At 39.2% G+C, this 144,179-nt stretch overlaps 3 protein-coding genes across 7 annotated transcripts; 1 reads left to right on the plus strand and 2 right to left on the minus strand.

Annotated features, from left to right (window-relative positions):
- Nucleotides 1-18,100: 18,100 nt before the first annotated feature.
- Nucleotides 18,101-56,823, minus strand: CCDC25 (coiled-coil domain containing 25). 4 transcript variants are annotated; one of them, XM_081075534.1, is made up of 10 exons: nucleotides 56,616-56,823; nucleotides 55,453-56,020; nucleotides 50,827-50,874; nucleotides 46,576-46,615; nucleotides 41,815-41,866; nucleotides 36,540-36,615; nucleotides 31,260-31,363; nucleotides 30,853-31,055; nucleotides 26,559-26,604; nucleotides 18,101-18,265 (listed from the first exon to the last, which is right to left on the minus strand). In XM_081075534.1, exons 2-10 carry the CDS (start codon nucleotides 55,634-55,636, stop codon nucleotides 18,245-18,247), a joined length of 774 nt encoding a protein of 257 aa, XP_080931660.1. In that variant the 5' UTR covers nucleotides 55,637-56,020; nucleotides 56,616-56,823; the 3' UTR covers nucleotides 18,101-18,244. The 4 variants fall into 4 exon arrangements, with proteins under 4 accessions (XP_080931660.1, XP_080931659.1, XP_080931662.1 ...); XM_081075533.1 differs by lacking the exon at nucleotides 18,101-18,265 and adding an exon at nucleotides 20,154-23,364; XM_081075536.1 differs by lacking the exons at nucleotides 18,101-18,265; nucleotides 41,815-41,866 and adding an exon at nucleotides 20,154-23,364 and having other exon boundaries at nucleotides 56,616-56,822.
- Nucleotides 56,824-56,877: 54 nt separating this feature from the next.
- ESCO2 (establishment of sister chromatid cohesion N-acetyltransferase 2) lies at nucleotides 56,878-77,393 on the plus strand. The gene is made up of 11 exons (XM_081076289.1): nucleotides 56,878-57,122; nucleotides 58,240-58,308; nucleotides 59,089-59,920; nucleotides 63,430-63,523; nucleotides 65,136-65,193; nucleotides 66,603-66,729; nucleotides 67,969-68,100; nucleotides 68,997-69,086; nucleotides 69,735-69,878; nucleotides 72,167-72,342; nucleotides 75,946-77,393. The coding sequence occupies exons 2-11, from the start codon at nucleotides 58,256-58,258 to the stop codon at nucleotides 76,076-76,078; spliced, it is 1,839 nt and encodes a 612-aa protein (XP_080932415.1). The 5' UTR covers nucleotides 56,878-57,122; nucleotides 58,240-58,255; the 3' UTR covers nucleotides 76,079-77,393.
- Nucleotides 77,394-81,361: 3,968 nt separating this feature from the next.
- Nucleotides 81,362-105,056, minus strand: PBK (PDZ binding kinase). Of its 2 annotated transcripts, none has more exons than XM_081076744.1 (8): nucleotides 104,863-105,056; nucleotides 101,688-101,768; nucleotides 97,459-97,552; nucleotides 93,213-93,355; nucleotides 91,396-91,565; nucleotides 89,820-89,949; nucleotides 83,429-83,608; nucleotides 81,362-82,879 (listed from the first exon to the last, which is right to left on the minus strand). In XM_081076744.1, the coding sequence occupies exons 2-8, from the start codon at nucleotides 101,743-101,745 to the stop codon at nucleotides 82,680-82,682; spliced, it is 975 nt and encodes a 324-aa protein (XP_080932870.1). In that variant the 5' UTR covers nucleotides 101,746-101,768; nucleotides 104,863-105,056; the 3' UTR covers nucleotides 81,362-82,679. The 2 variants fall into 2 exon arrangements, with proteins under 2 accessions (XP_080932870.1, XP_080932869.1); XM_081076743.1 differs by lacking the exon at nucleotides 104,863-105,056 and adding an exon at nucleotides 104,385-104,638 and having other exon boundaries at nucleotides 81,477-82,879.
- Nucleotides 105,057-144,179: the final 39,123 nt, after the last annotated feature.

Consider the following 144,179-nt stretch of genomic DNA (forward strand, 5'->3'; position numbering starts at 1 on the left):
TTAGTCCTTCAACATTTAACGTAACAATTTATATGGTAGGGTGTAAGTCTACTATCTTGTATTTGTTTTCCATTTGTTCCTTCTGATTTCTGTTTTTCTGTTGTTCCTTTCCTGTCTTCTCATGGTTAATTAAAAATTTTTAAGATTCCATTTTATTTTTTCAAATGGCTATACATATTATATTTTAGTGCTTGCTTTAGGGTTAATAATATGCATTTTAGCTTATAAAATTCTAATTAGAGTCAATATTGTATCTCTTCACACTATAATTCACAATTTTCATTTCACATTTCCTATTAATATTTCTCATTTCATACCTCACATTCCCACTTCACACATCACACTTCACTAATAACCTTACAACAGAACAATTTCATTTACACATTTCCCCTTGTCCAACATGCTAGTTATAATTTCTTCTTAATACATTATAAGTATTAATGTATAGGTACATACATTAATAATGTACCACCACCTTATTGTTTTACTGAAATAGTCAGGTGTCTTTTAAGAAAATTCAGAGAAGACAAAAATCTCATACATTTTAATACTTATCCATTCATTTATCACTTTTGCTGCTCTTTATTCCTTCCTGTCAATCCAAGTACCTGTCTGGTATTTCCTGTTAGCATGAACAATATCCTTTAGCAATTCCTATAATGTAGCTATTCTGGCTCTGAATTTTATGAGCTTTCATTTTTCTGAAAATATCTTTGTTTTTCCCTCATTTTTGAAGGATACTTTAAGTGAATATAAAATTCTACATCAACAGTATTTTCTTTTAGAACTTCAAAGATTTCACTCTATTGTCTCTATTGGTTCTGATAAGGCAGTGATATTTCATATCATTGTTCGCCTGTATGTAATACATCTTTCATTCTCTGGGTGTCTTAAAAATTTTCTCCTTATCTTTGGTTTTCAGCAGTTTGACTAGTAAGTGCATAGGCGTGGTTTCCTTTGTTCTTTTTTTTTCCCCTGAATTTTATTTAATTTCTTTTTTCTTTCTTTTTTTTAAATTAGTTTCAGATGTACAAAACAATGTAATAATTAGACATTTATACTCCTCACAAAGTGATAATCCCCTTCCCCCAATCTACTACCCCCATTTCCTTTATTTTTAATCCTCATTTTTCCTTCTGGTTTTCCAATTTCATGTATGTTGTTGGACTATTTCATATTTTCCCATATGCCTCTGAGGGTCTGTTCATTTTTCTGCTATATTTTTTCTCTTTATTCTTCAGTTTGGATAATTTTTATTGATTTGTCTTCAAGTTTACTGACTTTTTCTTTTCCATTGCCAAGATGATGTTAATTCCACCCAATGAATATATTAGTTTATTGCAATTTTCAGTTTTAAAATTTCCATTTGTTCTTTTTTATAGCTTCCACTTCTCTGTTGAGATTCCTTATTCTGTCACTCATTAGGAGGATATTTTATTTTAGTTCTGTGAACATATTTACCTGATATGGACCACAGATCTAAATGCAAAAAGTAAATCTATAAAACTTCCAGAAAGAAACATAACAGATCATTTTCATAACCTTGTGATAGGCAAACATTTCTTAGTATATGAAATTCACAAGCTATAAAAGAAAAATCTTGATAAATTGGACTTTACCAAAATTAAAACCCTCTGTTCTTCAAAATATACCTTTAAGAAAATAAAAAGGCAAACCACAGACTAAGAGAAAATATTTGCAATGCATATATCAGACAAAGGATGTGTACTCAGGATATATAAAGAACTCATACAATTCAAATTTTAAAATGACATGTAGCCCAATTTTAAAATGGGGGAAAGACTTGAACAGACATTTTTCAAAAGAAGATATGTGAATGACATGTAAGTAAATGAAAAGTGTTCAACTTCATTAATCATCAGGGAAATGCAAATTTAACTGCAATGAGATATCACAAGAATGGCTAAAAATTTTTAAATTGACAATACTAAGTGTTGAAGAGGATGTGGAGCAACGGGAATGTTCATCCATTGATGGTATAGTTGTACCAAAGATGGTACAACCACTTTGGAAAGTTAGGTAATTTCCTATCAATCTGAACATATACTTAACCTATGGTTCAGCAGTTCCACTTCTAGGTATTTACCCAAGAAATGAAAACATATCCACACAAAGACTTGTACATAATATTCCTAACAGCATTTTAATAATAGCAAACAAGAAAACTGGAAACAGCTCAAATTGTTCATCAACAGGTAAATGGATAAAAAAAAACCTGTGGTTATATCTACACTCTGGAGTGAAAAAAAGAGGAACAAAATTACGGACACACACATCTTTGGTTCTCAAAAACATTATGTGAAGCAAAGGAAGTCAGACACTAAAGAGCACAGATTTTATGATTCCATTTCTATGAAGTTCTAGAACAGGTAAGACTAATCTATAGTTATAGAAACCAGTTAGGTGGTTACCTGGGATGAGATTGATTACAAACGAGCATTAGGGAAGCTGTTGTGGTGATATAAATATTCTGATTGGCGTCGTAGTTACATGCATATCGGCGTTTGTCAAAATTCACTGAACTGTACATTGAAGTGTGTACAGTGTATTGTATATAATTTATACCTCAATACAGTTAATTTTTTTCCATCCACCCATAGCTCACGAGTGTCACTCATTGCTCACAAGTGTCAGTATGGTGAAATTTCCCAGCTCCCCTGCCAAGAGCTAGTCTCTGCCTCCACCGAGGCCCAGGCCTTTGTATAATCTCTATCAGATCACTCATCACATGCTATTATCTATCTATCATCGTTTCCAGGTCATGAGCAGCTTGAAGTCTGGGGCTGGTGTGACACACCGTCCAGGGTCTCAGTACTAAAACTGGGAGAATCCCAGGCAAACCGGGGCTATCGATCACCTTATGTGGGACTTTGGGTTTAGTATCAGGCACACAGGATGTATGCTAAGTAACTGTTTGCTGAAAGCCTACAACATATGGCTTAGTAGGGATCTCAAAGTTGTTCTTCCTTGGTGCCTTCATGCAAACTGAGGCCCAGAGAGGTGAAGCCAGAGGCAGTGGCAGATCCAGGCCTAGATGCCAAGCTCAGTTGTGTCCTGCCCATGGCTCCAGCCTCTCTCCCATGCTCTTGGGTGTTCTGGAAGACAGATAAACAAGCCCTAGTTAAGTATCATGCAGCAGCGAACGTCTTCCAGGGCCTCATCTACAGGAAGCTCCCCTCCCTGCCACCTCACTTGCCATTTCCCTGCTCTGGTGAAGTCATCTGACCCCATGTGGCCCACAGTTTCCTTTCTCCCCCACTCCCTCCAAACCCTTTCCCCAGTCTCAGCACTGCCTGGGATTAGCGCTCACCTTTCAGGGAGCAGTGTGCTGGGAAAGTGCCTTTTTGTAAACAAAAACAGCCTTCAGGTTTTCCAGAGACTGGCTTGTTTTCCCTCTCAGGTCCCTGGTAGAAAAATAACCAACGTGTGGGAGGAGAGGGTGACAGAGAGAGTGACCTTGTCTCCCCAGACCTTGGGCCTCTGTCCTCTCCAGCTTGTCCCTCAGGGCCTCCTTTGTCAGAACTGGGTTCTCAGTGGGGAGAGGGTATGCGGAGGAAGGGGGCCGGGATATTCAAACAATGCCACTGTGTCTGGCAGCAGGAGCTGGATGCTTGATCTGATCAGGCTCGGTGAGCCTGGGGAGAGAGAGAGGGAGCACAGGCAGGTTTGAGGAAGTGTTTTCCACCCCACCCAATGGACTTTTCTACCCTGTGTTTCTGCCAAGGCCTCTTCTCGGGTGGAAAAGGCTGTGTCATTGTCTTATTGCCACAGGGTCGTGATGGGCTCCCTCCGCTCAGCCTGAAAAAACACTTTGACCTGCCGTCCCCCATCCTCTTTCCTTCCCTTCCCACCCACCAGCTCTCCCAACAGAGAGTGTTTATCACAGTTGCAGCTCTCCCTCCTCAGGCCCTGCCAGGGCCGAAGCTGGGCCCGGGAGGCCAGCTGGCACCCACATGAAAGCCCTTCCTGCTGAGAACCCACATGGAACCAAAAGTTGCCCACACCCACAGACCTGGCCCAGGGTCCCTGAACACAGGGCCACGGAAACTTGGCCCTGCTGCTCCAGGGGAAAGAAAACAGCCCCGAACCACACAGGAGCGGAGCCTCCAGTGGGCGCACCACTACGCGGGGTCTAGCGGTGCAGACAGGAGCTGTGCCCAGGAATACGTAGCACCCTATAGTGCATCATAGTGCAGCACCTGTGCCTGACACAGGATGTGTAGAATGGGGGGAAAGTGCTTGGGGCAGCACTTTGTGTTTGTTAGTACAGGTGGAGGGAAAACAGGAGCCATTTTCAATGTGTTGGCAGAAAAGTGAAAGCTGAGAAGTCAGGGGTGAGGCGGGAGGGGATGTGAGGGAGGGCGAGACTGGGCTGAGAATCCAGGTCTGATGCTTGCAATGGTGGCACAAGGCCACAGGCTGCGACTTCCTTGAGGAAAGAAAAAAGTCTCTATACCTGGGTGTAGGCTATTCCTGCAATGCAGGTGCAGCCTGGGGAAACTGAGATCCAGACTGCACTAGGGGGCACGGCCTAATATTTCTTTTGCCGTCCCTAACACCTCATTCTTCCAGCACAGAGTCCCGGCATCTGTGAGGAGAGCAGTAACTCTTCATGTGCAGACTACTGCACCTTTTCCTTTCCCTCTTTCACTCCCTTCTCTTTGCTTCTACTCCTTCATTTGGAACGGTCCTCTCTTCTTTTTCCTTTCCTTCTGTTTCCTCTTCTTATCTCCTTCTCACCTTAAGCTGATAATATCTAACATTTATGTATCTATTATTATATGCCAGCCCTTCATTTTGCTAAATACGTTAGGTGTAGTGTGTCATCTAATAAAAATTCTTTTTTCCCCCCTTAAATATTTTACACAAGTAATCCTTGTCCATTTTTAAAAAACAAACAAACAAATAAAAACAACAACAAAGTTCAGGTGAGCAACAAGCAAACAAAACACAACAACAAAAATCAAAGTCACTCTTTAATCACATTGCTGACGTTTTGGTGTATATTCTCCCAGATTTCTCTATAAAAATAAATTCTTCAAAATCTACTAGGGGATTCTTTAGAAGTCAGAAGTCCTGGGTTTGTAGCTGAAATTCCACTTTGAGCAAATCACAACCCCTCCCACTCCCACCTCCCCTTGCTTTCCCTAGGGTCAACATCACAGACCCAGGCCTGAGCCGGGAAAACAGGGAAAGAAGCTTCCTGAACTAGCTGTGGTTCCAGCTGTGGGGACAGTTAATAAAAGCATTTATAGAACACTTGCATGGGGTTTGCTTCATATTTCTGTTTGGGGGTGTCTCTCTCTCTCTCCCTCTCTCTCTCTCTCTCTCTCTCTCTCACACACACACACACACACACACACACACACACACACACACACACACACACAGCCAGAAGACGCAGGGCCCACCTCCTTCAGAAACATCATTCTGGCTTTGAAATGAGCGCTATTCTTGTCTCTCTCCTGAGGGAGGATGAGCTGTAGAGGGGAGAGGGGTAGCTTTGCTGCCAGCACCCCATAGAGTAATCAAGCCATCCTTGGTGACATCATATTTTCTGAGTGGATGTTTGCTTCAAAAACTGCAAAATAATCTGAACTTTCAGCCCCAACTTCTCCCCAGAGGGCAGCGTCCTCTGAATTTGACCAAAACGGAACTTACACCTTGGCTCATTAAGGGAGCCATCCGTGAGAGCACCAACAAACTGTCTCCCACACACTTCACACCCTGCATCCCCCACACAAATCCTCACAGCCTGGGGATCTCTGGGTGCCAGAGGTAGAGAAAATGAGTGTTCAGGGGGGTTGGCCTCAGGAGGGGCAGGTCTAAGCAGTCTGGTACTGATTGGGGGACTGACCCCCAAATGCTTCCCTCTGGGGCTGTGTGGTGTCTTCTATTATGGGGACTTGCCTGACAGGACCCCACCGCAGGGCCTTGGCAGACCCAGACAGAAGCAGCTGGAGATCAGTGCTGACGGGAAAGCTGCCCCAGAAGGCTCTGGAAATTTAATCCCCAGGGAGCCCAAAAACAACATCTCTGAGCCAGAGGCCAGGGTGCAGGGAAAGCAAGCGCAGTTCGAGAGACGAGGTACCCATCACCCAACAGGGACTCCTCGGCTTCGAAGCCAGAGGGACCTCGGTGCAGATCCTGGCGAGGTGACCTTGAATCATTTACTTGGCTTCTTCTAACCTCTGTTGCTGCATCTGAACATGAGAATCCAATCACTGATTCATATATTCGTTTGTTCAACAAGGTACTGTGGGCCAGGTACTGTACTCGGCACGGGATATGCACTAATAATCCAACTATTGTCCTTGCTCCAGAGGAACATGCAGCTTAGCGAGAACAAGTAGTACCACGCTACATGGTATACAGAAGCATATACCACTCTTGGGGCCAGGAGAATCTTTCCTGAGGAAAATGACACCTAAGCTGAGGCTGGCAGGGTAAGTAGGAGGTCTTGACAAGAAGAAGGAAAGCAAAAAGTAACATGTGCTGAGCCTTGCTCGTAAGAGAGAGCCTGGCCTAACAGAGGAACAGAAATCGATCCCTAGGGCTGGAGATGGTGCACGTGTAGTGGGCAGATCAGGAGGGGCAGAGGCTGAGGCAGGCAGTGGAGGTCTGACTGTCAATGCTTGGGTTTAGACTTTATCCTAAGTCCACACTTGCAGGGAGCCTGTTAGCAGGGCAATGAGATGATCAGATTTGTGTGGCTATAGGGCGCAGAATGGACTGAAGACAAGAAATTCACAAGTGGGCGAAGAGACTGTTAGAAGGAGGCTGTTAGTGAACCAGGCAAGAGACACCAGAGGTCTGACTGGGGAGGGGAAGTGAAGGCAGAGGAGGGGAAAGCTGGTGAATGCGAGAGGGGATTGAGAGGAAGAACTGATGGAACTCGGAAATGGGGTGGATGTTGCAGGAGAAGAGGATGTTTCAGTAATGGCAGGAGGAGTAACTATTCTAGCTCTGAGCAGGAGAAATGTGCTCATTGAGAATGGTTATCTACAAGAAAAGAGCCAAGTCATGCCATAGGCTCACTGGAGAGGCTCAGAGCAGGAAGGCATCAGGTAGTGAGGAGGGTGGGAGGAGACATGGGAGGAAAATGAGGAACATGGGTTGGAAACCTATCTACCCTCCGAATGCCAGCAGTCAGAGACTTACTCCTTAGGCAGGAGCTAGGATTTATTCTTAGCGAAAGAGAACAGAAGAAATTATGGACTTGGGGGCTCCAGGCATCAAATAGTGAGGAAGGAGTCAGGGCTGAAAAGGAGGTATTGACTGCAAGTCTTACCATGGAGAAGGCAGGCCCCCCTCTGCCCTACCTCCTGATGGGCACCTTTCTCCCAAGTAGGAAAATAGGATTCTTTAGAGAAACTGAATAGTCCCCAAGCAATAAACTTCCAGATACTAATATTTGGGGGTGGAGGGGTCTTCCAAAGAAAGGGCAAAGTCTCATCCTACTCACCCTAAAGTGATAAGCAACACAGAGCTTCCGGTGAACTTTTGTAGTTTCTCATCCTTACAATGAAGAGACAACCAACCTCAAATGTTCACAGAAATATGAGAGTTCATAAAACAAGAACAAGGTACTACGAACAAGGGACAACCATTTAACAAGAAAGAGTTCTTGGAAATGAATAAATATAACATTCAATTGACACTTCCCAGAAAGCAGAATATAGAAATAAGAGAGAACAGATTTTAAAAATTAGGGGATCAATCCAAGAGGTTCTACAACTGACTAACAAAAGTTTCAGAAAGAGAGAGAGAGAAGGTGGAAAAGAAGAAATTATCAAATAAGTAATATGAGACATGTTCCCAGAACTAAAGAATGCATGTCACTGGATTGAAAGAACCTAATAAGGGCCCAGAACAAAGAATTGTAAAAGATTCAAACCTAGGAGCTTGATCCTAAAATTTCAGGACCCTAAGCATAAAGCTAAGAACTTAAAAGCTTCCAGAAACAGGACAAAGAAAAACAAAATTACACACAAAGGAATGAGAATGGCATTAGACTTCTTCAGAGCAAATATATCTTAAAATTACGATAGAAAATTATTTTCCGTTGACATTTCTGTACAGAATTAATTTATCAGCTACGTGTGAGCACAGAAGAGAACTGTTTTCCAAACATAAAAGATTCAGAAAATTTAAGTCCCATTCCACACTGTCTTAGGAAATTATGGGAGTGTAGGGGCCAGCAAAATCAAAAAGTAAACCCAGACAGAGAAAGTAGATTCCAGGAAATGGGGATACAACTCAGGTAAAGAGAAGTCCCAGAGGACACTCTAACACAGACCTAGAGCATAACGTGTCCAAACTGAAGAAGAATGGAGGGTTCTGAAAAGACGCTGTCTAGAAAAAAATGTAGACTTGATAACATAAATGATATGGTATTCTATATGATGGAGTCTCTGGAAAGATGTATGGAAAATTATGCAAGTTAAAAAAGAGCAATTAATAACTCCAGGAAAAACAGAAAATCTATACAGGAAAGAGTATGCAATCATAATGTGCTACTAGACTCTGCCACAAACAATATTTATAATGTCTTAAGGATGTAAACCCTGCTTACTGATATAAAATTAAAAAATAGTGATTTAACTATATTGAGAGGATAGGGAGACAACAGGTGAGGAGGGTAATGTGAGAGCTAATATCTCATACACTATCATAACAGATTTGTCAATAAACATATTATGTCTAAAATTAATATATCCAAAATAGCAGCATAACAATATGACGTTTATATTATAAAGATAACTACCCAAAGAAATGGGTATAAGTGGTTGTCTGGGTGGTGGGTGGGGGCACAGACAGTTTTGGAACGTGGGGAGTGGTGAAACAGATGAGTACTATTTTTCATTACAGACTTTTACAACCATGTATGGATGTTTTCTTATGCAATGTTTTAGTTTAAAAAATTAAATGTCCATAAAATAGTAAAAAAGAAATGTAAGTCCCCACTTTCCGCCTCTTAAAGTGTGAGGAGCTCCCCAGTAGAGCAGCCTTTGTATTTCCAAGTCAGGAAAAGGGAGAAGGGCAAGAGGCCGGAAGTACATCTACCATCTACGACTGTCTTCTGAGCAGGAGACACCGAAATGAAGTTGGTCAAGTATCAAGTACCCAGTACAGAATGGATCTTCAAGAAATGTCAGTTTTCTTTTCTTCCCCCTTGAAGGAGTGCTTCCCGCATATTTATTTAATGGACACAGTTCAGAGAAAGGTGAAGGATCAGGCGGAATCAGATTCCAAAACCCACAATCAGGAGATTTAGTGACCATCTGGTTGAGTGCACGGTTTCTAACCTGTGTGATCATCAGAAACAGCATTAGAGATATTACCAGAAACAATTTCTGGGCCCTACTCAAGACCTGAGGTAACTCAGACCCAAGGAGGAGAAGTGACTGGGCCAGGAAAAGGCAGGACCTGGCCCAGTAGGCTCGGCCTCCTGCCCACAATGCTGTGACCTCCACACACCCACCTAGGTTTCCACGCCATCCTGATTTTCCCTTTCATGCACCCCATTGGGTCCAGGAAGCTCCAACCATGTGCCTCTTTGGATAATGCTGTTGAGTTTCAGTGCTGGGGCAGAGGGAGTGCTTGAGGGGATGCTTCAAGTCCCATGGAAGCCAGCCCAGACTCACCTGCCACCCTCAGAATCCCCCCAACTGCAGGGCCCCTTTGCTGAGTGGGGAGCTGCTTGACTTCCCTAAATGCCCTCTGCACCCAGAGGCCTGGGATGGTGGCCCAGGGTCAGCCAGAAAACCCAGCTGTGTCATTTGCATGGCCAATCTTGTGCTGATGTCTGGTTCCAGCCAACTCAGATTCAAACACTTCATCACTTGGCCAGGATCCCACCCACTGTCCCGCCTTCCTTCACTCCCTCCAGAGCTCCCTCTCCACTGGCCCAGGCAGCTCCTGCCCTAAGATGCAGTCAGCATCCCCAGGGCAGCACATTCAGTGGTATGTGGTTGCAGAAAATCAAAGAGAGACTTCTCTTAGGCTTGAATAATTCCTCTCATACTCCTTTTTTCTATATTCTTACAGCTTGGGGCCAAGACAAATCCTCTTGGGGAGAAGGAATTGAAAATAGAAACTCTCGCCTTACATTTGCATGTCATTTTCTATGTACAGGCTCTTTCGTATATATTATCTCAGATATTTGAGCCTCCCAAGCACTCTTTACGATTGTTATTGGAGGCTCGCAGTCCAAACCCCTACCCTGACTGCCGCTGCTATAGCCTTTTCTCTTGCTGCTCTTCCTGATAGTTGGGTGGAGGGAGAAGAAAGGTTTTCTGTCAAAGCTAAAGCTATTATCACAACATGTCAGAGGATCTCTTGCTCCCTCAGAAGAGTTGAGAGGCAGGCAAAGAGAGGTGCCAGAGCCAAAACAGCCTAGGCAGAAATCAATAGGCACGTTGGGTTTAGTGATATTTAGAAGTATTATAGATAATGTAAAGTGTAACAAAAGTAGGGAGCAATGGACTACTAAATACTGATCACCCAGATGTAAAAAAAAAATTAAAAAAAAATCAACTCATGGCCACATTTCCTTCAACTGTATCATTGCCCACTCCACTCCCCACCTCCACAAATGGCCTGCTGTGACGCAGCTGCATACTCTCACCAAATATTCAGTCAGTGTTCAAATTTCCCCCAAATGCTCATATAGCATTTGGTTGATTTGTCTCTTAAGGCTCTTCAAATCTGTAGGTTCTTGCTCCCTCTTTTTCCCTTTTTTCTTGTAAACTTCATTTGGTGAAGACACCAGGTCAGTTTTTCCTATAGTTTCCCATATTCTGGATTATGCTGGTGACATGTTTAAAACACGTTCCTCTGTCCAAGGTATTTCCTGTAATCTGATAGTGAGATGGATAGAACGTGACGTGTGATTTTGAGGGAGCTAACAGGTGATGATGAATCACGAGGAGGACCTACTGCCTCCGGGTCTTGCTTTGTGTGATGTCAGTGGACATTGGTCATCATTACCACGGTCCATCTGCTCATAAAAGCTTCACAAAAATGGGTGATTCCAGCATTGCATCCTCACCTACCAGCTTGAATTCTTTCAGAGAGAAACTTTCTCCTCATATGATGATTACCTTGAGGTACAGTTCCTATAGGAAAGTCAGATTGAGTTCTTGATTCCCTTCCTTTTTTGTTCCCCCGTTTCCAGAATGAGTTGCTTTCCCTATTATATCATCCCAAGATGGCCCATGAATTCTTTTTATTATTATAAACTCATGGGTGTTAACAATTTTAATAGTTTTCAATCTATGGCACTAATTATTCTTATTTGTGCTCAGAAGAGTCCCATCTCTGGCCTCCTCAGTTTATTTCCTGAATTCTTCTGACCCAATCTCAGCAGTCTTTGATAGCTTCCTTGCTTTCAGGAATAAAATGTTCCTGGCGTATCCTATCTTAGACCTGTAACGCAACGTTCTTTAAAGAAGCTTGATTCTTTTTGGTGGGAAATGGTATTTAGAATTCATCATGTGGGCACAGAAGGCATTCATTGCTATCGGTTAATCACTGTTTCTGAGTCCCTTTAATGGAGAGACCTAGGAAACATACTTTTTTTTTTTTTATTGCTATCGTTTTGCAGTTTTGAAAAAAAATTCACACTTACAAAAAAGTTGCAAGTAAAGTACCAAGAACTTTCCCCCCTAAACCATTTGAGAGTAAATTGCTGGCATGATGTCCCGTAACTCTGAAATACTTTAGTTGTGTTTCCAACAAGCAAAAACATTTTCCTCCATAAGCCCAGTATTACCATCCAAATCAGGAAACGAACGTGAATCCTTTACTATCACGTAATAGTCATACCACATTCGAGTCACGATCTCAATGATGCCTTTGACAACAAAAATCCAATTCATAATCGCACATTGCATTTACCTATCATGTTTCTTTAGTCTCCTTCAATCTAGAACAGTTCCCCGTCTTTCCATGAAATTCATGCCTACTGTGAGCCAGGCACTGTTCTAGGTATTGGGGTACAGAGTGAAAAAATATCCCTTCCCTTAGGGAGCCTATGTGGGGTCAACAGATACAAAACATATGTACTACGCGTGATAGATGGTGATGCATGCTATGGAGAAAAATAGACCAAGAAAAAATGTTTTTGGAAAAGCAAAAAAAAAAAAAAAAAAGAAGAGAATTAAAAAAATAAGGCAAGAATGAGGGCAGGGTATGTTTATTGCCCATAAAGGCCCTGGGGTTTCAGTGTGCTGGCCTTTGATGGTGGGTGATTAACAAAGGACAAGCAGATCAGCCCTGGAGATCTCCGGTGAGATAAAAGGTGGTGAGACTGGAGGCCCTGCCAGGAACACTCAGGACTCTGGAGCTCAGCCTTCATTCGGGGATAATTCAGATGTTCTTTGGCTTTGATTAACTCAATTAGTTTACAGATGTTTATGATTTCCCAGTAATCCGTGTGCACTGCTAACTTACGAGTGTAAAATGGACCAAATGTTTATGGATACTAAATTAAACATAAGGACGGCACACCAGCATGGCATTTGTAGTTAAATCGAATACAGTTAAATATGTATTCGATTGTGCTGCTTTCTATTTGATTTTGAAAGCCAAGGCATGTTTTTGAAGGTTTCCCGTTTTTGTCTGCCCTGGACAAGTCACAGGTATTACGCTTGTGGACAAACTATCTTGTTCATGAACTCCCCGGACTGGGGCAGGTGCTGCTGTGAATGTGAAGATGAGTCAAGATCCAGGCAGACCCTGGGCACTGACTGTTTACATTCCTATCTACTCTGCGTTTCGGCATCTATAAAAGGCAGACCACCTTCCCCCACAGCATGGTTTGAGGCTTCAACATCACTCTTGGCCCTCCCTCATGCAGACCTCCCAACTCTTGGTGCCTTCATTCCTATTACCCACAAGTATGTCCCTGAAAAACCACCCAGCAACTTCCTTATTACACCCAGCACTCCCCAGTAAGCCATTCCTGAAAGTGTGAGTCCCAAAGCTGCTGTCACAAAGCTCAGACGTTCCAGGTTTATCATGGAGAATCTCCATGCACTCTCAACTCCTTTCTCTCCTTTGCCCATCTCCTTAGCCCAAGTGGCCGTCCCCTGTTCTTTGGGGACATGTCCCACTGCCATCACATTCTTTGAGCATGTGGGAAACTCTGCCTTGTTCCCTGCTGCAGCCTCAAGACCATGAAGCTATCGCTGTCCCCCTGGCTCCTCCTTTGAAGTTCACACCGTCTGGTTCTGGTGGTTTCCCCTCCAATGTTAGTGACTCTGGCACCTAACGTTGGTCCTGAGGCCCTGACCACCAGGGGTGCTCACTTGCAGGGGGACCCAGTACCTGAGGCTGTTCATGTACTCCTCACGTCACTCTGCTCTGCCTTCAGCAGCATGCACACCACTTCGCCACTTTTACCCTATGGTGCATCCATTCATCCAGTGTCACACTCCGTGCCTTCCTTTTCCTACCATAACTATAACCCACTCACCTCTCATCAGATCCCCACATAACCTGTCCCACTTTTCCCAGTCCACACCTCCTTTTGTTCCATCTGATTTCCTTCCCCTGGAACCTGGAGCCCTCAGCCCCTTGGATGCTGCCCACCCCAATGGCCTAAAGGCATCTAAATTTACCCCTTAGCTTGGTCCCTGGACTATCCTCTTTTTCCCTCTCCTCTCCTTTCCTGGTAGAGAAAGTTACCATTCCATGCTAAAGGGACCGACTACAAAATCATTCTAACTCGACCACTGCCTTTTGGCAAATTGATTCCCTTCCCGTAATAGCATGCTTCTCATTACTCCAGTGACTATATTAAACTTGCCCCTTGACCTTCAAGTTCTTAATCCCACGCCTACTGCCAATTTCTTAAAATTACTTTATCTATCACTTTCTGGAAGTCAGTTATTAAGAGCTTTGCCCTCTTCCCTTCTCTGCACTAAAAATGCCTTCCTTGTCTCAGTGCATTAGTTGCCTTTCGTCTTCTCTGAGTTATAACTTCCTGGCCCAGTTAATGACGCTCCCAGTATTGAAAACTTGTAGGTTGCTCAAGTGTTATTTGTGAACTTGGAGAAATCATGGAAAGCAATAGATCAGAAACTATAGTTCTGATTTTCCAAAGATCAATTTCGCGCAACTGTAGGCTTGGTGAGCGTGCCACAATTTCAGGCAAAATTGTAGAAACCAAAGGCTGCTTTGTTATCTAGAAAATGGTACATTACGAGGAGCCATCGAGTTCTCTAAGCCTCATTCATTTTGACAAGGTTGCTGGACTGGTAGATCAAGAAAATGCCATAAATATATTTTATCTGGATTTCAAACAAGGTGTTGTGTTGTTTTTTTTTTTGAAAACCATCTGAACAAGTAGGAAAAATATAGTTTGGATTAAAGTAAAATTAGGAAAAGTAGTTACTGGGTGAGTATGCCCAAAAAGAGTGCTGAATAATTGATTCATCTCAGTGAGGATGTTTCTAGAAGTTTGCTGAAAGTTCTATACCATGAGACTTACCCATTCACCGTTTCCCAAATTTTTTAGATGACAATATAGAAGGAATGTTTACAAATATGTAAATAATATTTGTAAAGGGGGAGTATGTTAGAGGAAATAATTAAAGCAGAATTAACTCAATAGACTCTAACAAAATATCTTTAATAGGGAAAATTCACTAAACACATAGTATTGAACGAAAGAAGCAAGTCACAGGAAAAAAAACATTATAATAAAATTCCATTTATATAAAGTACAAAACAGGCAGTACTAAACAGTGTGTTGCTTTGGGAAATGCACGTAGGGAATAAAAGTCATGAAGAAAAGCAAGGGAATAATTATCACAAGAGTCAGGAGAGTCAGGAGGGAGGATGTGATTAGGGACAGGCACAAAGGGTCTTTGGGAAAAGAACACAGATGTTTATATTATTATTATCCTTAAAAATGAATATATTTTTCCATGCACTTTTGGGTCTTTTTTTTTTACTTCACAGTGGAAAAAAAAATTTAAAGAAAAAAATCTGAAGTTCTCTAGCCCAAAAACACACAAAAAACAAACCAAACCAAAACAAAAAACCCAAAAAATCAGGTGATCTAGGCTCTATGTGGAGATTGGTCTCTACGCTGCCTTGTGTGAGCTGCTGAGGTCGTGCACAGCTGGGGAGCTGCTCATTCCTTGGGAGTTAGGCAAATAGGAGAGTTAGGGGGACTGGACCCATGTGTGAGGAGCCATCTTCTGTCCTCAGATGCCTGCTTTTCCTGCTAATGGGGTGTTTGGGAGCAGTCACAGGTGGCAATTGACAGCTGTCTTCCAAACTTTTGAGCCCCATGTCCAGAAGACAAAATAATGGGTAGAAGTCACTGTGAGGCTGACTTTGGCTCAATAAAGTAACTTTCTAATCGCCAAATGTCTTTATAAAGTAATGAGCTTTCCGTCTCTGGGTGCATTCTGTTTCAGGATGGTGTAAAGGGCCCAGAAGAATACCATCAGCTTAGATGATCTCTCAGGAACCTTCCAACCTCCACAGGCTACGATTCTACGAAATTCTCTGTGTCTATGAAACCTGTGCATTATGACTGCAAAGAAAAGCTAGAAGCTGATTCTGAAACAAAAGAGATTGGTTTTTAAATATAAGCATTGTATTTTGACAGCCATTTTCTTTTTAAATCAATATATGGTATTGGTTTAGAAGGTCCAGGTCCCTTCCACCCCACATGTCTAAGATTTCAGTGGCAAATAAGCTTTGAAACACCTCACCCCCTGGGAAGCACAGCTGTTCCATATGTGCTTTAAGATTCTTGGTGCCAAAGGAACGTCTGAGGCCATGTGTTCACCCTCCCTTCCAACGGCAAGAACACAATATGGACTCATAAGAACCTGGAAGCAGAGGCCCATGCTATTCTCTCCTGCCACCTGCTGGCTCTTCTCTTCATCTTGTTTCTGTAGGGCACTGGTGGTGTGCTCTCAGGATAATACATTTCCAGGAGGCCTCCGCCACCCACAATTCCCGGGGGGGAACATTGCTTATAAAGGTAAAGCTTGGATGACTTCCAGTGGTTCCTACTAAATCTAGGAAAATCATACATTCACAGACGAGGACTGGAAGAGACCTTAGAACTCGTTCTAACCCAGAGCCCTCACAGTGATAGCCCATGGGCAATGGATAGTCCATAGATAGGCCTGGTTTGGTCCAGCAGTGTTGAACAATTTTGAGCTAACATATATAAATTTGGAAATTTGACCTAAAAAACCAGATTCGTGATGTGATTTGCTACTGGATATTCCCAAAGCCTTAAAAGCTGAGCGTGGCAAGTAGAGTACATCCACATTCCAGTTTCAAGACGCACCAATAACCAGATCACAATAGTGCCTGTCATGAAAGACCCTTCCCCGTGGCCCCTGCAGAGGGGGATCAAGCAGTAACCCTCCTTAAATCCACCTTCCTAGCCTCCGCCCTACTTCTGGAGGAACTGCTGGCTGGTGATGAGGGGAGCACAGGACGAGTTGGAAGAAGCAGAGTGAACAATCAGGCTTGACGTAGGTGAGTTGATGTTTTGAATTATAATGATTAGTTTTGATTTAAATGAGACTGGGGTTTTTAATACACAAAAGGAAGTTGTAATTTTAAAATGGAACTGTCCTTGTGTTGGGAACGGATCAGAAAATCACAGAATCCGATCTATTCATCCAAGGTGGGGAAGAGAAATCAGAGAGCCCTGTTGAAGACTGGAAGAAAAAAGCCATTTCTTTTGTTCCTGCCCTATCCAGCAGCCCCTTCAATGAATAAGTCATTCACTGGCTTCTCTTATAAACTTCATTTCCCCATGGCAATTCTTAGCCAGAGCTGAGCAGCAGCTGTCCCTTTAGAGAGCCTAGGAGCTCACACATGGCGTGTGCATGAACGCGCTCACCAGCTCTCACTTCTGTGACCTGCCTGACCCCCAGGGCACTGGAATTTATAATTCTGGTTCTAGCCCTAGTCCTCATTTTCCAGTGGGCACCAGGAGGTTCAAAGAGGACAAGTGACTCGTCTGTCACAGAGAAGTAGCTGAGTGACTCGTATAAATTCCACACTCCTAATGGGAAAATCTAGGGGTAGAAATGGTGTGTGGGTCCCTTCCCTTCATTATACTGTGCACATCCTCGCCCCCCACTACATCTTCTCTGATATCCTTCTGACGCGGTAAGAAGAGGCTCGAGACACTGGGTAGCTAAGGTAGCTGGCTGGGGGTGGGCAAGTCAGAGGGAGTGGTTGGGGCGCTGACATCTTAGTTGCCTGAGGCCAGTCCTGTTCCCATTACCCCCTCCCCACCCGTAGCACAAACTGAAATGAAAGCAAGTGGCATTCTGCCTGTCCTTGGTTCATTCTCCACTGAGCTCAAATTTTAACCTGAACACAGGAGCTTAGAGGCAACGGTCCCTGGGAGTCCCGACAGAGGTTGCTTAGTGAGTGGGACAGCAAGGCACCCCTAACCCTCTTACCTTTCTCTAAGTCCCAGCAGGCAGGCGTGATGTCTGGGACGGATGGCCCAGGGCACAACGGTGGAGAGAAGACCCTCTCCCATCATGGCTGCTTCGCTGAGCCACTGGTCCATCCAGGCCATGAGGCAGAATCTCCAAGCTCACTGAGTCCAGATAAAGAACCACCACCTTTAATAATAGTTTTAAAAAATATTGGTGATACTGGTTGCCTCCAAGAAGGGAAACTAGGAACACTTATCGCCCTATACTCATTTCTTCTTTTAAGTTGACTTTATTTTTTAGAGCCATTTGAGGTTCACTGCACAACTGAGCAGAAGGCACAGACTTCCCATGGACCCCGCACATACAGTTACACACAGCCTCCTCCATCATCAGATCGCCCTCCAGTGGTCCTTCTGTTAGAACTGATGCCCCTACCTCACACATCATTAATGGTCCAGAGTCCACGTTTACGTGAGGGTGCACTCCTGGTGCTGGACATCCTATGGCTTCGGACAAATGCCTAATGACATGTGTCCATTATCGTATCAGCCCCAGTAGGGCTACTGCCCTAAAAATCTTGTGTCCGATGCTCCTTTATACCTTTTGATTTCTGAACCATGTATAGCTATTCACGGAAACAAACACATTGCAAACATTCTTCCCAATTCAGAATGCCCAGATCCTGGGGCAGGGCCACTCTCTCGGTGCAGTTCAGAGTGAAATGGAGGGAGGAGTTGGCATGCTGAAGTGAGGAGACGTCTGCGCGTTTCCTTTGTCCTCTTTCATCCCCGACATATGAGCGGCTATGTAGATAGAAGTGAGAGAGAAAAACAGTCCAGGTAATCTATGCACTGTTCTGTTCACCAAGGCTCTTACAAAGCCCCAGGCAATAACTGGTTTTAAACATGGCAGCACAACTTTCCACCACAGCTAAAGGACCGGGAGGGCTTAACTTTAGCAGGCGGGGAGCAGGAACACCGGCCACCTACTTTCATCTTGTTGAAAAAGGAAACGTCTTCTAACTGTAGGCACCAGTAAAGCTTTTTCTGTGACCAAATTTAAGCCTTGTCTATGTCAGACCTTCCATCCCTTTCTAAAGACTCTTAAAGCAAAAGGTTTGAAAAACATTAATGTTAAGCATCATGGATGCTGAATACATTAGCCACCAAACAAAAATTACAGTTTGGAAAGGATGTAATATAATGAAGCTAAGGGCTTCACAACTAAAGATAATTTTGGCAAGGCTGAACTGGATAACCTGAGGGCATGCTGCCTCTAACATTTTTTTTCTTTACCTCTTTCATCAAAGTCTGTAATTTTGACCTGCTGATCCTGAATTGGGCCAAAGAGCTAAAAAGGCTCAAGACCAACAGACCTGCCTTTAACACCTACCTAAAAGGTCCTGTTTTCCTAAGCATGTCCCAGAAATCATAAGCAAATATTAGCCTTCTCTATGCAAGATAAACTGCTGAGGCAGGAACCAAAATACCAGCAATAGGGCAGGCAGCTAAGGCCTCATGTAGGCAGGATGTGAAATGTCAGGCCATGAGTCTTATATTTTTACTGCAGTGGTTACAGGAGGGGGTTGATGTGGGAAGGAAAAACAATACTGACTCTGGAGAATTCCTCCTTTTTTTCAGCCTTAGGTATTGACACCCACTCACCAGGTTTGGAAACTAGCAAAAACGACATGGGACTTGTAGGGTGAGCATTTATTTCCCCTGGCTTCCATTCCTTGGCTGTAGACAAAGGCAGAAAATGCCCAGTCAGCGCCAATCGGTGCATGCCAGCAGCAGAGACCTGTTTCTTGTTTCATTTGGCTACAGTGCAGAACTGCAGTCACAAGCACTAAGGTGGAAAGCTTGGAGTTCCCCCAATAATTGATACAACCGTGAAAGATAAAACGAAGCAATCAAGGTGAGACAGAAAAAGAGGAATGTATATTCTAATGATAAACCATGGTTAATACACAGCATTCTATAGGTATTCGTATTCAGTGTAATCCTGAGTCCACTAAGTATACACGTGGATCTCTACATTTTTCTGTATGAAAATGTTGGTCTCAACCTGTAACAACTTAAACCCCAGAATTCTACTGGCTAAGGTAGTTAAAGCCAAAAGGACACAGGTATTGCCCTGACTAATGAGAAATATACTAACCCAAATGCCCACTAATAAAAATTGAAGAATTCAAACATGCTTTTATAGCGGGGAGAGAAACCTGAATGGCTCCCTCTACCCCAGTGTCCCCACAAACATACTGAGTGACATTAGAACAAGCGCTCCCACAGCAGGGGAGAAACTGAACAGGACTCCAGCCCAGGGCCACCACCTTCATCGATACCATTCCGGCAAGTATTCACACTTCGCCCTGGCCAAGATTCAGGCAGACTCCTAGGAATTTTTTTTTTTTTTGGGGGGGGAGGGCGGGGATCACGTTGTAAACATCAAAAACTAGAGCTCAAACCATCACGGCCCTTGAACTCCAAGCTCTTTAGTTCTCTTCCTGGAATTCTTGAGCAGCCCTTCCTTTCCCCTAATTTGCTCTCCTCCTGCTAAGGAGCAAAGCTCAGTTTGAAGGGCATCATCTTGAGGAGCCAAAGCCTCCTTCTTCCTACGTGCCCACGGAAGTATGCACAGCCCGTCAGTGAGGAGAAAAGTGAAAAGTGAAATCCCACACACACGCTTGGCTCTACTCAAACTATAAGCTTTTATTACATTTTACATACCATCCATCCAGGACACGATGAATACGTGGTTGGCATCATCTCCTTTGTACAATGCTGTGATGCACAATTGCCTGGTGCTGTACCGAGAGCCTAGCGAAGAGCCTGTGGGCCCAGAGCTGTCCCCATTTCTGAGCTGTCACGTACTTGCTGGCGTTAGATGGGTCGAGGCTGACATTTAGCTTGGAGTTTCAATGTCTAATTTTACACTTTTGTTTCCAGTTTGTTTTACAGTTTACTTGAAAATCAAAAGGTCACCCACTCACTCTACTATGATCATTCTGAGTATGGAATTTGTTCTTCACAATGCTGTACTTCAAACAGAAAAAGCAGGCTTCAATATCACAGCTCAGGAAAAACTGGACAAGTGTTCCATTGCTCCCTCCTGCTCAGTTTTTCCCATAATCTGTTCCAGCCTGGAAAACAAGAGCTTCCCCTCTCTGACAGATGCAAAAGTGGGAGGAAGAGCTTTGTTCTTAAACTGGAGGCTAGAGCTGAACTCTCCCTCTCTAATCTTTCTGTGTGGCCCCCTTCCTTCGTGAATGGGGGAAACCCTCAGCACTAAAGAGTTAAAAGGCTCACCAAAGTCCACGCTTCAAGAAAGTTAAAAAATACAACAAACAGAAGATAAGGAAAGGGTTCAACTAAAGCCTGTCACCTTCTGTTAATGTACAAACCTCCCATACCTTGGTAAACTTCCCAACATCTGTTCCAGCACAAGCACTGTTACATGGCCCCCTTGCCCAAAGATCGGGACTCTAGACAAACAAAGGTGGGTAAGAAACAAATTCTAAAACTATAGGAATAGAACAGGGCAGAGTCTGTGAAGTAAATTCAATGATAATGGAACCTCACCTACATGCAGATCAAACAGATTGGGAAACTGGAGGCAGAGTAGAAAAGAATTCTTCAGGATGCATGAATTCAGTGAGCAAGAGCACAGTTCATAAAAATCCCAGTAATTTGGAATTTTTCTATAGGAGGTTTAGGAAGCATGCCAATAGCAGGAAATGAAATGATGTCCGTGCCAACAGTCTGACCTGTTGCCACTGAACCAATGCCCTCAAAAGAAAAGGTCCCTGCTTTCGCTGGGACCGAGAGCTGTGGAAAAAAAACTACCCAACACACAAGCAGTGGTAGGAGGAAATCAGCACGGAGCAGCTGAAAACGTTCAAGAGCTTGGAATTCAACTTAGAGAATTCAGGAGTCCTTGGCATTTTAAACCAGCAGAAGCTGTGAGTTATGAAACATTTAAAATTTGGACCCCAGGATCTCTCACACTACAGTAAAAATAGATGTAGTCTTCAAAAACTATATGTGATGTAATGTGGGATACAGAGGACTCCTTCAGAAACAGTGGAAAGTTGAGGTGCACAGGTGATGCTAGAGGCAAAATCTCCTGTTTAGAGGTTTGCAGCAGAGCAAAGAAGCGCCGACAGTAACCAGGCAGGAGAGCACGGCCCCTAACTTATACTCCCTCAACAGTGTGTCTGGGAAAGGCCGTTCACTTCTTCTCAGGGGGTGTCTGGGGGAGAGACGCATTTATCAGTGAGGGAGGAGTTCATACCCCTGTAGAGCCTGCCAGATCAAGCCTATGACAGACGAAGATTTTTACAGCCACAGCCCCCTCAAAACCAGTTCTTGGAGCAAATTCTAAGAATTTATGCATCAATGTCCTTCCAAACAAAAAATGATTCTTTATTATTACACTTTTAAATCATAGAACTGCAGGCTGAACATTATTAGAAACTCTCCCTCTCTCTCGCTCACTAATTTCTTGAGTTGTCTCCCATATTCCATCTCAAAATTTGGCCAAGTTATGCCTCAGGGAATTTTCCAGTTCAACCCCATACACCAACTTGGGATAAATAGAAACACTGAAGTCTTTTGGTTTTACCCACAGTCCCAAAGTGCTATTACAGATAGAATATTTGTTGGAGATAATTTTTGCTGGGTTAGAAAAAGAATGCTGCATGTACAGTTGTGGGTGTGGTTAAAATGTGAATTTGTACGCCTCCTGACCTGCAGGCTTTGTTCTCCTTCCCTTTCATTGTTTGGTTTTTGTCTCTTTCTACAAGGGGTTGCCTTACATGCTTCAATAAAAATATATTTTCTATTCAGAAACACACTGGAGAGCAGGTAGTTTGAATGAGTAGTACTGTTATTATACATATTAAGTTACTGAGTCTACAATTCAGAAATCTGAACTCTGTGGTTACAACTCAAAATAAATATTCTTTCAAAGTAAATAAACAAATGACTTGGCTGGCTAATGAAATGCTTAATTCTTTCTAAAATCATAATTACAACGTGAACGTTTGCTTTACGCTATATTCCAAGATGAAGATTAGGTAACCTACATCTTCCAAATGATTCACAGAGCAGCCCTTCCTGTTTCTCCCCTCAGTGCTGAGAAATGAGTCCAGGCCCTGGAATTATAACGTACGTGACCTGGGTTATCTGGTGCTCAGGTATAAACTGCCACAAGGCCCAACCTTGGTTAATACCGACTATTGCTTGAAGTATGATGGGAACTAGGTGGAGGGCCTCACTCAGCGAAAGTAAGGACAGAGACTGTAGAAGCCAGGGCAAGCTGAGAGCCGAGGACAACTCTGCTAATCGACTCTGACAACACAGTGTAACATGAATATTGAAGCCAGCCAATTTTCTGAAAATATCACTATCATCTCCAAAACCCATATGCTTTTATGCTAATCAAGAAATCGAGGGTGAGGGAACACTGCTATATATTGCTCACCAATACATTCTTCTTAACGGAAGTGAAGCTGTTTTAAGAATATAAAAAGCTTTTCAAGACATCTGTTTTCAGAGACAGACTACAGTACCAGAAATAGTTTTCAGAGTTGGTTCATTCTAAAGTCCATCCCAAGGGCAGCCAGCTTTCAGGAGGTATGAAGACATGTTCTGGCAAAAATATTTTCACTTTCCTGAAGTTATGTGCTATCTTCAAGTCCAACTATTATTTTATATACATGAGATCCTTTCTGTCAGCATAAAAGGGAATAATATTTTTAAAAACTCTCGAGTAAATATTTGTTTTGTTTTTTATAACTCAGAACATAGATGAAATCAAAACGTCTGCAACTGTCCCTAAATTCACATCTTTAAAAGGTCCTTTTCTCCATTCACATGAATTCATCTGAATCATTGCCATCCTGCAGGAAACAAAAAAAGTGAAACCATAAAAAGCCTTCAAAATAAGTAACTCAATTTTTTGAATTTACAATTTGTCTTAAGTTATAAGCCATATCCTTATGCCTAATAGTAGAGTTCAGAAAGCAGAAAGTAAAATAACTGAATTCACTCATCACTTCTCTGTCTTACATTGTTGTTTAGAATAATAGCTGGATGAGCAGCTACCTTCTCTAAGGCGTTATTCGTTACATGGCCTGGATAACACAACAGGTACCCAGTAATATCCAAATTATGAAGTAAGGTCCAACCGACCGAGTGTAGGATATAATAAGCGTGATGAAAAAACAATGTGACTACTCCTTCAACAAATACACCATAATATGAAACCAAACTGCCTCAATATCCTTATGCCAACAATGCTGCCAATATACAGAAATAGTTTGGGCCTAAATTCCATTATTTTGAGCCTCAACATTCTCATCTATTTGTGACATCACAAGATGCGTTTGATTTCTTTTTAACTAGGAAAAGTCATTAGGAAGCCACAGGCTAGTTACCAAGTCAGCTGGCTTGCCAAGTTTCTGATAAAAAACCTTACATGATGGTATATAGTATAAAGGGACTCATTTTTATTGTGTAACTCACAAACAATTCCTAAAGAACAAGTACAAAAGTAGAGCCCAGACTCCTTTTTTGAGCTACTGCACACCCTAAGAAAACTGCTCTGAAGGCCAACATTCACTAACAGAGTAAATCCCGGTACATTTGCTTAAAAACATAGCATCATGTCACTTGTTTCAGTTTCTGTCTCTTTCCCACTGCTTGATGCCTGAATTCAGTTAAAGAAAGGCAGAGGACTTAGGCTTACAGGTACACATGCTTTTCTCCTTAATAGCTCTTATCAAAGTCGGCAGGCAAGTATGAGATATAAGTAGCAAACGACGGTTTCTGTGAAGTTTTATCTTGTTTCATTCAGTGGATTTCTGTGTGCTTGTCTTCAATTAGCACAACACAGTGAGCCGTAGTAAAAATGCCTTAGATAATAATTGTACAAAGAGTACACTAATGTTTGTCATCTGTGCGAGCACTAGCACTGCGAGTGCCCTAGAGGCCTAAACTGAGTGATAGCATGAGAGCTTCCCGTATCTTTGAAGGTCAGCTTTACATCCCAAACTGAGGATGACAAATTCACTAAGATAATTTAGGTTGGTGAGAATGAAAGTGCATTCTTACTCCCTATAAAGGCTGTGAGTTACATTTGCAAAGAGTTCCCATGTGTCTGAGAAGCTGTATTTTAGGGTTACAGTAACTTTTAAATAATATCTGATATCCAAGACTTTATTTGGACAATTTTTATATTTTTGATTCCCTTTAAGAGTCAAAATGTTTTTCAATATAGCAAATTAGGTTTCCTGTTATTCACTTATAAAGTGATAAGCAAATGAAATGTTAAAAGTAATTGTTTATGGTTCCGGATACCAAATTCACAAAGATTAGGAAGAAATTACAGACTGAAGAGTGTGTGTGGGTAAGTGTGTTTAGTTCATGATTCCAGAACAACCAAACTTTAAAAATCGATAATGGTGGGAATGAAAATGCCAAAAATGATAATAATATAGATGGCAGATTTCAGCTGGAAAGTAGCCGCTAAGTCACAGAAACCTTCAATAAGCAAGTCATCACAACAAAGACAGTAGATTTGGGATACATTAAAGACTTCTGTTAGTTTAAACTGTTTTAAGAGTTTCAAGACATCTAAGAATAGTTCCCAAAAGGGATTAAATACATCTCACCTTTTGATACTGATACTTTGTGGGAAAATAGCAACTAAGGACTATGTGGATAAGAACTAATAATGACCATTTATATTCAGAGAGGGACTAAGTCAAGGAAGAACTTTCACATATATGCCCTTGTTTAAGTTTTGGAACAGCCCCATGAGGTAATATATCTCCTTTTTATTGCTGATGAATATGCCTTCAGAGAGGTTAAATACCTTTATTAGCCTTATCCAATTAGTAAATGACTGACTGAATTTGAGTCTTTAAAATTAAAATTCAAGGCTCTATTTAATTACATAATGCTACTCTGGAATTTTGCAGGAAGAAATTAAAGATACATCTCTGACTCATAAAGCAGCCTCAGAAACTGAGTTCTTCACGGAGACAGGAATAAGGATATTGTTCTTATTAATTTTTAGAAGAATATATAGATATGAACAAGATTTAAAAACTTATTAATTCAATTCCAATTCATGCATTAAATATGGGGACTGACTAGATGACTAATAGGGGACCTTAAATTGTATTAGCTATTTCTAAGCATTAAAGTAGTGTTAATAGTATTTTCTGTGATAGGGAAATGTTCTGTTTCTGTCCTCATAGGGCAGCCCCTAGCCACATGTGGTCTGTATGACTGAGAAACTGAATTTTTAAATCAGATTAAATTTTAATTAAATTTAAATAACCACATGAATTCAGTGCATTGGAGAACACAGATCTAAAAGCACCTATTTGCAAACTATACTTAAAATATTCAATACAGCAAATATATCCACTCAGTTTTAATTTTGTGCAGACTATTTAATAACAGCTAAATTGTGCTATCTCTAGATCCTTCAAAATATATTTTGGGAACGAGAGTACTCAGAGACAATACATCCCTGACACAGTTCCAGTGAAAAAAATCAGGTTAATGCTAAGATCCTTTCAGTACTACAATATACATCACCACTTCTTTTTACCTTCTGTTCCGAGGAACACGAAACAACCAGTACTGTCACTTAGATGGCAGACGTGATGTTAGGGTTAATACTTTTGTTTTATGTTTTAATTGAAGGTGATCATTTTGTTCTCATTCAATTACAATATAGAATCTACCGTCAGATAATAGAAAACATTAATAAAAAAAGGCACTCTTGCATGCCTGCAACTAGCAAGGAGAGGAATGAGGAATGGGGAGTTCTGTAAATACAAATAGACTTGCATTTCACAACAGACAAGGTACGACACGAGGTGACCTACTTACAAACCCATGAGTAGTCCACAGGGAAGGAGGGGCAATGCCAAATAGAACCCACCTGAGTGTACTATCATTGTCAAATCACGTCATGCCATCTGCAACATGTGCGTCAATATTGGCCAGGAACTCGATTATTAAAAACTCTTAGTGAATTATTTCAAGGCACACATTAGACCAAATAACTTGAGCTTACCTGATTTGAAGACATATTCTCAACTTTCATTAGTGATGAATAGCTCCTAGAAGAGAAAAAAAAAACCATTTAAAATAAGGTTATCCAGCTGGCAAGTATTACATGAACATCATATGTACCTAGCACTGGTGAGGGTCTTTTGAAGAAAATATAATCCCCGCCCTCAAGGAGACTGCAGCATAAAAAAGGACAACTATCTATGATAATAAGTAGGATGTGCACAGCCTTTATAGTTTACAAAGTGCTTGCTTAAACTCATTTCATGTCACCTCCACAATAACTTTGAAGTAGGTGGCACTATTCAGATGAGGAAATTCAGCGATAGCCCAGGGCAGACAGCAGATAGGATTCACAGCTGAAGTACACTGCAGAGACTCTAGATGCTACAGGAATTCAAAAGAGGAAACACACACAGATTCCCAGTTGTGGGCACTGGCCATCCAGGTTCAAGAACCACTGAGTCTGAATTCCCACTTACATGAAAGCAACACACAATTTACCCCTCTTTACACTTGATCTTAGCCAAAAGGCCGAGAAGCGATGACAATTTACCCTTCTTTAGTCCATGTGTTTCCTCTGAGCGCCATCCCATCCATCCAACTACTTATATGACATTTCTCAGGTGCCTCAAAGGTATTTTCAGATTCATATGTCCATACCCAACTCATGGTCTTCTCCCCTATCAAAAAGTTGTCTGGTTCTTTTCCAGTATTCCCTAGCTCAAAGAACTGCATTTTATCCATCCATTCCATTTCACAAACCAGAAACCCAGGATTCCTTCTTTTTCCCTGCCCCTTCCCTCAATCCAATCTATCTTTAAACCCTGTCACTTAATCTATGAAATTACTTCTCCATGGTCCACTCCTCTCCAGCTCCATGTTCCCATTCCAGTCCAAGTGACCACTGTCTGTCATGTGGACAACTGCATTAGTTTCTTAACTGGCTTAGCCACATCCACCTGGTTCCCTTTCCAATCAGGTCTGCAAAGTGACCTTTCCAAAACACAAACCTTATCATACTACGCCTTGCTTAAAGCTCTTTGATGACCTAACAAAACTCTTAGGATGAAGGCAAATATGGCCAATGAGGCCCGCAGGGACTAGCACCTTGACCCACGTGCTCCCTCATGCCTGCTGCTCCGGACCTTTGGGCCTTTTATTCCTGTGCTTTGCCTTGCGCCCTCCCACACAGGGTCTTTACGCTCATAGTTCCCCCCGCTTAGAGCACTATGTCCCCCTCATCCCACCCCGCTCTTTCACTAGCAAACAGTTTTGATCTTAGCTCAAGAATCACTGTATCAGGGAAGCTAATTGCAGTTACTCATCCATCTATACTATATTGACTAATCACTGCATATGTAAAGCACTGGGTGATACATAAGGAGACACGACGATACATATTCGGCACATACTGCATTACTTATAGAAGGCAGCAGTGTATGGGAGAACAAAAGGAGGTACCATTAGAGCACTCATTTCCACACCAGACTCTATCATCCTTTTCATCAATGGTTTCACCATTACCTCTCCCTACGTGCTGATACTAAACCCACCCTACCAGTCTACTTCTTCCTAATACCCCAGGAAACCTATAATGGCTCATCACTTTCAACATGAAATTCGGGCCTAAACAAAAACTTTCATTCTTTTTATTCTTGTTTGCCTATGTATGACCTATGACCTTGACCCTGGCCTTGCCGAGGTGTTCATTCCTCGCCTACCAGGCAGCACGGTGTAGCAGAAGTATGGACCTCCGAACTACAGACTTGAGTTTGAAATCCTGCTTTGCCACTTACCAACTATGACCTTCCACATTTCACACACGAAGCCCTTGCTGAAGTAATCTTTGCCCCCAAATCAAGTTCTTTTCGTCAGAGAAGGAAGACGGAGCCTTCTTCGCTGGGTTGCTCTAGTATTCACTTCTGAGCAGAGGGCTGATAGATATGATTCCAACTAGAGCTCAAAGGACTCGGACTATTCAACAGCACGTCTATGCATTTCTTCTCCTGGTAGAAATGAGGACTGACCAGCTTAATGCCATTCTTGTTCCAAAAGCTGATACAAGGGAGTCTAGAGTCTAAATCACGGGTTTAGAATTACAAAGAAGTTGGAATGTAGCTCTTCCAAATATGGGGCTAAGTATTTTTTCACTCAAATCACCTGGATACACTGGGGAGACCATTCAGAATAAGAATATCCTCTTGGTTTATCTGTGGAATGCGCTTCAGATTCAAACGTGAATTTCTTAAGCAATCACAGCAAGTGATTTGGACCATTCTTACCAGATGGTCCAAATAAAAGAATCAACTGTTGGTGAAATTCAATGGTATTTTCACTGTCAGAAAGCTAAGTGAAAGACTTCAGATTAAGATTTTATAGCATAACATTCGATCTCTTGGGTGGAAGAGTCAAAGACAGGAATTAAAGCGATGCTAGCACTACAAATATATAAACACAGATTATAAAGCATCAGAAGTTTAGAGTTTGTTGTTGGATCTTCACAAAAGCTGCAGAATACAGCATGCAAACGGCAGCTTAGCGTATGTCAAGCAAATCCTTGCTATGTCACCACATCGGTTCCTGGCACTACATCCCTGCTTCATTCTTCTACCATCTGCAGCATGTGGAAGTCGTTTTTGCGGCATGTTTCACAGAAACGGACACACCAAATGTTTTTGGTTTTCTGAGGCCCATGATAATTTGTTAAAAATAAAGCAGGAGGAATAAAATTGTGTAGGAAAACACAGACCAGAAAAGTGATTTTTTAATTTATTCCACATAGGTTTTCCTTTTTATATACATGTACCCAAGTGATATAAAATTTACGTCTGATGAAACAAAAGGAAAAACATACAAGTGACTAGTGACAATTTGGAAAAGGGGCATGATTCAACTTTTGAAGCCAAAATCTTATCCAGTAATAATGAGAATTTTCCCTCCTCAGTTTAAATGAATATTTTATAAATTGTTGACACCATGAAGAAAGTCCAGAAAATAGGAAAACGGTGTTTTAGTGGATGGATTAGTTTGTTTAAATGCTTGCAACTTTTTAAACTAGTACAATCAAACATACAAAATCCCCCAAATTTCAGTAGCATACAGCTTAATCTGAAACAAAAATGTATTTTAAGGTAAATTATGGCATCTATGTTATTTGATTTACTTATATGGGATAAATACTACTTTAATATTGCATAGACTGAACAGAGGGCTGAAGAGTGTGGTCACAGAGTGTGTGAACTTGAAAATCAGACTGAGACTGGCTACCTGACTTTGGGCAAGTGACTTAACTGCTTCTCAGTCTCAGTTTCTGCTACAAAGTGCAAAAAATATCTATCTCATATGACTATTGCTAGGATTCAACAAGATAATGCAGTAAAGCACAGTACAGTGTTTGGCAAATGACAAATATCCAAAAATGTTAGCTACTCTTTCTTATTAAATTAGAGAATTAAGTGATATTACATTTCTAACATATAACATTGGTTTCCACACAAAATTGTTAGATTTGTAAAGGGCACAAAAAAGGCATGTTTTGAATTTTTCCCCACTCCACACTAAAAACAAAAAAGAATAAACTACTCTAAATTCTGCATCACTCAAAACTCTCCACAATCGACTACACTGATAGAGTTGATCATTTTTCTTTCACTCCTAACAGAAAGCAGACTCACAATTCTAGGTCAGAGCAAATGTTTACATCTATGCATTAGTCTGTTTCATGTTAGCAGATACAACTCAGGATAACACTTCCGGAGTTTGGTATTTGAATATTATATTTTAAATGAAGCTCCTCATTCTGTTTTAGCAGTATTTTAACGACTATTTATTGTTTAGAAATGCAGTGTTTTGGAGGAAGCCTCACTACATTAATTACTTTAAGCTTTCAAAATGTAGAAAAGAGGTTTCAAAAAATGCTTTTCACAGTTACTAGCACTGGCCATTAGAGCTAAGACTTCATTCAAATACCACAGCTAGTCAATGTTAAACACTTAATATAGCGCCTTTTCTTTTTCTGAAGATGTTTATAAACCAAACTCTGAAGACCAGCTGTCATGCTTTATCCAAAAACAAAATCAGATGTTTTATTTCATATTCTCATATCCTGCCCCTACAAAAGGGCAATTCATGTGACCAACACGTAAGTATAAAAGCATTTTTCTAACTCATTTAAAGCTCTGAACTTGTTATATGTCCCTCCCTCCACCAGTGTATCATTCTTAAGGGTCAATCCCTGATTAAAACGAGCACTAAAGAATCTTGGAAGTCAATACCAATACATAGCTCCAACATACCTAAGTTCATCCATTTCTCTCTTCTTCTTCATCTCTTCCTTTTCTCTCTTTTTCATTTCCTGAATTTGGGCTTTTTTCTCATTCCTCTCCTCACGGTCTCTGCATTCCTTCTCTGCTGCTAGGTCCGGGAACCGCTCCATTTTGGTCTTTTCTAATCGGTTCAAAATCTCATTCACTTTCTTCTCCACTGTGACAATGCTCACCTTTGAGGGAGACAGGGGAAGAAATACAGAATCTGTATGACATGGTTCTCCCTCAGAACAGGTGAAAGGTTTTCTAGGGGCTTAGCTGAATTCCCTTTAGGAAACATACATCATGCAGAGCCCACGACACCAAAGGTGTTAGACAGAAAAGACGGCTATTTCACGGTGGCAGGGCTCCGCCCCCTCGCGGTGCGGCACACTCACGTCCTTCTGCCTGTGAAAGCCGATCTGCCCCACATCCATGTCGGCTGTTTTCTTCAGGTTAGACCACGGTGTATATACCACGTTAACGTTGTTCATCTTGCAGCCTGCCAAGAGAGACCGTCTTCAACATGCAGGCAGGGTACCACTGAGCAAGGCGTCCCTTTCCCCACTGGCAAATGACCATAAGCCAACCAAGGAAAGGCCTTAGAATGAACATGGCTTCAAGGGTTTCAAACTACAAAATCCTTCTTAAAAACAAACAAACGAACAAAAAAACCCACCCACAAAAGGTAAACGGTAAAGGTGACAAACAACAATTCAAGCAAAGTATTATGGAGGAATGTAGGGGTTCACTTCTGAGAGTCCCTAAAATTGAAGGCAGAACTTACAATATATGTTTTTTAAAGAGAAAAGGATCCAACAGGTTTCCACAGATTCTCAAAGGAGTCCTAGATCCAATAAAGGTTAAGAAGCAAGATAAAGCAAAAAGCCATGGCCTGGGATTCAAGAGACCTGCCCTCTATCCTGGCCCTACCACAAACCAGCCATGTCACCTTGGGAAAGTCCTCATGGCTCTCGGAATCTCATCTGAAACATAAGGAAATTGCACTAGCTTAGAACTTTTGTGTTTTGTTTCTTTTAGCAGTGGAACCTCTTTCACCAAAAAAAACATGCAAGTGATCAAAGCAGAGATGCTGTGGGGTGGGAAGGTGCCCTGTTCATTCCTCCTCCTCTCCCCTCACCACTCTACCCCACACTTCCTCTCTGCCCCGACACCCTCCCCGGCAGCTCAAAGGATCAGTTTCATCACTGGTCCAACACTACTTAAGGCCCCTCAAAATCAGATGGCAATATATTTCATCGTCTATGAAATCACCATGTACATTGGAGAAATCTGGTGACCACCACCTTACGTAAGTGATCAAAGTCAATTATCACCAAAAATGGGGCAAAGGGCTGGCACCATGTGCCTCCTGATTGCACTGGGCAAGACTTCACTTCTGAAGTATTCCTGCTGAGAATTCGTAATGTCACACTACTCAAGAGGAACCACCAGACCAATTGAATAGCAGGATATTCTACAACTGGTCTCCACTCTGAAAGTGTCAATGTCTTGAAAGACAAAGAAGAGTCTCCAAAATTGGAGAGAGACGTGACAAGTAAATATAACACATGATCCTGGATCAGAAGAAATGCTATGAAGGGACAGTAGTGGGACAACTGGAAAAACTTAATACAGACAGATAACAGTATTTGATCCATTTGAATTTCCTTAATTGATCACTGTAAGGCAGTTCCCTAAGATAATGTCCTGTTCTTAGGACACACTGACGGCTTGTGATGGCTATAATTTATTTCAAATGGTTCAGCTAACAAAGTTAATAATGAGTATGTTACAGAGAGAAAGCAAATATGGAAAAATTGTTGAATCTAAGTGAAAAGCATATGAAAGCTGTATTTTTCTTGCAACATTTCTGTAGCTTTGAAATTTTTTTCAAAATTAAGTTTCTAAAAAAATCTCCAATGTGCCGGGGGGTACAAACATGGATCAGACAACGGATCCTACACATCAAGATTAAGAGAGGGCAGATAAGCATATAAGTAACTTCAGTTAAAAGTAGAACTGATCAAACATTGGAGAGGTACCGGGAAAGTGCTAAAGCAGCACAGAGAGGGCAGTGGTCACTCAAAGCTGCAGGAAGGTAACTGCTCCACGGGAGAGGTTAACACAGCTTGCTGGGTAAGACAGAAGACTTTAAAAGTCAGGCTGTCTGACTTCAATGCAGCCTCTACCACATGTCAGCGCGCTGAGGCCTTGGGCAAGTTCCTTCATTTTCTTTAAGCTCTGTTTCCTCATCTATAAAATGAAAATAATAATATCTAACTCAGTGGGGTTAATAAATGAAATAACTTGTAAAGTTTTACCACAGCGCCAAGCATATAATTATTAGCTATTATTACAACTACTATGTGGACCTTGGACCTGAGCCTGGCTCTGGACTTGGGGCTGACTGACAAGGAGGACAAAATTTGAGAGCAGAGGGAACAATACAGTCACGTGTCGCATAACGTTTCGGTCAATGACGAACTACATTGATGACAGTGGCCCCATAGATTATAATGGAGCTGAAAAATTTCTACCACCTAGTGATATATGAATGGCATCTGGAAGACGACACTCAAGAGGTTCGTCCTCTTCAAAGGACGACTTCAAAGGATTTGCCAAGGATGAGGAGGCTGCAATAATCAACAAGGCTGTGGCTGAGATGGCAGCCGGCTTGAACCGGGTGTGGGTGAGATGACACTGAGGAGCTCCTAGGGGTGATTCCTGGGGAGCTGACTAATGGGAAGTAGTTAGAACTGGAACAGGACCGCATAGTGAAGAGGCAAAAGGAAATTGCAGAAGAGGAAAAAGAAGAACCCCAAGAAAATTCACAGTGAAGGGTCTAACAGCTTTTACAGACCTCAGCAAGCTCCTTAAAAAGTTAGGGAACATAGACCCCAACACCGAAAGGTTTTCATTAATAGAGAATATTCATGGTGCATTATCTGCTTATAAGCAAATCTATGATGAAAAAAGGAAACAAACCAAGCAAACCACCATGGACATATTTCTGTAGAGTGACACCTTCTCAGAAAGAGCCTCAGGCAGGTCCTTCAGGGGGGTATTCAAGAAAAAGGCAGTGTTATCACAGGAGATGACAGCTCCATGCATGTTATCGGCCCTGAAGACCTTCCAGTGGGACAAGACGTGGAGGTGGGAGACAGTAATACCGACGAGCCTGACCCTGTGGAAGCCTATGTCAGCGTGTGTCTTAGTTTTTAACCACAAAATTTTGTAAAAAGTACAAGAAAAGGAAAAATTAATTAAAAAGAGAAAAAAGCTAATAGAGTTAAGGTTATAAAGAAAGAAAACATTTCTGTACAGCTGTATAATGCGTGTTTTAAGCTGTTATTACAAGACTCGAAAAATTAAAAAATTTGATAAAGTACAAGTTACAGTAAGCTAATGTTATACTGTAGAAATTGTTTATAAATGCAGTGTATCATAAGCATAGTGTTTACAAAGTCCATAGTCATGTACAGCAACGTCCCAGGCCTTTCTTTACATTCACTCACCGCTAACTCAATGACGCACCTAGAGCAAATTCGTCTTGAAGCTCTATTCATGGTAAATGCCTTATACAGCTGTACCTTTATCTTTTATACCATATGTTTACTGTACCTTTTCTACGTTTAGATACAGAAGTACGGCGCACTGTGTCATCACTGCCTACAGTATTCAGCTGGTAGCCTCAGAGCAACAGGCTGCATGTGTAGTGGGCTACAATATCTAGGTTTGTGTAAGTTCACTCTAAGATGTTTGTACAATGACAAAATCGTCTAACGATGCATTTCTCAGATGAATCCACATTGTTAAGCGACACATGACTATATATAAGCAAAGGCACAAGGTAGAAAAACAGAAAATATTTGCTTTGGCTGGAGTGTGAAATATGGGAAGGGAAAAGAATTCCGTCGTCAGATCAAAGATGCTTCGATGCCAGCTTAAGACGTTTGGACTTAATTGTATAGACAAGGTGGGGTGTCATCCAAAGTGTGTAAGCTTTTAGAAAGTTTAATCTGGCAGAAGATTACAAGACGAACATAGGACAGGCCGATCAGATTCTATGAAAACAAGTAAGTTTAACCCCGACTCCCTTGGTTCTGAATGCTGAAGGTGGTCAGCGAGGGAGGAAAATATTTTCGCTACACAGTGATGCCAATGGGCGTGTAACTCAGCAAAGACAATCTTCCCCTCTTCGCATCCTCTGCTACTGACTCATGAGAGTAAGAATCCTAGGCTTAGCTCCATTTTCTAAGTGCGCCGTTGCTACAGGAAGCGGAGGAGGAGCTGAGTGACTTGTGTCAGGAGTCTTCTCTTTTCCTGTAACTAGTAAACTATAAAGAGATTAGGAAGAAAGAGGCTGGGCCAAGAATAAAGAGTCCAAAACTCTTTTAATAAAGTCACATCTGCTAGTCAGGGGCATGGAAAGGAGACAAGAATGCGTGAAAGAGATTGCAACACACAAGGAAAGAGGATAACGATGGTTTTAATTTTTATTATTTTTATGTCAATAACTGAAGATTTTAACTGGAAATCTTAGACACTCTGTTCTACTCATAAAAATGGAATGTCCTAAAACTAACAGCAATTTAATGATTTATAGGGTTGGAAATCAGTGGCTCTACAAGACTTCCCCTTTCTTTGGCTAGGTACCTGACTCAGTAAAACTGCCCGAGTTAGACTTAGGAAATGCAGTCTAAGTGACAGGGAAGGGGTTACACTCCCCAGTTCTTGTCCTGTCACCACTCATCCCTGGTACCTGGTACTGGCTGTGTATCTGCTCCACACTTATCTTCTACCTAAACCATAGTTCTTTCCAACCCTCTGGATCATCCCCCAACATCTTATCAAAACAAACTTACCTTCACCCTATCACCCAATCAATTAACTCAAACATTCTTAGCAGAACACCATTTCCTGGTTCCCCCTTTTAACTCCCACCTCCCCCCAATAACTGTCCTTCTTAACCTGTCAATTGACAGATTAAAGCTTGTACCGTAGAAAGAGAAAAGCACACCAAGCCCAGTGTTACAGGCCCTACCTAAAATACTTACCACCCATTGTTTACAACCCTGTCTGCACAGCAGAATCATCTGGAGAGCACTGCAAAAATACTGACACTCATGGATCACCCCAGACCAATTAAAAAAGATTCTCTGGGACATAAAGATCAACTGACTTCATATTTTCACAATTCATAGGAAGAAAAAAATATGTGAGGGGAGAAGAGGAGAAAGAAAATGTAGGACAGAGTGATTTGGAGACGTGAGGTCTACTATCTAATGATAAATGATGGAAATAAAGACATCAAACAACATTAAAAATAAAGCCATGAGACACATCCCTTGTTTAGCTATTAACATAACCTAATTTCCAAAAGCCTCTCCACAAATAACCTTAAGGGTAGGCACATCTAAACAACCTTCTAGTCAAGATAAGGAAAAGAGAGTAAATTGATAGAGGGACCCAAACATTAGAGAGTTGGGGAGGTTCATTTTTGGTTCTTTGATCGATAGCAGAACTGCCAGCTTAAAGAATAAAACACGGCAAAGGCATATTAAAGGTTATTCCTTTGACTCAATCCAAAGTCAATAACATGTTCTCTAAAATGTAATCCATTTCAGACACAGAGAAATCAGTGCTAATTCTGAAAACACCTTAGGAAAACTGACCTTGAATGCTATTGGCCTTCACAAGATGGGCACAGTCCATCAGGACTTCCTTTGGAATGTCTTCTATCTTCTCCCCCTGAAACACAAAAATAAACCAAATGGTCCATTACCTTGTTACTGATCGACACTGGAGCTCTCATAGGACACAATTTTATGAAAAGCAGTGGCTCTTCAATTGCATTTCAGGACACTGAAAAACGAAGTCTGTCATGGGAATGCTCCTTTAAAATAAGAGAAGACACTAATATGGAAAAAATAAACACAGGATATGAAAGGAAAACAACAAAATACTAATTACAATTATGTCTGAGTCATTTTCCGCCCTTTCTTCTTCTCATTCTTACTTCTAGACACCTCATGGGGAAACGGTGCCTATTTTTGACAATTGGAAGTCTCCTTAGGTGAGGTCCCTACAGCGTCCCACTCAAAGAGACATCTTATAGTTCTCGGTCTCAAACATCTATACATCTATCCTCAAACACGAGGACAGATAGGTCATCTAGCCTCGGCCTTAATCAGGAAGCAAGCTCTTGGTGTGGTAGACAGATCCACCCACCATAAGGGAGAAATAATACTCACTCATTGTCTCTATAGATACTGTATCAAAGTCAAAGCTGAACAAGCAAAGTCATTCCAAATGAACAAAAATATTCCAGAGGCAAGAGTGAGTGGAAATCAACTAAGTACTGGCTCCTACTAGGCATGCGATTACAGACGCACTTCGGTCTGGGAATGAAATGCTCTACCTACATAAATATTTGATGTAAATGAAACCGTTCCGTTATGTTTCCACATTTTTTCTTTATTTTAAATGTTTTAAATGGGAATCTCTCAAATACATAAATTTGGACCAAAAACTAAGTGATTTAAGTTTGTCACTACTTTTTTTTTTTTTTTTAAAAGCTATAATAGATTTTTTTAAGGGTTTATTTTTTTTAATATATTTTTTTACATTTGTTTTTGCCTTTTTTTGTGTGTATGTGTGTGTTGAGAGCCCACTGGCCCATGTGGGAATCGAACCGGCAGCCTTCGGAGTTAGGAGCATGGAGCTCTAACCGCCTGAGCCACCGGGCCGGCCCAGTTTGTCACTACTTTAACGATGGATCTCACCCCGTGCAATTCGCTGTCCGCTTTAACAGAGGATTATGAATTCAAACATCTTGAGAACAGTGTCTTCATTATGAATATCAACCATTATACTAGGCTACAATATGGTGACAGTGACGCCTTCAGGGGCTTCTACAATGCACAGGAGATGACTGACCCGATACTAAATAAATCAAAATGAGTAATTAAGAAACAAAACAAGAGCTCCCGGTTTTGGAGTACTCACCACTAAGTAAACGGCCATATGAAATGGATAGTATTATCCTCACTTTACCAATGAAGAAAATGAAGCTTAGCGAGGGCAAGTAACTGGACCAAGGTCCCACATATCTAGTAAGTGATAGAAATGAGAGATAAACCCAGGATTAGAGCCTTGCTCTAAGAAGTGGCCCCAGAGTTTGATGCTTACAGGGTTCTGATGGAAATGTTAGTTTCCTGACCATCTGATGTCAGGTTTTATTCCAGGATCCCTTCTTACTCCCTGTGGCTGTCACTATTCCTGAAGCAATCTCCTCTCCGTTTTTCAACTTTGAAATGATAGGAGCAGACAAAACTCATTCAGCTTAGCATTAAGCATAAAGTCACAGTAAACAGAGTGGAGCGTCTCAGGTACTCCCAATATGTAATGGTCAGAACTTTGACTGTGGGCTTTGTGCCATCTACGTTAATATAAGAAACCTCTAGATAAGTGAGATTTTTTCTAAGGGTTTTTAAAAATCAAGTCTAGGAAAGAACCTGGCTGAATTATCTATGACCTTCAAGGTTTGGGCTGAATTTAACAAAAAAGAACAAACACACGATGGTTAGCGTGTGCTAGGCATTATTCTAAGTGCTTCAGATAGGCAAGCTCACTGAATCTTCACAATGACCCAGTAAGATAGGTACTGTTAGCTGCCTTTTGCATACGAGGAAATGGGCACAGCTGAATGACTTGCTCAAAGTCACACAGCTACCGTGTTTCCCTGAAAATAAGACCTAACCGGAAAATAAGCCCTAGCATGATTTTTCAGGAGGACATCCCCTGAACATAAGCACTAATGCGTCTTTTGGAGCAAAACTTAATAAAAGATCCAGTCTCATTTTCGGGGAAACATGGTAGCAAACACCAGAGCCAGAATTCAAATCCAGAGTCCGAGTTCTGGACTTAGTCTGACTGCATTTCCGACACTTACCTGGTACCTACTAATAGACACAAAGGGCTGTCCCGTTTACTGCAGAAGATCAACCAGGTAAAAAGTTCCTTAAGGAGAACATGTTTTTTATGCAGCACATTATGTGCTTCCAAAAGAAAACAACGTTAAAATTCTATTCAAACAAGTAACAACTGGTGGTAATGTGAATTTGGGACAACCACCATTATTTCCATTTTCTAACACAGCAGACCCCAAAGGAAAAACTTTAATCTGAATCAAAAGGAAACTTGGTAACAACACACTCTATTTTCTCTAAACTTAAAATAGTTCCAAAATGGCAAGAAGTTGCCTAGGAGAACTCAGAATTTTGTTCCAGCACAGAGTTCACAATCTTCCTCTTTTCTTTACAATAGAGTCTCAGACACATTAATAGTATAAAGATGGGCCGCAATGTTTAACCTTGCTAGTAAAAAAAGAAGTGAATATTATAAGCATAATTAAGTAATAAGCACCTTATATTTACTTGACATGGTCAAAGGCTATTTTTTTTTTTTTAAGTTATAAAATCCCCCGAAGGGTTTGGGAAGGGGTGGGGGGGGGAGTGTGTGTGTGTGTGTGTGTGTGTCTCTGATAGCATTTTAAATTAGCATAATACTTTCAGAGTTCAATCTAATATAAAAGGAATTACCAAACTTTATCGCTTTTGACCCAATAATTCCATTTCTGAGAATTACTCTAAAAAATAATTCAAAAGAAAAACAGATAGTAATTCATAAAATGACATTTCTCATTGGAAAGTCATAATGCTGAAAACAGTAAACAATATAAATTCTACCACAGAAGCTTTCATATTAATCGTGGCATATTACCAACTTAAAGCAGCCAGCCAAAGTAATAAATATGATCGTAACACAGTAGCATGAAAAGTTTATAAACTGTCAGTTTAAAAAGTAATACAATCAACCAGAGGATGCCAGGAGGGAATGTGGAGCGAGACCCAAGAATCTAGCTGTATTATAAGTACATGACACATCACTGTAGAGGGCGGGGAGAAGCTTACAAGGAACTCTGGAAAAGTGTTTTGACTGGAAACTGTAAGGCAAAAAGAAAAAATGACTGCACATAAACACTGTACTTTAGTTGGTAAAGTTGTTTCTTATGGGGATGCAGGTTAACAAATCTGAAACTGCTTCCACATTCATTCAAGTCTAATAAACACGCAAGTGGATAGTAGATGGGGGAGGCACACTTCTCAGTCTCCGAGACGGAAGTTCCAGAGAAGCAAGGAGGAAAGGCTAGGATGGTCCCTGTAGTGATGGATCCATCAAAGACATTAGCATGAGCCTGTCTGTAGCTTACTGTAGATACAGATAGGGAGACACAGACACAATTCATGAGTGTATGCATACACGTACTTCCTAGCTGTCAGGTGAGAGGGCCTAGAAGCAAGAGCGCGCCAAGTCCAGATTTTGGTTTCTAAATAACATTCCCCAATAAAAGGAACCAAAGTTCTTTGGAGAAATGGCTGATTCTGGGGCTTTGGCAGGGATAATACAAGATGACCCTGCAGCATCTTGTCATGCCAGAAAGGAAAGAAGTGCTCAGAAGACAAAAGGATGCGAGCATGTCAAAGGAACACAGCAGCAAAGCTGAACAAGCTCCAGACAAAGCTGGAACAATCGGAGCAACAACGTAGTACTAGATTATAACCCAAAGTACAAAATAAATAAAAGAATCCATACTGAAGCAAATAAATAACTGAATAAATAAATGGGGGGGAGGGGTGAGGAGAGAAAAGACAAATCTTCCTTACAGAAGAATTCCAAACAATGTTATGTAGACACTTGCCACTCCAGCAAGTGGAGCTTAATTCCATCCCCTCTCCTTGAGTATGGGCTGGACTTAGTGACTTCCTTCCAAATAGCAGAGGACAGAATAGAGGAGAAAGCAATTCTACTGGGGAGAAACGTGGCAAACACTTCCCTGGCCAGGCGATCAAGGTTAACACCATCAGTGATAAGCCCTGTTAATGCATGAGAAGGGCACTTCACCTCTGTGATACTCATCCCCCAAAACCCGTAACTCCAGTCTAGTCACGACAAAAACATCAGATAAAGCCAAGCGGAGTGATAGTCTATAAAATACGTTACGAGTACTTCTCAAACTGTCAAGATCATGAAAAATAGGGAAAGACTGAGAAACTGTCACAGACCAGAGACTAGGTAGACATGACAACTAAATGCAATGGTGGGACCCTGGAACAGAAAGAGGATATTAATGGAAAAACTGGTAAAAATAAAAATGGAGTCTGGAGTTTAGTTACCAATGTTGGTTTCTTAGTTCTGACAAATCTACCACGGTAATGTAAGATATTAAAAATGAGGGGAACTAGGTATGAGGTATATGGGAACTCTGTCCTCTACACAACTTTTCTGTAAACCTCAAATCATTCCCAAATAAAACATTTTTAAAAAGCAATACACATATCAAGTATACCTACCCCAAGATTCAACTCTATAAACCATAACATATAGATGTAAAGACAGATTGTAAAACAGTGGTTGTATACTATGAGGGACATGCACTCTTTCCCCTTTACTACTAGAATGCAGGTCTAAAGCTCCTGAAGAAGCCCCTGCTAACTGGGAACAAACACCTGCCCTTGGTGACGCGGGATAATCACAGGAGCCTGAGCAAAGGAAGCACAATGTGATCTCCACTGAAGACACAAAGGCCAGTAGTAGCAACTGAAATGAAAGGGAGAGAAAGCAGAGGTGATGGACAACACGCCTGAACTGGCAGGACGAGAGGGCTTCTAGCTGGGAAATATGCACCATGTCCAAGTCTCGGAAATTACCAGAACTTCCCTTAGGGATTTTCTGGGTCAAGGGGAAGACATCTTTCATTTGCTAATTTTTAGACTTTTGTACATATTTATTACTCTCAGCAATTTAATTGCAGAAAGAGGATAGAGGACAAGATCTGATGCTCATCACTAAAGAAAAAGTCGTGAATCCAGGTTTAAATCCAGTTACCTTATGTAATCGAAGATATACATGAGCCGAAGAGAGTTTGTCCACATGAAACCTACAAAGAACGAAAACCACTTTTAGCAAGAGGTACAAGACAGCATCTCCTCAGGCCACTTGCATTTCAGGCATTCCAAAATCCAGAACGAATTAACTCAGTGCCTGCCACATGCTAAATAGCACGGCGCGTATAAAGCACAGTCACCACCTCCGCAGGGCTCACTATCAACTGGGGGAGGTAAGACAAACATGGAAGGTTCTGCAGCTGTGTGACACGCAGTGCCAGGATGAGTACTAGAGATAGTAACTGTTACATGCCCTGGGAAGGGCAGCATTTCAAGTGAGAAAGAGCTATCAGTAACCACAGGCTTCACTGACAACTGCAATCTGGTAGGTCCCTGACTGAAGCACAGCAGTTAGAGAAAACAGAAAGGAATTTCAGGTGAGAAGAGAAGGGGATGAAAGAAGTCAGTAAGACTTCAATGCTGCAAGTCTGGGAGACTGCAGGACCACTGGCGGTAATACCTTACAGTTGGCGAGGGCACCAGTTTAGAGAAAAAGATGAGGGATTGGTTTGGGACATCCCGAGTTTCAAACGAAGGCAACACAATCCAAAGAGAATGTGAAGCACAGAGCTGGAAGAGTCAGGTAAGGCCTGCAGACAGTAAACAGACCACGTCATAAAGCGGGTGAGCCCAGCAAGTCTCCCAGCCTTACAGCCACCGATGGCACTAATATGTCTCCAGGGAAAGCATGGTGATTGCCCTTTATGACATTTCCCTTAAAACATTCAGAATTCCCTCCCACACCAATGTCCTAAATTTACCTTTCATTAAGGCTCCATCATCCACCAATGTAATTAAATCTTTTAAAACTCACTTCCTTTTTCACCTAGTCCAACATTTTGGGATGTTAAAGTTTTTCATATTTACAATTCACCAAAATGAAGCTGACTTTCTTTCCAACACCCAGAAATGCCCATGGAATCCTAGTACCAAACAATGAAAACACGTGATTCTCACTCTGTGATCCTGTTAACTTCCGTCAGCTCGTCCTTAGTCCTTACCTTTCCAGACTGAAGAATGTTCAGTAAAATTCTAAGGGGGCACCATTACATCCCATTATGTATTTCTCTACACATTTTCTTAACATGCATGTACTTTTTAGAAGCGAAATGGGCACACATTCACAGTGAGTACAAGGTGTAGGCAGTGTGATTCTATATAAAGGTTAAGACTATACTATTTCCGATGCCCTCTTTAAAGGTTAAGCATCTTGCTAGTCACTTTGGATACAGACAACTATGCATTTTTGGCAGTCTATGTTGACTCTAGGCTTTATTCTTAACCATTACTGATAGCCAGGAAATGGGCATGACATCTTAGTTTATTTTTCTCCAGCTGGTTCATTTACTCATTTGCATTCCCGTGTAAGAGATTCTTACTGATTATCATCTTCAGCTTGGCATTTTCCACCCAGAAACTGTGCTTTTTGCAAATCTAGAAATTATATATCTCATTACTCTCTTTCAGGATCTTAGGAAAATACCCCATTAGTAAGCAAACCCAACTGAGAAGTAACTTCTCCCCTTTCAACTTGTTTTAAGCCATTTCTCTATTTACAACTCTCCTATATACCCGTAATAGCTCAATTGTATTCTGATTTTTCTTAAAGGTCTCTGATGTGAAATTTTACCAAAAGAAATACACAAATAATTCAATATACATCTAACTGATTCACACATAATTAGTCAAAGTACTAAGACACATGGGAGTATCACTGCTGATATCCACCAACTTCAGACTCGTAGGTACACCTCTACAAAGGACAGGGGGACGCATGGAATATGGGGCTTTGGTAGAAATGTAAAGTAAACAAACAAAAAAGCCAGCTCTGTAAAACAAACCTTCTTGAGAGTGAGTTTCCTTAAAAACCTTTCCAAAACCACCCAAAATGCTTACTCAAAGTTAAAATTATGCCCACTAGTTCCCTAGTTCCCTCTGTCCTTATCTTCCTCTCCCTGCTTAATCACTGTTAACTCTACTGAATGCAGAGACTATAAACTTCAATAAACGAAAATCAATGACCTAAGTATGAAGAGACGCAGGGCCCCAGAAGCTGGGTCATTTAATTCCTTAAAGGGGGATTGCTGGAAATACTACTACTACTCTAAGGAGTTTGGAGGCGATAAACACACACTATCTCTATTTTCCTTTGTTTCAAGATAAATTTAGTTCCTACCTAGAAAAATCCTTTGCTTAACGGCACCTCAGAAGGTTTCCTGATACAAACTCAGATGTTGACATTCACAGAGGTAAAGTTCCAGAGTCTGTGTCAGAGTAAACCAGTGAACCAAGAAAATCTGCCCCGGAATGCAGATCAACCGAACTATTCTTAGCATGCCCAGGAATGTTTCCAGGGTTGACAGTTTACGCACCAGAACAGGTCTTGGATTTAGGGCTATTCCAGCTCACATCAAATCTTGAATAGCCCCTGAAAAGTAAAATGTAATCACTTTCAACGACAATCTCAAGACTACTGAAGAATGTCAAAATGGGTAACGGATGTCTAAGTATCTGTAGACACTGGTTTGTTTTAGTAGTATTCCAGGAGACAGTCAACCTGAATGAAATGAAATACCCAAGTCATAATACCTGGGGTGTAAATTGGAAATTTCTCTTCCATTTAATTTTTTTTTTTTTAATGTCAGGTAAAAGGCTATGGTAAATTGACCTTCATGGTACATCTGAATATATAACCTTTTATATGTAGGTATTTCTGCCTCACACCTGACATGTTAAACACTTACAGAAGGCAACTCCGTAACAGGTGCAGCTATCCTCATCTCCCTTGATAGAGTCTGGAGATCTTTAGGCTTTAAGGACAACTGAAATAATCCAGCTGGGGATAACAGTACTCATTTCTTATTGTGAAGAACTGTCCAGTGGAGGTAAGTTCTAGACAGGCAGAGTGCTATCAATTAGGAAGCCAACAAACAGTTACTGAACACCTACTATGTGCCAGGTCCTGTGCTAGGTACTGGTGATATAGCAGTAAACAAAACAGATCACTGTCCTCATGAGGCTGATAGTCTAGGTCTTAGGAAGGTAGGCAGCACCCCATCCAGAAGCCCTCAGCAGTGGAAACTGCCAACCTGAGGTCAGGGGGTACCATGCTTTGTCTACCTTACTGACATATTTGCGATCAGAAGACAGGCCACTGTGCTGGGACGGGGGCAGATAAATGACTAAAATTCCTCAGGTTTCCAGTGGCTCTTGGTTTGCGGAGTGTGGACTTTAGAGAGGGTAGACAGGAAAGCATTTCCACTGGAGTCATGAATTAGTCCCTTTATAATGGGGTACGCTGAAGTAGGAGGCACCCTTCAGTGGGTGTGTGCACAGGTCTGGGGATAGAAAAGGTCAGTAAACTAAGTCTAGGAATAACTTAAGTTAGTCTCTGTGTATTATTTTTCCTATTAAGTGCTCAATGCTGTATATCTTATTGGAAATCAGTCAACTCTTCTAAAAATTGGCAGCCTAAACTCTGTCACTATAGGGATTTAAATTAAGGGTCTGGGTCCACACTCGGAGAAAAGAGGTCCAGAGAGGTCTTCAGCCATAGCCAGAGGTAAGAAAGAAGTGAACTGAAGCTACGAGTAGCAGCCTAGAAGAAGAGAAACTGATTTAGAACTAGAACTGGCTGGGGAGCCAGCAACAACCAGAGCACATCTATCATATTTAGTTTCTCTTAGCTTTAGTTTTCTCATCTGAAAAATGGGCATAATATCAGTAATTATTCCACAGGGTTGTTTTAAATTTATTAGTGGAGATAAGCACTTAACAGTATTTGCCATATAGTTAAGTGATCAATAAATGTTCATTGATACTATCATGAAAGCAACAGAATCTGTCGGGGACAGCATTTGGTCTGGGTGTTAGGAGCTGTGGAGAACATATCCTGCTCTACAGGTATATTAGGCTCTAGGAGAGAGACATCACAAGGGTCACAGTGAGTGGTGGAAATTGAAGACAGAAAAAGCAACCTGAGTCTGAGAGTTTTACAAGGGAGAAAAACAAAGTACCAGGAGTCCATGCATTCCTAAAAAATCCTGAGTGGTAGAAAAACCGATATAGTCTGCTAAGGCAGTTAGAAAAAAGAATGCAACTAAAATGAAGGGTTTTTTTCACCATTCATTTGCTTTGTTGTTTTTTTGGACTGGGTTTTGCAAACTGCAAAATAGATTATCTTGGAAGGAGGCTAAGCAAGTATTATTATTTTTTAAATTTCCATAAATTATTTTGGAAAGAGGCGGCAGGGGCTGGATCAAGACTGGGTTAAATACATGAGTGAATTGAGAAGACAAAGGGAACCCAGTCTATGTTTTCTTTAAAGGTGGATCTGATCAAATGCTCTATTTATTCCATCCACACAGAAGCCTGTGTCTCTTTTCTTCAGTACCTCTTGTGAAGTCGTCACGCACTCACTCAAGAAGAGTGGTCTGAATGTGTCAGTGCAGTGGTCTCAGTACGTACTGTAAGGAGACACACTGGAGGCCTTCACAGGCCTGAGATCTAACCCTAAGACATCACTCCCAGTTTATACGGTAATTATAAATGAAGGAGCTGGCAGCCAGCTATTTACCATTGAACATTCATAAATGAAATACAAAGCACAAGTTCTAGTTTTAATCGTAAGAGTTAGGTGGTTGGCCATGTCTAAGAGAGTAAACAATGATCCACAGAAAGTTGAACCAAAATTGTTACTTACCAAATATCTTCAGGCCAGCCATACTTTATTAGATCCTCATCTACAGGGAGATATAAGAGAACAAAGAATAGGTAAAACAACAACAACAACAACAAAAACCTGTCAAATGAAGACATGCCAGAGTTTATAAATAGTCAGGAAGGGGAGAAATATCAATCCTTTCCACAACTTTTTCTCTCCCTTAATGGAGAAAAGAGCAATTCAGAGAGGCGTTGATGCTTGAAAATTCTGTAAAAATAGTTCTTACAATTGGAAAATGATAATCGTTATAATTTTTTATAATTTTTATAATACAATCTAAAGTTCAAAGACATGTCTATTTGAAAGTAAAACTAACATATCAGAGCAGCTGAGAAGTTAGATGTCTTAGAAAAATGATTCACTGTAATAATATTTATATATCAAAATGTTTTGCTCAATCTTTAAAACCAATGAATTGCATTTTACTTCTTAAAAACCAACAACCACCAATTAAAATTGTAGGAAATTAGGGAATAAAACAAACACCAGAAGTATAAAAAAGAAAATAAAAAATCATCTAAAATTCTGTCACATGTGAAAATAAAAAAAAAAAATAGCTAAATGTTAAAAGTAACTGTCTCGGAGGGGGGCATAGTGGGGAGGTGGGGGCGGGATACATGAGTATTAGAAAGGATGGGGTATTATAAGCTTTCTGTTACTATTTGAAATGTTAAACTATGTATGTTAGGTAAAAATAAGATTTAAAAAATTTCTTTGGAAACAATGGCTACTTATACTATCATATGGATAAACTTTTCTATTGTTGACATTTGGGTTGTTTCAAATTATAAATGCTTCAATAAATATTTTTAAAATAAATGTGTCCATGTTCCTCTTTATTTCCTTAAGGTCTATTTCTAAAAGGTTGAGTATTCAAAATTTATGCACATTTTTAAGGCTAATAATATAATTGTGTATCACCACAGAAAGGTTATACCATTTATATTTCTAATAGTCATATGAATAATTAGTAACTAATTGTGCCTATTACAGAATAATTATTTAAAATATTAGACAAAAGTTAAAAATTGTAAGGGAAACAAAATGATTCATATATGACTTAAAATGTGCCCAAGAAAGTATAATCTATCTAACTTGAGTGGGGTATTTACTTTCCCAAAACCAAGAAGTTGATAATCCTTAAATGAGGGTACACTTAGCAACTGTAGACACCATGAGTTTTCTGAAGGGCTTTCTACTAGCTTAAGTAGGCAGCTGAGCTAATAGCCAACAGGTAATCAGAAAAAGTAGAGAGAAATATAAAAACCTCTTTCTCAGTCAGGCAATGTTTGGATCCCTAGTGACATCTGCTGGGTAATAAAAAGAATACACCTGAAAGCTTTTTAGTGAAAGTAAATAATTCAATTTAAATTTCATTTATATTCCACCCAGCCCTTAGTCTGAAGTCCTCAAGGCTATTACAGACAGCCTGTGTTAGGAGCATTAGAGAACCGTCTGCTTTAATAATGTTATACTTTTCTTACAAAGCAGAGTAGGAAAGCTGATGCCTCCAAATGACTCCAAGAGTTTTCCTGGGGAAAAAGTGTTCTATACGTAGATTTTTTTTTTCTACATATATCTTAATGACAGCGCAACACTACTCCTGGGGACTCTAGGCAGAATCTAAATTTACATATGTAGATGTAATCCTAGATTTACCTTTGTAGATATAAATTCCTACAGGGGACACTTAAAGAATTCCACAATCTAGCATATCCAAACCCACTTCTATAGAAAGCCTTCTCGGCTCTCCCTAATCACATTTCTTCTCTCAGCCCCCTCTATTTCTGTAGCTATTAATATTAATATATTTTGCCAATATTTTTGTAACAGACATTTACTCTTTAGAGCATTTTGAGGTGCACAGCAAAATTTATCCACACTTGTTTTTGTGTGTGCCTCCACTGAACACTGTGAAAGCACAGACTCAATCTTCCCCTTTGGACACTCACAGCGGCTAGCACATAGGCCCACACAGACAGACCCAACACACTAAACTAAAATGGAAGGAAAAGAGACATGGCAGGAGAGTCACTGGCACAGCTGCCTTAGGTCAGCACCATTGGGAACCCATCAGCGTGAACCAGTATCAAGGCAGCTCTTCACTGTAAGAAATATATAAAGCCCCTTCCCCAGAGCTGCACAGGGCAAAACCTGCACAACACATTGCAGCTTGCTCTAGGCACTTCTCAGTAACCTTAGTCTTGGGCGTGCACCCTTCATTGGTACAAAGAAAAGGAGATTTGGTCCGGTTTGGATCCATCTAAGGGCTCTTGCAACTGTGCCTTCCTGCTCAGTGTAATACAGGACGGTAGTAGCATCCTTTCCTCAGCTGCATTCATCAGGAGGGGGCGATGAGAAAAACACAAATCACCTATGGCAATTTATAGGTTACTAGGAGAAATAAAATTCAAGTGTTAATGCAAACAGCTTCTCCATTAAGTCACACCCAGAGCCAATGTCATAAATTCATTATAAGGAAAAACTGTTTTAAAATGAGTTCCTTTATTCTGTTGTTTTTGTTTTTTTCTGTTGCCTAGGATGTGATAGTCTTGCTTATACTGATTTTGCTTTATAGCAACCAGTCTTGTAGCAAGGTAATAACTGGTTTATACAGATCTGATTTATATTTATGTAACTATTATACTTCACATTATGATGTCACATGTTACATTTTATATATAAGAACATAATATGCTAACTATATAACTGTTATATATACTAACTATATACTAACTATATTACTATATATACTAACTATATTATACATCACATTATGATGTCACATATATGTTACATTTTATATATAAGAACATAATATACTAACTATATAACTATCCACTGCTCTTGGACATCTTTTAATTTTTGGCCTTATTTATTTCATCAATGTCAAATGTCTCATACCAGAGAATGTTATACTTGCCTTTTAAAGGATCAAGTTTAAACTGTTGTCAGTTTCAAACTGCATCTAGAACACTCATGGTTTTAGAAAAAAAAAAAAGCAATACCGGGAGGTTAAAGAAAAGTGACTAGTGAATTAGCCAGCTCTCAGACTACTGAGGCAGAGTCATCCAGCGCTGGCGTGCTCCCAGAGAAGGGAGGAGGGGTGGCTTTGGGGAACTAAAGAAGCTCCAGTGATGGTAACTACTACTTTACTACTTAATGAGTGCCCACGATGGCCCAGGCACTTTACTCAGGCGCTTTCATTAACCTTCACAACCCTGCAAGGTAGATATCATCCCATGATTCTCTTCTTACAGCTAAGAAATCTGAGGTTCAAAGAGGTTAGGTAACTATAGCTAGTTTGCTAAAGAGCTGGGATTTTTAACCCAGATTGGCCTGATGTAAGAGCTGTCTTTTCCAAAACATTACATTACCCCGTGAGAAGATCAGCTGTGTTTTCCAAGCTTCAAAAAGAGTAACTCTGTCATTTTCTCCAAGTGCCCTTGTTGCAGGTCTTTCCTCCCTCACCTCAGTGTTCCCCAGACTAAGGGTGGGTGCTGTCAACTCACTGCTCTCTTGATTAAGAAAGCTAAAATTCACTGTCATCCCCCTTTCCACTCGTGCAGTCAAAAAAGTTTACCCCCTCAAGCAATGTTTTTCTTTTAAACTTCAGGTCAAATTCATTAGTGGGTCAAAAATTAATTTAGCAGGTTGAGACTAACTTTTTAAAAATGAAATAAAACAGAAAAGAAAATAGAGGGCATAACAAATAATATATAGTTTTTTGGTAAATTTTTGTTTTAGTTATATGAATGTGTACGGTATGAAATAATGTATTTCATTCTGAAAAGAGTGGTCAACAAAATTAGATAAAAACTGTTAACATTTATTTCATGACTTAAAAAGAGCCATCTTTAGCCTCAGAAAAAACAATAGGTATGTTGTTTCCACTAATCTTAAAAGTGGTAAAAATGTACAGAAAATGATCTTTTCAAAGTCCAAGTTGCAGCTTATTTTTGTTTGATCTAGGTTAACCCTCACTCATATCACCCTGAATCAAATGATATCACAAAACTCTTTATAAAGTTACTAATGAGCAACAGGCAATCAAATTAGCTCAAATATTATTTGCTAAACTAAATTCTAGGAAAGTTAATCCTCTGGAGTTCTTTATAATGGGTTACTTAGTAGTTAGTCGAAAACTAACACCCAACAAACCAAGGGGGAAACAGGCAATTAATACTTACCAGCTGGAAATTTCAAAATCAAATGCTTTTGAAAACTTACTTTCATATTTATCTTTTCCCATGTAAATAGTGTAAGCAGCTGAGTTAACTAAGACAAAACAAAAACAAAAAGTAGTTAGATAACTTTATCATCAACGAAACCATTTCATAGGAAAAACAAGTGACAAATGCTTAGATTGGGGCTTGGCAACACATGGCCGTCGGCCAAATCCAGCTGTTTTTGGACAGCCCTAAAACTAAGAATAATTTTTACATTTTTAACAGGTTGGAAAAAGCAAAACAAATAATCTATACTGCATGTGGCTCACAAAGTCTAAAATATTTACTATCTGGCCCAAACAGGAAATGTTTACTGACCCTTTAAAAACTGCTCTTGTCCTACTTTCTCAGGGATATATATAGTTTAACGCAATTCCAGTTCAGTCCTCTAGTTTTTGACTTCTTCAAAAGAAGTTTTTAAAAACCTTCACCATCACCACCTAAAAATAGGTGTCTATATTTAGCCAAGTTTTATATTTCATAATTTTATTTAGTATTAGTTATATTGCAGGTGTGCTGCAAATTATAATTGGGCTGCCTATCCCATTCGGGGAAACATGGCCCTCAAATGTTTTCTAAATCAGTGACTCTGAACCCTGATTACATATTAGAATCACCTAATTATGCGCAGCTCCACCTAAGACAAACCAAACACAAATCTCTGGGAGGTGGGCATTGGTGTGTATTTTTTTTAAAGATCTCCAAGTGATTGTAAGGTGAAGTCAGCGTTAGGAACCATACCCTAAATCAGACTAAATATTCTGGGTATGGCTGACCTAAGGAATGACATTTGCTTACTGAGCTAGTATGTTTCCATGTGGGCATCCTCCACCTGAAGTCAAACAAAAAGTTAAGTTTCCTAATTGAAATTCTAACTGGGTACTGGGTTTCCCAGCTAGTCCACAAAAACTTCTTTGGCCCTCATTTGGATGTAAACTCACGAACAATCACTGAGCCCGCAGTCTACAAAGGCTGACAGATAGGTGTCAGGTTGGGTTGGACAGTCTGTTGGCTGTCGCTCCAGAGTACAGAACTACCACAGGTGACCTCTGAAGGCTAGTGAGAAGCACTCTTTCATCTACATTCTTAAATTCACGACTGACCGTACTTTTAGTAAGGAGAAGCTCCTTATCAATTATGGTTGCTGTAGGGAGGGAAAACTGCGAACTACAGTCCATAATCACTTAAAAGTAGTTGAGAAATGACTTGAAAGGAGAGAACGTTGGACTAGTTGACAGAAATACTTATCTGTAATTGAGCATTGTATTAGCTTGATAAAGGCCTTAGCACAGCACATAACAAATGCCAGAAGTACAGGAATAAAAGTAAAACGTGCTTCAGATTCTCTCTGCACAACCTGTTAATAGTGTGTATGTGTATATAATGTCACCACTAGGAGTATATCTTACCAATTAACCACTCCATCAAGCAATGATGTTCTTTTTACAACCTAAACACTAATTAAGACTGGTTAATCAATCACATTACAGAACATCCACAAAGTACCATGCACCCATTAAAAAGAAAAGGATAGGTAAAGAAATTAAATAGCAGGATAGTATTTTTATGAATCTATATACAGTGAGATTCAATTTGTAAAAAAATAAATGAATATATAATTGTGTATGCATATATACATGTTTACATATACATTTCTAATATATGCTCCCATTTTCTTTACATGTATGGAAGGATATACATACGTTAACAATAGTCACATTAAGTAGCTTGCTTACGAAATAGTTTTTGTAATCAGAAATTTTTTAAATGATTAAAATAAAATTGTCTCTGTGCAGGCCAAGCTATCTAAATTATAGCCAAGAGAATGACAAGCGATTTGAATGGTTGATCTATAAAATGAGGTAAGAACATAACTTCTACAAACCCAAACTGAGGGCATTCTACAAAATAATTCAACTAACAGTGTTATGAAAGACAAAGACTGAGCAATTACTCCAGAGTAGAAGAGGCCAAAGAGTAATGAATGACAAGTGAATGCAATGATTTGTAATTTTCCTTTGTTGTAAATACATTAGAACAGTGGTGAAAACTGAGTAAAAGCTGATTAGATAATTGTATTTTGCAATATTAATTTCCTAGTTTCAAAAATGAAAAATATCTTTTAATAAGAATACCCTTGGTTTCAGGAAAATAATAAATATTTATGTGTAAATTGCAACTTACTAACAGTTCAGGGGAAAATACTGTGCATGACTGTGTGTGTGTGTGTAGAAAGAGACAGAGAGAGATGAAGAAAGAAAAAAAGGGGGGAAAAGAGATAAGGTAAATGTAACATGTTAGAATATGTGGAGTCTGGGAGAAGGATAAAAGGAAATTTTTACTATTATTGTAACTTTTCTGAAAGACCAAAATTATGCCAAAACAGAAAATTAAAAATAAAGAGCATGAATTGCTGAGCAAGAAGTCTGAATTAAGCTCCTGTCCATGTTAAAGGGATAAAGGAAAAAAAATTTTAAATATTCTAGTAGTTTTGTTATTCTCACTCAAATAAGATGGTTGATTAGTATAGGAACTAGTCATCTTGAAGATACCTGATTCAGGTGTCGCAACCAACCGAACTTTAGAGGTGCTGTAATTTCATAATTTACAGAACATCTATCTTAAGATAGATGCTATTAAAAGTACAAGTGGCCTTAATGAGCCTAGTGCAGGTATTTTGTGGGTCCATAAATCACATGGTCTTGAACTTGACACTGGAAATACAATAAGGCTAATGTTTCATTATTTCACTATAAGAAAGCACAAAAGAATAAAATTGAACAGATTTTAGTCAGAGATACTAATCTTAAAACAAAAGGAAAAGTAAAAAATTTCCTATTGAGATGTTCTTCCCATTTTTAAAAAAAAGTTTTTATGCAGTAACGGTTGAAAAGCTTGGCTAGCTATACGAAGTCATTTCCTGAAGATACTGTATGTTCAAGTTGTTCTGTATTGGAATAAGCAGTTCTACTATTTTACTGGAAAAGTTATCATTTTTCCATTAACTTTGCAATTTTTAAAGATTTGCTGCACAAGGGCAGTTTTATTAAACTTAGAAGTTAAATATTTTTCCAAAAGGAAGCAGTTCTGATGTTATAACGGAAGTCAATGAGAAAAACACGATCCATAAATCTGTGGAAGCACTGTATCTATTAAGGACACCTGTGTATGCATGACTAGGTCTCAAAGAATTTAGAATAGATTTCAGGCGAATAAAGCAGCTTGCATAAAATACATTTCGTACTTATCTACCCTGCCTGAAATTTTTATTCCATTTTGGGCATGTATGGGTATCTATGTTGTGGGAGACTTGTATGAAAGAGATGCTCAACTTATGACAGAGAGAGCAGAACAGAGGAAGGATTGAAAACGCTATCAGGGGCTTATAATGCTATTTCAGGCCGGTATGAATTTTTTTCCTAATAATTTAAATAATATGGGTAAGACAAACCAAATCCATTGAGGCAGAGAAATAGCACATGGTACACGTGGAAGTGTAATCTGAGAAAAACGATGCGAGGTGACAGCGTGGAGGAGGACGCGAGGGGGCGTGTGAATCACAACCTCTGTGGGCCTCAATGTTCTCATCTCTGAAGAGAGAGCACTACCTCATTCAATCCCACACAAACAACACGGAGCTCGTTTCACTTAAACCTCGACTCGAACAAGCAAACAGAGATAGTAATTTAACAGTGTGCTATGAGTACGTCAAAACATACCATTCATTCATTCAACAAGCATGCACTGAGTAACAATATGGTGAGCCAGGCACTGCGCTAAGGACACAAGGACATCCCGTCCCTGCCCTCAAAGGGCTTCCACTCTCGCTCAAGCGGACCGCGTTTAAGACCATTCGGTAAGCGCTACGTCACAGGTACAAAGGGTGTTACGAGGGTCCCGGAAGAGGTGACCTAAGCAACCTCTGGGTCAGAGCTGGGTCGGAAAGAGGCATTTGGAAAAGATAAGGCAGAGCTGTCCTTAAGGGTGCAGCAGTTAACGGGGGGTTGATTCTAGCGAAAGGAGCAACGTCAGCAGAGAAACGGGATTTCAGACACAGCATTTCCTGGGAAGTAAAAGCACCTTCTCCTGGACTGCCAGCGACAAATCAGAAACCTTGTATGTCACTTTTCAAGATCTGGGCCATCAATTCTGCCCAGTGAGCGGCTATACCGTCATTCCAGGGCCTCTCAATTGCGTTCTGTTGCGTCCCAGGCCCGAGAACCCTTTCCTGTAAGGACAAGGCGCACTTCCTGTAAGGCAGAACTGCTGGCAAGTGTCTTTTCTTTCTCAAAGTGGACAATTAGTAGGACTGAGCCAGAATAAAGGCCGGAGGTGGCGGGGCTTCAAACGGGAGCGTGAAGAAGCCCACCAACTCCCGATTCCACGTAACGACGGAAGGTCTCTCGGACTAAGGGAAGGGAACAGCTCCCAGATGCAAACAACGCAGGCGGGCGGCCCCTCTACGTCCTTCAGGCCCTGACTAGGGCGCGCTCGGAGTCTACAAGAACGAACACCCACCGCCGAGGAGCTTTAGAACAAGGTCAGGCTCCGCGGCGGCCTGGGGGGGGGCCCGGCTTCGGTGACACCCTAACAAGAAGGGACACCGAGGGTCGTGGCGCCCACTCACCGCTGCTGCTGGTGAAGTAGAACACCATGATCCCGGCGGCAGCGCAGTGACTCCAGCGTGGAGCAGCAGCAACCAACTGTCGAAGTTCGGCTCCTAAAGGCGCAGAGGATGCCGGTTCCCCGGAACTCTCACGCACTTCCGGTGGACGTTGGGTCGCGTCATAACGTGGGCCCGTCGGCGCCATCTTTAATCTTGGCGAGTTGTATGTTGGCGGACGAGGGTGTTTCAAGGCAAAGAGGAAGGTGCCAAGACCGCTGGTGGGAAAACGTAGCGGGGGAACGCCATCTTCTTAGGAGAAAAATGCCATTGGCTGACTGTATTTTCAGAAATCCCACCCATTGGGCGGTCAAGTCTTGCGGCTTCTCTATTGGTTTTCTCTGCTTGCCCTGAGAGCAGAAACAACATGCCTTTTTCACAGCGAGGTGTTCACTGCGTGAATTTCGGTACTTGAAACTTCATAGGAGCTTATTACATTTTGAATGAACCCCAATTCCTCCGCGCTTTTCATTCTAGTTCCACCACGTGGAAGGCACACATTTGGGAACGTTCTGTGCTTCATTCACCTCATCTGCAAAATTAAGACGAATAGAGCCGCTAATTCATAGATTATTCTACTAAGGTTAAGTAAATAGGTATAAAGGATTTAGAACATAGCACTCAAGTGAGCTGTTGGTGGTATTCGCCGAAAGCAATATGCCTCTGGGATTTGGGCTCATACTGTTGTACGTTTAAATCTAAGATCTGCCGTCTGTTACCCGTGAGATCGGGCAGATCCCAACGCTGTGAACCTCAGAGATCCTCCCGCTGTACGGTGGTGATAATCTTAGTCCTGTAAAGCTCGCACTGCACTCAGCTCTGACCTGTTTCCCTTAGGTCATTCTGACCGTGCATCACTTCAATTTATTTAGAACTGAAAATGTGCCAGAGAGGGTACCAAGAGCTGGTGACCCAAAGATAGTAACAGTCGGTAACAACCAGTGAGTGCTTTAGGAACCTCCCCGCTCCGCATGCAAGAACCTAGCTGGGTCCTAGGAACAGTAATTGTTTCCAAGCCCTCAGTTTTATTCTCTGCAAAATGGGAAGGATACTACTTATCGCATAGATTGTGGTGAGAAGTAAATGAACTAAAACACGTAAAGCATGTAAGAAAGCCCAGTACGTACCGGATATTAGCACCACGATTTAATCTTTAAAAATAAAAATAAAAATTAGCTAGAAACCTAACGTATAAAAAAGTTTAACGCTAAAGCTTCAAACGTGAAATATAACTGCCTCGAGAATCTCCAGTAGGCTATTTTACAAAAATATCTTAACGCCAAGTGACCCCGGAACGTTCAAGAAGCTTTATTCTACCCAAAACTACACTTCCCAGAATGCACCTAAACGAGGCCTGGGGCATGGAGCCCGGCGCCGCCGCAAGGGATTGTGGAAGGCATGGTTTCTCCAAAACAGCGTTTCGCCTCCCAATGGCGGGAGAATCTTGGAGACCCCCTCCCGGGTGGGTGGGGCAAAGAACAAAGCGTGACCAATCACAGAGGGAGCTTCTGGAAGCGCTGAAAAGCGGCGAATCAGAAGGCAGGGGCTTCAGCCTTGACTGGCGCGCAATAATTTGAATACAGTGGCGGAGCAACTGGCTAGGCAGAGAAGGGGTTGCTGGCTCTGAGGTGCAGGTAATTGCTGCAGAGGGCTGAGGCGTACGGTGGGAGACGGAGGATAACGGGAGATTCAGTACTAGAACGTAGAGGTGAATGTCAAGGGAAAAGAAGCGTTTGCTCTGGGCTTGGCGCGTTGGCGGCTTGAGCCCAAAGCCACCAACCTGTTCTCCGCACTTCCAGGTCAAAGGGTTTCCATCTTCTTTACCCCAGAATTTTCTTGTGTTTTTTTTTTGTTTTTTTTTTTTTTTGCCCTGAAAGGCATACCTTTCCTTATTCAGCCTTAGAAGGAAGGTTCTTTTTTAAGCCGCAGCTCGACATTAATTCCCAGAGTCCCTGGTCTTTCTGTTTAACTTCAAAATCACGCTTGTGTAATTTTTAAAAATATACCTAATCCAAAGAAAAAGGAAGGGAAAACTTTTAATGAGCAACATATCATCTACCTGAGAGTTAAGGTGCATGATCGTTTATTTTCAGCAGCCTTAGGAGGTCAGGGTATTTTATAAAGGAAACAAGCGGCTTGCTCAGGCTCCTCGGCTAGTAAAATGGGAGAGGAGTATGCTGCTTAACCCGGTTTCTTGCTGGACTCGAATGAAAAAATTAGGATCATTCTCTGCCTTCACTGGACATACATGCTCTTGAGAAACAGTTAAACCAACAAGAAAATGTGTTAATTGGATTATTAGGAAGCGAGGGTGGAATGGAAGCATAGGGTAGCACCTAACAGTAGGAAGGATGGCGTGAGGGCAGTGGTGAGAAAGGAGCTCCAGAACGTAAGTGTTTAAACTTGGTATGAATTAATCAGGCTAATTAGAGGGGGACGTGTGCCCCTGCAGTGGGATAAAAAATACTTCTTGGTAGGATCATTTTCCAGCTTGAAACGTATGTACTGTCCCTGCCTTTATTTCCTGTTCTTAATTGCTACTGTAATGTACTGTTTTTCCCTTTTTTCCCTTTATAGTTTGAATTTTTATTAAAATGGTTTGCTTTTTTAAAAAAACAAACTTTCTTTTGAGTCTTTAATGGACTGTCACCCATCTGAAGACTTTTTAGACTTTGAAAGCGTAATTTTGATATAGTGATTTTTGTAAACATTGGATGAATTTGGTTCTTCTAATTGTCCTGTTGCTTTCAGGAGTTCAGTTAAGAAGATGTCAGCTTTTAAGCCAAGGAAAAGGAAGCAGGATTCTTTGAATTGTGACAGGTGAGTCTCATCCTATGGAGAGAAAACCTTAAAAAAGAAAAATTTACCTTTTTACCTTCTCTCGTCTATCTCCTAAAATTTCCATTCTTTCACTTGCCCACTCCTTGTGGCTATAGTAACATTTTATATTCTAATTATAATCTGGAAATATTGTAAGCTTTCCTAATTAATTAATGCTTTTGAAGAGAATCAGAGAAAGCTGTTTTCTATGGGTTCAAAATGTATCTCAAATCTTTTATTACTTTGCTGCGCCTTTCTGCTCTCTTACATAATATTTGACATAGAGTTTTGCATACAGTAGATGCTCACCTATAAGCAATCCCAGAAAGTCTGTGTACTTAGTGCTTACTACATGTCATGCCAGATATAAATGACTCCCCACAGAACAGGCCCTAATTACATAGAATTAATCATTTTAGGGGACTTGTAGCCACTGGAGCAAAGTACGTGAGCAATAATTTGTATATGCCCAAGACTTAGAAATAGGTTTTAAAATACACACTCACACATATCCATATACATGCATATCAAAGCTCCTTTATAAACAGTGTTTTCACAAACGGTATCTTACTTTTGAAAAATATCTGAATGCTTGTTTAGTAAAAAATAGTATTTGAGAATACTACTGTTAAACTAATAGCTAACGTGTATGGTTGGATGTTTGGTGAAGAGGATGCATTGTTTTTAGTATGATCTAAGTTGTTTTTTATTTGGCAGTAGATTGAAATAAAAATTGAAGTAAAATAGCAATACTTATCAACAAACTTTTTCTTTTCATAGCCTGTTATCAGACATTCCATCAAAGAAATTAATTTTGGACTTTACTGAAAATATACCTTCATCATCTAGTAAAAAGCACATTTGTCGAAGCAGTGATAAAAATGAAGCAAAGGTGCATTGCCCTCAACAAGGCCATCTCATTTCAAGTCCACTCAAAACCACTAAAAAAAATAGATTACCATCTGCAAATCAAGGTTTGCCTTTTAAATCTGCTGTGTCTACTGTATCTTTTTACAACAAAAATAAGTGTTACCTCAATCCATTGGAAAGAAAGATGATAAGAGAAAGTAGATCTGTTTGTCTACAAACTAATAATGAAGATAAGTCTTTTCCTAGTATGACAAAAAAAATTCAGGGAAAACCAATCCACTCCAAGAAGATGAACAAAAAACCACAGAAGAATTTAACTAAGTGTCGATCGAGTTATAAGTGCATCAAGCCTGTATCAAAGAATTCTCAAGATTCCAAGCAAAACCGAGTGGTCTATAAACCAATTGTAGAGAAAGAGAACAATTGTTATTCAGCTGAAAATAATCTGAATGCTCCTCGAGTTCTAAGCAAAAAAGTCAAACCACAAGTAACACTCCAGGGTGGAGCAGCATTTTTTGTTAGTAGGAAAAAATCCTCTCTTAAAAAGTTGTCTCTGGAAAATAAGCCATTGCTGGGACTCACCCAACAGAATACATCAGAAATGATTGAAGATTTTAATGTAGACACTGTCACTGAAATAAAAAATTTTGAGACAAGGCAAGTGTCAAAGTGCATGTTACTAGAAAATCTGAACATTGAGCTGCTGGGTACAAGATATAAAAATGAAGAGAAAGTAATAAAGGTAAAGAAAACTAAATATATTACCTTTAAAACTATAATAAGTTGGCTATATAACAAAACATCAGTATACATTATGTATCTATATCTATATATAACATAGTTGAACAAAATTTTCTTTGCAGCCTGAAGGACTGCTTTTATGAAAGTAAATAGTATAGTTTAATCACTATAAAGAATTTAGAGGCAGGGTGGAAAGATGGGACTTTTCTCCCCTTCTTGGCTTAAGGAAAAATACCAGCATTTTCTTGTCATGGAGATATACATTTTATTAAATTCCCTCATGACTAAAGTCCAGAGAAGCTTAACTCTTATTTGGTAGTCACTGTTTTTAGGAAGTAGAAATAACGAAATTCAGGTAGTAGATTTCCAGAGTATGAGCATATTGTTTTTTTGTTTGTTTCAGCTTATTATTTAAAGTACTAGGTTATTCTAGAAAACTTAGAGAATGCAGAAAGTATAAAAAGTATATCTTCTGTAAACCCACTACTTGGAGAAGATCACTGCTAACATATAGTTGGGTTTTTGTTTATTTTATGTAGTATGTTTTCATGGTTGCTATTCTGTGCTTTTTTGATTTTGTTCATCAATTTAACACAGCTAGCCTAGTCTAGGGCTGTCCGATAGAAATAGAATGCCAACCACATATAATTTAAAATTTTCTAGTGGTTACATTAAAAAAAAATTTATAAAAAGTTTAACTCTCTCTCTCGTTCTCTCTCTCTCTCTCTCTATATATATATATTTTTTTTTTTTCTTTTTTTTTTAAAGACTTTATTGGGGAAGGAGAACAGGACTTTATTGGGGAACAGTGTGTACTTCCAGGACTTTTTTTTCCAAGTCAAGTTGTCCTTTCAATCTTAGTTCACCTTTCAATCTTAGTTCAGCTTCAAGTTGTTGTCCTTTCAGTCTTAGTTGTGGAGGGCGCAGCTCAGCTCCAGGTCCAGTTGCCATTTTCTAGTTGCAGGGGGCACAGCCCACCATCCCTTGCAGGAGTCGAAACTGGCAACCTTGTGGTTGAGAGGACGCACTCCAACCAACTGAGATGGCTCAGCGGCAGCTCAGCTCAAGGTGCCCTGTTCAATCTTTAGTTGCAGGGGGCACAGCCCACCATCCCTTAAGGGACCGTCAACCTTGTGGTTGAGAGCCCGCTGGCCCATGTGGGAATCAAAACGGCAGCCTTGGGAATTAGGAGCACGGAGCTCTAACCACCTGAGCCACTGGGCCGGCCCTAACGCTATATATTTTTAAGTGTTACCATTTAATGTAATCAGGATAAAAAGTTATTAATGAGTTATTTTACATTTTTTTATGCTAAGTTCATGAAATCCATGTTTATTTTCACTTCAGTATGTCTCAGTTGGGACTAGCCAATTCTTATAAATTCTCATTAGCTGCTTGTGACTTGTGGTTATCATAATAAACGATACAGGTCTGCATACACCTTCTGTTGTTGAACTACCTATCAGTAATCTCATCAGAGAAAGGTTTTTTTGTTTTGTTTTAAGGTAGCTAGGAACAGAAAGCAATTGAGGCAGTAGGCTTTAAGAAAGGCTGTCTTCTGGTTTGGGGCTTCTATGTCTGTGGTGTCTTATTTATACTCCCCACAATCTTTGCAGCTGGAGAAATGATAGGTTTTCACACAGTGCCCAGTACAATGAAACACATATTGTGCAATTCCAATTCTTTATAGTCTTTTCTCTCCTCACCCACCTCCTCTCATTGTTTTCTTCATTGCTTCCTCTCAAATTCAATCCCAATTCATACCTTTTGTACTCACCCAAATTTCAAATCTCAGTGGCAAAGATTATAAACTTGTGGCCAGGGAACCAAGTCCAGCCCATGAATGTTTTGCTTGGCCTACATAATGTTTAAAATTTTTTGAGCCAGCATTTTTTTTTTTTTTGGAATGTAATATAACAGATATCTGGTGTTACATGAAAAATTGAGGTCTGGCAAAGCTAAGCCCTTGTTCCCGCATGGTAATAATCTTTGCGGACAATATCAGGCTACCATTTGACAGGTATGGGCTCTTCATTTCCCTCCACTAAATCAGCGTATGTATATGTATTTAGATCAGTTTTGCTATTAATTTTACTATGTTGCTATTAATTTTAGTTTTGCTATTAATTTTACTTACCTGCTGCCCTCATAGGCATTTAAGTTAGCAATCCCCACTATACATGTCTTTTCCTGTTCATCAAGTATTGCCAAGTATATTGTTAAATGGAACATGTTCTTGCTGGCTAAGCCATGACAATCTAATTCTACTAATTCATATTATTTCTGCCCAAAATAACTCCTATATCTTGATAGGGATTTTGGGTTTTGGTTACATGGGTACATAAGTTTATCAAAATTCATCAGACCTTTATATCTTTATATCAAAACTTTATATCTTTGCATTTCACTATATATAAATGTACGTCAATTTTTTAAAAAAAAATTGGAGCACAACTCAAGCTAAAACTATTCTCAACCCAGCAAAAAAAGTGTGTGTATTAGGGCGGGGGGGTGGTCTGCAATTCCATCCAGCCTTCTCCTGATTAGTATTCTCCATTATCGATTTGGTAATGAGGATACAGCCTTGATAACAGTGACATGACGAATTCTCTGCAACTCTCTTTACTGCCGTATTTTCTGAGCTTCATTTTAAGAGGCAGCTTATTGAGTTCTGTTTTTCAGTAGTCTGAGAAGCTGGGCTCTTGTGCATCTTAAATTTGTGGAACTAAGTTCTTCTCTCAAGATTTTGTGAAATACCCACTACTAGTGTTCACCTCTACTAGCTAAAGGTGAATCCTATTTTCATTATTGGGTATATAACCTTTCCCCCATTCATTATGGAGCCCTGAGAAATGGCACTGATGGGTTGTCTCAGCTCTACTGAGATATTGTGGTCTTAAGTAGGAGTTTTACTTTAGTCAAAAGTTTTTTTCATTTTCCTTCAAGCTCTATATTCTCTTAAGTCTCACCAAATGAGTAGTGCTAGTGAAATTTGTTAGAATTTTTTTCTACTTTGCTTTTTTCACTTCCCAGCTACTACCCCAAAAGTGGGAGTTAGAAGCCTCTCCAGCTACTCCAGAATGTTCTTTTTCTTCCTGTGACTGCCTGTTTTTAAAGCTTATGACAAAAGGTTGTTCCTCTCTGGTTTGGTGGCTACTGAGGAAATGTTTGCTATTTTCACTAACTTTTGTTTCCAATGTATTATTATATAAGGGATGTTCTATCATCTCTATTCTACCATCTTTATCAGGAATTATAGTACATTTTTTTTTAGGATAACGAATTGCAGATTTAAATATGCACACCCTGTCTTTTAAAAGGTTATATACATTTAGTAAATATAGGGGAAATTTTCCTTAAAATAGGCTGAAAATTAAGGATTTAAAAATCACATTATAAAATGTAATTCGTAATATAGACATTTTGTTTTAGAAACATCTATTAGAATTCATTCACTAAATAGAAAACAAAAATTATAGGTTTTCTTTAATTTTGCCTGTTCATTATCAGGATTCCTCAAGTGGAGTAGTTTGTTCAAGGGAACATAAACCTGATGAAAATAAGTGTTTTCCTTCAGAAGATTCTCACAATGAGAACAAGGCAGGTAAGTAAGAGAAAACATCTTTCTCAAAATAAGTTCATTTACTTACAATAGTGCTTCGTGACACATGTCAATATAAAATCATATACATAATAATATTTGGGGTTTTTTTTTTTATATTAGGTATCTGTGCCTGTGCTTGTATCTTTGTGTTTCTCTTGACACTGTTCTCTATGATAAACAATGAAATGCATTTTGAAAAGGAGGAGACAAGGAGAACTTAGGCTGAAACTGAAGACAAAATACTGGTATTTCATTGGTCTGTGGGATATGGACAAGTTACTTAAGGTCCCTAGAGCTAGGCGTTCTCATCATACCTACCATACCTACCTTTTACCCAAAATAATAGAAAGGACTAAACACAATTTATGTTACAAATTTTGGATCAAAGCCCCAATCTAAGCAGAATTTGCTAAGCCATAGAAAGGACACTGGACGGGGCATCAGGAACCTTGGTGGTTTATCTAAGTATGCCACTAATTAACTGTGATCTAGGGATGAGATCGCTCAAGTAAAGAGTTAGTCTTAATTTTTAAATTCCTCTGAGTTCTGAAATTCTATTTCTAACTTATGATGTCATTATTCAATTAAATAGTATTTACTAAACTGAATAAATAGAGGTTAATTAACATTCTACTTACCAATCAGATTCTTGGTAACTTTACCTTGTTAGTTATATCTTTAAATGTGGAAATAAATTAAAATTCTACAGGTAGAATACTGACTATAGTGAGAAACTGTAGCTCATAGGAAGAAAACAAAAAAGATAAAACTAAAAGCGTAATCTGGAACATAGCCCTTAGGAGGATCTAATTTGTGTACATATATAATTATATATATGTGCATACATATGTATAAAATGATTGTTCGTAATGATAATAACTAGTATTTACTGGGTAGTAAATACGTACCAGGCAGGGCTAAGTATCCAGTATGCCATTATGTTTCCCATGGGTTGTGCTATCACTGGTATAATAAAACATCTAACAAAAATAATGCCTTTCTATTTGTAGTAGTGAAAAATTTTTCTTTTAAAATTAATTTATTTCAGTATATTGTCAAATCTATTTAAAGAAAAATATGTAGTGAATAAAAAATAATACAGATGGTATAAGGATATGGCAAAATCTGAAAAAATGGCAAAAAATGAAGGTAGTATATAAATGGTAAAAGTTTTTTACTTGATGACTATAGTTTATCATTTAATTCTCACAACCACCGTAGGAAATAGGTTTGTATGTCCATTTTATAGATGAGGAAAGAGACTTAGGTTAAGTAACTTACCCATAGCAGATCAGACTCGCACTTATCTTGGTCTACTTTCTAGAGAATGAGCTCTGTTACCTTTTATATCCATTTATTACCTCCATTACCTTTGCCTCTTTATCAAAAATCAGTTGACTATATTTCCGTGGGTCTGTTTCTGGGCTCTATTTTGTTCCTTGCTCAATTTGTCTATCTTTTTGCCAATACCATATTGTCTTGATCACTGTTAAGTCTTGAAGTCAAGTGATGTGAGTATTTTGGTCTTAATTAGCCTTTAAAAACTCTTAAGATATAAAGCTTTGAGTTTATTTTGTTATACAAATTATTGTAATTTTTTTTCCCCTACCAGTTTCTCCTAAGTCCATTGTCTATCCCATCTTCAGTGCATCTTCAGTCAATACAAAAAGGTAGGCATTGCTCTTACGATTATTAATTATGAGTTCTATGGGTCTCTTTCTTTCTTATACTATTTAATTCGGGAAGCATTTTGTTCTTCCCCACTAAGGGGATATTAAGAATAGGAGTGAAATCAGACGCTGTCATAGAAACTTCATCGCAACCCAAGAGTTGAGAGAAGAGGCAGATCTTTATGGACTTCATTAATAATAATTGCTAACATTTTTATGCAGAACCTGACCGGTAACAAGTAGTTTATATCCATTATCTCACTTAATCCTCACAACAACCAAGAAGGTAGGTTCAATTCAAGTGTCATATATATATCGGTTTTCACTGTAATTCCTCAAGCATTTTAAATCAATTCCATTTTTAGCTGAAGAAACTTAGTAATTCAGCCACAGTTGCATAGCTATTAGGTGACAGAGCCAAGACTAGAATCCATATCTAAATCAAAGCCCATTAGGCTATATTGCCTTTGCTGGGCATATTAGTGATAGTTAATGTTAAAGAGCATTTACGACCTTATGATGTAGGTACCGTTATTACCCCCATTTTATAGATAAGGAAACTGGCCACAGGCTTAAGTAACTTGCAGCACTTAATGCTATTACAAATCCCAGCAGAAGCTACCACTATCCTGGTCAAAGCTAAGGGGGCGGGGGGATTGAGAGGAGGCATGCGCTGATGAGAGCATGATAGGTGGTAAGCTCTGTAAAAGAGGTTTCCTACAGTCTGAACATCTTCCTAATGGCTTTGGCTCTTCTCCCCCATTTGATGATAAATAATGAGAGGTTCTGAGTAAGGTGCTTCCTAGCTAAGTTCTCCTACTCTTAGGACTCCTCACCTTAAATCACCTCAGAGAGTGGGTTGGGTGGGCAACTTTCCCCCTTCAAAGGCCATGTTCCTATTTTATCCCCCACATTTCTCTTTTCTCATCTATGTCTTCTTTCATGACTGTTGAGTAAAGGTTGAAATCTACTGCAATTAGATAAAAGTGTGTAAACTAATTTAGCATAAGGAGACATTAGGATACTATTGATTGAGTCATTGGAAATTGCTTTTTATATAGGACCCAAAAGGTCAAATACCTCGGTGTTAGGAGCAAAGTGCTCCAACCACCTGAGCCACCGGGCTGGCCTGAACTATACCGAGTTTTTAGAGATGTGAAGATAATACATGGTCCTGCTATCAAGGGGAGGACAGGCATTTAAACAAAGACATATGATAAAGTGTTAAAATTGCTAAGATAAAAATAAAGAGATTGTGATCATGCATGCCGAGATGGAAAGAGCTCATAGAAAATACTGAAAATTGCCAGGTGCTCTGCAGATATTATATACATATCAGTTTTCTTTTCACTGTAATTCACCCAACATTTAAAATTATGGAATAATGTTTATCAACTTTCTATTTCAAGATCTCTAGTTGAAGAACAGTCTTCTGTGGGATCCATTCTACCTTCTAACTTCTTGAAACAGATCAATGCACAGAAAAGTACTAACGCCAGAGATACGAATAAAGAATCAAAAGACCAGCTCATCATTGTGAGTAGATTTAAAACAAAGCTTCTCCTATACGTGGCTCTTATATACAGAACATGCAGCCAGACATGTTTTTTAAGCATAGTCAACATAGGTGATAGACATTCTCAGTTTTGTAAATTCCAGCTTTGTTGTAGTGGCAGCATTTAAAGCTAGTCAAGTATATTTTCAAACCAATAGTATCGGGCAATGCTAGTCATTAATGCTGATGAGTGAGTTGTATTCTGATAAGGAAGATTATTGCTGATCAACAAAAGATTTAATGAGGGAAATGTAATGGCTGTGTGTGATGTCAGAGGGATAATGGATGGGGGGAGGGGGGTTATCACTGTGTGAGGGATATAAATGATAAATGTCTAACTATTACTTTGTTTTGTGCACCTGAAACTAATAAAAACCAAAAAAATGAAAAAAAAAGATTTAATGAGAATAGCTATGTTGTATTAGACCTGGGTTTCGCAAACTTGGGGTGTGGTCCAAGTCTGGACCATGGGCCATGAGCTAAAAATGGCTTTTACGTTTAAAAGGTTGGGGAAAAAAGAAGAACATGTGACAAACCATGTGTGGTGTGCAAAGCCTAAAATACTTACTGTCTGGCTCTTTGCAGATAAAGTTTGCCAGCACCTGTATTAGACAGTTCAGAACCTGGTATTTTTAGTAGCATTAAGCAATGCCTTAGGAGGTAGAATGGGAGTTACTAGGCCATGATATTGAATATTCCTGACTTTTCTTTATTCATGAATTTATCTTTGCTTTTCCCTAACTTTTATTATGTATTATATTTATTATTTTATCAACTCTTGGAGCAGAGGATTTTTATATTCCTAAACACTTAAGGAAATAAATACTGTATAATGAACATAGAAGTCCTGAAATTTTTGCCCTGCCTCTGAAATAAGGCTTTTTTTAGGTCTCATTTAAGACTTTACTAAAGAAGTTCCCTTGTTCTTCTTAGCTATAAGTTTTATGATTTAATCGTATTCCTTTTTAGAACTATGGGTCTAACTAAAGAATCTTGATTTTTTTTTTTTTTTTGCACTGTCCATTCCAAGAGACAAATCCATCTTTTTCATTTTGTTTGCGGGAAGGGGAAGGAGGATGTAACCAGACTTTCATTTAGTATTTCACTTGTGCCACGTGAAAGAAAATAAGGAGAAATTTGAATGGATGGTTACATGAACTAAATGCAGAGCTATGTGTGATATGTTGAGATGGCTTCCTCCCCCCCACCCCCAATTACAGGACGCGGGTCAGAAGCATTTTGGAGCCACCATGTGTAAGTCTTGTGGCATGATCTATACTGCTTCCAACCCTGAAGATGAGTTGCAGCATGTTCAGCATCACCACAGATTTCTGGAGGGAGTCAAGTATGCAGTAAGTCACAGTCTTTCAATTTGTTCTAAAAGTAAAACTGCTTTAAAAGATATACATTTCTTTTGCTTAAATATTGAAAGACCCATATATCCGTAAATATTTCATCATCTGCAGTTTTGTCCATAATATTTGAGGCTTATGGTATTTAAAAGTTAACGTTTTTTTAATACATACCATTTCAAACTGTCCTAATATAAGAGATGTATTGGTCTAGGTTGAGTGAACACCCTGTGCTCTCACCCCGAGCTTTCTAAGCAGAGCTAAACAGTCAAGATACAAAATTCAAAGATTTGGAGTCCCATCTTCTCCTCCCTTTAATTTCTTCTTTATAGATTGCCTTAGAAAAAGGGCTTTTGTATGACTTCTCCAGGCTCTTGCTTTTCTGAGAGGAGAGGTCTCTTTATCCAGAAACTTTCTAGTCCAAATATATCCTATTGTGGGCCTTATCGTTACAATAGTACCTGCTACTCAGATGCATCCTTTTCCTCCTGTTTTTATTGCTGTAGTTCATACCTTCATCACATTTTTAGGCTGGTTTATTAAAACTCTGCTTATCCTTCCCCTCCCCCACTTTCCTGCTCCTAATGATTCTTTTTTCTAGATATTTTCATGAAGAGCTCTTATTTGACTTTGCCTTGTTTTGTAATTAGTTATGTACATGTATCCCAAGAAGGTGTCAGTTCCTGGAGGACAGGCATTTTGTTTTAGACATCTTGTATTTCACTTCTCACATCACTTTATTTGGATTTACATTCCTTTATTTGGATTTTGTTCTGTCTTTTCTGTGTCATTCATTGTTCTTTTTATCCTCTCCAGACCAAATTATTTAATGTTTTGGATTTTTTTTCCCTCTTCAAATTAAACTGTGATTTCTTTTTTATCCCCTCCTTTGGCAGGGCTGGAAAAAAGAACGTGTAGTAGCAGAGTTTTGGGATGGCAAAATTGTATTGGTCCTGCCACATGATCCAACTTATGCTCTCAAAAAGGTATAGAACATTAGCTTTTCAATCCTTGTTGTCATAATCCTTCCCTCTCCCCGCTCTGAGAAACTGCCTATGTTAAAGTATAAAACACCTTTGCTGATGGGTAAATCCACTTTGGTACACATGTAAGGATGACTTTCATAGTAGTTCATACAAAACTAAATTTAGAATTAAAAGACAAATAAATGAATGGCAGTTGGAGATTAAAGAAAACAAATAAGGTCTGTAGTTTATCTTTGACCTTCATCTTCCACTTGTGAAAGATAAACTTTTCCGTGTTGAGAGATGAATGGCCCCAGAGTCTATTTCTTATGTTGGTGTTGCTTATATTTCTTGGGCTGGATGTTTAGCCCCAGTGAACAAGGGAAAAAGCTGAAACAAAATCCGTTTTGGCACTTCCTACTTCTTATCCCTCCCAGGCGCCTGAATTTCTTTCTGCTGAAAGTGATCTTTAAAATAGGTTCTTAAATCCCTGTTTCCAAAGTGGCAGACACATGCAGCCATAGGGAAACAATTTGGAGGGGTGTGTAACTTTAGGATATAGAGATAAAAGAAGCAAAAACTTAGCAATAAGTTTTGTGCATATAAATATATATAGCTTCTATTGTACTTTTTAAAACATTCACCTCTTTTGGTCTTTAACATCATTAGGTAGAAGATGTGCAAGAACTTGTCGATTGTGAATTGGGCTTCCAGCAAGTTATTCCCAGATGTCCAAACAAAACCAAAACCTTTCTCTTTATATCTGATGAAAAGAGAGTAGTTGGGTGTTTAATTGCAGAGCCCATCAAACAGGTATGGTATAAGTCTTTCAAATTAGTGGCCTAATTTGTGAGCAAAATAAAGTAGTTGTGAGAAATTTTAATAAGCATTTAAGACTACTACCATTAATGACATTTATTTCCTACTAAAACATCCTTGACTATGTGAATGATTGAAGCCATTTATTTATATTATTTGGTATTTTGCCTTATATAAGTAGGATAAATAAGTCAGTCTAATGTTCATGTAGTCATTTCTATACCTGGATTAGAAAGTATAATGATTTTAAATAAGCAAATCTATAGAGCCCAGTTATTGAATATGTGGCTTAGTGCAGATTAATAAATTTGGCAAAATAGTCATCGTTTGTCCCTTAATTAGAAGTTGGCAAACTACAGCCTGTGGGCCAAATGTGGCCCACTACCTATTTTTGTAAACAAAGTTTTAGTGGAACATAGCCAATGCATATTCATTTCCATGTTATCTGTGGTTGCTTTCATGGTACAGTAGCAGGGTTGAGTGGGTACAACAGGGATCACATGGCCCAAAGAGCCTAAAATATTTACAATTTGTCCTCTTATAGAAAAAAAGTTGCCAACCCTTTTTCTAGAATGGAGATGTAGTTTTTGCGTTAAAGGAGCTTGCAAGGTAAGTTTTAGCTAGAGAGAATTAGAGTTCAAGTGTGTTCTTTTTACTTGGCTATGTAATATTCTACACTTACATATCCTTTTAAAAGTACTTATCTGTCTCAATATATTTTGAAATGACGCTAGCATTAATTTATGCTGTACTTTTTGTAATTGCCTTCCTTTTAGCCCCTCATTTCCACCATCTTTATTTCTTTTTTTCCCTGCTCTTTCATCTAATATGTAGATACACACAGTCTCTTGTGTGTTTATCAGAAGTTGGAGAAAAAAGCAGCTGGTTTGTATTACTGGCAGTAAAAATGACAATGTGGCCTTTTTTATTTTAAAGAAGTAAACTGTATGTAGTGATTGTAGGCAAATATAGCCAAATAACTCATACATATTCTCTTCTGCTCATTCTCATTTCAAAAGCAAAGTTTTCTTGGTGGTAGTTAAAATTTAGTTAGAATAGCTACAATAAAAAATAGTGACAATTTTTTGCTGGCGAGGATGCAGGGAAACTGAATGCCTTATGCATTGTTGGAGGGAATGTAAAATGTTACAGCCACCCTGGGAGAAGTTTGGCAGTTTCTTACAAAAACTAATCATGCATTTACTATATAATCCAGCAGTCATACTCCTGGGCATTTATCCCAGAGAAATGAAAATTTATGTCTATACAAAACTGGTACCTGAATATTTATAGCAGCTTTATTTGTAATAGCCAAAACCTGAAACAAGTGTCCTTCAGTAGGTGAATGATTAAACAAACTGGTACATCCATACAATGGACTATTACTTAGCAACGAAAAGGAAGAAACTGTTGATATAAGCAACATCTGGGACAGATGTCAGAGGCATTGTGCTGACTGAAAAAAGCCAATCTCAAAAGGTCACATGCTGTATGATTCCATTTATATGACATCCTCAAAATGACAGAATTATAGAGAACACACCGCGGTTGCCAGGGTTTGGGAATGGTGGGGGGAAAGGGTGGTGGTGATTATAAAGAGGTAGCAGGAGAAAGATTTTTGTGATAATGCAATAATTCTTGTTTTCAGTGTAGTGATGGTTAAATGAATATACAAGTATAATGAATTGTCATGGAACTACACACACACATTATATCCATGTTAATTTCTTGGTTTTGGTACTGTACTGTAGTTATGGAAGATGTGACCCTTGGGGGAAGCTGGGGGAAGGATACCTGGTCTCCTCTATGTACTATTTTTCATCGTCCTGTGAATCTATAATTATTTGAAAATAAAGTGTTTTTTTTAAACCTTAAATGCCTACCAAATTTCATACTCAACATGTAAAAGTCTTAAGTTGTTACCAGTTTTTTAAGAATATCATATATACATTTTAGACTGGAGAGAATGGGAGAAGTTTATGTACTTTATTAAAAGTCAGAGTCTGATTTTTTACAATTTTTTAATCAATAAGAGAAGGACGTTTCATAATAGTATGTAATACACTGGAATGTTGGGACTATCTCAATACCACTAGCATTTTTTTAAGCATTATGTGACTAAATGAACAAGAATTCAAGAACTATCAAAGAATTTTTAACATAATTGGTGAAGGTATAAGATTAATCTTAGATACTTAAGTTTCGTTTAAGGAATCATTTTTAAAAAGAAATACGAATTTACCTGTATTGTTAACTCTAGATGTTTCTATATGTTATTGCAGGCCTTCCGTGTCCTGTCTGAACCAACGGGACCAGAATCTCCAAGCTCTAAAGAATGTCATAGGGCTTGGCAGTGTTCCAATGTACCAGAACCTGCAGTCTGTGGGATAAGTAGAATCTGGGTCTTCAGACTGAAGAGAAGAAAGCGCATTGCAAGACGACTGGTAGATACCCTCAGGTAAGAAATATAATGGATTTAGACCCAGATTCACTTTCCCAGAACCTTTCCAGCTCATGAGCCGAAGAGAATGATACTGGTAAGACACTTCTGTTTGAATTCTATCAAAGGCAGGCTAAGGCAAGTACTAGAAAAACAGTATGTACTAAGTATATTCAGTTTTGGGCACAGCATTCTAAGTCTGAAACATTCTAACCCCATGCTTTTCACACTACCTGTGGTGAAAGACTAGTTTAATTTGTTACAGATCAACACTTTAATAAAGATGAATTGCTAGAAAATGAAATAGAAAAACAAAACAAAAAATGGAAAATACAAGCCCTAATTTTTAGTCAACAGATGTAAAATTAACATTGCAATAAATATATTTAATATAATTAAATATAAAAACAAACAAAATATAGGTTTAAAAAAACTTACATTCATTTTCATTGATAATATGCAAGTAGGTGTTTAATAAAGTTACTCATAAGTGTAACTAAATGTAAAAGTGAATTAGTAAAACAACCCACAGAGTGGGAGAAAATATTTGCAAATCATTTATCTAATCGGGGACTAGTATATCTAGCATAATAACTCAGTACAACAATAAAAAGATACATAACCCAACTTCAAGATGGGCACAGGATTTCAATAGACATTTCTTCCTTGAAGAGATACAAATGGCTGATAAACACATGAAAATATGCTCAGCATCATTAGCTGTCCAAACCAAATCACAAAGCAAAACCATGAGGAGATGCCACTCCGTACCCACTAATCAAAACAAGGGGCAATAACGTATTGGTGAGGATGTGGAATTGGGACCTTTGTACGTTACTGATGCGAATGTAAATGGTGCAGCTGCTGTGGGATGTCGTCTGGCAGTTTCTCAAAGATAAAGTGCTACCATATGACCCAGCTATTGTATTCCAAGCTACACTCAAGTGAAAGCATATGTCCACATAAAAACTGACATACGAAGGTTCATAACAGCATTGTATTCATAATAGCCAAAACAGTACAAATAACCAAGTTTGTGATGAATGGATACATTTTTTTACAATGGGGTATACCCGTACAATAATACAGTGGGATATTATTCAGCCACAAAAAGGAAAGGAGTACTGACACATACTACAGCATGGATGAACCTGGAAAACTTTATGCCAGTCACAAAAGACCCCATATTGTATGATTCCATTTATAGAAAATATCCAGAATAGACAAATCCATAGATAAAAAGTAGATTAGTAGTTTCCAGGGACTGACTGAGGGAAGGGAGAATGGAGAGTGACTACTGAAGGGTACAGGCTTTCTTTTTGGGGTAATAAAATGTTCTGGAGTTAGATATTGGTGATGGTTGCAGTTTTGTGAATATTACTAAAACACTGAATTATACACTTTTAAAGAGTGAGTCTTACGGTATATGAATTGTATCTCAAAAATAAATTAGCAATTCTCCATTTTAAACTCCTATGTGCACACTTTGAATTAACACTATGTTGATCAAGTTTCTCGTGTGACAAATGAGCTTACTTGCTCGTTAGTTTACCTAAGTTGGATGGATGAGTTTCACAATACTTATTCTCTCAATTTCTTGTCCTTCAGATAACATTACAAACCAGTGGCCACACTTTGGAGAACATTATTCTAGCATTTTGAGTTCTATACACTTTTTAGGAAAGGACACCACAGACCACTGTGGGGATCCAATCTTGGGCCACCCTCCTGGTCATCCGCATGTACCTTACAAAAGGGAGCAGTGAGAAAAAGTGATGTCTATAAAGACTATTTGATAATTATGAATACCTCTATTTTCTGTATTTTAAGAGATACATAAATTTGGTCTGAGGACTGCCAGTATCTGATAGCTCCATCAGGCAGTAGGGCAGTGCTTCTCAAACTTGCAAGTGCACATGAATCACCTGGGAACCGTGTTAAAGTGCACGTATGGTTGAGGAGATTGTGGGGCCTGAGAATCTGCATTCCTAGGAAGCTCTCAAGTGACGCTACATGTTTCTGGTCTGAGTCCTAACAATAGATTCTAAGCAATAATGAATAAAAATTAAGTTGCCGTGAAAGGAGAAATATAAAACATTCATGTGAGGACCTCTCTCTGTTTTGTCACACATCTGAGTTGAAGTTGCATGTAACATAATTGACAGCTATCCTGTACATGAGGAACCTTAGGCTGCATTCTCTCGTCTGTACAGGCAGTATAGGTTTCAATCCTCACAAGAGTCGATTATTATTCCTGGTTATTTTACTCAAGGATCAACTGAGGCTCAGATGGAATTAAGTACAAACTGATGAACTAGTAAAAGGACAGAGTTAGTATTCAAACCCAGAGATCTAATGTTCTTTCTGTAGCTGATATCACTAATAAAGACAGTAAGAACAATTTAGTCAAACCAGTATTTTGGATTCTAGTACATTTGGCAATAAATAAACTTTGCATTCACTTATATAGTAAGTATACCAGAAGCTGATATCTTAGCTTCTAATTAAATCCGATTCTTTGTTTTATTTTGAAGTAATTTCGGACTTATTTAAAAGTAAGTTATAGGATCAAATATATGGTGATGGAAGGAGAACTGACTCTGGGTGGTGAACACGCAATGGGATTTATAGACGATGTAATACAGAATTGTACACCTGAAATCTATGTAAATTTACTAACAATTGTCACCCCAATAAAATTAATTAAAAAATAAATAAATAAAAATAATTGTGGTTTAAAAGGTTAAATAAAAATGATTGCAAAACTGCAATTATTTTTGCACCAGCCTAAAAAAAAAAAAAAAAAAAGTAAGTTATATACATTATGCTTCTTTACCCCTTTGTATATCAATGTGTATTTCTTAAGAACAAGGATATTAAATTCTCCTACGTAAGTACAGTTCAGTGATCAAATTCAGGATATTTAATATTGATGTAATGCTTTTACCTAATGTATAGCCCGTGTTTCAATTTTGTCTCAAATGTCCTTTATATTTGCATTTTTTTCCTGTCCAGGATCACAAATTTCATTTAGTCATCATAGCTTGCTTTAGTCCTCGTTTTCCTTAACCTGGAACAGGTTTTTAGCCTTTGTCTTTTGTAACGTTGAAGAATTAGAAGAGTAGAGGCCATTACGTTATAGACTATCCCTCAATTTTGTTGAATTCTTTCAACCATTTCATTACTTTTAATCCTAGTTGAGCTGGATCAAGGAATGTTGTAGTAAAAATGCTGATTAGTTTTTGCCTTCTTTAAGCTCTGAGTGTGTGACGTAGCTCAGAATAGTTATTGGTTAAAATCAGTGATGGGTATTTTTGGTGTTAATTATCTATGGCTTTTAATTAGCAGTACTGTCTCCTATTAGTTGCTCATTATAATGGATCACCTAGAGTCAGCTGGTTTGTCTGGTTCCTTTTGCTTCTCAGCAGAATTTTTTTCTGGATCTTAGATTTCTCATCTTTGAAATATTAGACTGTCATCTCTAAAATCTAAAACATTAAGTCATTTGATCACTTAATAATGATTTTAATCCAGTATTCAAGAGATTGACTTGTGATAATGTTTAACTTGTGAAAATTTTAAGTTCGTTTTATTGTTAAATTGTCTTTTCCTCTTTTTTAGGAACCGCTTTATGTTTGGCTGTTTTCTCAGCACGAATGAAATAGCATTTTCTGACCCAACACCAGATGGCAAGTTATTTGCAACCAAGTACTGCAACACCCCGAATTTCCTTGTATACAATTTTAATAGTTAAAGCCAATTTCAACTATAGAATAGTTACTATGTGGATGAGTTCAGACAGCCCCTTATCAGAGAAGAACCATTTAACATATCAAAATAAAAATACGGAGACACACACACACACACACCTTCCTGTTTTGTTCCTTATGAATTGAAAAGTCAGGGATAAATTTGTTGAAAATTATGTGGAGAGTCAAAGAAAGGAAAAATCTTTGGATGACGTATACTGACTAATACTCTGAATCCTTAATTACAAAACTTTGGGGCTATAACTAGAAAATTATTTGCCTCCTACATAAGAACGATGACAAAGCAGGGTGGTTTTCCACAGAAATGTGACCACTTACCTTTTATAAAGCACCCTTGGAGCAGGATTATTTCATGCTCCATCAGAAGCAAACAGGAAAATTTAAAGACAAATAATTTCCATGCCCACTTTTTAAAGGTAATTCCTAAATTCTGTACACAGAATTCTCACCTTATACATAGCTCAGTTTGAATGTATTTAGGAAGTGTTTTGAATTTCTAGTTGTAATAGGGAAAGATGGTAAAGAATAAGATTTCCATATCGTTTTATGTACAATAGAATTCTATAGCTGTTTAATCTTTTTTAAAAATCATATTAATCAAAAGCACACCTGTCACCAGATTTCATTAAAATTAGTAATTGCACTACTGTCATTTCATTAATTTTTGGTGTGTGAAAATGCTAATTGTGCTACTTTAGTGAACTTATTACTGGTAATTGAAGTCATTAATAAAATGGATGCCCTGTTGGAATTAGATGATTCATATGGTTACATTTAAAATTTTTTTGCATGTCTAAAATACATCTTACTTGTTTCTGAGATGTCTGAAAAAATGTATCAGAACCAAGGTTAGTGAATAAATATATCTAGGCTGATGGGCCAGAGAACACAGTGACATGTAAATACATCTATATATGCACACATTTTTCTAATATAATTCTTGAATACTTTGAAAAGCAAAGAATTATTTAGATTGTTTTGATTCTAAAAAACATTACTATCTGGCAATAATACTCTAGGGAACTAGTTTTCCAGGTTATAACTTTATGTCGATTACTTTCATTTACATTCTTTCGTTTGCCTGTAAATTAACATGGTTCCAAAATTTAAAGGCCTGGGTTCCAAAAAGAATGTGGAAGTGTTAAAATGTGTGTGATTATGCAAACATTTTGATGCTATTTTCTGCACTGTTTTTAAAAATTGTTTTAAATATTTTATTTAAAAATGTTATTAACATTATTTGCTCAATGCTTTTGTGATGAAGCAATTAAAATTCTTTTCAATGTTCTCTGTTCTCATACAATTGAATACTGATTTTCTTTTTAAATTACTTTTAGTGGTTATAAAAATAGTACATGCTCTTTGTGAAAAAGCAATCTTTGAAAACATATCCACACAAAAACCTGCAGTTATTTAGTTTTAGTCATAATTGTCAAAACGTAGAAGCCACTGAAATGTTCTTCAGTAGATGAATGAATAAACAGGTACATCTAGACAGTGGAATGTTATTCAGCTCTAAAAAGAAGCCAAAAAAACGGCAAGAAGGAACCATACATGACTATTACCAAGTTAAAGAAGCCAATCTGCGGTTACATTCTATATGATTTCAACTATATGACATTCTGGAAAAGGCAAAACAGTGGGGACAGTAAAAACATGGTTAGCAAAGGTTGGAGGGGAGGGAAGAAGGAATGAGTAGGAGGACCAGGATTTTTCGGGCTGTGAAAATACTGTGTATATTAGAATGGTGGATACATGGCATTATGTATTTGCCCAAACTCATACAATAGACACCAGGAGCGAACCCTAATTTGTCAACATAGATTCATCAGTTGCAACAAATGCACCACTGGTCGGAATGTTGATAATGGGGGGCTATATCAATGTGTGGTGGTGCAGGGGTATGTGGTATATCTCTGTACCTTCTCTTAATTTTGTTGTGAACCTAAAACTGCTCTAAAAAAAGTCTAAAAAACAAGAAAAAGGGAAGTCTGAGAAACTATTACACCTAAAGAGACATGCCAACCAAATGTAATCTGGCATCCTGCATGAGATACTGGAATAGAAAAGGGACATTCAGTAAAAAAAAAAATCTGTGTAAAATACGGACTTCAGTTAGCAATGATGTATCATCATTGGTTCGTTAACTGTGACAAATACACTATTGTAATGTAAGATGATAATAGAGGAAGCTAGGTGGGTGTGGGGACAGAGCCAGGAGTGCAGTTTCCAGGCACTCGGCCTCACATGGAAAGGCGCTCACTCGGGTAGTAAATGGTCATCAACTGATTGGCTAGCCATCAGCTGTGGCTAGTTGGCCGTCAGCTGTAACCAGTGAGCCATTGGCCACTAATATAACTGCTGTGGCTACGCTAGCAGCAAAAAATGGGGGCTAGCAAGAAGATGGTGGCTGAGCTAGCAAGCGCGGATTGCAGCTAGCACGGCGGGTTGCACATCGAATGGATCCTGCTCCGTGTCTCCGGCCCAGCCGCCAGCGAGACTATAGTGGTATGACTCCCGTCTATGGCTCCGTGGGTGTTCCCTTTTGGCCTCACCATGTCCTGCGTTCTTATGTGGGGAGCGGGACCAGAGACCCCGCCTGATGCCCTGCAGGAGGTATCATGCTCCCTGATTTCAAACTATTACAAAGTTACAGTAATTAAAAGTTATATTGGCATAAAAACAAACAGATCAATGGAACAGACTAGAAAGCCTAGAAATAAATCCATGCTTGTATTGTCAATTTGTGACAAAGGAACCAATAATATACAATGAGGAAAGGACAGTCTTCTATTAAGTACTGTTGGGAAAACCAGACCACTATCTTACACCATACACAAAAATCAACTTAAACTGGATTAAAGACCTGAAACTGTAAAACTCAGTTAAAAACAGGTGGTAAGCTCCTTGACATTGATCTTGGCAATGACTTTTTGGATTTGACACCAAAAACAAAGGCAACAAACAAATGAACAGGACCCCAAACTACAAAGCTTCGGCACAGCAAGGAAACCCTCAAAATGAAAAGGCAACCTACTGAATGGGAGAAAATACTTGCAAATCACGTCTTATAAGGAGTTAATATTCAAAATATATAAAGATCTCATAACCTTATAGCAAAAAAGAACTCCAATTAAAACGTAGGCAGATCAAAATAGACATTTATCTAAATAAGACATACGGATGATCAACAGGTACATGAAAAGATGCTCATTGCTAATCATGGGAACGCAAAGCAAACCCACAATGAGGTATTACCTCACGTTAATATGGTTGTATAAAAAATAAAAGTAGTGCCAAGGATGTGGAGAAAAAGGAACCCTTACGCACTGTAGATGGAAATGTAAATTGGAGCAGCTACCATGGAAAACAGTATGTGGGTTCCTCAAAAACATTAATAGAATTACCTTACGATCTACCGATTTCACTTCTGGGTATGTAATCTGAAAACACAAGCACTGACTTGAAAGGATACCTGCACCCCCGTGGTCATTGCAGCATTATCCCACAAAAGACATGGAAACAAGTATGTATCAAAGGATGAATGAACGGACGAAAGGTGTTTATATAGCCATGTGCTGCATGACGTTTCAGTCAGCAATGGATTGAATGACAGTGATTGCCATAAGATTATAATAGAGCTAAAAAATTCCTATCCCCTAGTGACATGGTAATCAATGTAACATCACAGCACAAAGCATTACTCGTTTGTGGTGACACTGGTGTAAAACCTGTGTGCGATACCAATCGTATAAAAGAATAGCACATTCAATTATGTACAGTACTTAATTCAAATGGTTTATGTATTTACTTTTTAATCATGATTTCAGTGTTCTTTGTACTTAGTCTGCTGTGAAACTGTTGTGATACACCAGCGGCAGCCTCATACATCCTGTTTACTTCGTCTCGATTGCATCGTTTTCTCTTGTACTTGATTTAATATCATCTTATTTTGTTCATTATGGCCCCTAGGCGTAGAACATTCACTGATAATGTTGCCTTTCAGAGGCCACCTTGAGTGACGGACCTGGAAACAGATTTAAAGTGATGAAGGACTACAAAGGTGGAAAATCAGTGATGGTTACTGCTTGTCAGTCAGGCATGTCCCGTTCCACAAAGCACAAAAACACAGTGACAGAAGCTATTAAGGAATCTGCTTCACCAAAGGCAATGATACTAATAAAAATTGGAGAAACTTTGAAACCTGATGTAAGAGCAGATACAGCCATGTCCCTCCCATGGGCAAAGCAAAAAGTCGGCTAGAGATGTTGAAAGTTTGGACCAAAGTATGATGCTGAATTTACTATCAGCTCTGAGCGGTTTAAATGACTCAAGAATCGTTCGTTATTCATTACATAATGTGAACGCGAGTGGTGAGTCTGCAAATACTGACATGAAAGCAGTTGAAGAATTAAGCTGATTATGGCGAAAAATTACTTGCCAAACCAAATATTCAATATGGATGAAACCTCCTTATTCTGGAAAGGACTCACCCATAAGGAGGCCACTTCAATACCAGGTTTCAAGGCTGTCAAGGACAGGGTACAGTCTTGCTTGGGGGCAATGATGCAGGCTACACACACTTTGTGATCTGGCATTGAGAACCCAGGGCCTTTAGCCTTTTCTAATATGATGCTTAAGACTACAGATCTCTATAAGCACATCTTTAACTGCATCCCACAAATTTATATATACAGTATTGTCATTATTAAAAATCTTTTCTAATTGTATTTGGATCAACAAACTGTAGATGACGTAAGTACTAGGAGGCATAAAAGAACAGTCCTCAGCATTCCCTAAGCAGTTGCGTATTATCTCCATAGGTGCAAACAGGTTCCTGGAGTCCTTACTCTGATAGTAAAGGGAGATTTTCTGGGGGTGAGGAAGCTATTTGGGAGAAACCTGATTTGACTTGCCAAATATAATTACTATAGCAAAACGAGTAGTCCTGCTCTAGCCTCAATCCAGTCACCTTACTCTTCTTTCCTGAGAATGAGGCAAACGGCCAAAAGATAACAAACATCGAAGACTAAAAGAGCAAGTTCTGGGACAAGAACAAAAGTTTTCTTGCAGTTGTTATCAAATTATCTGCAACTTTGTGTTGAGGACTTCCCAGCCCTATCCAGACTCAAGGGGAAAAAAGCATGCCTAGGTCATTTTGCAATGTCTGCCATAGACAAATGCTGTGAATTTGCTGGTCCAGTCCTCGGGCATTAGTTTGTTCCCATTTATATATTCCAACCATAGGAACTAGAAACAAATTTCTCAAGGAAAAGTATTTATTTACTAAAAAAACAAAAAGTTGCAATTTATGATAATAGGTTAAGAGAAAAACTGCTTTGTAGCTTGGCAGACCTAATAAAAATGACACAACACATAAATCACAGTGAAAATAATGTCATGATGCAAAAATCGTACATAAGATTTTTCCATAAATTAGGTCAGCTTTCAGTTTACTTTCTTTAAAGTTACTTTAGTAACTTTAATATTTTGATAGAAGATATGCTCATGTGTACCATCGCTTGGTAAATCGCAAACAAAAGGAACCCTCCAGTGAATTTTAATATTGTTTAAAGCACAGTGGTTCCTAATCTAAGATCCCCCATGTGACACGAATTTTAAAACTTTTTTACAGTCAAGTCTGAGCATACAACCTAGATTCACAAGTACAATTCAATAACTGAATTCCCAGGGGGCTGTGGCTCACAGATAGAAACCTCTTATCTAAATCACCCTCATTTTATAGATTAGAATGATAAGGACAAGAGAAAGAAATCTACTCATATTCACTCAGTAAGTTTAATGACAATACTCAAATCAGTGGAATATAAGAGAATACACTTTCTGGTAACTAAAATGTCCTTTATTCTATAGCATTCTATTAGAGTTTTATTATTTTTACACCAGAACTGTGACATGTTTAAAATATAGATTAGTAAATAAAAAAAAAGGATCTCAGTATAGAAAAATACATTTAATAAATGAAAAGCAAAACCCAAAGATCTGAGGAGAGCCAAGAGAGCAAGACAAGCCTTAACCAAAAATGTTTGGAAATACCCAAGGAGTTACTCTTTTGCCATATTCTCTCAGATTCTAGTGACCATATTTAGTAAGCACATCAATGAAGAAAGGCCAGCAAAAAGTTTAATGTTATAAAAGACAAGCAAAGGTAGACTTATTTTCTATTGCACAAAGTACTAATTTCAACAGACCCACTAAAATTGAGAATATTTAAGATAACTAAAATGGTTAACTACCGAAATTCGTAGGTTAGACATAAGTTTACAGCATTTTATTGCTAGTGTTTCAAAGCTGTATGAATAAATTCAAATACTTGTTTCTTAAACTTAAGTTTCCTAAACTTTACAGAAAACCCACTATGCTCTCAAATGTATACATAAGTATACATGAAATACCTTTATAATAGAAATAATTGTTCAAATGTTAACAAGGTGCTATTGTCCTAACATGGGCCAAAAAGTCTAATTATGGATGCTCATAGTAACCACGTCAATGGATTACAGTAAACAGAACAAGTATATACATGAACCGCACTGGAAGCTCAGGTCGCCATGATTGAGGCGATCACTGGACATCTGCTTCCAAAGCTTCCACAATGTGCCCAGCAGAAGGACGATCTTTAGGATTTTCATTAGTGCACAGTGAGAAGAGTTCAATTACTTTCTGGTACGTTTCATCCAGTTCTTCCATATGAATAGGTGGCCTGGTTCCCAAAGCTGCATAGTAAGCTTCGTCATCAAAGTCACTGTCATCGAAAGTTTTATCTGCTCATGAAGGAGTGAAGAGATTTAAACAATGAAATAAAATCATATTAAGTCATGGAAAAACTTGGCGACTGCTCAAACTCACCCTTCTGAAACCAGAATCCATCATCCAGGATGCTTTCCATTATATCAATCTCTTCACCTGTTTTGCCATGGTATAGACTAGCTATTGTCACGGATTTACTATCCATCCATGGTTAGCAACTCTCACCCCTTACTATGATAGCATTCCAATCTTCTCAGGCAAGAGGAGTTTTTAAGGTAACTTTTGCTCTTCTGAATTTTGTCAACTTATCTCCCTGTTCTAAATTTATATCTCATTTGACTGAGCTTAAACTGAGATGGTACCAAATTAGTCATCAGTATTACTATAATCTATACCCTACTCCACTAAATCAAATACCTTGCTCTTTTAAAATTTTAACTTAATAGAAAAATAAAATGCAATCTTATAAACTAATTTTATTTCAAATTTAAAAGATTGGGATTTACATTAAAAATATGTGGTTGCCCCAATAAATTTTAATTTAAAAACAAAAGTGGTTGTACCTTCATCATCATCATCATCATCTGGAAGAATAATGTGTGGGATACATAAAGTCATCATTTCCCACAGAGTAAGGCCAAAGGCAAATATGTCTGCCTTATCAGTAATAACGCCCTTCTCCTCCAAAGCTTCTTTGGGTTTCCAAGGCTCAGTGCCAATGTAACAGGCCTCAGGGTCAGTCACTGAAACAAGCAGGTAAAATGGTCTTAAGGGAAAGCACTAGAAGTCACTAAGAAAGGCAAGCAACCCGAAGAAAAGTGGGCAAATAATCTGATAGGTAGTTTAAAGGTTAATAAATGTAGCCAGTAAACACGACAAAATACACTCAACCTCATTAGTAAGAATTCCTTTTCCCCTATCAAGTTGACAAATATTTGAAAAGCTGGACAACTGGCAAAGGTATAGAGAAACAGTAATTCTCTTAGAAGGTGGAAGGAATATAAATACATTGAGGGTGTCAAGAGTACAAGACTCTGGAGTTAGATTGCCCTGCCTGGGTTCAAAACCATTTGCAAGCTGTGTGACCTTGAGCAGATCACTTGAGCAGATCTCAGTGCATCAGTTTCTTCATTATTCAAACTATGCTGTCATTAGGCTGAGAGAAGTACCATTTCTATGCCTCTATGATTGCTAAATCAGGGGAAAAGGAAAAAGGTGGAACCACATTGGCTCTTAAAGCTCCTGCCCAGGAATGCCATACATCGACTCACATTTCCATTTAAAATTTAAAGTCAACTTATCAATTTCAATTAAAAAAGCCCACTAAAATTTTGATTGGAATTGGACTGAAACTCTACATCAATTTGGGAAGAATTAACAAATTAACAGTATTGATTCTGCCAATCCGTATCATGATCTCTCCCTATTTACTTGTCTTATTCAGTTCTCTCAGTAATGTTTTATGGTGTTCAGTATATAGTTCAGATTTTTTTGTTAGAAAAAAGTCTTTAATATTTTACACCTTTTGGTACTTGTAAATGGAATGTTTTAAATTCTCATTTTCCAATTATTAACTACATATAGAAATAGCAAACTTCACTTGATTCTAGTTCATTTGTAGATTCCTTGAGATTTTCCACCTAAACAACCACATCAATTATAAATACGAACCATTTCATTTCCTTTCCAATCTTCAAGCCTTTTAGTTTTTTCTTGCTTTTGCTAAGTTTATTTTGATGGTAGGACTACAGGACAGTGTTGACACTGGCCAGAGCAGGCATGCTGGCCTTGTCCTTTGTTTTAAAATGTTGCCTGTAGGTTTTTCTGTAGATATGCTTTCTGAGATTAAGTTCCTTTCTATATCTAGTAAGCAAGACTTATTATGAATGGAAGATGGATTTTGTCAAATGCTTTTTCTGCATCTATTGAGATGACCATGTAGTTTTCAAACCTGTTAATATGCTGAACTGTGTTCACTTTTGAATATTAAAATAAATTTTCTTTCTTGTGACAAACTACTTAGTCAGATGTATTATACTTTTTATACTTAGATTCAATTTGCTAATATTTTGTTAAAAATTTTTCATCTATGTTTGTGAAGGATACTGCTCTGTGATTTTCTTTTTTCATAATGTATTTGTCAGGTTTTGATATTAGACTGCTGGCCTCAGAATAAGTTAGGCACTCTTCTAGTTTCTGAAAAAATATGTATAAAACCAGTGTCATTTCTTACTTGGATGTTTGACAGAAATTAACAGTGAAAATATCAGGGTCATGGTTTTTCTTTGGGGGAATGTTTCTTTAACATAGGGCTATTTAGATTTCCTATTTGTTCCTATATCAGTTTTGATAAATTATATTTTTCAAGTAAATTGTTCTTTTTACCTAAGTTGTCAAATTTGTTGGCACAGAGCTGTCTGTTAACAATCAATTAATCTTTAAATGTGTGTAGAATCTGTAGCACTCACCACTTTTTCATTCCTGATACTGTGATTTGTGTTATCTGTTTTTTTCTTGATCAATCCAGCTAAAAATTTGTCAATTTTATCTTTCAAAAAAAAACAGCTTTTGGCTTTATTAAAATTGTTTAGTGTTTGTTTTTCATTTCATTGATTTCTGCTCATATCTTTATTTTTTCCTTCCTTTAACTTACTTTGGATCTGCTTTGCTCTTCTTTTTCTTGCTTAAGATGGAACATAAGTTATTGATTCAGAGCCTTTCTTTTTGCTAATATAAAGCCCTTTTACATTATATATTGCTAATATAAAGCCCTTTAGTTGTATCTCAAACATTTTGGTATGTTGTAATTCAAAGTATTTTCCAATTTTCCTTGCCATTTTCTTTGATGTACAGGTTATTCAAATTTGTGTTGTTGAATTTTCAAATACTTGGGGGTTTCCCAAATATCGTGTTGCTCTGGGTTTCTTAAATTCATTGTGGTCAACAAACATACTCTATCATTTCTTCCATAATTTTATAAATTTTCCTTTTCAGATTTAAAGGCTTTACTTCTGCTATGACTAGGATAAACAAAAGCTCTCGCAAACAGAACATTCATTGGACAGTGATAGAGTATATTATACCCAAAATGAAAATTTTCACTATTTGATTGCTATTAATCTCCATTTCTTCATGAATAAGGTTAGAGTAAAAACAAAGCAAATATATCTTACTTTCAAATAAACAGAAAAAGAGCCTGTTTAATGAAAGAAGCTTCTCTTCAGAACTAAAGAAAAGTTCTGCCTTGCAGGTCTCAAGAAATGTACAAGGAAGAGAGAGGAGAAAACTAACATTTGAAGAACAGGACTGAGAAGGAAAAATGAGACTCAAGAGTCGAGAAATTGAAGATTCCAGTCAATAAGCACTACATTCATTCATGCAACACTTTGTTGGGCACACTTAATAAGTAGGTTCTGTCTGAAGATGAAGTGAGAACAAAAATGCCCGAAAATCCCCAGCATCAGGTGGCAAGAAGGAAAGATGTCTTTTTCCTTGACTCAGCTTTAGGACAGTGAAGTTTGAAAGGCAGTCGTGTTCAGTACAAGCTCCGTGAAGGCTTTCCCCTGTACCACCCTACATCCAAGAGGCACTTACTGGAATCCACGACAAGGCAAGAGTCTATGGACACGGTCCACATGGGCACTGATTGTGGCCATAAGGAAGGAGTCTTACCCCATTCTAAGTAGGTCAAATTCCCACAGGGACCTGTCAGGCTAAAGAGTAGCTCTCTAGAACTCTGGGTCTAATATAGCAGCTCCAATAGACAATCAGTCAACCACAAGAACATCTCCTCTATGTCCACTTACATTTCTCCAACTCGGTGATTAGAATTTAAACATAATGAAAGTGGTTTCCCCATGCTACTGAAAAGTTTGCTTCTCTATGAAGATGGACTGTTCTGACAACAAGTTTGATGAGACCACAAGTTAATGGTCAGTTATTCCTCTTTAAGATGGAAACATTTTATTGCCCTTTACTCCATTCTAACAGTCTAAGCAGACATTACCTTTTTCAGTTCTCATGGATACGATCTCAAAATTGAAAATGAAACTGGAGCTGCTTCTCATCCTTCAATTCTGAGCTTAACATTATTTTTTCAGGGAGGCCTTTCTCAACATCTAGGCTGGATGAAGTGTCACATGATGTCATGTTCACAGAATTCCTTGTAATAGTCATTATCCTTTAGTAATATTAGTTACTCAAGAGCTACTTTCCATCCTAGATAATGAGCCCTAAACAGGTGAAGACTGTCGTATGTATCCCATTTTCCTCTATATCCACAGTGCCTACCTCACTCAGTGCCTGACTCTACTTAGTATTAAAAATATCTGTTAAATAAATTAATCCAGAGCCACCACTGTTAAGATTTGGGCTTTTCACAGGATACCCTATATATACAATAGTTGTGAAACATGAACGTATTACGTATTAAAACAAAACTTAAAAATAATTTTTAAAGATTTAGATGTATTTTTTCCAAACTTGTCTTAATGTTTACATAAATACTTGAAGTGCTATTTTGTAGTCTGTTCATTTTAGTATATTTGGATATATTTTCATGCCTACAAATATAAAGCTATATGATTTTAATGGCTCTATGGTACTGTGCTGTGCAGTGGTACAGTAAATTAAACCATCCCTTATTAATGGACATTATCTTACATTTTGGATCTGTTCTGCTAGTGTGTTCACTTCCCCCATGCTTACATACATTTGTTTTAGATTAGGTTCTTAACTTTAATGAAAAGTATCTATTGAAAATAAACGCCCTCATATACATTTAAGGAAGCACAAACCCATGGTTTATGGTTATACAGTATACAGATTGATGCTGGGCGCCAGTGAAGAGTTACTGTGTTAGCAGTTTTATTAGGTTATTGTTTTTGTTACTGCTTTATTTTCAAAGTTGCCTGGGTTCTGATTCTTCTGTCCCAAGTCTGTATCTTCTATAAGCCTAGTTCTGTATTTTTGACCTTTGCAGAATGTGAGGTTTTGAAGAAATTAATGTTATCAGGTTATAAAAAAAATGCCTGCACTGTCTAATTATTTCTTTAGAACGTGTTCTTGGGAATGGAATCACAAGATTGAAGGGCATAAAGATTTTAAGGTTTTGTTTTTAAATATATATATTTCCAAACTACCCTCTGAAAAGGCTATTCCACTGTGGTAGTTACTAGTGCTGCTCATTAGTCGTTCATGTTCTCCACCTTTTATACAGAAGAATGGCACTTTCTGGCCTTGTGGTTGGGTGGAGCCATAGGACTAGTTTTGCTCAGTGAGTTGTGAAAGAAGTGACTTGCATCATGAGATGGAGCATTTAATTGTTAGTGCAAGTAGGGCTGTCCAACAGAACTTTCTGTGATAAAAACGTTCTATACCTGCATTGTCCAATATGGTAGCTACTAAGCACCTAAAATTTGGCTAAAGTGGCTGAGGAAATGAACTTTTTAAACTTAAAAATACAAATGAATTTAAACAACTATATGAGCCAGGGGACAGTGCAGCTCTAGAGCTTCCATACTATGATGGCAATATTTCAGAGTGGACGTTTCAGCAGCTTAGGCCCCAAAGTGAGAATGACATGGAACGTACCCTCATGGACATGTGGCTTGAATAAGCCTGCGTTATTTTAAACCACTGAGGTTTTTGAGGGTCTATGTCACCACAGCAAAACTTGTCCTCATCTAACTGATACACCGATTGCAATTTCTATTCTGTGTATGAAAGTACATGTTATCCTACACTGTTGCTCATAATAGCATATAGACATTTTTCAAAGAATTTTTCAGTAATCATAGCATGTTAAAAATGGTTTCTAGCTTTGGTGTCCTTCTTAAGCCCAACTTTAAGGAAATATTTACATACAATTTTTCTACAGTCTAAGGAGATTAGAATGTGAGAAATAGGAAACAGCTTTATTTTTTTCTATAACATCTTAACATCAACATTTGATGCAACTACCTTTCTTACTAATACACAAATGTCACCTATACCATATAACAAATTCCATAGGTTTGGGAACTATTTCTTGACTTTCTTATACTTTTCTGTCTATTTTGGCATGAATATCACTGCTTTAATTACTGTAGTTTTATAATACTTCTTAACATCTGGTCAGGAAAATTGCAACTCATCATTCTTTCATAAAATTTTCCTGGCTATGTTTGGAAAATATATCCTCAAGGATGAACTTTGACATGTTCTAAAATAAAATAGATTATACTGACATTGTAGAATTCACAGATTTTTGTAATTCATTCATTTCTGCTTTTTGGAGGACTTCATTTTTTTTTTAGCATTCATTAACCTTCCCTTTACTTTATACTCATATAAAGAGGCAAATGTAAATGTTATTTATTAAATAATATGTTGAAAGCAGAAGCTTTATTTTGAGGCTGGCTTTGAGGCTGGCTTTGTTCTTACCAAGAACATATCTCAAATTTCCTTAGAAGAGAATGATCAGTACTTAAAATAAAGAGAGAAGGAGTGGGGTTGGCCAAGAGGCAAAAACCTGAAGACCAGACTTTACTAGCAACATTCTTACTTGCACTCCTGTTTCTTCTTCTATCAGTTTCCCAAATCTTGTCACTATGTTGATGCTGAATAAATGAATTCCTGAATAAAACATTATTGGAATTTTATTTTCTATTCCCTACCACTTAAAAATCCCAATCTAGGCTAGAAATAGTTCCCAAAGTTATCTTTAGTTAAAAGATATATTAATAAGAAAACAATCATTTATATCATGGGTGTGTGGGGGCTGGATAGGGAGGTGGAGGCTGGAGGGGGGCTGGAGGCTGAGTGGAAGAGACATGAAGGATATTTTTTATTATATACTTTTAATAAAGTTTTTGATTTTTGAAGAATGTGAACTTATTACCTATTTAAATATGTAAAAATTAGAAATTTTAAAATAGTATAAAAACAAATTTAAAAAATTAGAATGCTACTTACCAGTCATATTTTCATCCAATGGTAGAGAGACCCCTACATCACAGATTTTAATTGTTTCAAAATCACCTTTGATTACAACATTTGAAGACTTTATATCTCCATGAAGCAGCTTCTTTTCTTGGTGTAGATACTAAAATACACCAAGTGGAAAATTTAGCACATCTGAGCAAAAATACAACTAATGAAAAATATATAATAAGCTTCAAATAAAAAATAAAACTTGAACTCCCTTCCTAAACTACAGGATTAAACCTGTCCATCATTTCAAATTATTTGAAGCTAGAGAAAGGCACACCCTTGGTCTGCCATACCGACCAAAAACCTAAAAGATGCTTTGAAAATCGATGTCTATAGATAAGCTAACTTTTTATTTTCAAACCCATCTCACATACTTTTATATCAAAAGATATAAATTACAGCAGATTTCAAAATATACTGCAATTTTACTCGAGGCTAGTAATTTTTAGAAACAATTTTGGAATCTTCACAATGAGGCATCCTTTCTTCAAACGAATTGTTGAGATGATATAGAACAACAGATGACTTCGGAATACGTTATTTACAAGCAGAAGACGAAGCAGAATATAATCTAAGACTGTATTTTTTTTTTATACATTAACTCTTAGAATTGACAACTAACAATATTTATCCATAATTTAAAAAGTCCTACAAAAGAGTTATTTGCTCACGGATCAGCATTTGAGCAAGTACTTTGTGAGCTGGGCTTGAAAATGATGCAGAGGTAATTCTTGGTATATAACTTGAAACACTAACTGTGCTTAATTTAAATGTTGTCCATCATAAATTCAATGTGCTCAAATATATTTATAATATATTAATTCCACTATACATATACATTTAAAATCATTATTTATTAAATAATTCAAATTATTTAGTTTACCCTACCCATTTAAAATTGGTTTTTCTGTGTATGTATTAAAATATGTATATTTAGAAATATTGTTTTTCCAGTTTCACATCTCATGAATCAATTTTATTTCAACTTTTAATGTGCAACTTGGACATCAGTTATTATATGATTCACTTTTGAGTCATCCAACAGTTTTCTGGAGCCATCATTACTTCTAATTTACAATATAAAATTCTTTTTATTTCTTACACTATTTCTATCTAAAGGTACAATAATTTATTTGCGTAACACTGAGAGAACTTTTCTCATTTTACCTATAGATGTATATTCATGATTTCCAAAATTTACTCGATAAAGCAATCTTTAAGAGGTTGTTTACAATCAACAGAGGGTTAGGCTACATCTCAAGGAATAATTACTAAATTTGTGTTAAATTTATTAATCCGTCTAACTAAACCTAACATGTGATCTCTATAAGCAAACCTACCTGACTTGGGTTATTTCAGACTATGTAAAGGCCTCACTTTGCTGATCAAAATAAGGACATAGTGCCCTCTACAATATGAGAGATTCTATAAGGCAACCTTTTAACCTAAGCAACCCCTTCTTTTCGGGGAAAAAAGGCCTATCTTGTAATTAGGCATATAAAATATTTTATTTTTCATTGTTCCACAAAAGCTATTTAAAATATAATGGCATAGTTACCTTTAACCCTCTTGCCACATGCAAAGCAACTTTTAAAATTATGGATGCTGGAAAAGGACCCTGGCTGTCTTTATTTCGTTCTTCTATTAAGTCATTGAGGGACTTTTCACCCCCGTATTCCATAGCAAGACATAGACTACCATCATTGGCTTCAGCGAAAGCACGATAACCTTAAAGAAGCATAACATTTTCTTACTACAATAAGGAAGACCAACAGTAACACTTGAGTTTTTTAAAGCAATGTAATGGAAAACATCTGGATTAATGTTGACAAATATACAAAACTATTATTTACAAAACTATTTCGGTAGATCTAATTTAAAATGCCTTCAGCTCTCTCTCTCTCTCCCCACTTCTAATTCTTCTGCTGTTTTCAAATTTACTACTTACATAACCCACCAATTTCTTCCCACCTTTAGTATCAGGGATCTGAATAGCTAATTTTATCATATTACTAAGAGGTTTTTTTTCACAGTATCTCTGAATATTCTGTGTCAACAAGGAAATCTTAGAATTTAGAGGAGAAATGAAATGTGGGAAAGAGGCCAAAGGTAGCTTTTAAAAAAAAAAAGCAGGAAAATGCATGACAGGTCCTTGACAATATTGTGGAGGTGAAGATTGGTGTTAGGCATTTGCTTCTGCCCTATTTTGCACCGTTTTTCTTATTGAAACCCAAATCCTCTCACTTTTGCCCCATCTACCAGGAACTCCATTAGTGAACTAATGCAGTTTATTTTCATTCATTATACTATTCATATATTTATTCAGCACTTTTTCTTACTTTTTACCCTTACTTATTTATTCATTTTCACATATTCCTTCATTTGTTTCTCAAGGTATCAAGGTTTACTATAACAAGAAATACAAACTTAAATAAAACAAATAGGTGCGCCAATTTGGACAAAAGACTGTATTTGAGTGAGCCATAGATCCTTCCATTGTTATCTCTATGTGTATTCCAAGCTAAATTTAATGGCTCAATAGAGCAGAGAAGATTGTTCATAAATCAAATTGGATATTAAGGGAATTATCCACACAAACATCTCATGAATCAAATACAGAAGGAAACTCATCCACACTGAGGGTGCTCTGTGTCAGTGGAACATAGATAAATGCTTCTCTGTGTAGGTGCACTGGGAATTTCTCCATAGAATCAAACAATTTTCCTGGGATGGATCTATTTGGGGGAGCTGAAAAACAATTGTGTTAGTGCAATTAAAGTGTGATCATCCTTCATAAATTACATTCTACATTATAGAAGAATGTAGAATACATTTGAATTAGCTGCTATTTGAAGGTAAAAGTCTACTCTGGGTGAGAGGTCAGACACAGATAAACAGGGTTAACTAAATCAGAAGGGAATCTCAAATGACATGCCCGAGCAGTGCAAAGATTTATTGAGAAAAGTGTTCAGTTCATTTAAAAAAAAAAAAAAAAAAAAAGCCTTCAGTTTAAAATTAAAATATTTTAACTATGTTCTGCATTCCTAAATATAATGGTTTATCAGACCCTACTTCTATTAAAAATGACAACAAAGAAATTATCTAAATGAAGATTATTTTATATTCCTGAATTCTTCATAGTACTAGCACCCTAATGACTATATCAATTCCCATGAAGTTTTAAATATATACTTAAGCATCTAAAAATATTGTACGCTAATTTTTATCTTAGAATGTTCACATTAATTTGATTCGTACCAAACTCTACCACTATCCTCTTCAGTTTTCATTAGAAACTGGTTATGAGATTATATAAATTGTTTCTGGATAACCAATATTATACCAGATCCTGCTACCAAACAAATTTAAACTTACCTACAATGTTTGGATGATGAAGGCTTTTCAAAATCTTAGCTTCATCTGTTAGTCTCTTTTGATACATACTTTGATAATAACCATTACATTTAGTATTAATCTTTTTCACAGCCCAAGGAGAATGAGATAAGCCTCTTGGAGATCTTTAAAAAGCAATCATAAAATGTATAGAAAGATTAATTAACACATGTCAAACGACTAACAAAAACTTCCACATTTTGAAAAGGACTTGACAGTAATTTGTTGTTTAAAAAACATTTACAGTATTTTATACTATCAAGTATTTTATATTTATATTTATTTTATATTTACAGTATTTTATACTATACCTCTGCTACATATCCTTTTTAATTGAAAGATAAACAGCTGATATATCTACGAATTATAAGAGAAGTCTGTATCTATTGCTAGAAGGGAGGAGATAATAAGAGAGAACTAGAAGGAAAAAGGTAGAATGTTAAAAATTTTAAACTTCAATATTACTATTTTCTAATTTTTCCATTCAAGCATGTAACACTACCAATTATTTGTCAAATATTTAATTATATGTACCAGAGTTGAGTTCTAGAATGCTAAAGTAATAAACACCAGTCTCTAAGAAACAATTTAAAGAGATGTACAAGAAACATCTGGCCCATATATAATCATATAAAGAACAGAGGCTTATTCACCAACAAATATTGTCTTTACACTAACCACTCCACCGTCTACCTTTCACTACATACTCAAAGACAGGCACTTAAGGCAATAATAAAAAACATACAAATGAGAAAAAAGGTTAAGTTGTCTGTTTTCTAGGAAGATTCAGCCATCTTAACAATATTTAAAGTATAAATGTTTTGAGGCCTAACTAGACAAACAGGTAAAACAAAGTCAGGGAAAGATTTACCTGAAAAGGTAAGCATTTATTTATGAGTACATCGAATTACGAAAGACAAACTGCATGTAGCATAGAGTCACAAAAGTTAGTGAAAGAGTTAAAGATAAATAGTTTAACCATAAAAACAACAACATATTGAACCAAGAATTCATTGAGCTTTGTACTACCTCATAAGCATAGCTCTATGATTATAGGACCTTTTTAAAAAATAAAAAATAAAAAAAATATGTACTCAGGGGAATCACTAGCTTTCTTAATTCATATACATCTATTATCCATAGTTTATATAAACTATTTTTACATCTCCAGTTTTAGATAACAAGATCATTTGGGGATAACCTCTTCCACGTCACTTTGCTATGAAAAATATATTTTTCAAGTTTCAAGGGGTATCCCATAACTCTTGAATGTTTAGAATTCAGGTCCATCTTCACCTTTTCCATAACATATCCTAATTACAAAATGACAAAAACATATTTATGAAATCGGAATACTTTGCCAAGCTAAAAGTTAGTTCATTGAAAAGGCTAATAAAACAGGCAAATTTCTGATGAGATTGCACAAGGGAAAAAAAAAAGGCACAAATAACATTGTAATAAAAAATGGGGACATAACTATAGATACGAGTATAGCAGAGATAAAAAATAAATACAAGTGAATAGTAAAACTTTTACACCAATAAATTTAAAAGACAAAATAGTCAAATTCTTAGAAAACTGATGAAAGAAGAAATGTAATCAAGAGTTTAAAATCTTCCCACAAGAAACCCAAAGCCTAGATAACTTTATAGGTTAGTAAACTAAACTTTCAAGGAACCTATCAATCTTATATAAATTGTTCCAGGAAACGGAAAGAAAAGGGACTATAAGTCTAGTATAACTTTAATAAAAAAATCAAATAGATACAACAGAAACAGGAAAATCGCAAGCCAATTTCAGTTGTATCACAGACGCAGAACTTCTAAACAAATAGCAAACTCAATCCATCAGTATATTAAAAAATAACATACAGCAAAACTATGTTGGGTTTAAACTAGGGATGCAAACCTGACTGAACATTAAAAGTACACTTTTACATTAAAATGACAGCTTAAACACAGACATACCGTATAATTTTTATCCCTCTCAAACTCAAACTAAAACAATTGGTTATTTTAAGACATATTCCCACCAACAAGGATAAAAATAACGAAGAGGAGACAACAGCAACAGATTTTTGGAAGATGGCAAGCAGATGAAGGCAAATGACTTAAAAGGCCTAATGAGCTTCTTGAAAGTTATTGAAAACCAGGTAGACTCCTAGACACCCTCCCCCATTCTGTATCACTGGGCAGTTGTCCATTCCCTATCCCCCAGCTTCTCAAAACTAGAACTAGCTTTGGAAGGGGCTAATGCAGAGTCTTTAGTTTGCGGTTTGCTGAGGTAGCTGAATACCTGTGAACCACACAGGAACACAGTAATGCATGACCATATACATACTAAATGCTCAATGAGTTTTCATACGTGTATATACCTATGTCATCACCATCCAGATCACAATATACAACACTTCTGGCACCTGCAATACTTAGGATGCTGTTTTAAAAAAGGAAATTTTCAGATAATTAAAAATAGACAAAAATGAAAAACTCAACAGCAGTATCAGAAGATGAAGTTGGAAAAATCTCCCAGGAAATAGAGCAGAGACAGAGAAAACAGGAAAACCAGCGCCGCCCCGCCACCACCAAACTACATCACAGATCTGTCCAGTAAGTTCAAGATCCAAATAATAGGAGTTCCAAATAAAGAACAGAAAAACGGGTGAGTTATCAACAAAGTAATTTTTAAAATAATTTCTCAAAAATTGAAGAACAAGAATTTTCAGAACCCAAGAGGCCCACACCCATGCATGTCGCTGTGAAATTTCAGAACACTGGTGACAAACAGAAGATCACACAAGGTTCTAGTTCCAGGGCAGTGGGAGGAACAGATAATATAAAACAGGTTACATAAAAAGAATCAGCAATCAGAAGGACTTCAGAATTCTCCGCAGCAAACACCACAAGCTAGCAGACAATGGAACAACGTCTTCAAGATTCTGAAGGAAAATTATTTCCAAACAAGAATTCTAACCCAGAAAAGCAAAAAGGCCATTCAAGTATGAGGGTAAAATGAAAACATTTTCAGAAATGCAAATTCTCAAAAATGTATCTCCTGTTCACCTTTTCATGGGGAGCTACCAGATGTCCTCAAACAAAACAAGTTGTAAACCAAGAAATAGTAAGACACGAGGCACAGAAAAACAGAGGATCCAATTCACCAGAGAAGCAAAGGAAATCTCCAGGTTACCAGGCGAGGAAAACCGCACGCTGACAGCGCCATGTTTAGAGGAGTGGTAAGATCAGACTGGAACAGCTATTTTTCAGTATCAGCCATATAAATTTTGATTACGTCACATACAGTTTAACTTTGTTAACACACTTAACGTTTAAAAATATGTTTTTAAGGGGGAAAAAAATGAGACTAGCCACGAACCTGTGAAAATTTTTTTCTTTCAAAATAAGTTTTCAGACACTAATAAAGAATGTTCATAATTTACATGCAAACAAAGGGGTGTTTAAACTGCAAAAATGCTTCAAGAACACCCACTTATATATAATTGCTATATTATTCTCAATTCATTAGATTTTTAGTAAAGAAAGCATTTCTGTTGAGAAACAATATAAACCTAACAATACGCTGAGCTGGACGAGGTGGCTGATTCCAAGAATGCATAAGGCACACATGCTGACTCAGTTGTTTGCCACGTGATTAACATGAAACTAGGTAGAGTATAAGAAACAACTTAAAAAACAAATGTGTTTGTTAACAACATTAATAGCTATAGCATCAACTCTATTTCATTTTTCTTTCAACACAATTTTCCTACATTAAAATCATGTATGTACCTTTCTTACTTAACAATGATAAGATAGAAACAAAAATTTGACTTCTTTTAGACGAGAGTATCTTGAGAAGACAACTCTCCAGCTAGAAGAGAATAACAGTCACTGACATCTCCCACCTGGAGTCCTTTTTGAGGTTTTCTTATTAAGAATCCTACATCATTCCCACACAGGAATCCCTTTTCTCTGTCCCTTTCCTTCCCATACGAGGAAAAGGAAAAATTATAAGGTAAATTACTGCTCCTTTAATAACCCATCAGGAGGAAGCTAGGAGAAAAGTATACCCAGCAGAGCGCTGATAAAGTTATAAAAGGTTCTAGAACTGGAATATAGCAATCAGGTAGGATCAGGAACATACCCTACTCTAAAATTTGAATTTTCATATTTCTTTTTGTCCCCAAATACAGTGGAATGTAAAGATTAACCTGAAATCTTATACTCACCTTTTCATAAGATAGACATTTACCCCTGTGCCAAAGCCAAGTTTCTGCATAAACGGAGAGGAAGGTATATTGATATACGGAGTTGAACATAATGCTATAAATGTCAAAAAGAGAAATAAAATTAGTATTTAAAAAGACCTCGACAAGTGCAAATTAAAATTCTCAACATATTATTGTTAAGAATAGAGTATTAGCGTAATCTTTTGGAGAGCAATTTGACACTATCTATCCTAATTTTAAATGGATATCCCTTGACCAAGTCTGTTTTTGGAGCTCTATCGTACAGTAAACACTGAAGCAGGGACTAGTAAATTGCTTGTTTCTGCATGGCCCACGAACTAAGAATTGCTTTTTGAAATTGGAAAAAATAGATAAAAAAAGAATATGCTACAGTGGCCGCCCACAAAGCCTAAACTATTTACTATGTGGCCCTTTACAAAAAGTTTGCCAAAGCCATCATGCACATGCATGCATGCATATATTTGAATATTGGGATTCACTTTTGTGGCTGTAGAAAACAAACAAAAAAACATAAGTAATCATTACTAGTCATAATCATAGTGTATCTATATTACACAGCATTATACAATCATTTTAAAAGACGAGATAGGAGTCCTACTTTTGTTAATGAATAATTAACTGCTCCTGGAATTACCATCTAGAAAACTTGACAAAATATAGTATAGCAATTTTCAGATATTTGACAATAGGTAGAACAGGGTTGTGATCTTTGAGAGAAGAGAAATAAATGAGGTGAGCCCTGTCATTGCTTTAAGGTGGTTTCCAGGCCCCAGCACAAAGAAACACAGCATAGAGGTCTTGTCAAATTGAGACAGAGATCAAAGGTCAAGGAGAGTTAGGTAGCTAGAATCTGTGGAGCACAGAACTAAAAGAGAGACAAAGTTAGGGAAAAGGCTCCAGAGATCTGAAAAGAGGTCTCCCCTTGAATGTTTGGCTAAATTCTTATCTGAAAATACAATGGACAGAACTCCCCAAAGCTGGGGCAAGCATCAAAGGCAAGCAATAGGCTAAACAATTACCTGACATTACACAGGTCTAGGAATAATACCGAAAATAAGACCGGGTCTTATATTAATTTTTGCTCCAAAAGATGCATTAGGGCTTATTTTCAGGGGATGTCTTATTTTTTCATGTACAACACTCTACATTTATTCAAAAACAGTCATGTCATCTTCTTCTGGAACATCGTTATAACATACTAAATGTGTCCATCTGGCTGATGGTCTTAACGGGCTTATTTTGGGGGTAGGTCTTATTTTCGGGGAAACACGGTAGCTCACTTACAATCAGCCAGTGTGGCAAATCTGTAACACACAGGGCATTGAGTTAAGTGCTGTAAAGGATCATGACTTACTACAGTAAATTTTAGCCCAAAGGAAAAAGTTTACAACAAAGGCTAAAGCAATCCTCAAAAGAAACAAGCTAATGTGCAGGAAACTAAACTGCAGGTAGAGGAGAACAAAATCACACATCCTTCAAAAGAATAAACCAAGTCCAGCATGCAACAATGTAAAACGTCCAAGAGCCAATAAAAAATTACCAGGTAGCAAGAAAATATGGCCCATACCAGGATACTAGGAGAAAGATAAACCAATAGAAACATACCATAAAATGACAGTGATGTAGAAGCAGCAGATAAAAACCATAAGATATAAATCTTAAAAATGTGCTCAATAATGTAAAGAAAAATATGAGCATAACAAGAAAGAGAAGTAAAAAAAGATCCTAATGGAACTTCAAGGAATTAAAAATATAATGGATAAGAATAACACCAACTTAGAGTAAATGAAAAACCCACTAAATTTTAAGACAAAGCAACAAAAAATACCAAAGATGAAGTACAGAGAAAAAACATTAGAAAAATAATAAAGAAATCGTCAATTGGCTATGGAACAATAGAGAATTACATTAACTACAAATGGTCTAAACAGTGTTGTCCAATAGAACTTTCTGTCATGATGGAAATGTTCTATATCTGTGTTGTCCACTACAGTAGCCACGTGTGGTTACTGGACACTTGAAATGCGGCTAGTATAACTGAAGAACTAAATACGAAATTTTATTTCACTTGAACCTTAATTGCCACATGTGGCCAGTGGCTAAACAGTCTAATTAAAGGCAGACATTTTCAGGATAAAAACAAAACAAGACATAACTACATGCTGTATAATAAACTTTAAATATAAAGACACAAATAAGTTAAAAGTAAAGGGTTGGAAAAATATACTATTGAAACACTAATCAAAATAAAGCTGGAGTAGCTCAATTAATATCACATAAAGTGGACTTCAAATAGAGTACAACACCAGAGAAACAAAGGAATTTTTATTTATAATAGTAAAGGGGTAAATTCATCAAAAGAAATAACTTTCCTAAATGTATGTGTACCTAATAACAAGCTTCAAAATACATAAAGCAATAACTGATAGAACTGAAGGAAAAAAATAGACAAATCCACCAATTTTCATTGGAGACACACCTCTCTCAATAATAGAATAAGTAGACAGAAAATCAGTACTGATACAGAAGACCTGAATAAAACAACAAGAACAAGTCAGCCAGTTTGACCTAACTGACATTTATGGAATACTGCACACAACAGCAGCAGAAAATATGATCTTTTCAAGCACATGAAACATTCACTAAGATAGATAAGCTGATCAAGTCAGATTGATCAAGGAAGAAAGAAAATATAAAATACCAGTACCAGAGATCAAAAAGGAGATATCACCACAGATCCTACTGACATTAGAACGGTAATAAAATTATATCATTAATTACTTTATACCAATAAATTTAACTTAGAGCGATGGACACATTCCTTGAAAAACACTAACAAAGCTTCTTACACAAGAAGAAATAGATAAGCTGAACAGCCCAATATCTATTAACTGAAATTACAGTTCATCTCTCTCTACTAAAAAAACTCCAGGCCCATCTGGTTTTACTGGTGAAATCTACCTTAAGGAAGAAATACTATTAATTCTACATATACTCTTTAAGAAGAGAAGGAAACACTTCCCATCTTACTTCAAGAACACAGAACACCCTAAAACTAGACAGACATTCCAAAAAAGGACAGCTACAGTCCAATATCCCTCATGAACACAGAAGATATCAGCAAACTGAATCAAGCAATACATGAAGTATATACAGCATGACTAAACTGGCTTTACCCCAGGAATGAAAGGTTTGCTTAACACTTGAAAATTAACATAATTTACCACATCAACAGACAAAAAAAACAGATTATGAAAAAGCTCTTGACAAAATTCAACACCCATTCATGATAACCAGGAATAAAAGGAAAATTCTTCAACCTGATAAAGAGCATCTGTGAAAAACCTACGTATACTCTGTGGGGATGTTGATGGCAAATGGTGTATGAGAAATCTCTGTACCTTCCACTCAATTTTGCTGTGAATCTAAAACTGCTCTAAAAAACAAAAAACTATTACCAAAAACCCCCCACCTTATATCTAATATTAATACTTCATTGTGAATAAGTAAATCTATTCACACCTCTTCTACTCAAAAATATATTGGAGCCAGTGCCATAAAAAAGAAAAAAGAAATAGACTAGGGAAAAAAAGTAAAACCGTCTTGATTCATCTACATTACCAACTATGTACAATGTACAATACCCTAAGCAATCTACAAAAAAGCTAGTAGAGTAAATGAGTTTAGCATCGTTGCAGGATACTAGGTCAATACACAAAAGTCTCTATATTAAAAATGAACATAAGATTTTCTTTCTCCTATGTTATCTTCTAGAAATTTTATAATTTTAACCATTTTTGTATATGATGCACACTAAGGGTCAATTTACATATTGATATCCAATTGCTTTTATTTGTTGAGATTATCCTCTGTCCATTGAATTACGCTGGAAAAATACTTGCATTTTTCCTTCACAAGAGCAATGCATGTTTGAGACCAGGAAAGGTAAGTAGTTCCTTAACGGTTCAAGTTAAGTTGATTTCTTCACCAGAGAGAACCTCCAAATGTATTAGAATGTCAATAAAATTAGCTCATAGGTGACCATTTCCTGGCCTATAAAATAAGTGTTATTTGTCAAGATCAACACTATAAAAAGGACTTATGCTAAAATTGTGTAAGATAGATAATAATTAAAGCATGAAACTACAATAATACTAAGACAGTTCTAATAGCAATAACAATGAAGAAAGGTTTTATATAGATTTTACCAGATTTCCTTTTTTCAGCTAATTTGCTTGGTGTCTTGAAATTACTGATTTCTTCCATTGTAATAATAATCACTCTAGGTCCTATGATAAAAATAAATTGAAAGTTACACTGCAATTATAGATTACAACTCATTCATGAAGACAAAAATTCCTATAATATTATCACTCATTTTATCACATAAACAAAATCTGAGAACGGAAAAAGACTATGACAAATATTTAGTCCAATTTTATTTACAATGAGAAAACTAAAATCCAGAGGGCTACAATTACTTACCCAAGGTCATAGTAGTAGTGATTGAGGTTTTTTTTTGTTTGTATTAATTAAAAAGTAACATACACACTTGGTTCTTTTTTAAAAAATCACCTAGTACAAAAAGATAAAGAGTGAGTCTCCCTCTCACACTTCCCTGTAGTAAACAGGTTTTTAAAATATCTTTTAAAGAAATTGTTTATGTAAGCAGCATTATTCCTAACAGCCAAAAAGAGGAAACAGAAATATGCATCAGATGAATGGATAAACAAAATATGGTACACAATATACACAACAGAATGTTATTCAAAAGAATACATATTTTATACAATAGAATATTATTCAGGAATAAAGTTCTGATATATACTACAATATAAATAAACCTTAAAAACATACTAAGTGAAAGAAGCCAGACACAAGAGGCTACGTATACGATTCCATTTACACCTAATGTCCAGAAGGCAAATCCATAGACAGAAAATAGATTAGTTGCCAGGGGCTGGGAGGAAGGGAGCATGTGGAAGGACTGTTAGTGAGTGGGTACAGGGCTTCTTTTGAGGGCAATGAAAATGTTCTAAAATTATTAGGTTGGTGCAAAAGTAATTGCGTTTTTTGCCATTATTTTTAACCTTTTAAACTGCAACTACTTTTGCACCAACCTAATAGGTAGTAGTTTAATATATTCAACTTTGATTTACCGAACATCACTGAATTATATATTTTCAAAGGACGAATTTTAAACTATATGTATTATATCTCAATAAGTTGTTATAAAAAATTGTCTATGCGGGGCGGCCAGATGGCTCAGTTGGATAGAGTGTGAGCTCTGAACAGGGTTGCTGGTTAGATCCCCACATGGGCCAGAGCTGCGCCCTCCACAACTAGACTGAAGACAAGGAGCTACCGCTGAGCTTCCAGAGGGGCAGCCGGATGGCTCAGTTGGTTAGAGCGTGAGCTCTCAACCACAAGGTTGATGGTTCAATTCCCACATGGGGTGGTGGGATGCGCCCCCAACAACTAACATTGCAAACGGCGACTGGACTTGGAGCTGACGTGCCCTGGAGAAACACACTGTTCCCCAATAAAAAAATTTTAAAAATTAAAAAAATATGTCCCATAGAAGGTAAAACTTCCCCCCCCCAAAAAAATTGTCTATGCAAATAAAATGTACATACTGCACATACATGCAAGTTAATCCAAGCTGTTTTCTTCTGTAACATATTTCTTAAAGAATCTTTTGTAAAGATTTAAAAAATTACTTTAGTTTTTGTTTTTAAAAAGAATTAAATTTCATATTATTATTTATTTGCTGTACTGTTTCTACATGTCTATAAACTCGTTTGGTTCGCCTATAAAAAATTGGGAAGCAGAGAGAACATTTCCTTTAATTTTTTTGTGGAGCCCTTAATAGCATCTTTTAAAACTGTGCCAAAAAAAAAAAAACCCCATCTCAAACGCCCACCTTTAATGTTCTGTTAATGAGAAGCTTGTTCCGTTTTTAAAGTGTAGCTACAACCACCACTCTCTTTAGATGTGGCTGAATTTGGAACGCGGACGATCCCCCTGCCATGCACGGCTAAGTCACCCTCGGACTAAACAAATACAGACACTACTGGCAGAGCAACCGTGCAGAGAGCCAGTAGATAAAAGGATGTAGAATACTGTAGCACCAGGACTGCCTCCTCAAGGGTCAAGAAGCCCTTTTCTGAACAGCCCCCAGACCAAAATACCTGGTCATTAATCATAAACAACACGTACTGCAAGGTCAGGAAGCTCTGTTGAGAAAAGGCTTATCTTGCAGCAAAAATGTAAGCAAGGACACAGGACCAAAAGTCTTGTAAATATCTTGGCTGCATGGAAAGTTACTGAGAGCCTTAAAGTGTTATGCTGTAAAAACCCCTAGCTTTGTGTGTTTGGGGTCCTTGTTGAAACCCGCTGCGCCGGGCAGATACTCGGACCCCAGCTAGCTGGCAATAAACCTCGCTGTGTGACTTGCATCATCGTGTGACTTGTGTTCGCTTGAGGAGGGGTTGACTCCGGACCCTAACAAGGAAAAGCAGAAGAACGAGGGAAAACATAAACCTAATTGAGAAAAGAGCAGCACAACAGAGGGGTGACAGCGGGACGAGAAAGAAAGGGAAAGTTCTGGTCCGATTATTTCTAAGGTCCCTTACCCCTTAAACCGTCAGTAGGATTTCCGGGAGGAGAGGCACAGACCGTTTATCCCCCAAGCCAGCAGCTTATAGGGGGCTCACGGCCAAACGCCCTTCTTCCCCCTGCTCAGCCCGCTCCCCTGCGAGCTGGAAGCACCATCACCGGGAGTGCAGGCGTTGAGAGCCGGCACCTGCGCTGCGCACGCCTCGTTCTCAGCCTCCGACGCCCTCGCCGCCACCAGACCCCGTCCCCAGTCCTCGCCTCCCCGAAGACTTGGAAATGACACTCACTCGGCTGCGGCCAGGCAGCGTCTCCACCAGGCAGCAGCCCCCGTGACCGCGTCTGGCACAAAGCGAAACGTGCCCAAAGCCTGGGCTCTGGCGGTCGGGGACCCGTCCCTAACGTCATCTGTGCAACGAGAGCCGCTCGCCGGACCACGGCCGCCCCAATCGCCCAAACCACCGTATTCTCCCACGCAGCTTCCACCAAAACAACAGACCACAGGCCTCGCTTAGAGAAAGGGCACTTTCTTCCCTGCGATCCCCGCCCTGCCCCGTGATGCGCCCTCGGCTGTGGGTCGCAGACATGACGCCTAAGAAAACGCCCGAGTTTTACGCCACGTTCCCAACACCTTCCACCTTTCTTCTCTGCCACGGGCTGCCGCGAAAGCAAACGCAGAGGCCTCGGCTACTGGGGTGGGGGTCGGAGAGCTCGACGCCCCCGCCCAGGCCCGCGCGCGGTTAGAGGCCGGAGAAGCGCTCCCCTTACCTGAGCCGTTCGGCGCGGAGGACGCACACGCCAGGTAGGAAAAGACCGCGACGACGAGAGGTCCAGGCCAAGGCCGTCCTGAAATCTGCTCCCGAGCGGCCGCTAACCAGCAGAGGTCACGGCTGCCTGGGCCACCCGCCGGCCCACACCCGCGCTCGCAAACAGCAGTTGACGCTTAAACGCTTCTCGCGTTCAAAACCGCGCGCGCCGCGTCGACGTCAGCCGCAGACTACGGGGTGTCGCGCGGGACAGAACTAGTGTGTATTCGCCGTTCCTGCTCCTTTGGTCTTTCCCGGTACCTTACCCATCCCGTTGTGCTACCAAACAAGGACGCTTTCAAGACAGATACAAGGAAGAGCAGCGCACAAAAAGACAAACTAATGTTTATAACCACTGTCAGCCCTTCGGAGAAACAACTCTGGTTGAAAAGAATATATATATATATATATATATATATATATATATATATATATATATATATATATATATATCTGTACGTAAAGCTGAAATTCTTCCCCAATTACTACAAATACTGTGCTCACAATGTGTAATGATTATTATATAAATTTTTATTACAGATTTATTTGACCTTGCAACACTATAACGGAAAATGCATTAACCTGGAGTAACAATCAGTTTGGGCTGAGAAGAAAACTATTTAGAAATTTTGATAACTCATAATTACCACCCACATTCATTTCAACAATTGCTCGTTTATTCAACAAATATTTATAGAGCACTTACTATGTACCAGGTATCTATTGAAAGTCCACTATACATACACTATAAGAGACCAAAATGATAAAAATCACAAAACTCCCTCCTGCTCAGGAGGGGCTTAGAATCTTTTGGATGGGGGGGGGGGAGAGGGAGGGACGGGCAGGTACACTAAGAAAAGAACACACACACACACACACACACACACACTTCATAATACAAAAGTCTTTATGTGGATTACTGTGTTCATGCACTGTTTTTCAAATGAGGAAACTATGGCACAGAGGTTAACTAGTTTTCCTAAAGTCATAGAGTTAACAAACGGTAGAGGACTTGAACCCATGTTCAGCTTAGACTTCTTAACAAATGTGCTCGAAATCTCTTCCATCTTACACATACATGCACACTTCTCCATCTCCACGGCATTCCCATTTTTGGTCACCCTCTCCTAAATATAGAGGGTCACATTACACTGTCCCCCTATTCTCAAATTTATTTATTTATTCATTTATTTATTTATTTATTTATTTATTTATTTTTATTTTCGGTGTTGAAATGTACAGACCTCATCATCTTTTAAAAAAATATCTATAATTTTCTAAACTTTTTATTAAGTCGTACATTTTTACAAGCCCTCTATTTTCTGTTCTTACTGGCTACTAAAATCTTATCTAGAGCCAGAGACCAAGAGCTTCTTAATTAACCACTTCTTGTGAAAAGAAACTCTAGGGAGATGAGGATATTGACACAGGTGTGAGATGAGGCAGAGCATATTCACAAGAATGAAGGCCCTTGGGTAAAGACTTATACTCACACCATCCTGTTTCCCATCTTGTAACTATAAAAGAACCTCCAGAGATTATCTGCAGGTTCAATAAGCTTGATAGAACTTCACAAGCTTAACGTTAGTGAAATGTAATCATTAATCTCAAAATCTTGAATACCAGTCAGTTGTCATGGGAAACAGCTTCCAACCTGAATTGGTTAGTTTCCCCAGTGTACAAATGTCCTGGAATCCTTGGCTTAAGCCTCAAACTCTATATTTGACTCTTGGCTGGTTGTGCCCAGAGGGACATTTACATCATCACCTTTTTATGGCATAAATTCCAATTTCTGTTCCATTCAGGGCCTCTCCTTTTGACTTTCAAAAGCCTAGTTTGAAGGGGGAAAATATTAACATTTACCTCCCTCTTTTCACTGTTGTTACTTAAATTCTCTTTGAGGCCATATGGATGCAGCTGATGGGCTAGAAAAATGGGTGAGAACGTTTAGGGAAGCAGAAGAAAAAACATTTAGTTTCAAAATTTCATCTTGGTTAGGTCTGTATATCTAACCAATCAACATGTCCATAGGGTGCTGTTCAGGCATCCTGAAGCCATTGGGTCCACAGCTGAGGCTGCCTGAGTTCAGCCCCTCCCCCGCCCCCAGAACTCCCCTCCTTCCCAGTGCTCCTCTTCTGAGTCCTAGTTTTGGTGACTGGCACCTCCATCTATCCTCAGGGCCTAAGCCAGGAACTGCCCTTTCCTTCACCCATCTAAGTTCTCACAACTCCTCAGGCATCTTTAACATCTTGTTCCTCCTCTCCATCCCACCTTCGTCTGTCTTGGACCATAAATTCTCACTATTGATAATTCCAACAATCTCCTATTTTCCCTGCTGCCTCTCATCATTCCTCTCCTCCAGTAGATTGCCCCATTGCTACCTGGTTAATTTTTCTGAAGTGTAATCTGGTTCAGTCACTCCCCTATGTGAAATCTTTCAGGGTTCCTCATTAGCTTCACGGTAGAAAACAACTCCCCTTAGGATCTTACCCTGGATGTCTCTAGTTTGAATCCCTCCAGCTCCGAATCTGGTCTCCAGTTATATTGAGTGTGGATGGAAAAGGGGCCACATATTAAATCTGACAAGTTCAGGAGACTGAAAATAACCACATAAGATGGCAGTGAGCATAAAAAAAAATTTTATAACTACATGGGCCATGGTGGGAAGTCACATCTTTAGATAAAAGCTTCCTTCATACAGTTAATCTGTGCCTTTCAGATGGCCTGTCTATTGTCTTTTTGCACCTAACATGTCATCCTTGGAATGTCAGTAATCTCTTTTTCAGGACCAGAGCAGGAAAGCACAGAATCCCTCATTATTATTCTTGTCCCTTGATTAACATCTCTATGTGAACTATTAACTATCCTGTACCCACCTATGTGAAAGAAGTTACCTGTCTCTCCAATTTACTTTTATCCAATCCCAGAGATTTCCCCGTTTCGCTTTCTTCCACCCGCTTCATCTATCACCAATGGATTTCATGTAACCCTCCTCCTTTGATTCTATGTATAAAATAAGCTGCAAACCATCAATTCACAGAGCATTTTCACAGAGCAAATTACATCAGTTGAGATTTTGCTTCCTGGCAATTGTGTCAGTTTGGCTCAAATAAATTCTTCTAAGCTTTCCCTTAGGCTGGATGTCTTTCGTCAACATAAGTTTATGGTAGTTCCCACAGCACGCATGTCTTCTCTTGTCTGCAGCATATGCACATGCGTGCCTTCCCTTCTGTCAGGATGGTCTTTCCCCTTCTTCCTGCATGAATTAGCACCTGCTCAGCCTTCAGCACTCAGCTCAGGTACTGCCTGCCCCAGAGAATCTTCATAATCTCTCCAGTCTGGGTTATTTCTCCTCCAAGCTCCTAGAATGCTGTCTGATTCTCCCTGTCCCAGCACATATCCCAGTGCACTGGAACTGTCTCTCTACTTGTGTCTCCCTGCACTGGAGTGTCAGCTCTATATCTCTCCCCTACACGCCTAAGTGAGTGCTCAGGAATGTTTCGTGAATGTACAAGGGAATGACAAGATGGACAAACATTGCCCCATGGAGAATTCCATCTGTCCTTCAGTGACAGAGAATATGCCAGTCGGTGTGGGAAGTTGTTCTGAGCTGATAACAATATCTTAGCAATGGTCCCTAACTCAATGTTCCCTGACTGTTGCTAGGCACTGAATGTTTGTGTGCCCCCCTGGCCCCATTCATATATTGAAGCCCGAAGCCCCACTGTTGATATACTGGTGGTATTAGGAAGTGGGGCGTTTGGGAGATAATTTGGTTTCTATGAGGTCGTGAGAGTGGGTACCTGGTCCAATGGGATTAGTATCCTTATAAAAAGAGACAAGATGGAGAGCTCTTATACTCCTGCCCCCTGCCACCTCCCCCCACCACCACTGCCATGTGAGGACACAGTGAGAAGGTAGCTGTCTGCAAGCTAGGAAGAGAGCTCTCGCCATCTTGACCATGCAGGCACCTTTATCTCAGACTTCTAGCCTCCAGAATTGTGAGAAATAAATGTGCATTCTTTAAGCCACCCTGTCTATGGTATTTTGTTATGGCAGCCCAAGCAGATTAAGATACTGACCAACTCTGGAAGTGGTCAGTTCCAGCACAGAGGATGAGGAGGAAAAGAATCAGAAGGAAATTGAGGAGTTTTTGCTTCTGGATGTGCTCTCATTCTTGTATTTATCTGTTTTCCCAATAGCTTGTCTTTTGATGCCTAAAAATGCATGACTCTCCAAACCAGACTCCAAACCTTCCATCGTTCCACGAACTTGTCTAAAATTTGAACACTTTTGTAATGGAATCACCTGCTTCTCCTCCCCCATCACTTCCAGCACCACAGCTCGGAGTTGAGGGGAACTGAAGATGTTGCTTTGTCAGGTTTCTCAAGACATGGAAAAGCCTCTGTGTCATCCCGTTCCAGAGGAAGAACTTTGGACATGCCCACTTCTTTTCACACAACTCTAGTTTTCAGGACAGTCTTCCTAAAATTGGGACAAAATTGGACAGACTCTAGCCTAATGACAACATTTAACTAATATTTTTGATGTAATTACTGTATGCCAGACCCCGGGGTAACACACTGGGGATCCAACAGTGGGTGAGATCCAAAAGGTGGCCCCTTTTTTTCCTAGAGCTTACCATCCACTGGGGAAAGTAGACAATAAAGAAGTAATTAAAGCACTTGCAAATGGTGATCAAGGTTGTGGAGGGTATATGCAGGCTGCTGTGACAGAGAATGACGGATGATGGGGTAGAGAGTCGTACTCTCACAGGGTAGTCAGAGAAGCTTTATCTGACCAGGTGATTAGAAACCGAGGCTTCAGAGATCAGGAGGAGCCAGTCTCATGAGGAGCCAGTGGAAGAACCTCCTAAGAAGAGGGAAAGGAAGGCAAGTGCAACGTTATTGGAGTGTTTGGGGGGATTGAGAAGAAGTTAGGGTGGTTGGGACATAATGGGAGGTGGGTAAAAGTGACCCAGGAGGAGGCTGGAAAGGTAAGTGTCCCCTTAGTGTAATAAGAAGCCATTGAAGAATTTAAAGCGTAGAATCACATGGTCTGGTTTAGTTTAGGGGATCACTCTGGCTGGAACATAAGAAAAAAACAACTGTTATGCCTTTTCAACAAATGATGCTGGAGCAATTGAATGTCCATAGGCAGAAGAAGGAGGAGGAGGTAAGAGGAGGGGAAGAGGAAAGGAGAGGTGGAGGGAAAGGAAGGAGAAGGAGGAGAAAATAATCTTTACCTAAACCTCACCTTATACAAAAAATTAACTCAAAACAGAACATCGTCTTCATCTAGATATATATCCAACTGAAATACATATATGTACACCAAAAGACATACACATAATTGTTTCTAACATCATTATCTGTAACAGCCATACTGGTAAATCACTCATATGTCCATCAACAGTAGAAAGGCTAAATAAACGGTGGTATACCTATATAGTGTAATATTATACAGCAGGGTCACTGTCTGCACCAAGTGGGATTTACCTTACAGTGCTGAACAAAGGAGCTAGATGCAGAAATATAATACTGCATAATTCTATGTATATAAAGCTCATAAACAGGCAAAAAGAAACTGTGTTTAACTGGCAAAATTAAAAAAAACAACACCAAATGATGACCATATAAATCAGGTTTATTGTCGCGGAAGATAAGAAGGGCTCCTGGAGTGCTAACAGTCTAGCTGTCAACCTGGGTGATGCTACATGAGTGTTTGCTTTGATAAATCATTGAGCTGAACGTTTTGTTTTGAGTGATTTCTGTATTTTTGCTACATTTTATAATAAAGGAGCTTTATTTTAAAAAAGAAACTAAAGGAAGGAGAAGAAAGTATGTGATGGAAGAAAGGTGCATACCTGGGAAGTTTAGTATTGTGTTTCCCCAAAAACAAGACCTAGCCGGACAATCAGCAATAACGCCTCTTTTGGAGTAAAAATTAATATAAGACCCGGTCTTATTTTACTATAGTATAAGACTGGGTCTTATATAATATAATATGACATAATACAATACAATGCAATACAATACAATACAATACAATACAATACAATACAATACAATACAATACAATACAATACAATACAATATAACACCTGGTCTTATATTAATTTTTGCTCCAAAAGACACATTACAGCTGATTATCTGGCTAGGTCTTATTTTCAGGAAAACACGGTAGCCTGTACAGTGGACATAGCAAATGGGCTCTGGTTGTGAATCTGATTCTGCCAATGAGAGGTACTTGGTGCAATTTGGAAGGCAGAAGTGAGATAGAATGCCCTCCCTGCTCCTTTACCTATGTCCCCTGGCAAACAGAGTAGTGGGGCTTGGGGATTTCAGCAGCTGTGTTCTAGTACCTAGTCACTACCTCTGTGGGTGTTGAGAGACAATCTGCAGTGGCCATGGCGGTCTCTTGACTCCTGGATTACAGCTCTGGAGCATATCCTTGAGCCATTCCTAGTCTCCTGCCTGGCAATGGGCACAGATATATAATCGTCATTAAGGAAAGAGTGAATAATGCAGTTATACAGTCTACCACAGTATCGCAGAAATTTTCATAACTATGTAATAAAGTTCATCAGGGCAAAGAACAGGAAAAACATGGATTCAAATGTAAAATACAAACTATGAAACTATAAAACTTTTAGAAAAATGTAAAACATAAAACTCTAAAACTTTTAGAAACAGACTGGGTGCTATTGGGGAAAAAGTTTAGAAACAAGGACTGGGTGAAGAGTTCGTAGACTTGACACTAAAAGCATGCTCTATAAAAAGTGAAAATGATCAATTGAACCTCATCACAATGAAAAACTTTTGTTCTGCAAAATACCCTGTGAAGAAGGTGAGACCAGCTGCAGAATAGGAGAAAATATTTGTGAACCAGTATCTGCAAAGGATTTGTATCTAGACTATTATATAAAGAATTCTGAAAGTTCAATAGTAGAGAAAACAAACAATCCAGACAGAAAATGAGCAAAAGACGTTGTAATTGGCTGAATAATGGCCCCCAACGACAGCAGGTTCTAATCTTTTGAATCTGTTAATGTTGGCTCATTTGGAAATAGAGCCTTTGCAGATGGGATTAAGTGAAAGGATGTTGAAATGGGGAGAGTATCCCAGATTATCCCGTGGACCATAAATGCTGTCACATGTGTCCTTATAAGGGGAAGCAGAGGAGATTTGACAGACACACAAAGGAGCAGGCAATGTGAAGATGGAACTGAGAGAGATTTGAAGATACTGGCCTTGAAGATGTGGCATTGTGGCCACAAATCAAGGAATGCCAGCAGTCGCCAGAAACCAGAAGAGGCAAAGAATACATCATCACGTAGTCACCTCACTCACACTCTTCATTCCACGTGGTTCCAAACACCTGCTGAAGCCTGATGATGCCTGTCAGACACGTGACTATCACATTTGCCGTTTCCACTTAATCTCACAAAAAACCACCTTTCACCCAACTTTTGTCATCTTCATGGATACACCTAAGTGAAGTAGGCAAATAGTAAAACACTGGGCAAATATAACATCTTGTTATAGTTTAATTACTTTTGGCTTCATACTGCCCCTTCCTCCCGAAGGACAGTTTAGACAGATGGTGATCATAAGATGGAAACATTTGAGGATAGAAAAGAGAAAACAGGAATGGGAAGAGGTAATCTGCTTTCCTGGAGCAGCTTCCTAAGGCTGGGGATCTGGGGGTGGGGTGTGGGGTGCTGCTTTGGAGCAAAGCAGGAGCTGGAAAGCTCTCCACACAGCTGCCTGTTAGGAAGGCTGGACTCCACCAAACTTTACTCATCCTCAATGGCTAAAGATTTCCACTTGCAGCTCTCTGACTTTTCCTACCTCCCAATAAGAAATGAAATTTTGCTGGTTCTGGGAATATGGGACTTGAAAACAAGAAGTGCTTTGGAAAATGTGCTGGGATCTGAGTGACCTATAATTGATGAGTTCCTTCCTCCATTGTGGTCCAGCAAGCTGAGAAGATGTGACAGGGAATTCTAACCCTCTCTCAAGGAAGACGCCCACTTAATGCCTCATGAAGATGAGTATTCCATCCTCTGTGATTGTGTAAGACTTCTGGTCTGGCCCTGACATCTGGTCACAATTTTAGCACCCTGGAGCGGTTTTTGATCCACCATGTTCTTTGCTAATTCAGCATGGAAACACTTTTTTTGATTCTCAACTTCTTAGGGTGAATCAATATATTGAATAATAGGAAAGAGATTTTGGTAGTTTACATTTAACTACTCAATCCTGACTTGGCATGTATAGGGGATGAAAGTCCTTCTGTTTATTGCATGCTGTTGGAAATTACCCTGCCACTAAGAAACAGTATCTACTGAATATACTTTGTGAAGAGAAATAAACAGGATATTCTCAAGACATATGAAAATCATAGGTTCAGGCCCTTTCCTCCAGGAAGATAGTTAAGTGGAGAAACGGGTGGGGCTGTATACACATGTACCATACATTAAAACTCATGAAGCTGGGGTCGGCCCTGTGCCTCAGGCAGTTAGAGCTCCGTGCTCCTAACTCCGAAGGCTGCCGGTTCGATTCCCACATGGGGCAGTGGGCTCTCAACCACAAGGTTGCCGGTTCAACTCCCCCAAGGGATGGTGGGCTGTGCCTCCTGCAACTAGCAACAGCAAGTGGACCTGGAGCTGAGCTGTGTCCTCCACAACTAAGACTGAAATGACAACAACTTGAAGCAGAATGGAACCCTCTACAACCAGGATTGAAAGGACAACAACTTGACTTGGAAAAAAAAAAAGTCTTTGAAGTACACACTGTTCCCCAATAAAGTCCTGTTCCCGTTAAAAAAACAAAAAACAAAAAAACAACTCATGAAGCAGAGCCATAAATCAAGCCCAGGGATTGTTACTACCAGACTGCCCTTAACCAGAGACCACTTCTCCAGCAACATGATACACCCAGTTTTTAAAATAATTGCTCCCCATGCATGTTGAAAAGCTAGGTGGATATCAGAAGGGAAGAGACCCCCCCTTTCCCCACCGGCAGGGGCCCAATACCTATGCCCCTTTATGTACCTGTTAGTATTGTCAGCACAAATTCAGCAATCCTAAATCAGAAAATAGATGACAGATAGATAGATAGATAGATAGATAGATAGATAGATAGATAGATAGATTTAAATTTAATCTGAACTAGGTAGACTTTGATAAGATTCTTCCTAGTGTTTGAAAAGGGGGATTGCACTTTAAGAATCGCTCTTGGAAACCCTCAAAGTGAGTGAACTCGTTCACTCCTTTCCTCCCTCTTCTAGTCATTCATTTATCATAGAACAAATGATCCTGAGCCAGGAGCTGAAGGTTAAAAAAGAAGAAAAGATATGTATAAAAACCCAGCCTGCCTTCAGGAAGTATATAGACTAGTCAATAAATAGACACAATACAATGTGGTAAGTAGATAATGAGAGCCTGATTGTGCTTGGGGGGGGTGTGGGGGGGGAGATTTCACTGACACGGGTCTTGAAGGATGAGAAGTTTGTGTGACCATCCTGATTGGTGGGCAGAAGCAGAGTGGCAGGGCTCTCCAGGCTGAGCATAGTATGTGTGGGGAAAGAGAAAGGATGCAGTCTTAGAGCAATAAATAGCAGGGAAAAGTGCCTGGGAAAATAGCTAGAGGCCAGATCATGGGCTTTTCTGATGGTAGAAATTTGGATTTTGTTTTGTAGGTATCAGGGAACCAACCATAAAAGGGTTTAAAGCAAGAGAGTGACAGGATCAGAATCATGTGTTACATGGAGAGATCTGTTTGCGGGCAGACAGTGGAAGATTGTTGTGAAAGTCCAGGTGAGAAATTAAGATGGGTTAAACTAGCCCATGACAGTGGGCTAGAAAGAACAAAATTAATCTAATCAGGGCAGTGTTTATGGGGTAGAATCAACTTGCACGACATATGAGGCTGTCAGAGGCCTATCGCCAAAACAAAAGGTTAGTCCCACAAGAAGAATATTGGAACATGGTCAAAGAGAAAGACCAAAAGGACTTTCTCTGATATTGCTCCCCTACGGCAGGGAGAGGCAGAGAGCTGGAGGGAAAGAAAACTGGGAAAGGCGTCCACCAAGCTGAGTTAGTTGACAGCACATCGATTTCACATTGTGGTTTTGGCCTAAAATTCCAATAGAATATACTTTAAAATTCCAGGCTGGATCAAGACTGAAGGCATGCCTTCTGGCATCTTTTGTAAATTCCTTTATTTTTTTAAGACTGCTTTAAAAAATGTATTTATTTTAAGTTGTATTGAATCAAAATCCACATACAGTGAAATGCATAGATTTTAAGTGCACAAGTGGTAAGTTGGAGTTATCTTGCATAAAATATGCAAATGTACACATCTGGGTAACAAACACCACAATCAAAATAATAGATACTTCCATCACCCAGAAAGTTCCTTCTTGTCCCCTTCCAGATAATCCCCACCACCCATGGATAATCATTGTTCTGATTTCTTTATTTTTCCTTTTTAAAAAATTTATTGGGGTGACAATTGTTACTAAAATTACATAGATTTCAGGTGTACAATTCTGTATTACGTCATCTATAAATCCCATTGTGTGTTCACCACCTGGAGTGTTCTGATTTCTATCATATGATTTACCTCTCCTTCAATTTCACATACAGGAATCATACAGTGTGTACTTTTTTGTGTCTGAATGAACATACCACAATTCATTTCTCACTTCTGTTGAGGGATATAGAGCTGTTTCCAAATTGGGAATATTATGAATATAACTGCTACGAACATTCTTGAACAAGTCTTTTTGGGGATCTATATCTTCATTAGTTATGGGTAAATATTAAAAGTGAGACTTCAAGGGCATAGGGTATATGTATATTTAACTTTATAAGGAAACTCCAAGCTGTTTTTTCCAAAATTGTGCCATTTTACACTCCACTAACAATGTCTGATTTTTTTTCTCATGGGTACAAAGTGGTATTTACTGTGGTTTTAATTTTTATTTCCTGATGCTAATAATGTTGAGCATCCTTTCATGTGCCCATTGAAAATTCATATAAAAGATCACTCTTCTTTTAGAAAGTGTGTTAAAGTGTTTAGCCCATTTTTCAATTATGTTGTTTGTCTTTATCGAGTTGTATGAGTTGTTTATACACTCTGAACACAAATCATTCATTGGATGTATATATTACAAATATTTTTCCCAGTCTTTGACTTGCCTTTTGATTTATTTATTTTTGACATCTTTTGCTGAACAGATTTTAACATGTTTGATGACATACAATGAACAGTTTTTCATGGTTAGTTCTTTTTATGTCATTTCTAAGAAGACTTTGCCTAACAAGTTTGCAAAGATATTCTCCTAAATTTTCTTCTAGGAGTTTGATAGTTTTGGCTTTTAAGTTAGGTTTATGGTTTATGGTTAATTAATTTAGGTTTATGCTCATCTCAATTTTTGTGTGGCATGAAATATGGGTTAAGGTTAATTTTTCCCGCACATATATCCAATTCTTCCAGCACTGTTTATTGAAAAGACTTTCCCCACTGAATTACCTTGGTGACTTTGTTGAAAGTCAATGGACAGCATATACTAGGGGTGCCAAAAAAATGTACACATTTTAAGAGATGTTATTTGTGTACTACTTTTCGAAGTTGAATTGAATTACAGTAGCAATGTGTAGTATGACATTCTCTCAAAAGATGGTGTTAATCAAATGAATGCTAGCGTCATTCGTTCCATTACAATTTTAATAGAGTTTTTTCTTTTCTTAAAATGTGTATACATTTTTTGTCACCCTCTGTATGTGGACCTCTTTCCAAACATTCTAATTTGTATTCTATTGATCTATTAGTTTGTCCATATACAAAAATCATATTTTTTTGTGGTTTTTAAAAAGATTTTATTGGGGAAGGGGAATAGGACTTTATTGGGGAACAAGGTGTACTTCCAGGATTTTTTGCAAATAACATTGTTGTTCTTTCAATCGTAGTTGTGGAGGGTGCCATTCAACTTCAAGTTGTTGTCCTTTCAGTCTTAGTTGTGGAGGGCGCAGCTCAGCTCCAGGTCCAGTTGCCATTGTTAGTTGCAGGGGGCACAGCCCACCATCCCTTGCAGGAGTCGGATCGGCAACCTTGTAGTTGAGAGCCCACTGCCCCATGTGGGAATCGAACCGGTAGCTTTCGGCATTAGGAGCATGGAACTCCAACCACCTGAGCCACCGGGCCAGGTCCCCCCAAAAATCATATTGTTTTGATTAGTATAATAATGTAGCACATCTTAAAATCAGGTAGCAGAACTCTTCCAACTGTGTTTTTTATTTCTAATGTTGTTTTGACTATTTTAGTTACCTTGATTTTTTGTAAAAGTTTCTGAATTATCAATTTAAACAAGAACAGTATGTTGTTATTTTGATTGGGATTCTATTGAATACATAGATCAATTTGACATCCTAGCAATACTAAGTTTTTACATTCATGGACAAAGTATCTCATTTATTTAAATCTACTTAGCAATGCTTTATCATTCTTTGTGTAGAGGTTTTGCATGTTTTTTGTTAGATATATTCTTAAGTATGTTATGTTTCTTGATGCTGTTGTGAATAGTCTTGTTTTCCACTTTAGTTTCTACTTTATGTTGCTAGTATAAACAATGCAATTGATTTTTGTATGTTAAGCTTATATCCTGCCATTTGTTTAATTTATTTATTAGTTCTCGTTGATTTTTTGGAGACTTACAAATAATTATACACGTTTCTGGATTTAATTTGCCAATGTCTCATTAAAGATTTTTGTATCTATATTTATGAAGAATATTGACCTATAATTTTCTTTTCTCATAACATCCGTGTTAGGTTTTGATATATAGGTTATGCTGACTTGGTAAAATATTGGGGAAGTATTCTCTCCTTCTCTATTTTCTGAAAAAGTTTAAGATTAGTATTATTTCTTCCATAAGTATTTAACAGAATTCTTCTGTGATTTACAAATTACAAATTTAACTACTTTAATAGATATGAGCTATTCAAATTTTCTGTTTCTTACTGAATCAGGTTTGATAAGTGTGTCTTTCAAAGAATTTGCTTACTCATCTAAACCCCTAAATTCATTAGCATAAAGTTGTTCATTATATGCTCTTACTATCATTTTATTTTCTGTAGGATGTGTAGTCATGCATTCTTTCATTTCTGATTTTATTAATTTGTGTTTTCACTCTTTTTGTTATTGTTTGGACTAGTCTTACTGGGATATAATTAATTTTATTTTCAAAGAATAAACTTTTGGCTTTGTTCATTTTCTCTATTGTTTGTCTATATTTTGTTTCATTATTTACTACTCTTACCTTTTTTATTTCCTTTCTTTTACTTGCTTTAAATTTAATTTTCTTTTTTCTCTCTCATAGCTTCTTAAGGTAGAAATTTAGATAGTTTATTTAAAATCTTTTTTCCTTTATATATAAGTATTTAAAGCTATACATTCCCTCTAAGCATTACTCTAGCTGCATCACAGATTTTGATACATTGCATTTCCATTATGTTTTAATTCAAAATATTATGTAAGTTTTCTAGTGATTTATTCTTTAATGCAAAATTACTTAGAAGCATGATTTTTTTTTTAATTAATTTTATTGGGGTGACAATTGTTAGTAAATTTACATAGATTTCAGGTGTACAATTCTTTTTTTTTTTTTTAATTAATTTTATTGGGGTGACAATTGTTAGTAAATTTACATAGATTTCAGGTGTACAATTCTGTATTACATCGTCTATAAATCCCATTGTGTGTTCACGACCCAGAGTCAGTTCTCCTTCCATCACCATATATTTGATCCCCCTTACCCTCATCACCCTCCCCCCACCCCCTTACCCTCTGGTAACCACTAAAAGAAGCATGATTTTTAATTTCCAAACATTTGGAGGTTTTTTTTGATATCTTAGTGTTATTGATTTCTAATGTAATTTCATTTAATCAGAGAAAACGCTACAGTTTTTTTGAAATTTATTTTGAAACTTATTGGACTTTATTTTCATGATCCAACCCTTGATCTATATTAGAGAAATTTTCATGTGCATGTATAGGAAAGGTATATTTTGCAGTTTGAAGTGGATTAGCCTATAAAAGTCTATTAGATCAAGTTATCGATAGAGTTGTTTTACACATAAAACAACATATGTTCTATGTATATGTGTCTTCTATATCTTTACTGATTTTCTCTCTACTCATTTTATCAATTATTTAAAGAACAGTGTTAAAATCTTGAATTATTGTAGAGTTCTCTCTCTTCTTGTAGTCCTGTTAGTTTTCACTTCATGTGTATTAAACCCTAGGTGATGGCATGTTTTCTCATCAGGAGGGACGTAAGGTCTGCTTGTCTCTCTTTTTATGATATTAGTAGTTATTGATGCACAACCCTTAGGTTCAAAGGTTTTATTTATTAGTATTTTATTTATTAGTTTTATTTATTATTATCATTTTTATTTATTAGTTTCCTCTCAACTACTATTTTGTTATCTACTTACACCATTTACATAAAAATGGCAGAAGAAATGTTTCATTATTTCCACTTATTTACATTTTCAAGATAATGAATTGGTTGCCAATCATCCTACAAAGGTAACTACTTAAGGTTTCAAAAAATATATTGTAGAAACATGGATTTCAATAGATTTAATGGATTTTAATTCATTGCAATTATTGTCCTTACTGACACTCATAGTATAACATCTTTGGCCAGTGGGAGCCTCTTCAAATTGGTTCCTGAATCTTGTTTACATGATCTTAATTGTTTTGGATAGCTTCATTTTTAATGGATAGGACAAGATGTTTCAGACTGATACATTTCTTGCTCCAGGCTTGGTATCAGCCATTTCTTCAAAAAGCCCCCATGTTTTTCTTTTGAAAGCTGGGAGTGATACTTCAAGCTTTCAAAAGATGGGAGTGATAACCATCTGGGTGCTAGGGATGATCGTGGCTTCTGGTATCGTTTCTGTTTTTCAAATAGACTTTCAACAAATCCTCTGGTTTTAGCCACACCTTCATCCCCAGTGCCCAAAACAGCTACTGCCTCTGAGTCCTAAGCTTTTTGGGAATTTGATAGCCATCTTTACTTCATGTTTAACATTCAGCCTTTTCATGTCTAAGTCATTCATCACTTGTCTACCAGCTTTCCAGTTTCAAAAATGTTGCTTTTGTCCTTTCTTTCTGTTAGCCGATTCTTGTAGGCTTATGCCTTTAAAAGACAAAATCACTTTATTCTTGTTTCACCAGGGTTTGGGAGGGAGTGAAAGAAGGCACTTATGTCAAAAAAAATTGACCATTTTTCAGCTCTGGAAATCTTTTATCTTTGTATTCCTGGTGCAAGTATAGACTTCATTACTCCTTATTAAATATTTATGGAGGATAACCAGCCTTTCTTGGTCTTGTTTGTGACAAGATGGGTCAGATCAGGACAGGCTCCGATAATGCTTTTTCCTTTCACCTCAGTCCCTGACTTGGCCTTGCATATTCCCTGGTAATCGCTGCATCATTTACATGTTAAATCCTAAACGTGTGCTCCCCTGAGGACCCCTAGTTTCAACACCTGTCTGGTAGATTTGGACTGCCTGATTCTGTCACGGGTAGAGTCCTCTCTTGGTTATTAACCTTCCTACTAATTGAATGGTCACCATGCTTGACGCCACGTTGATTCCCAGGTGATGTTACTGTCAGCTCTAAGCCACCAGAAACCCTTATAGCTGAGCAGGCCCTGAATATGCTGCCTTGAAGGCAGGTAGGACTTTTCAAACATGAAGAAAGATTTAGGAAAGGACCATTCTAGTCTGTCTATGAAGCATGGGAATATCATCAACCCAGATCGCCCTTTGGCTTGATGGAATCTGAGCTTTTCTCTCCACCCTAAAGTCCAGAGGGGGAGACTTTTTGCCAGAATTGTTATTTATTTCAAAACATGTTACATTCTGAGGAAGAGAAAAAAAATGACACTTAGGTTATTTGTTTTGGAAGATATTTTGCTTTGCCTCAGTTACTCCTCATCTCCTAAATAATTTTTGGGATGAGTGCATTACCTGATTTTTCTCGTGAAGAGGAAAAAAGGAAGAGAAAAATAACTCTTATAATTCTCTGGAGGAGCAACATGGAATTAAAAATGGAAAAGGAGGCACCAGTGATACATTCCATTTACCTTCAACAAACACTGTGTGGGGGATGCCTTGACCACAGACTCCGTGCCAGAAATGAATGCCGATTACTTTTTTCAAATGTGACATGTTTTCCACAGAATTTGATTTTGATCTTTGCTATGACTGCCTATGGCCACTCAGTTACTGGAAACCGACGATGCCAGTTTTTTGCTAAGTGGCTTTGGCAAAGCCTTTGCCAGCATTTAATCACAGTAAGAAGGCTCCAGGGATGTTATTAGCTATAATAAAGAATTATAGAGACATTAGCTTCAGTTGGATGAAGCCCAGAGCAGCTGCACGGCTCTTCAAGTATAGAAAAATTTCTCAGAGATATATTATGATAACAGAAAAGTGTCCTCGGATCTAACCCTAAATTAATAATGAACTTAAGTATTCCTTATTTTACAAAATTGTTCCTGAAAATTGTTGTGTAAATCTGACGTCTCTACCTAATCCTACTTCCGCATTTATTACATTACGATTTCAAAAATGCTTAATCTCTATGGCTGAATGTCAATGTACACACTGCTATCTTTCAATTCCTCTACTTCTCCAAGTTTCTTTTTTTTGACATTCAGTATTATTTTATATTCATTTCACATGTACATCATAGTGGTTAGACATTTATATAATTTAAGAAGCACCCCCCTAACTAGCCTAGTACCCACCTGATGTATACATATTTATTACCATATTATTGACTATATATGCTTTACTTTACCTCCCCATGATTATTTTGTAAATACCAATTTGTCCTTCTTAATCCCTTCACCTTTTTTCACCCTGTCCCCCAATTCCCCTCCCATTTATCACCCCAATAAATTTAGTACCCATCTGCCACCATACATAGTTATTACAATATTATTGACTATATTTCTTATGCTGTACCCTATAGCCCCATGACTACTGTGTAACAACCAATTTGTACTTTTTAATCCTTTCCCCCGTTTCACTAACCCCCTTTAATCCTTCTCCCATCTGGCAATCATCAAAATGTTGTCTGTATCTATGTCTGTTTCTGTTTAGTTTGTTTGTTCATTTTGTTCTTTAGATTCCACATATCAGTGAAATCACATTGCATCTGTCTTTCTTTGTCTGATGTACTCCACTCAGCACAATACCCATCCATGCCACAGCAGATGGCAAGAACCTACTCATTTCTGTGGCTGAGCAATATTCCCACTGTATATATGTACCACCTCTCTTTATCCATTCATCTATCATGGATACCCAACTGCCTCCACATCTTGGTCATTGTAAACAGTGCTGCAATGAACATATGGATGCACACATCCCCTCAAAGTAGCGTTTTGAGTTTCCTTGGATAAATACCCAGATGTGGGATTACTGAGTCCTTCTTTGTCTCTTGTTATAGCCTTGGTTTTAAAGTCTGTTTTGCTGGTATAAGTATTGCTACTTATACTTTTTCCTCCATTTTCATGTAGTATCTTTTTCCATGCCTTTACTTTCAGTCTGTGTGTGTCTTTCAATCTGAAGTGAGTCTCTTGTAGGCCACATATGTAAGAGTCTTGTTTTCTTACCCATTCAGCCATCCTATCTTTTGATTGGAGCATTTAATCCATTTACATTGAAAGTAAATGTTGAGAGATATATAGTTATTGCCATTTTATTATTCAAACTTTTTATCTTTTTCTCATTTTAAAGAAATGCCTCTAAGATTCCTTGTAATACTGGTTTGGTGGTGATGGATTCCTTTAGCTTTTTCTTGTCTGGGAAGCTCTTTATCTGTCCTTTGACTCTAAATGATAGTAATTTTGGTTGTAGATCCGTGCTTTTCATCATTTTGAATGTTTCCTGGCAATCCTTTCTGGCCTGTAAAGTTTCTGTTGAGAAATCAGCTGACAATCTTAATGGAGCTCCCTTGCAGGTAACTAACTGCTTTTCTCTTGGCTTTAAGCTTTGGCATTTGAATTATGATGTGTCTTGATGTGGGCCTCTTTGGGTTCATCTTGTTTGGGACTCTCTGTGCTCCCTGGGCTTTGTATGTCTATTTCCTTCACCAGGTTAGAGAAGTTTTCCATCATTATTTTTTCAAATAGGTTTTTAATTTCTTGCTCTCTCTCTTCTCCTTCTGGTATCCCTATGATGTGCATGCTGATACACTTGATGTTGTCCAGAAGCCTGTTAAACTCCTCATTTTTTGGATTCCTTTTTCTTTTTGCTGTTCTGTTTGGGTGTTTTCTGCTACCTTGTCTTCTAAATCACTGATTCGATCCTCTCGTTCATCTAATCTACTGTTGATTCCCTCTAATGTATTCTTCATTTTGGTTATTGTATTCTTTATTTCTGATTGGTCCATTTTTGTTTTCTATCTCCAATTTTATGTTTCCTATCTCTATGTTGAAGTTCTCCCTGAGTTTATTGATCATCCTTATAACCAGTGTTTTGAACTCTGCATCCGGTAGATTTCTTGTCTCCATTTTGTTTAGTTATTTTTGTGGAGCTTTGTTCTATTCTTTTATTTGGGACATGTTTCTTTGTCTCCCCATTTTGGCTGCCTCCTGTGTTTGTTTGTATGTATTAGGTAGGGCTACTATGCCTCCTGGTTTTAGTAGAATGGCCTTATGTAATAGATGGCCTATGGGGTTCAGTGGCACAGTCTTCCTGGTCACCTGAGCCAGGTATGCCAGGTGTGTCTCTTGTGTGGGTTGCATGTGCCCTCTTGTTGTAGTTGAGCAATGGTTGCTGTTTTCCCATCAATGGGAGGGTTCACCCTTGGGCTGATTGGTTGTGAGGATTGGTCATCACTACAGTGGAGGAGCTATTGTGCAGGGGCTGACCCTATAGAGTAGTATTCACTTTAGCAGGGCTCTGGTGTCTGCCCAGTCTTCCCTTTGGGTGTGCTGTCCTTGGAGGCAGCTGGGTGATGCTCTGGCTTGGTCTGGAGCTGTTTTCTGGGTGTGCCAGTTTCCAGGGCCTCCTGGGAGGGCCCCCATTGCAGGGCTAGTTCAGCCACAAATGTGCCTGCCCAGAGGTACCTGGTATGAGCCACAAAGCAATCCGCAGATGGCTGCCACCCATGCTGGGCTTGGAGGTGCGTCAAGAGGCCCAGCTGTCAACCAAGATCAGCTGTGGTTAGTGCTGGGCTTAGGGCTGCTGTCGGAAGCCATAGAAATCCCCAGGCCCTGCCTAGGCAGAACTTCCTGGTCACAAAACCCAAAGCCCGCGCGCGCCAAACCCAGAGCCCGCGCGCGCCAAACCCAGAGCCCGCGCGCGCCAAACCCAGAGCCCGCGCGCGCCAAACCCAGAGCCTGCCCATTTCCTTGTACCTCATATGGCATCGCCCTGTCCTAGCCTATCAGCCCGCGACAAGTACCTCGCCACCCTATGACATAGCATATCCCACCCCCATCTGACATAGCTATATATATAACCCGCCATCGTAATAAAATTTTGAGGCTTGATCAGATCCCTGTCTTGCCTCCATTCTTCGCGTCTCCTGTCTCCCCTTTTTTTTTCATCCTCAACAGGTTTCTTCCCCTCGTCCCACGTTGCATTGTCCTGCCGGTCGGGACATTTTGGCGCCCAACGTGGGGCCCGAGGTACGAAGATTCTATGAGGACACCTACTCTGGAAACCGCCGCGGCCCCCCCCTCCCTGAGCCTCCACGGGCTGGCTTCTTTCGAGCCCACGCAGTTTTCACTCGTGGGACAAGACTCGAGGGCCTCCCCGGCGCGAGTGTGGCTTGTTTCGAGCCCATAAGGGACAAGACTCGACAGCCCCCTCGGCAGTAAAAAGGCTCGTTTGGAGTTCACGAGGTATTCACCCGTAAGAAAAGACTCCAAGTTTGCCCGACGTTGGAGTAGCCGCCCAGCGAAGGACGAGAGATTGGTGAGTAGGTGATTGACATGGGACAGGAGTTGAGTTCACATGAACTCTTCCTTAAGGGTATTAAGGAATCTCTCAAGATGCGGAGAGTTAAGGCTAGAAAAAAAGATTTACGTGAGTTTTTCAGTTTTGTCTCTGATATCTGCCCCTGGTTCCCCCAAGAAGGAACGATTGATCAAAAATATTGGAAGAGAGTTGGAGACTGTTTTAATGATTACTATCGGGTTTTTGGACCCAACAAGGTCCCTGTATCGGCATTCTCATATTGGAATCTGATTAATGATATCCTAAAAATACATTCCTCAGACCCAGATGTTAGAGAGATCTTACAGACAGGGGAAACAGTCCTAAAAGAGAGTTCCCGCCCTCCTTCTGTCTGCCAATCTGTTTCAATAGACATGCCAGAGGAACCTAAAAAACAAGCTGATAATCAGGAAGCCTCTGCCTTAGAGAATCACCCATTAAAAGACCCCCCTAAAATCTACCCTTCCCTTTTGGCCTTTAATAATCAGGACCAGCTCTCCCCAAGAGACCAGATAGATTTAGAGGAACAAGCTGCCCGCTATAATAAAAAAGAAGATCCCTGGGGCCTCGCCGCGCCAACCTTGCGCGCCCCTTCACAAAAAATACATACCCCTCCCCCTTATGTCTCCCCTCAGGAACTCCCAACATTCTATAACCCAGTCTTAAACCCAAACCCACCCCTATTCCCTCAAGACACCCTAGTTCAAAACACCCCATCCTTAACCAATCCCATTAGGCAGGCAAAAATATCTTTAACCCAAGAAATTTCTTCTCTTAGAGAGACACTCCAACAAAAACGCGAACATATGCAACTCCTAAAGGAGCTGCATGCCCTTGAAAAAGAACTTAAAACCTTAATGCCTAACCAAAACCCTGAAAAACCTCAAAAAGGCCCAATACTTAATAAAAAGACCCTAATGACCTTTCCAGTTACCCGCAGCCAAAACCGTGGCCCACCCTCTCAAGAGGATACAATGGAAGAGACTGACAATGAACCCCCCGACTCTCATAATCCCCCCTCGGCCGATGAGGCCTCTGACACAGAAGACCCAGAAGATAACACTCCCAACTCCAATGATCCCACTGGCCAAAAATATCACCGGCTAGGCATCAAACATATTAAAGATTTAAAAGGTGCAGTAAGCTCTTATGGCCCGACAGCGCCCTACACCTTGGCAATTCTTGAAGGTCTCAGTGACCGTTGGCTCACACCCAATGATTGGTTTAAATTAGCTCGTGCCACCCTTTCTGGGGGGGACCACGTCCTCTGGCACACAGAGTTTAAAGAAAACTGCCGAGAGATAGCACAGCGCAATAGTGAAAATAGAACAACAAGATCATGGACTCGGGATAAATTACTAGGAGAAAAACCCTATCATACCAATGAAATCCAGGCAACTTTTCCCCCGGGGCTGTTAGCTCAAATTCAGAACGCTGGTCTCAAGGCGTGGCGCCGCCTACCTCCAAGAGGCTCCGCTACCACCTCCCTGGCAAAGATTCGTCAGGGCCCCGAGGAGCCATATTGTGAGTTTATCAGCAGACTCACCGACGCCGCCGAACGGTTGGTCGGAGAAGGCGAGAACGACAGCGCCTTTGTTAAACATTTAGCCTATGAAAATGCTAACCCCACTTGCCAGGCAACCATTCGCCCCCACCGTGGAGGCAACCTTGCTGACTACATTAAACTATGCTCAGGGGTTGGAGCCTCCCATACCTTGGGACTCGCTATCGGAGCCGCCCTCCGAGACTTTGCCTCAAACAAGCCTCCTAATCAACAATCTAGGTTATGTTTCTCCTGTAAACAACCTGGACACTTTAGTCGAGATTGCCCAATAAAAAATAGAGGTCCACAACCCCAAAATTCATCACAGCCCCCACCGACACCCTCCAGACCAATGCCTTCCACCGTGTGCCCAAGATGTCGACGGGGCAAACATTGGGCCTCTGATTGTTATTCTAAAACAGATATTGAAGGTATCCCCCTTTCCAGGAAACCGGGAAACCCCAGTCGGGGCCAGCCCCTGGCCCCTCCATCGGGACACAACCTAGGGGCTGTCAGGTTTGTTCCCCAACAACCAAGTCCTCAGATCCTCCCAGCTCAAGTGTCGGTTTCCTCCACCGGGCTACCCCCGGAAGCGCAGGACTGGACCTCTGTGCCGCCGCCGACTCGATACTAACCCCAGACCAAGGGGTCCAACTCGTTCCCACCACCACGACGGGACCTATGCCCCCGGAAACATTTGGACTTATATTGGGACGGGGCAGCTCTTCCCTCGCCGGCCTGAATATAATCCCAGGAGTCATAGATAATGATTATACAGGACTCATACAACTCTTAGCCTCGGCCCCTCTGGGCCCTGTATCCATAGTAAAAGGCCAAAGGATAGCACAGCTTGTGCTTCTCCCATTAGACACCTCTAATAAACAATATCTGACACCAAAGAGACGGGAGTCCGCCTTCGGCTCCTCAGATGCCTATTGGATACAACAGGTCACTTTAGAGAGGCCACTTTTAACCCTGTACTTAGATGGAAAAAAATTTCAAGGTTTAATAGACACGGGAGCGGACGCAACAGTCATCTCAGATAGATACTGGCCTTCAACATGGCCCTCTAAAGCCTCATATACCCATCTACAGGGCATAGGACAATCAGCCAATCCCAGACAAAGCTCTAAAATACTCTCATGGGAAGACGAAGAGGGCAATACTGGTAAGGTCCAGCCATATATTATTTCTGGAATTCCCATTAATCTGTGGGGCCGTGATATCCTATCACAACTCAAACTTATCATGTGCAGCCCCAACGAAATAGTTGCTCAACAGATGCTTAACCAAGGCTATCTCCCTGGACAGGGACTGGGAAAAGCTGGTCAAGGGATAAAAAATCCCCTCTCTATAAAGCCCAACCCTAACCGACAAGGATTAGGCAGTCAGGATTTTTCCTAGCGGCCATTGATCCTCCTGCACCCCATGCGGAGAAGATAAAATGGAAAGATAATTCCCCCGTTTGGGTGGACCAATGGCCACTACCTGAGGAAAAGTTGTCCGCAGCTTCTCGGTTAGTGCAGGAACAATTAGCGGCAGGACATATAGAACCAACTACTTCGCCATGGAATACACCCATTTTTGTTATTAAAAAGAAGTCTGGGTCTTGGCGCCTCCTTCAGGATCTCAGAGAAATTAATAAAACCATGTTCTCCATGGGAGCCCTCCAACCAGGCCTCCCTTCCCCGACAGCTATCCCAGCTAACTATCACAAGATTATTATAGACCTTAAAGATTGTTTCTTTACCATTCCTTTACACCCCCTGGACAGAGAGCGTTTCGCATTTAGCCTGCCTGTAACCAACTTCAAGGGTCCTATGCAGCGCTTTCAGTGGAAAGTCCTCCCACAAGGCATGGCCAATAGTCCCACCCTATGCCAAAAATTTGTGGCACAAGCTGTGGATCCTGTTAGAACACAATGGCCCACTATTTATATTATTCATTATATGGACGATATCCTTCTAGCAGGAAAGACCACCACAGAGGTACTCCAATGCTGCCAACACTTAACTCACAATCTTACCACTTATGGACTCCAACTTGCCCCCAATAAGATCCAGCTCAAAGACCCCTACTACTATCTGGGATTTGAGCTACATAATCAGTCCATAACCACCCAAAAAGTCCAACTTAAAACTAGTCATTTATACACTTTACATGACTTTCAAAAATTTTTGGGAGATATTAACTGGCTTCGACCATACTTAAGGCTCACTACAGGAGACCTCAAGCCACTCTTTGATATTCTTCAGGGAGACTCAGACCCTCTCTCCCCTCGAGAGCTGTCGCCTGAGGCAAAGGGCTCTCTTCAATTACTAGAAAAGGCAATTCAACAACAACAAGTCACCTTTCTATCATACAAACAGCCCTTCTCCCTCATTATTTGTGCAACCCCTCATACACCTACTGGGGTCTTATGGCAAGATAATCCCCTCTTCTGGGTTCATTTACCCTCCTCCCCGTCTAAGGTCCTAGTCACATACCCATCCCTGGTAGTCAAACTTATTAAGATAGGAAGAGAAAAAAGCCGACAACACTTTGGCAGGGACCCTGATCAGCTCATTCTCCCCTACACTAAAGAACAGCTTAATTGGCTAACCCAAAATAACGATGACTGGATCATTTCCCTTACATCATTTCAGGGCAAGATAGATAATCATTATCCCCCTAATAAACTCCTACAGTTCTCCAGACTACATCCCTTTGTTTTTCCAAAGATAACAGCCACTAAACCATTACAAAATGCCGCCTTGGTTTTCACGGATGGGTCTTCTTCTGGCGTAGCAGCATATGTCATTAACTCACAAAGATTTCAGGTGCAGTCTCCATTTCAGTCTGCCCAACTTGTTGAACTTTATGCCGTTATAAAGGTGTTTAAAAAACTACAGGAGTCACCCTTTAACTTGTACACTGATAGTGCCTATATCGCCCTGTCTGTGCCCCAACTAGAAACAGTGCCATATATCAAGCCCTCTACCAGCGCTGCCAAACTTTTTCAACAACTACAACATCTCATACTACAAAGACAGACCCCATTTTTCCTTAGTCATCTTCGGGCTCATACTGACCTCCCTGGACCCCTTTCACAGGGCAATGCTATAGCAGACAATCATACCCGCTTAGTATGTCCCTTAACCTTAGATCCTATAACGCGAGCCACCCAATTCCACAACTTACATCATGTCAATGCCCACACACTTCGCTTGTTATTCAAAATTACCCGAGATCAGGCTAGACACATTGTTAAAAGTTGCTCAGGGTGCATAACCTTTCTGCCTCTTCCTCACCTAGGAGTTAACCCAAGGGGCTTACTCCCTGGACAAATCTGGCAGATGGACATTACACATATTCCTGAATTCGGCCATTTAAAGTATGTACACGTAACTATAGATACCTTCAGCGGCTTCATGGTTGCCACCCTTCATGGGGGCGAGGCTACAAAAAACATCATAGCCCATACCCTCCAATGCCTTACCACACTAGGAAAACCTCAAACTATAAAAACAGACAATGGACCAGGGTATACCTCCCAGGCATTTCAAGCCTTTTGTGCTCAATTCCAAATCAAACACGTCACTGGCATCCCTTACAATCCCCAAGGCCAGGGCATTGTAGAGCGAGCCCACCAGACACTCAAAAACACCATCAACAAGTTAAAAACCACCACTGCCTATCCGACCAAAGGATCTCCTCGTAATGTTCTCAGCCATGCATTATTTACCCTTAATTTCCTACAACTTGACGCTCAGGGAAAATCGGCTGCCGATCGCTTCTGGCACCAAGAAACAAAAAATCAATATGCTACAGTTATGTGGAAAGATCCATTAACCTCCAAATGGAACGGCCCCGATCCAGTCCTCATTTGGGGACGTGGGTCAGCCTGCATTTATGATTCTCAGGAAGGCGGCGCGCGATGGCTGCCAGAGCGTCTCGTTAAGCCTGTCAACACCCCAAATCCAAATAACACATAAAGACTCCAGGGATATCTTCCCTGAGAAAATCTCTCTCTCTTTTCACAGGACATAAAGTTCTTCATGGAGTCCTTCACTTTGACACTCTTCACATTCCTCATCATCCCCGTTTACGGAGGGTTTGGGCCCCCCGTAAGCCGCGAGCAGCTATACAGACAGCTCTATGGCAACCCATGTGACTGCCCGGGAGGCACAGTGCCCAGTGGATACCTCCGTGCCCACACCGAGGAGCCAGCCCCACAAGGACAGGTAGATTTAGCATACTTAGCATCCACTGATTGCGGTAATAAAGTAGCCTACCTCGCCTATAATCCTAATATAAAGGGGGGATTCGGACTAGGAATAGATGAAACACAATGGACCTGTACCAATAAGCCCCACATTATTCCCCCCATTGCAGGACTACCACCGCCCTGCCCCAGCGAATGCAGCTATTTTGATCAAATGCATTCTTCCTGCTACACAACCACCCAAATTTGTACTGGCTCAGACAACCAAACTTATCTCACAGCCATGTTATTGAGACGTAGGTCCGCCACATTCGGAGGCGATTGGGACTCCACCTCCCTCTCTGACAATAACAAATATAGTCAGGCGGGCTGCAGTGGTACAATTGGAAATAAAGTCTGTTGGCCAACTAAAATGCCTGTCCACATTTCAGATGGCGGAGGGCCAAATGACATATTAAAAGAGACTCTTGTCACTGAGCACATTCAAAAAATACTCCACCACCTATTCCCCCCTTTAACTTACCACCCCTTGGCTCTCCCAAAATCCCGGGATATGGATTTAGACACACAAACCAACAACATTCTCGAATCCACCTTCTGGGCCTTAAATCATTCCAACCCTTCTCTTGCCCAGGACTGCTGGCTTTGCATGACTATAGGAACTCCCATACCTACTGCAATCCCCTCCAATATCACAGTAAACACACAAATCTCTAACTGTTCCCGTCTCTCCCTTCCTCTTAGAGTTCAACCTGTAGGATTTAATACCTCCCCCTGCTATCAGGGACGATTTCAAAACAACACTTTTGATGTAGATCTAGGGTTTGTCACTTTTACTAACTGTTCTGACATCATTCAAGTTAACGGAACCTTGTGTTCTAGCCCTGGACAAGTTTTCATATGTGGGAACAGCCTCGCTTACACCACGTTACCCACCAACTGGACTGGACTTTGTGTCTCAGCTAGTCTCCTCCCTGATATCTCTATTATCCCAGGAGACACACCTGTCCCTCTCCCCAGCCTAGAATTTGCCACCGGGCGCCACAAGCGTGCTATTACAGCCATTCCCTTACTCGTAGGGCTAGGAATTACTGCTGGAATAGCCTCGGGTACCGCGGGAGTAGGTGTTGCAGTCCAGTCCTACAATAAACTATCACGCCAGCTGATAGATGATGTCCAAACACTTTCTGGGACCATCAATGATCTCCAAGATCAGATTGACTCTTTAGCTGAAGTAGTCTTACAAAACCGTGGAGGCCTAGATCTTCTCACTGCAGAACAGGGAGGTATCTGCTTAGCTTTACAGGAACGCTGCTGCTTCTATGCTAACAAGTCTGGGATCGTCCGAGACAAGATCAAAAAACTACAAGAGGACCTAGTAAAAAGACGCAAAGAACTCTTCGAAAACCCACTCTGGACGGGTCTCAACGGACTTCTCCCCTACCTGCTCCCCACCCTTGGCCCCCTCCTATGCATCCTTCTCTTAATAGCCTTCGGGCCATGGGCTTTTAGGCGCATTACTGACCTCATTAAAAACCAAATCGATGCCGTTTTGGCCAAACCAATCCAAATCCATTATCAGCGGCTAGCAACAGGGGACGGCCTCGAAGAAGGCTATCTTGGCTTCCTCCCCACGGGGACGGCATAATACTAAGGGTATGTCTACTCCCCCCACGAGTTGGGGAGGGGTATGGGCACCGAGGTGAGTGCAAAGCAAAGCATTTGCAAGGAAAGGGCTCGACTCACAACGGTCGGCTCCCTTTAACTTTCCTGAGAACATACCTGGTTTGCATAGAGGTTGGTATCAAAAAATCTCTACCTCTCCTCCACAAAAGATACCCAAAACCATCCAATAACGAGCTCTGCTCGTTGGAGGAACCAGGCCTCTGTTCCCTCACTCGGTCAAGGCCCACCTCCTTAAAACAAACAAAAAGGGAGGAGATGTCGGAAGCCATAGAAATCCCCAGGCCCTGCCTAGGCAGAACTTCCTGGTCACAAAACCCAAAGCCCGCGCGCGCCAAACCCAGAGCCCGCGCGCGCCAAACCCAGAGCCCGCGCGCGCCAAACCCAGAGCCTGCCCATTTCCTTGTACCTCATATGGCATCGCCCTGTCCTAGCCTATCAGCCCGCGACAAGTACCTCGCCACCCTATGACATAGCATATCCCACCCCCATCTGACATAGCTATATATATAACCCGCCATCGTAATAAAATTTTGAGGCTTGATCAGATCCCTGTCTTGCCTCCATTCTTCGCGTCTCCTGTCTCCCCCTTTTTTTTTCATCCTCAACAGGTTTCTTCCCCTCGTCCCACGTTGCATTGTCCTGCCGGTCGGGACAGGCTGCTCAGCAAGAGGTATGGGACATGCTGAAGCCAGATGCTGCTTGTTTGGGTTTTGTGCACCTTTGAGAGATTTTAGGAAATTCTTCAACATGAGCCAAGACAGGCTGTTTGTATAGAAAAACCTCTGGCAGTGGCTTCAGTGGGTCTGGAAGTTTGGTGGGGCAGGATCTCTGGGAATCACCAGGGCAGGGCAAACAAATGGTATTAGTTAGGTTAATGGAGACTAAGATATGGCAGCCACCTGCATCTGCATGCCAGGAATGGGGAGGGCTCAACAAAGAAACAATGGCTTTTGCCAACTCCTCCATCTGGGAGAAAGCTACCCCTCCAGCCCTCACCCTGCAGCCAGACAACTCAGTTCTTCCCCATAAGACCCTGGTGACTTTCAAGCTTCTGCCCCAGAACTGGAGCTCAGAGCGAGTAAGTCTGTCCATGGGCCCTTAAAGAGGAATGCCTAGGATTGCAGCTGCCCTCTGTCTCTCTCAGCCACAATCTCCGCTGGTTTTCACAGCCAAAAGTTATGGGAACTTCTTTCCCTGGCACTAAAACCCTGGACTGGGGTACCTTTGGAAGGTGGGGGGGACGACCTCCACAGCCGAGATAGACCTCCCAATTTTTAGTGGTCACACATGGATGTGGGACCAGCCCGTTCCACATCTCCACTCCTACCAGTCTCGAGGGGGCTTCTTCTGTATGTCTTTAGTTGTAGGGGTTTGATTCAGCTAGACTTCAGGCAATTCTCAATGATGGTAGTTCTGTAGTTTAGTTGTAATTTTGATGTGGTCATGAGAGGAGGTAAGCACAGTTTATATACTCCACCATCTTGACTGGAAATCTACTTCTCCAAGTTTCTTTCACAAGTACTTGAATATAAAAAATGTGAATATAGTACACTATGATAGCTATGTATGTAGAGGAGTGCTTATTAAATATTTTGGTATACTCACTCAGTATGTTAATTTTTATATATCGACAGAAATTAAGTCGATACATCCAAAATGTATAAACGGGGGACGGGTGCCTTGCCAAAACAAGGGAGCCCATTAAGTTCGCCATTTTTATTTGTTTCACTTGCAAATTTTTATAGTTCCAAAATGCCAATCACTCTGTAATGAAGTTTCCAGAGCTCCACCATAAAAGGAGTAAAATAAGGGGCATAAATGACATTTTAGGAGGCTAAATGCATTCAATTTAAAGGATTACCCTTCATAATCCTGAGATTATGACCTTCTTTCTTTATTGATGCTTAAATGCCCTCTCAGATCTGAAATGGTTTGTGTCGATGGTTTTTCAAAGGTGTCCTTATATAATAAATATTAAAAGTAGGCACCTTTAGAATGGTCTCCCATATTTTTTTGGAAATTAACTGCCCAGTGAAACTCAAAAGTGTTCAATCCACTGGTTTACTTAACCTTCTAACATGTATTTGCCTGTCAATAACATATACTGGCAAGAGGTGGTGGTGGCACTTTGGCTATGCATAATTTACTAAATGAGAAAAATATGCTCTTCCTTTTAAAATCATATACTAAAATATTTCACTGTTGAAATAGGTATAGTCAATACATTTCCATTAATCATTAACTATCAATTTAAACTTAATCTAATTCTCAACTTATTCCAATGCTTGATTACCCTACCTCAGTGTTTCTGAAAGTAAAGTTTATAGAACACGAGTTCCCTGTATAATAGTTTTCCATGCTGCATTACAAATTACCACAATCTCAGCAGCTTTAAACAACAAACATTTAGATTTCAGCTTCTGGAATGACAGCATCAGGAGCACGGCAGTCTCTAGCAAAACAAGCATAACTAGTGAAAACTATTTTTTAAACCTCTGGAAAATTTCCTTAGGGCATATAGCAAATAAAGAAATATTTATTCAAGAAAATCTAGTAAAACTTGGTAAGAACAGTGAGCATCTGTAGCATTTGAACCATGACTCATTCCTTCTCTACCTGCTCCAAGCTCAAGGTGACAGAAACTCCAGGCAGGTAAAGCCAAGAACACAGGGCTCCCTCTTTTCCCAGCTCTCACTTAAGGGATATGGTATCTTCCTGGGAGGGGCAGGCAACCAGAATTTTTCACCGGCCCCAGCTATGAGTTGGCAAGGATGTAAAGAAATCTGAGCTCTCATGCACTGCTGGTAGAAATGTAAAATGGTACAGCTGCCTGGGGAAACAGTTTGGCAGTTCCTCAAAAGTTTAATCATAGATTTACCATCTGACCCAGCTTTTCCACTCATGTATATATACCCAAGAGAAATGAAAACATATGTCCATTTGAAAACTCATGCACAAATATTCATAGCACGTTATTCATAATAGCCAAAAGGTAGAAACAACCCAAACATCAATCAACTGATGAATGGATAACCAAATGTGGTATACCCATACAGTGGAATATTATTCACCAATTTTAAGAAAGGAAGTATGTACTTACACATACTGCAACATGGATAAACTTTGAAAACATTAGGCTAAGTGAAAGAAACCAGTCACAAGAGACCATATGTTATATCACTTTGATCTTGGACTTCCCAAACTCCAGACTCTGAGAAATAAATGTTTATTGTTTAAGCCACCCAGTATGGGTGGTATAGTATGGTATTCAGTATGGTATTCAGTTATAGCAGCCTGAACAGACTAAGGCAAGGTATTGGATAAAAACTACAAATATGTTATTCTAACTTTGTCATTTACCAGCTGTCTCAGTTCCTTCAGGCTGCTATAACAAAATACCACAAACTAGATAGCTTATAAACAACAAAAATTTCTTTCTCACAGTTTTGCTGGTTGGAAGTCCAAGATCAGTGTGCCAGCATAGTTGGGTGGAGGCCCTCTCTTGGGATGCAGTCTCCTCATTTTATTCCCATATGTTGGAAGAGGCTAGGGATCTTTTACAAGGACACTAATCACATTTATGAGGGCTTTACCCTCATGACTTAATCACTGTCCAAAGGCCCCACCTTCTAACATTATCACATTGGGCATTAGGATGCAACATGTGAATTGGGGTAGGGGGGAGAGGGAACAAAAACTCAGACCATAACAATAAACTCTACAAAAGGCCCGTTTGGTTTGCCAACTAAAGGAAAACAGTTTCTTTACTCATAACATTTCTGACACCAAATGTGTGGGTTTTCCATACCAAGCATTTCTACAATTCTTTGTAAATACCAACTGGCTGTCTCACAATTTCATTCAATTCTGACACTAACTACTTGCTGTTAGTGCAGACCCCAGAGGTTAGGGGCTCAGTCCCACAAGACTGCCCCCACGTCAGATGCCAATTGCAAGTCTGGGTCTCTAGTATTTCCACAACTTTTTCCTCTGGTTTGGTAATTTGCTACAGCAGCTGACAGAATTCAAGGGAACACTTTACTTACTATTACCAGTTCATTATAAAGGATATAACTCAGGAACAACCAAATGGAAGAAATGCATAGGGCAAGATACAGAGAAGGGGCAAGAAGCTTCCATGACCTCTCCAGGAGCAGCACACTCCTAGTATCTCCACATACTCACCAACCCAGAAGTTCTCCCAATGCACTGTTTAGGATTTTTATGGAAGTTCCATTATGAATGCATGATTGATTAAATCACTGGCCATTGATGATTGACTCAATTCCGTCTCCTCTCTCCTCCCCAAAGATCAGAGAGGGCTTGAAAATTCTAACCCTCTAATCCAATGGTTGTTTCTTCTAGTAACCAGCCTCTATCCTCCAATAGTCATTCATTCGCACAAGCTCAAATGTGGTTGAAAGAAACTTATGAATAACAAATGACACCCCCTCTCGTCCTTATCACTCACAAAAGTACAAGGGTTTTAGGAGCTCTCTCCCAGGAACCAAGGACCAAGACCAAATATACATATTTCACAATACCACACGAACACAGAGATTACTGGTAACGTTAGGATTATTTCAGTCTCCCTAAAGGGGTAGATGTCAGACTGGAGCATACTGAGGAAAAAGTGGGAAGTGGGGAAATGGAGTCAATAGTTCGTCTTTTGAGATATGGCTTTGAAGAGGCGACAGATATCAGATAGTAACCGGAAGTAGGATCAAGGAAATTATCTTAAGACTTGCCAGAATTTTAGAATTTTTCAATCGTGACTTGACTCTTTTCATTCACCTGCTCAACATTTATGAGGTCCTGCCATATGCCAAACACGGTGACTCCTGCTGAGGAAACAAGTCTGAATATGATCTAGATCCCAGATGACAAGCAACTAGCCATGTATACAGTTCCCAAGCGAACAGATACGTCTGTGTATGACATTAAGGAATCAGTGGCAACTTACTAGCAACATTTTTCTCTGTAGAAATTGTGAATTTTCTCCTAGGCTATACAGGTTTTGAAGTATGAAAACATTGGAGCTGGAAGGGAATGGAGAGGTCATCGAATGCAGTCCCTTCATCTAACAAATGTAGGAATCTGAGTCCCAGAGAGGCTGAGTAGCTTGCCCAAGGGCATACATTTAGTAAGTGGTAGATTCAGGGATAAAGTAAGCCCTTATCTTCCACTTCTCAGTTCAGGGAATTTTCCACTACCCCTTGCCAGAGCATACATACACGTGTCAATTTCTGCATTTCTAAAGTCATATAGCTTAACCATTACTTTAAATGGTAATGTTAATGAATTCCATGTATCAGTGCTTATTTCCATATTCTGCCAATTAATTGTGGTTTGGGGGTAATTCATTCCAAGGCCCTGGATTATAAAGCGCAGTGTCAGCTGCTTTTTCAAGGTAATTCATTCCAATTCTTGGACCAATTACACCTAATGTAGTTGAGAGTTAGCTGAATTTGTCTCTAAATATCTTTGCATTTAAAATCAGTACTTCTGTTTGTTTCCCCCATATCCTGGTTACAGGGAGCAATTGTGGCATGAGGAGGGGTGGGTTTCCACAGAACCTGGGGAAGTGGATACTCTGGGAAATGTAAGGGTCAGGCTGGAGGCAACCTCTGTTGTAAGTTGGTAGATGATGTGCTAGAGTGACTGGGGATTTTTCGTTGTTGTTGTTTTGTTTGGTTATTGCAGCCAGAGATGACAGTAGGAAGCAGCCAGTGATTTCTGACCTGGACTCCCCTTCGACAATCTGGACTGGCTTTTACCCTCTGAAATATCAGTTTCACAAGGAAACTAGGAGCATCTTCTAGACATAATCTAGAATGGGTTACTTCCCCAGCCAGCAGTAAGAGCATCAAGGAGAGACAGAAAAATTATCTATATCATATATGTATCATATATATATATATATGATATATAAAATCATCCATTGTACATCCATTGTACAAAACAGCCATTTTTATGCCCAAGGCGTTTGGTGATCAGATTAGTCCAACGTGATCTCTTGAGTTCATCAGAGGAGACTAAGCGAGGCCTGCATTGTTCTATCTAAGCAGTGAGGCCTTGGGCAAGTAATATCATCATTACATATTAGAGCTGGAAAGCCTTTCTGAGCTCACATAGTTTGCTATTACAAACAAGAAAGCCAGATTTAGAGAAATAAACTATCTTACATTATTTACATTTGTGGTGGTTCCTGTCTTCTCTCTCTGTTCTCAGCTTCCTCACCTGTAGGTTGAACAAGGTTGAATAAGATGACTTCTAACATCCTTTCACCTCCGACATTTCCTACTCTGAAAGTCCCTTACAGCCTTGCTACTCAACGAGTGGTTGTGTGACCAAGTAGCCTTGCAATGTCACTTGGGAGACAGACCTGCAGAATCTCAGATCCCACCCCATACCTACGGAATGAGAATCTGCATTTGAACAAAACCCCCAGGTGATTCACACGCATGTTATAGCAGGCCTTAGAAATCTAGTTGATTTGGGCCCTAGACATTTTGTGTTCCTTCCTTAACGCTTTCAGTTTCCATTCTCTCATTAGCCTGCAGATGTCACCAGAGAGCCAATAGCGGTCTTAAGTGAAGAGGAGGGAAATACTGCATAAAGCTTCACACACTCCCCACCCCCAATTTACTTGCTGTTTACTCTTCTCTCCTGTCCTTCAAGTTCCCTTAAGCTCTTTGGCCTGTTACTCAGTAAAGCTACAAAGAAATGGGCTATGAAGTGTATCTTGAAGCTGTCCACACTACAGATACCTCAGCATCTGCCTTTCCAGAGAAGAACTAGATCCTAGGGACCCTCGCATCTCAATTTTTGTCTACATTTTATCTACGTTAAAAACAATTACATTGGTATACAATTGTTTATAATATTCTCTTATTTTCTTTTTATTCTCTACTACATCTCTACTTTGTCCTCACTTAACATTCCTAACACTTTTTATTTGTGTCTTCTCTTTTTCTTCTTGATCAATTTTCCTTCAGATCTGTCAATATTTGTCTTTTTAAATTTACAACTTTTGGCTTTATTCATCCAGTTATGTTCGTTGTATGGATACACCACAATTTGTCTACCCATTCACTTGTTGGTGGACATTTAGGTTGTTCCAAATCTTGTGTATTATAAATAAGGCTGCTATGAGCATTTGTATACATCTTTGTGTGAACATGTGCTTTTATTGCTTCTCTTAGGTAAATACCTGGGATGGAAATGTCTGTGGGGATATGGTAGATATATATTTAACTTTTTAGGAAACTGCCAGACTGTTTTCCAAAGTAGTTTTATCATTTTATATTTCCACCGACATGCGTGAAAGTTCCTTTGCTTTACAACACTTCCTGATAAAGGGCATGGTTATTATTTTTGCTTTGAACAGTTATCTTTCCAAAAGAGTTAAATGCCAAGTAAAATACTGGTTCTACTTACCTATGTAGTGACCATTTCCAATACTGCTCCATATTTCCATCTAACATCAGTGCACTTCTGTGTGGAGGAATTCCTTTAACATTTCTTGTAGTACAGGTTGCTGGTAATGAATTTTTTCAGCTTTCGTATGTCTGAAAAAAAATCTATACTTCACCTTTGTGTTTGAAAGATAAATTCATTGGTTTAATTCTAGGTTGAGAGGTTTTTTTCTTTTTTTTTTTCTTTCAATGCTTAAAAGATGCTGCACCTCTTTTAGCCTCCACATTTATAAAAGTATTTTTCTTTCTTCAATAATAAATTCACTTTAGCTTACTGCAACTTTTTTATTTTATAAACTGATTTTTTGAACTCTTTTGTAATAACAATATTTAGTTTAAAACACAAACACATTGTACAGCTGTACAATAATATATTATTTCTTTATATCCTTATTCTATAAGCTTTTTTGCTATTAAACTTGTTTTGTTTGTTTGTTTTTACTTAAAACTTTTTGTCAAAAACTAAGACACACACACACTGACATAGGCCTCCACAGGGTCAGGCTCGTCATCATCACTGTCTCCCACCTCCAGTTCTTGTCCCACTGGAAAGTCTTCATGGCCAATAACACGCTGTCATCTCCTATGAAACACTGCCTTCTTCTGGAACACCTGAAGGACCTGCCTGAGGCCCTTCTTGAGGAGGTGTCACTCTTCAGAAATATGTCCATGGTAGTTTGCTTGGTTTGTTTCTTTTCTTTTCTTTTCTTTTCTTTTCTTTTCTTTTCTTTTCTTTTCTTTTCTTTTCTTTTCTTTTCTTTTCTTTTCTTTTCTTTTCTTTTTTCTCTTCTCTTCTCTTCTCTTCTCTTCTCTTCTCTTCTCTTCTCTTCTCTTCTCTTTTCTTTTCTTTCTTTCTTTTTTAAATCATAGATTTCCTTGTAAGCAGGTAATGCCCCATGAACATTCCTCTCTATTAATGAAAACCTTTCAGTGTTGGGGTCCACTTTTCAAACTGTTTAAGGAGTTTGTTGAGGTCTACAAAAGCTTCCGCTAAACCCTTCTCTGGGTTTTCCTGGGGGGGGGGGGTTCTTCTTTTTCTTCTCCTGTAATTTCCTTTTCTCGTGCCTCTTCTTCAACTATGCGGTCCTGTTCCAGTTCCAACTACTTCTCGTTAGTCAGCTCCCCAGGAATCACTGCTAGGAGCTCCTCAATGTCATTTCATCCACACCCGGTTCAAGCTGGCTGCCATCTCAGCCACAGCCTTGTTGATTATTGCAACCTTCTCATCCTTGGCAAATCCTTTGAAGTTGTGGACAAACTTTTTGAGTGTCTTCTTCTCGAGGTCATTAATGTGCTAATTGATGACATCACCCCAAGTCCAAGCAAGGTTCTGGATGCAGTCACAGATGCAAATCCTTCCAGAATTGCATCAGTGTCTTCCCCAGTTGCATCAATAGCCTGAGCAAAGGTCCTCCTCAGGGAGGAGGCCTTACAAGCTGCTACAACTCTTTGACTCATTGGTTGGATCAAAGAGGTGGTGTTTGGAGGGAGAAACATCATTTTGATATAAGGATGAAGATCACCCATGAAAGGAGGATATCTGGGAGGATTATCAACAATAAGCAAAATCTTGGAAGGTATGTTATTCTCCAAACTGTACTCCATTTCACGGGCATAGCAATTCAGGAAGGCATCTTGGAAGAGGAGCTAGGTCATCTATGACTTCTTATTGTTCCTGTAGTATACTCACTACATGTACTTATTGATATGCTTCAAGGCGCTGGGTTCTCACTGTGCCAGATCACAAAGGGTTTCAGTTTGTAGCCTGAAACATTGCCCCCAAGCAAGACTGTTACCCTGTCCTTAAAAGCCTTGCAACCTGGCATTGACTTGGCCTCCTTGTGGATGAGAGAGTCCTTTCCAGAATAAGGAGATTTTATCTACACTGAATATTCCTTGCTTTGGCAAGTAATTTTCCTCCATAATCAGTGTGTCTAGAGTTTCCAAAAATTCTTCAGCTGTCTTCACATCAGCCCTTGTAGACTCATCACTCAATTTTACATTATGTAATGAATAACAATTATTGAATCATTTGAACCACCCGGAGCTAGCAGTAAATTCAACATTATAATCTGGTCCAGCCTTTTCTTTCAACATCGCAAACAAAGTTTTTGCTTTGGCCATGATTATTATGGTGCTAAGAGGGACAGGCTTCTGTATCCGGTCTTCAATCCAGGTCATTAGAAGTTTCTCCATGTCTTCTATAGGCCCTTCTAGAAGTTTTGTTAGTCTCATTTGTCAATGAAGGGGATCCTTTAACAACTTCTGTCACTTTGTTCTTGTTCTTCAAGATTGTAGCAGTGGTGGAACAGGACATGCCTGACTGGGGAGCAATAACCAGCACCAATTTTCCATTTTCATAATCCTTAATCACTTAATTTCATTTCCAGTTCAATCACTCAACGTGGCCTCTTACTGATAACATTAGCTGTTGATGCTGTACACTTAAGGGCCATGGTGAACAAAACAACACGAGACTAAGTCAAGCGCAAGAGAAAATAATGCATTCAAGAGACGAGGTAAACACTAGATATATGAGGCGGCTGCTGGCGTAACAGACATACTGTTTTACATCAAAGTTTTTTATAAGTAGAAAGCATACGCTCTGAAATAATAAAACTATAGTATGGCTAATATATAAATCAGTAACAGACTCGTTTATTATCATTATCAAATATTGTGTAGTGTAGATAATTGTATGTGCTATAATTTTATACGACTAATAGCACAGTAGGTTTATTTACAACAGAGTCACCACAAACATGTGAGGAATGTGTTGCAGTAGGATGTCATTAGGCGATAGGAATTTTTCAGCTCTGTTATAATTTTATGGGACCACTGTTGTATATGCATTTGGCCGTTGATCTAAATGTCGTTATGTGGTGCATGACTATATTTGGATTGGAGTGTGTTCATGATAGATTATGAGTAGGAGTGAGACATAGGCAAGGTTGATAGACATTACCTGATTTGTTAGAAAGTACTGAAGAGCAGAATAGGGCTCCCTCCTTCTAACATAACACAAATATCTGTGAGGGCATGAATCTAATTTTCTTACCCTAAGGAATTCCTATCTCCTTTCTTTGTGACAAACACAATGTGTAGCATCATTAGTATGTCCAAGGCACAGATGAGGCACAAGGTAGTATGTTTATAAACTTCTCATCTCTCATTTCACCTTACAGAGAGTCAGAAGCATCATGGGTAAGTAATCACTACTGTCATGCTGGGTAGCATGTCGGGTCTCAGCTCCCGCTCCCCGCATAAGAATGCAGGACATGGTGAGGCCTAAAATGAACACCCATGGAGCCATAGAAAGGGGAGTCATTCCACTATTTTCTCGCTGGTGGCTGGGTTGGGGACACAGGAAGCAGAAGCCACATGATCCGCAACCTGCTGCCTGCTTTTCTCTGCCAATCAACCAACCCCACTTGCTAGCTGCAATCTACCATGCTAACTGCAATCTTTGCTTGCTAGCTCAGCCACCACCTTCTTGCTAGCCCCCATTTTGCTGCCAGCGTAACCACGGCAGTTATATTAGTGGCCAATGGCTCACTGGTTACAGCTGACGACCAACTAGCCACAGCTGATGGCCATCCAATCACAGTTGACGGCCATTTACTACCTGAGCCACCACCTTTCCATGAGGCCGAGAGCCTGGAAACTGCACTCCTGGCTCTGTCCCCACAACTACCTAAATCTCTCAGGTCTGACCCCTTATCCCCATACCTGTGGCCATGGCCTTAGTCCAAACATGAGCTTATATCTCAATCCTATCTCTTAGAGGCTGGGGTCAAGTAACTTGACCCAAGGCAAGTTACTTAATTCTTCTGAGCTTCGGTTTTTACATCTGCAAAATGGAACTACTGCTAATAATTTATTTTTCATAGTATGGTTGTGATGATTAAGTAAGGCAGAATAAGTGAGGTACCTAGCACAGTGTCTGGCAAACATTACATATTCAATAAATAGAGTTCCCTTTCTTATCTCATTTTTTTTTTTTTTGGCACACATTCCACATTCTTGATATTCCACAGCAGAATCAATTACTGACTGCTAAAGAAGCTCTAGTAATGACAGTTGTCCAGGTCGCTATCCATAACACCAACCATAGAAAAGTTAGTCCTTACCCCACGTAATTTATTCCACTTCTCTGGGTTGCATTAATTAATACCACATGGTCATTGTCTTGTCTTTCCCACTAGATTGAGAACTTCCTGGAGGCAAAGAATGCTGTTTTCTTCATTTTTAATACCGACCTTCCCATGTTCTAGAACTGTACCATATGTATTCAGTTTGAATCAGTTCATTCTCTTTACTCTGAGAAGGA

The sequence above is a fragment of the Rhinolophus hipposideros genome, assembly GCF_964194185.1.
Source record: "Rhinolophus hipposideros genome assembly, chromosome: 16".
Taxonomy (NCBI): Eukaryota; Metazoa; Chordata; class Mammalia; order Chiroptera; family Rhinolophidae; genus Rhinolophus; species Rhinolophus hipposideros.

Excerpts from the sequence above, each read along its gene's own strand:
- CCDC25 (XM_081075533.1), bottom strand. The coding sequence starts at position 55,636 with ATGGCGCCGACGGGCCCACGTTATGACGCGACCCAACGTCCACCGGAA. Across the intron at positions 31,364-36,539 it reads GAAGGCCAATAGCATTCAAG|GCTGCAAGATGAACAACGTT; the intron begins GTCAGTTTTCCT and ends CTCTCTTGGCAG. Across the intron at positions 26,605-30,852 it reads AGAGAAATGGATGAACTTAG|GAGCTATTCATCACTAATGA; the intron begins GTATGTTGGAGC and ends TTTCTCTTCTAG.
- ESCO2 (XM_081076289.1), top strand. The coding sequence starts at position 58,256 with ATGTCAGCTTTTAAGCCAAGGAAAAGGAAGCAGGATTCTTTGAATTGT. Across the intron at positions 58,309-59,088 it reads GATTCTTTGAATTGTGACAG|CCTGTTATCAGACATTCCAT; the intron begins GTGAGTCTCATC and ends TTCTTTTCATAG. Across the intron at positions 66,730-67,968 it reads CAAAAGACCAGCTCATCATT|GACGCGGGTCAGAAGCATTT; the intron begins GTGAGTAGATTT and ends CCCCAATTACAG.
- PBK (XM_081076743.1), bottom strand. The coding sequence starts at position 104,502 with ATGACGTTAGGGACGGGTCCCCGACCGCCAGAGCCCAGGCTTTGGGCA. Across the intron at positions 83,609-89,819 it reads ATTGGATGAAAATATGACTG|TGACTGACCCTGAGGCCTGT; the intron begins GTAAGTAGCATT and ends TGCTTGTTTCAG. Across the intron at positions 82,880-83,428 it reads TGATGATGATGATGATGAAG|ATAAAACTTTCGATGACAGT; the intron begins GTACAACCACTT and ends CTTCATGAGCAG.